At 32.8% G+C, this 129,586-nt stretch overlaps 3 protein-coding genes across 8 annotated transcripts; all 3 read left to right on the forward strand.

Annotated features, from left to right (window-relative positions):
• The first annotated feature begins 4,890 nt into the window (after positions 1–4,890).
• LOC139521908 (coiled-coil domain-containing protein 186-like) lies at positions 4,891–83,445 on the forward strand. 3 transcript variants are annotated; one of them, XM_071315626.1, is made up of 19 exons: positions 4,891–4,979; positions 50,133–51,644; positions 56,236–56,368; positions 57,421–57,549; positions 58,397–58,609; positions 59,128–59,247; positions 59,887–59,991; positions 62,862–62,960; positions 63,381–63,610; positions 64,127–64,307; positions 64,619–64,693; positions 66,444–66,528; positions 71,904–71,983; positions 72,650–72,847; positions 73,708–73,865; positions 75,099–75,168; positions 76,051–76,074; positions 78,846–78,995; positions 80,029–83,445. In XM_071315626.1, the coding sequence occupies exons 2-19, from the start codon at positions 50,143–50,145 to the stop codon at positions 80,116–80,118; spliced, it is 3,642 nt and encodes a 1,213-aa protein (XP_071171727.1). In that variant the 5' UTR covers positions 4,891–4,979; positions 50,133–50,142; the 3' UTR covers positions 80,119–83,445. The 3 variants fall into 3 exon arrangements, with proteins under 3 accessions (XP_071171727.1, XP_071171726.1, XP_071171728.1); XM_071315625.1 differs by lacking the exon at positions 4,891–4,979 and adding an exon at positions 39,797–39,915; XM_071315627.1 differs by lacking the exons at positions 4,891–4,979; positions 76,051–76,074 and adding an exon at positions 39,797–39,915.
• Positions 11,431–12,717, forward strand: LOC139521437 (uncharacterized). Its single transcript, XM_071314909.1, has 2 exons — positions 11,431–11,763; positions 12,634–12,717. The coding sequence occupies exons 1-2, from the start codon at positions 11,431–11,433 to the stop codon at positions 12,715–12,717; spliced, it is 417 nt and encodes a 138-aa protein (XP_071171010.1).
• A 6,534-nt stretch (positions 83,446–89,979) lies between the features above and the next one.
• On the forward strand, positions 89,980–121,284 carry LOC139521912 (palmitoyltransferase ZDHHC16B-like). 4 transcript variants are annotated; one of them, XM_071315641.1, is made up of 10 exons: positions 89,980–90,155; positions 91,076–91,199; positions 94,348–94,556; positions 103,660–103,851; positions 105,536–105,647; positions 108,706–108,839; positions 109,542–109,616; positions 114,156–114,374; positions 115,783–115,853; positions 118,546–121,284. In XM_071315641.1, exons 3-10 carry the CDS (start codon positions 94,362–94,364, stop codon positions 118,661–118,663), a joined length of 1,116 nt encoding a protein of 371 aa, XP_071171742.1. In that variant the 5' UTR covers positions 89,980–90,155; positions 91,076–91,199; positions 94,348–94,361; the 3' UTR covers positions 118,664–121,284. The 4 variants fall into 4 exon arrangements, with proteins under 4 accessions (XP_071171742.1, XP_071171741.1, XP_071171744.1 ...); XM_071315640.1 differs by lacking the exon at positions 91,076–91,199; XM_071315642.1 differs by lacking the exons at positions 91,076–91,199; positions 115,783–115,853 and having other exon boundaries at positions 90,017–90,155; positions 118,546–118,767.
• Positions 121,285–129,586: the final 8,302 nt, after the last annotated feature.

Below are 129,586 nucleotides of genomic sequence, written 5' to 3' on the forward strand. Positions count from 1 at the left end.
TAAGAGTGTTCCATAGTTTTGTTGTTGCAGGGATAACAAATTCAGAATATAAACGGGTCCGTGTGTTGACTTGGGTAATATTATTTCTTTGTCTTGTATTATGATCATGCCTACTTCCTACTGAATCAGACAATAAGTCTCTCAAATACTCTGGAGTTTTATTATTCAAAATTTTGTGATAATGAATTAGTCTATGATTGCGTCGTCTTTCAGATAATTTTTCCCATCGAGTTTCAACATATAAATTGTTTATACTAGTAAGTTTAGTACCCCCACGTGACGATACGCGCTGCGTCGAGCTGAATATTTTCAAGTTTAGCAATCAATTTCTGATTTTGGGAGTCCCAAACGACATCGGCATATTCAAGAATTGGGCGAACAAATGATATGTAAACTTTTTCAAGTGAAAATCTATCAAGAACATTTTTCATTTTTCTCATTATATTTATTCTTTTGTAAGATTTAGAAACTATATATTCAATATGGTCGTTCCAGGATCCGTTGTTAGAAAAAAAGACACCTAAATGTTTGTGTTTACTAACTGTTTGTAGCTCTGGGGTATTCATATTTAATGGGGGATGAAAGGGTCTATTTATTTTTTTTGAAATTATCATACTTTTAGTTTTTTGGGCATTAAAATTCACAAGCCATTTGTTTGACCAATTATAAATCTTATCTAGATCGTCATTTAAAATTGTAGCTGTTTCTGTTGGATTGTCAACCATAATATATAATGAAGTGTCATCTGCAAATAGCTTAATTTGAGCTTGAATGTCTTCTACAATATAATTTATAAATATCAAAAAAAGGAGAGGGCCTAGAATGGACCCTTGTGGGACGCCAGCATTTACAGGTAACCATTCGGAACATGAACCGTTAATAACCACCCGCTGGACTCTATTTGTAAGATAATTTTCAAACCACCTTAGTAAAGAACCTGATATACCCGCTTGTTGAAGTTTAAATAGCAGTCCCTTATGCCAGACTCGATCAAACGCTTTACTTATATCACAGAATACTACCCTTATTTCTTTACCGCTATCTAAAGCCTTCCCAAAATCATTTGAAATGTTAATTAATTGATTGATTAACCGCTGAATTCCCCCGTGTAAAGCCTGATTGATTTTTCGTTAAAATATTATTACGCATAAGGTGATTGTAAACGTGTTTCCTGTTAAACTAACCAACATGTACACAAAATGTACTCTTCCAAATTTAACATGTCCAACCATTGTTATTGGCCAACAACTTGTCCACTTGATAAACTTTGAGCTCAAATATGTCCTCAATATTTATGAACAAAGGTTTGTGACATTTAATGTTGAATGAACAGACACCAGATAAGATAACCCTGCTTGATTATAGCGGAACATAAGTGACACTACCCAATTTTGTGTTTAATCTGTGTTTTGTGGTAATAAGCATTTGTTTGTTTGTAAAGGGGCAGTAAACGTGATACCACCAAAATTCTTACTTGATCTATGTTTTGTGGTCATAATAATAGCATATAAATTTAATAACATTTGTTAGAGGCAAACTAAAGTCAGAGAAATGAGACACTAAGTTCAGCAATTTTTCCATTTAAAAAGGGGGTATAACTCTATAGAATTAAAAAAGTGACGCTACCCGAAATCAAACTTTATCTGTGTTTTGTAGTATACGCTTTGTGATAAGTTACATATTATTTTTTATAGAACGGAAACCAATTTTGTAACATACAGACGAATAATTGTAAATTGTAATATCCTTCCTTTACGATGAGACCAGGGGGGAAAGGGGGGGGGGGGGGGGTTTAAACAGAATATCACAATAAAAAATGATCTTCACTTGCGATAGCTCTTTCATAAATGTAAATTAATATGTTTATAAAGTTAAAATTTTAGATGAAGGTATTTCACAAATATTATTTAAAATTTTTACTTTTTAAATCATAATTTTTTTTTTTAAATAATTTTTAAACTGCAAATTTAAAAAAAAAATTTAGTGCTCCATATATATGTTTTGGTATTTTGCAAGATATGCTGTTTGCTTAGAGTTAATTTTTGGTGCTGCTTTTTATTATTTATTGCATGCTGCATGCCTTGTTTTATTTGTTATTGCATATGTTTTTATATTCGGTGAAAAGCTCATTAGAGCTTATGTTTGTATTGTTTGTCAATATGTCGAATCCAAATTAAGTTTTACTTACTTATGGTGACGAGAGAACGTCACCATCTTAAAATGGATAATTAACGATAGGAAATGAAAAATCATCTATTTAATCATAAATCTTTGTTAAGAAATCAAATTGATACTTTAAGCAGGAAGAGTATAAGTTAAGGATCAAAATAAGCTAAAAATATTGATAGGTCATGGAGCTCCTTTTCGAGATATTTGATTTATAAAATATGGCTGTAAAAGGCCCACTCTGAGTTTTACCTTATATTTGCAGGGCCGTAACTAGAAATTTTTTCTTTCATTAAAATGGCTAAAATTTACCCTTTTTCCTTCGATTTCCTTACTTTAAGAAACATCAGTATTGCTTGAACATGGAAACAATTTTTATGCAAAAACAAGCTGAGATTGCTGTTCGGGGTGAGCCAACGCTCCGTCTTGAAGGCAGTCCTTTGACCTATAATTATTAACATTAAATACATTGTGACCGCGGATATTTTTCTCAAATTTAAAATGGCTAAAATGACCCGTTTTCCTTCGATTTCCTTTCTTTAAGAAACATCAGTATTTCTAGATCCTGGAAGCAATTTTTATGCATACAATTATCTGTATTTAAAATCTTTTTGTTAGAAATCAAACTGGTAAGTTAAAAAAACATATAAAGCAAGATTATAGAACGCAAGATATATTTTTTTTATCGAGGATAAAAATACTTAGTATAGAAAGTCCCTGCTGCATCGAATGGGAGTGTTTAACTATTAAGGCATTGACCATAATGTTCTCGTACGATCGGGAAACGTTAAAAAAAAGTGATTCAACTGCTGATTCAGCTGGTAACGAATTTCCAATATTATTAAAGATTCACAATACAAAGGGAACTTCCTATGCTTAATTGAGTCCCTAAATAAATGTGAACAGTTAAGTTTTATTCAAAATTATCGAAAAGCAAAGTTTAATATGTGTTCTCCCCTGCCTCATAGGTAGTTACGGCCCTGGTTTGCATTGGTATTATTTGGGTCTCAAATCAAAAGAATGAAAATCAAGAATCTACTTACATTTTGTCAAATGACCTTTTATGAGCTTCTTAGTCTTATGTTAAAAGATAAATAGGTGTTATGGGGCAAAATATTTTAGCTTCTATTGTATGGAAAAAAAGTCCGAACATTTGACCCTTATTCCAAAACCTCACCTAAGTACATCCTTAAGCTTTCCGTTAATGCTATAGATATCAAGATCGAGGAAAAGGCAGTGGTCATTGTTAGTATTAGCTTTATTAAAGTAAGTTCTACAGGATAAATTTATTTCAGGCACGGATCCAGTGAGGGGGGGGGGGGGGGGGGGGATGCTAAACGGCGGAAACGGAAAGAAATATTTATAGGGGCGGAATTTAAGGGGGAAAGATTAAAAGAACTACGAACATAAATAACAACAGTTACTGAAGTATTTGAAATCCCACAACAGTTAAGTTGATATAAGGATAGGAGCTATATATCAAAGAAAATAGCCAAACGTTTTGGAAATACATAACAGCTAAAAAAAAAAATAAATTTAAGAGACATTATAGAGCACGTGTCATTCATCTAGGTCTATGTGCATCTTTCACAATGGGAACTCTCCAACATTATAGACTTGAATAGTTCACAATAAAAATAACTCTATCTTATTTAATTTTTACGGTCAACTCAAGAGAGGATGAAAAAGTCGTCCGTCATTTAAGGTTATAGTCATTACTTGAAAGAGTATACTTACAATAACCAAGGATTTGTATACAAATCCTTGCAATAAACACGTTCTCATCTAAAATTAGAAATTCTCATTAACGGTAATTTGTCATAATTCGTACTCAAATAGGTCGAATTATTGCTCATAAGACAAATTTATGCAAAAAAGAGAAAAATAAAGAAAAAACACATTTTCATTTTATCAAGCACTTGGAAATCGTGAATCTAGCATTTTAACACCTGGTGTATGCTGAACTGAATTGTATTAAATTAACTTGCATTTCTCAGGCCTGTATGCTAGCATACGTACCTAGTGTATGCTAATGTCTACATTTAATTAATACATTGTATTTCTCAGGTATGTATGCTAGCATACGCACCTGGTGTATGCAGAACAGCAAATATTGAATCAGATGTTGTATTTCACGAAGTCTGTATGATAGCATACGAACCTGGGTAAAAAAAATAGTTTACGTCAATATAGTTGTGGTTTTACTTTATTGCCGATTTCGATTTTTTTTAAAACTAAAAGCCTACCACTGACCTCTTTATTTTCTCCCGTTGGTAAACAGAAAAGCGTTAATTTGCTAGGCAAACCGGTGAAGCGTTCACTGTTGTAAATCTATAAATGAAAACCTATTCTCAAGTTCCATGACTATGTTCGCTTTATTGACCTATCAGGTATCTGTTTTGTTTGCAAATTAAAATTACGGAAAAATGAGGCGATCACAATTTGTGCAAGGTTCCAAGTTCGAAGTTGTTGACAAAAAAAATATATGACGTCAGGGACCTTCTGACGTAAAGCGGAAGGATATAGACGGATAGCCTTGACTTACACAAGTTACTTTACCAGTACACTTAATTAGAATAATAGCAATTGATTACAAAACAACCTGTTTTGTTTATTATACTTGGTATTGGTAATTATTAAAAAGTCAAAGAAAAAAGGACTATTTATCTGCGGAGTCACGCACTCCATCTAGATGACGTCACTTATAAGTCAATGAAGGAGTTCCCCTTAGGAGAAGAAAATGGACAAAAATATGCTCTATTATCTTGATTTGAATAAACCAGAAGCAAAACAGAATGGCGGATATATTTATGGTAAGTAAACCCAACTGTTTTTGTACATTTTTGTACTTTTTTCACGATTTCCGATGATTTAACACCCTCTTTTTTGGAGGTCGGCTTTAACATCATAACATCATGTACACATGTAGCAAGAAGTAGAATCTAAGGGGGTGCTATGCCAGTGCTTTGTGGGAAAACTTTAGTTGATTTATTGAGGGAAACAGTACTGAAGCGTCCATCTCTAAAGAAGTCATGCAGTGCCCTCCCTATCTCATCCCCCTTATGAAACTTCTGGATATTCATGTCTTATTCTTACAACTTTTAGGGAAACAACTGTCCCAGGTAAAAAAAAAAAAGGGGGGGGGGGAAGCTGAGCACTCACTTGTTAAAACCGGCAACACTATATAGTCTTTATATGCCTGTCCCAAGTCAGGGTCCTGACTGTTGAAGTTGTCATTGGTTCATATTTTTCCGGTTTTTCTTTTTCGTAAATTGTTTTGCGATACATTATTATTTCTTATTTTTCATGATGTTGAACTTGGGTCCCATAGGCGGATACAAAAGGTACCTGTCCCCCTTTTGTGGGAAACATTTGGTTGATTATATAGGAACCCCCTCCCCCTTTATGAAAATATCTAATCCGCCACTAGACTGTTTAAATCAATACTGTAACAAGGTAATTTATGAAGATCTTTTTTTAAGATACTTCAGATACTTTATTTCACTAATAGTTGTGATAAAGCCCCTTAATGTTACAACAATAGCACTAAGGTTCATCCCTGTATTGTTAATGACCAATAAAACAAGGAGATTTCATTAGCAAACTTTTTATAAATCTACATATTATTACGTGTTGGAGAGCTACCATTTGATTTTTATGGATGAAAAATTTTGTCCAGCATTTTTTTTTTTAGCTCTGTCCTACCTTTTTAGCTCACCTGACCTGAAAGGTCAAGTGAGCTTTTCTCATCACTTGGCGTCCGTCGTCCGTCGTCCGTCGTCCGTAAACTTTTACAAAAATCTTCTCCTCTGAAACTACTTGGCCAAATTCTACCAAACTAGGCCACAATTATCCTTGGGGTATCTAGTTTAAAAAATGTGTGGCGTGACCCGTCAAACCTACCAAGATGGCCGCCATGGCTAAAAATAGAACATAGGGGTAAAATGCAGTTTTTGGCTTATAACTCAAAAACCAAAGCATTTAGAGCAAATCTGACATGGGGGTTTAATTGTTTATCAGGTCAAGATCTATCTGCCCTGAAATTTTCAGAAGAATCGAACATCCCTTTGTTGGATTGCTGCCCCTGAATTGGTAATTTTAAGGAAATTTTGCTGTTTTTGGTTATTATCTTGAATATTATTATAGATAGAGATAAACTGTAAACAGCAATAATGTTCAGCAAAGTAGGCTTTACAAATAAGTCAACATGACCGAAATGGTCAATTGACCCCTTTAGGAGTTATTGCCCTTTATAGTAAATTTTTAACCATTTTTTCGGAAATTTTAGTTATCTTTTACAAAAATCTTCTCCTCTGAAACTACTGGGCCAAATTAATCCAAACTTGGCAACAATCATCTTTGGGGTATTAAGTTTTAAAAATGTGTCCGGTGACCCGGCCATCAAATCAAAATGGCCGCCACAGCAAAAAATAGAATATAGAGGTAAAATGCAGTTTTTGGCTTTAACTCAAAACCAATGCATTTAGAGCAAATGTGACATGGAGTTACCTTGTTTATCTCATCAATAACTATCTGCTGTACAAGTTTTAGATGAATCTGACAACCCGTTGTTGGGTTGCTGCCCCTGAATCAGTAATCTTGAGGAAATTTTGCTGTTTTTGGTTATCATCTTGAAAATTATTATAGATAAAGATAAACTGTAAACAGAAATAATGTTCAGCAAAGTAAGATTTACAAATAAGTTAACATGACCGAAATGGTCAATTGACCCCCTAAGGAGTTATTGTCCTTTATAGTCAATTTTTAACAATTTTCATAAAATTTATTAATTTTTATTATTATTTTCCACTGAAACTACTGGGCCATATTCATTATAGATAGAAATAATTGTAAGCAGCAAGACTGTTTAGTTAAGTAAGATTTACAAACACATCACCATCACCAAAACACAATTTTGTCATGAATCCATCTGCTTCCTTTGTTTAATATTCACATAGACCAAGGTGAGCGACACAGGCTCTTTAGAGCCTCTAGTTAAGTAATCATATTAAAGTACATGTATTATATATGATAAATTTAAAAGGTTCACAGCTCAGGTTCACAGTTATAAATTCCAATACAAAACTTTACTTAGTTCCAACTCTATAAAACAACATGTTACTTCATTATAATCTATATCGCAACTTAATTGTTACTTCAAGCTACTACACCAATATACGTGATCAATGCAAAAAGTTTCTTACAAAAACGTGCTATGAACCGCTGTCCTTAAATAAGATTAAACCTTGCTTTGATAAACGTCAAAATGTTATTTCAATTCTACTGTGCAACTCATCATGTACCGTACAATTATATTTATCAAAGTTGTACATATATCGATGCAAGTTTGTTTTGTTTGGTAAGGTACACGTGTGTATGCTATTTATAGATAGGTCTGTTTGATTGGATATATAAGGAATGCGGGTAACATTTCATGCACGGGTGGTTTTAAGGTAGTTCAAGTCATTCGAGTCATTGCAGTCAAGTGTTCCAGAGGCTTTTTCATATTCTTTAAAAAATTGTACATTCAATTGAGTATGGAAAATTCCGAAAGCGAAGAAACTATTTCCAATACCCGTAGAGAAGAGCAACAAACAGCCAAAGACGTTGCTGAATCAACTTTATGCCTTTTCAAGGACTATTTTGATAGCAAAATAGGAAATCTTAAACGTGAGTTGAAAGAAGAAGCGGCAAGTAAATCTGATAAAGTCTTGAAAAAACTTAAAGCAGAACATTCATATAATTTTAAGTTTTCCGGGAATAAACTTCAATTTGAATTTAATTCGGACATTGACCACGAGTTATCTAGAATCAAACGCGCCACCGAGTCGAGGGACTATGATAAGATCAAAGACATTTGCTATGATCTCAAAGACAAAATTCATAAGCGCAACAAATGCATCAAGATTGCAGACAAATCCCCTGCCGGGTGGGGTACAGTCAAGGAGTATCTTTCTGATGAGCTGGCATCAGATACCGACGACGAGAGAAGAATCCGGTCAGCAGAAACCCGTGCTCTCAAAGCTAAGAAGAATTTCGAACAAGACAGGAACAAACGTAAAATTGCCAACAGTTACGGATCGAAAATGCCTGAGGATTCCCGCACAGTACCTTCTGCCACTGTTACTAGTGCTACTGACCGTAGTTTTCGTGCCTATGAGAGAAACAACACTGGACCTAAATCCACAGACATCTGCTTTGGTTGCCAGAACATGGGTCATTGGAGAAGAAACTGCCCAAAGTTCAACAAGCCAGCAAGTTCCGGACAAAGATACTAATGATAAGTATTATTTTGATTTTGTTGACAATGATAAAAGTGAATTAAAAGAACAGTTAAATACTTTACAACTAGATTCATATGAATATGAACAATCAGTTACTGTACAATCTGTTAAAGGTAGACTGAAAAAACATTTAGATTATTGGATAAAGATAGAAGCAAATTCGTATGTATTAGACATTATTGAAAACGGCTATGCTATACCTTTTATTACAACACCAGATTCGGTATTTAGTAAAAATAATAAATCCGCTATTGATAATACAGAATTTGTATCACAAGCTATTGCTGAACTTTTAGTTAATGATTGTATTGAAGAAGTTAAAACCAGGCCTCATGTTATAAATCCATTAACAGTTTCGACACAAAAATCGGGGAAAAAGAGATTGATTTTAGACTTGAGGGAAGTTAACAAACATATTTGGAAAAATAAAATAAAATTTGAAGATTGGAGGGTAGCACTACAATATTTTGAGAAGAATAGCTTCAATTTTAAGTTTGATTTGAGGTCTGGTTATCATCATTTGGATATAGCAAAATCCTGTCAAACTTGCTTAGGTTTTTCATGGGAAGAAAAATTTTACATTTTTACAGTATTACCGTTCGGTTTGTCTTCTAGTCCTTATGTGTTCACAAAATGTTTAAGGCCATTAGTTAAGTTTTGGAGGAAAAATGGTATCCGTATCGTTTTATATTTAGATGATGGTATGGGTACAAATTCTGATTTCGATTCTGCTTATTTAGATTCTGTTTTTGTGTCACAGACGTTATTTAATGCTGGTTTTGTAGTTAACATAGAAAAATCTATATGGAAACCTTGTCAGGAGCTTGTTTGGTTGGGTTTGATTTGGAATTCGTTGAATCACAGTATTCAAGTTCCGTCTCAGAGATTAGTTGATCTTATTACCTGTATTAATCGAGTGATGGGCTCTCTACCTTTTGTAAGTGCACGCATTTTAGCTGGGGTCACCGGGAGAGTAATTTCTATGTCACCTGTCATAGGTAATGTAACCAGATTAATGACTAGAAATTTGTATAGATTGATTGAGTCACGTGTTTCGTGGGATTATAAATTTATCTTGAGGGATCAAGAGGTCATAAGTGAGTTACAGTTTTGGAAACATGAAATTTCTGCTTTAAATTTGAAATGCTTTTCAGAGTATAAGGTTCCATCTATTATTGTGTATTCGGATGCAAGCAGTTTTGCTTGTGGAGCTTATTCTTGTCAATTAGATAATCAAATATTTCATAAAATGTGGACTGGTGGGGAGAAAGAGTTGAGTTCGACATGGAGGGAATTGAAGGCTATAGAATTATGTATAGATACTTTTCAAGGTCAGTTATCAGGGAAAGTCTTAAAGTGGTTTACAGACAGTCAGAATTGTGTTGGTATAGTAGAGTCAGGTAGTGGTAAACCGCAATTACATAGTTTGGCGATGTCAATATTTTCTATTTGTGTTAAAAATTCTATTAATATAGATATTGAATGGATACCTAGAGGTAAAAATATTAAGGCAGATGCTATAAGCAAGATTTTTGATTTTGACGATTGGGGCGTCAGTCTTGAGTTTTTTAAATTTATAGATTCTATGTATGGACCTCATTCAGTTGATAGATTTGCCGACAGTATAAATAACAAGAAAATTGAATTATTTAATTCTAGATTTTATACACCAGGTTCATCAGGTGTAGATGCGTTTTCCTTTGACTGGAAGGAGGACAACAATTGGTTGGTCCCCCCTATACATTTAGTATGTAGAGTTATTAAACATTGTATTGCGTGTAAAGCTTCAGGTACTCTTATAGTACCAAAATGGGAGTCTGCGCCATTTTGGCCTTTGTTATATCAGAATAAATTGTTATGTCAACCTTATGTGGCTGATATGCTTGAATTCAAGGATACTAAAGACATTTATATTCATGGTTCTAATAAGAAATCATTGTTTGGTTCAGATGAATTCAAAGGCACTGTACTTGCAGTACGCATTGTGACTTAATATTGATATAATTTGATTGGATTATGAATTATAATTAAAAATGCATTACAAACAATCTCTTTTATTTTGTATAGCTGGTTATGGTTTAGGTATTTTCTGTTCGACATTATTCTCTAGTATAACATTATAGATATGCCGCTTGGCTAGAGTAACACTTAAGATTTGCCGCTTGGCTAGAATAACGATATAGATGTGCCGCTTGGCTAGAATAACGATACAGGTTGCCGCTTGGCATAAATAACTATTACAGGTTGCCGCTTGGCTAGAATAAATATTACAGGTTGCCGCTTGGCTAGAATAACGATTACAGGTTGCCGCTTGGCTAGAATAACGGTTACAGGTTGCCGCTTGGCTAGAATAACAATACAGGTTGCCGCTTGGCTAGAATATTAATACAGATTGCCGCTTGGCTAGAATTACAATACAGATTGCCGCTTGGCTAGAATTACAATACAGAGTGCCGCTTGGCTAGAATGATAATATAGATATGCCGCTTGGCTAGAATAACAATACATATATGCCGCTTGGTAAAATATTACAGAAGTTACGTCGATTGACTAGAATATACATGTATATCGCTTGAACAGAAAATCAAAATGTATGCTGAATCAAAAAATACGCCACTTGGCTACATGACACTACTTGTTAAGGTCAAATTATGTATCATAATGCTAAACGTCGCTTGGCTATAATATGCCATAAAATACACAAGCTTTACACGTTACACTATAGTAAGCTGGCTAATTTTTTATATAGCTTCTTTATACAGATGAATTATTTTCTCTTTTTATTATACATATTTCAGATTTGTTTCATATGGGAAGGTGGACAAAAATTGATAAAGAAAATGATATTCGTTTAAAGGAGCTTTCGAAAAAATTGCCAGAAGTTGTTTTGAATTCTAAAGCATCAAATACCGTAAAAAAGTATAATTATGGTTTTAAAGCATGGTGTAGGTGGTGTAAACAATATGATTCAGTTAGCAGCATGCCAGCAAGTGATTATCATGTGAGCTTGTATATTGTTTATTTAATGCAAAACGAGTGTTCAGCTTCAAAGATAGACGAAGTTATTTATTCAGTAGGTTTTGCACACAAAATTGCTGGATTTGTAAATCCGTGTTCTTCTGATCTTGTTGTACAAGTAGCCGAAGGAGCTAAAAGACAGTTATCTCGTCCAAGTAATAAGAAAGAACCGATCACAGCCGAAATTTTAAGTAAACTTGTCGAAAAATTCGGAGTGTCCAATAATCTTTATGATATACGTATTGTTACAATGTGTTTGATTGGTTTTGCTGGTTTTATGAGGTTTTCTGAATTGGTAAATATTCGCTCCTGTGATGTCCAATTTCATGTCACTCATGTGTCGATTTTTATCGAAAAAAGTAAGACGGACAAATACAGAAAAGGAAGCAATGTTATTATTTCAAAAACAAATAAAAATACATGTCCAGTAAAGATGTTATCTCATTATATATCATTATCTAAAATAGATCTTAACGATGAAAAATTTATTTTCCGACAAATTACATATTACAAAAAATTACAAATATATAAATTACGTTGCGATGGTCACATTTCATATACTAGAGCAAGGGAACTTTTATTGGAGAAGTTGGAATCCATAGGATTGGATAAGAAAAAGTTTGGATTACATTCACTTCGTTCGGGAGGGGCATCTTCTGCGGCTAATGCCGGGATATCAGATAGAGTGTTTAAAAAACATGGCAGATGGAGATCCGAATCTGCTAAGGACGGATATTTGAAGGAAAACATAGCAACTCAATTATCTGTATCTCAGAATTTAGGTATTTAATTATAATAAATTGATCATACATTTACCCGATCTTTGTTTTTTCGAAAATGCACTTGACTTTTGCAAGTGGCTACTCCCAATTGAGAGTTTTGTATTATATTGATAAATGCTTTATGTTCGGTTGAGGTTACGAATTAGAACATAATTATATTTATCAAAGTTGTACATATATCGATGCAAGTTTGTTTTGTTTGGTAAGGTACACGTGTGTATGCTATTTATAGATAGGTCTGTTTGATTGGATGTATAAGGAATGCGGGTAACATTTCATGCACGGGTGGTTTTAAGGTAGTTCAAGTCATTCGAGTCATTGCAGTCAAGTGTTCCAGAGGCTTTTTTCTAAATAAATAATTATAAATAATTATTTATTTACAGGTTGATAGTCCAGGATGGGTCGCAAACATTGATGTGCTAGTCAGAGACAGACAATATATTTATCACAATACTCATTGGTATTAAATGAATTACGTGTATTTATTATCTGAATAAAATGCACTTGACTTTTGCAAGTGGCTACTCCCAATTGAGAGTTTTGTATTATATTGATAAATGCTTTATGTTCGGTTGAGGTTACGAATTAGAACATAAACTGTCATTTAATAATCATGATAAAAGATCATTCAACAAATTAAGTATAAGTGAACATCAAATCTTTGATGTAGTTGACCACGCCACATCAATGTTAAATTTGTGAAGTGTAAAATATTTACTCACATATATATATGTATATAATATGTAGTTTCCATTTCTCGTTTCAGCATTTTTCAAACATTGGCTATACCTTTCATGTAACTATTTATGTGTGGCTTATGAATTTAATTGTAACACTTCTTAGTGACTGGATAGGTTAAACCAATGCCTTCCTAGAAAATTATGACACCAATGAACAACACCAGTCTTTTTGCTGTTCCTGCTAATAATGTATGCATGGCTTCACTAGAAAAGGCATCAATTCTTTGGCTTTCCTGGTTGAAGGATTTGTTTTTACAGTATAGCAATTGGCGCAAATGGACTGTTGCTTTTTAAACTATATTGATTTGATCATAGATGTAATACCCATATGATTTGATAAAGCATTCTGTATTCTGTATATGAACATTATTCTTTCAAGTCTTCATCAAAAGAAATTTATGGAAGATAGGCTTGAATGCCCGCTAAGAGGGGCCCCGATCCAGTCATTCCCTACATAATCAACCAATTTTTTTCCAGAAAAGGGGGCCGTGACCGCCCCCTAAATCCGCCTCTGCACATTTTGGTAACTTATGGTCTCTGATATATATGACATTAAAAGAAAGAAACTAAAACAACTGATTGGCAAGATAACTATCAATAAAGTTAACATTTTCTATGGACGTCAAGTTGGTTACTTATTTCCTATTCCCTATTCGTTACCTATTCGTTACCTTTTCCCTATTCCCTATTCGTTACCTATTCGTTACCTATTCGTTACCTATTCCCTATTCCCTATTCGTTACCTATTCGTTACCTATTCCCTATTCCCTATTCGTTACCTATTCCCTATTCCCTATTCCCTATTCGTTACCTATTCGTTACCTATTCCCTATTCCCTATTCGTTACCTATTCGTTACCTATTCCCTATTCCCTATTCGTTACCTATTCGATTTTTAGCTCACTAGGGCCAAGTAAGCTTTTCTCATCACTTGGCGTCCGTCGTCCGTCGTTAGCTTTTACAAAAATCTCCTCTGAAACTACTGGGCCAAATTTTACCAAACTTTGCCACAATCATCATTGGGGTATCTAGTTCAAATAATGTGTCCGGTGACCCGGTCAACCAACCAAGATGGCCGCCATGGCTAAAAATAGAACATAGGAGTAAAATGCAGTTTTTGGCTTTTAACTCAAAAACCAAAGCATTTAGAGCAAATCTGACCGGTGTATTAGGTCAAGATCTATCTGCCCTGAAATTTTGAGATGAATCGGACAACCCGTTGATAGGTTGATGCACCTGAATTGGTAATGTTAAGGAAATTTTGCTGGTTTTGGTTATTATCTTGAATATTATTATAGATAGAGATAAACTGTAAACAGCAAAAATGTTCAGCAAAGTAAGATCTACAAATAAGTCAACATGTCCAAAATGGTCTGTTGACCCCTTTAGGAGTTATTGCCCCTTATAGTCAATGTTTAACCATTTTTCGTAAATCTTAGTTATCTTTTACAAAAATCTTCTCCTCTGAAACTACTCGGCCAAAATAAACCAAACTTGGATACAATCATCATTCGAGTATCTAGGTTAAAAAATTGTGTCCGGTGACCCGGCCAACCAACCAAGATGGCCGCCATGGCTAAAAATAGAACATAGGGGTAAAATGCAGTTTTTGGCTTATCACTCAAAAACCAAAGCATTTAGAGCAAATCTGACACTGGTCAAATTGTTCATCAGGTCAAGATCTATCTGCAACAAAAAAAGAGAGATTTTAACGACCTCAGCTGGCTATACAACCCTTGCACAATCAACTGAATTTTGCAGAAATCATTAATAGGATAGATTGCCCTTATATGATAATTTTTTATTACCTTTTTGTTTTTTTGGCAGAAGGGGGGGGGGGGGGGGGGGGGGTAGCACAACAACAAAACAACTTCACAACTTTCTCATTACTTTGCATTTCTCATTATATAAATTTTACAAAAATTCTCCCCTTAAACATCTGTCAAATTTAAACAAACTTGGTTTAAATCACCACTAGGATATCCAGGGACCACTGTGTATGATGACCCTGTCTGCCCACATGGCTGAAATAAAACTAAGGTTTCAAACGCACTTTTTAGTATTATATCTCTGAAACTAAACGACAGTACAACAGTTGCATTTATCATGCATCAATTGTAAATAAAAATATCAGGTGAGCGACACAGGGTCCCTAGACCCTCTAGTTAATATCCTTCTCCCTTTTTAATTGTTTCTACTCTTATATCTGGTAATAGTTCTAAATTTGTTGAGGTAAAATTATCTTTTTATGACCTATTTATATGTGTTTGTGCTCAACCGATCCTTTTTTTATTTTTATTTTTTTTTTTAACACTTGAATATAAATTTATTGCACTAAAGCTGTTAACAATAACCTTACCGCTACAGCTTTAACTGTAAGGTACCTTGAAATTGTTAGTATCTATAAGAACAGGGTTTCATATAGATAAGTATTATTTTCTTAAATTTTATATTAGAATATTACAACTAAGTACAATGTTCAATAATAATAAAATACAATTCAATACTCTGATCTGATCTGAAATTAATGATATATTTTTCTTCAATACATAATTAAGTAACACCCATATGATACACTTATCCGAAATTGATTGTCTGGTGTCAATTATCTCGTTTAAAAATTACATGATTTAAGAGTGTGTGAGTATCGATTTTCTTGATCGGATGGTTTACCTTGTTTAAAGGTGAGAGAGAGCATGCTTTTTAAAGAATGTATGTTGAATTTGGCGACTTTATTTCTTTTTATTTGGATTTTAAACATATTAGGTAAGTACGGAAGCGTATTAGGGACATAGTACGGAAGCGTATTAGGGACATAGAAAAAATAAAATTGGCAGTGAACTTTTTTTTCAAAGTCGAAATTCTGACTTTTCAAATCTCGAAATTTTGACTTTAACTTGAAATTTTGACTTTTCAAATCCCGAAATTTTGACATAAACTTGAAATTTTGACTTTCAAAAATCGTGAAATTTCGACTTTTTGAAAAGTAGAAATATTGACTTTTTTGAAACTCGAAATTTCGACTTATAAAAAGTCTAAATCTTCACTTTAAACTCGAAATTTCGACTTTTTTAAACTCGAAATTTCGACTTATTTTAAACTCGAAATTTCAACTTATTTTAAATTCAAAATTTCGACTTTTTTAAAACTCGAAATTTTGACTTATTTTAAACTCGAAATTTCAACTTATTTTAAACTCAAAATTTCGACTTTTTTTAAACTCAAAATTTCGACTTTTTTTAAACTCAAAATTTCGATTTTTTTTACAATCGAAATTTCGACTTTGATCTCTTTTAAAACTTTGATGTTAGTATTCAAACACAGTTATTACAATTTTAGAAGGAGTAGCCATGGACGCAAATTATTAAAGGGTCATCAACACATTTTGGCAATTTATATTTTGAAATAGGTTTTGTTCCATGTTTTAGTTCCCACGACACTGTCATAGAATCGTCATATCTGAGAACATATAGCATCGCAGTTTCAAAGGCCTGTTTGGTTTCCCAATAGCAAGTCACTGACTTTGCCTTGTTTAAACAATGGTAAATCAAGTAGCCAAAAATGCCATGCATATTCAGGACGACAAATGAGCTGCTCGGTTTTCTAGTTTTGGAATTTTGAAATGAATAAATGGTTCTTTTTTTTTTTTGAAATATTGATTAAACTCTACAAGTTGACATTCTTATGACACAACTATTAACCCTTGTCTTTATATATCAGACTGTTGAATAAAAGTATGTCGTAACATGGGTGTATCGGAATAACGGGGTTGTCTTGATACACATATCTGAAGTCCAGACTTGAAATATGTATTTGAACGTAAACATATTTTATTTATTCTTCGGCAAAAACAAGATTTTCTATCTAAAATAACCTCTTTAAAATTGTTTAGTTTATTAAAATGTGCTTATTAAGTTTATGATGTATATGGCTCTCCGCTTGCTGATATAAATGACTGTGAATGTGGTAATCGCAAACGTATAAATACTTAGGAAAATTCGAAATTTTGAGTTTAAAACGAGTCGAAATTTTGAGTTTAAAACAAGTCGAAATTTTGAGTTAAAAAGAAGTCGAAATTTCGAGTTTTAAAAAAGTCGAAATTTTGAGTTTAAGTCGAAATTTCGACTTTTTATAAAGGCAAAATTTCGAATTCTAAAAAAGTCAAAATTTCAAGATAAGAAAAGTTAAAATTTCGAGTTAAAGTCGAAATTTTAAGATTTGAAATGTCAAAATTTAGACTTTGGAAAAAAAGCTCACTACTACTTTTATTTTTTCTATGTCCCTAATACGCTTCCGTATAATAATCAATTTCTATATATAGTTAGTCACTTAGTAATGTGTAAATAATGTCAAATCTATGAAACTCTAGTAAAGTACTGCTTGTTTTTGATGTTTTGTTTTTCGTAACATTTTGATCCTTTTACTTTATGTTCGATACTCATCATGCGTTCCTTATTTGATATTTTATACGTTCTACCTTTTAACTGCTTTATGTCCGTATGTTTGAAGATGGATCTTGGTTCGAAGCGATGAAATCACCGTGTTAGCGCTTGTACAAAAAAGAAGATGTGGTATGATTGCCAATGAGACAACACCCCATAATAGACCAAAATGACACAGAAATTATCAACTATAGGTCACTGTACGGCCTTCAACAATGAGCATAGCCCAAACCGTGTAGTCACCTATAAAAGGTCCAGACATGACAATCTCAAACAATTCAAACAACAAAACTAACGGCCGTATTTCATATACAAAAAAATAAACGGAAAACAAATATGTAACACAAAAACAAACGATAACTACTTAATTTCAGGCTCTTGTCTAGGGACAGGCACATACTAACATAATGTGGTGGGGTTAAACATGTTAGCAGGGTGTACATCGTTTCGGAGCATGCTATTACCTTGTTTAATTCGTTCCATCATTCGCTTATAATTCGCTTATAATACGTGTATCATACGTTGCACCTTTTAAAACATGATTTTCAATTGTTTTGTTGTCTCTGGTGGTAGATTTGGGTTCTTAGAGGTGATATAACTCTATAAGCGCATATATACCCGTTCCAGCGCTCGGATAATACCCTGTTAAATATTCGTTACTTATTCGCTTTTATTACGTTTGTTGTACGTTGCACCTTTTAGAAAAGGATTTTCAATTGTGTTCATATCTCTGTTGGTAATAATGTGTTCTTATAGATGAAATACCACTATTAGAGCGTATGTACCCGTTCCAGCGCTCGGATAATACCCGGTTACTTATTCGTTCCTTATTCGCTTTTAATGCGCAGGGTATACGTTCCACCTTGAAATAAATCGTTTTTTAATTGTGTTCATGTCTCTGGTGGTAACAGTGTGTTCTTACAAATGAAATGACCCTATTAGCGTGCATGTACCCGTTCCAGCGTTCGGTTAATACCCTGTTACATATTCGTTACCTATTCGTTACCTATTCGTTACCTATTCACTTATAATACGTTTGTTGTACGTTGCCAAAAACTGCATTTTACCCCTATGTTCTATTTTAGCCATGGCGGCCATCTTGGTTGGTTGACCGGGTCACCGGACACATTTTTTAAACTAGAAACCCCAATGATGATTGTGGCCAAGTTTGGTAAAATTTGGCCCAGTAGTTTCAGAGGAGAAGATTTTTGTAAAAGCTAACGACGGACGCCAAGTGATGAGAAAAGCTCACTTGGCCCCTTTGGGCCAAGTGAGCTAAAAATCGAATAAGTAACGAATAAGGAATAGGGAATAAGTAACGAATAGGTAACGATAGGGAATAGGGAAAAGGTAACGAATAGGGAATAGGGAATAGGTAACGAATAGGTAACGAATAGGGAATAGGGAATAGGTAACGAATAGGTAACGCATAGGGAATAGGGAATAGGTAACGAATAGGGAATAGGGAATAGGTAACGAATAGGTAACGAATAGGGAATAGGGAATAAGTAACCAACTTGACGTCCATTCGGACACCCTACCCCACACTTAAGGAAATGTTATTAAAAAATACTTTTTTTCGCCACTAGGTGCAATGTGAAGCTGAATAGCTAAGGTTTACTTGAGAAAAAATCCAGGGTGTGCTTAGGCTTATTTTTTTTTTTTAATTAGGTCCAAAGTTGGGGTGGGACACCCTACCCCACCCTTACGGAAATGTCAATAAAAAATACTTTTTTCGCAAATAAGTGCAATGTGAAGCTGAATAGCTAAGGTTTACTTGAGAAAAAATCCAGGGTGTGCTTAGGCTTAGTTTTTTTTTTTAAATTAGGACCAAAGTTGGGGTCGGACACCCTACACCACACTTAAGGAAATGTTAATAAAAATACTTTTTTCGCCACTAGGTGCAATGTGAAGCTGAATAGCTAAGGTTTACTTGAGAAAAATTCCAGGGTGTGCTTAGGCTTAGTTTTTTTTTAAAATTAGGTCCAAAGTTGGGGTCGGACACTCTACCCCACCCTTAAGGAAATGTTTATACAAAATACTTTTTTTGCCACTTGGTGCAATGTGAAGCTGAATAGCTAAGGTTTACTTGAGAAAAAATTGAGGGTGTGCTTAGGCTTACTTTTTTTTTTAAATTAGGTCCAAAGTTGGGGTCGGACACCCTACCCCACCCTTACGGAAATGTTAATAAAAATACTTTTTCGCCACTAGGTGCAATGTGAAGCTGAATAGCTAAGGTTTACTTGAGAAAAAATCCAGGATGTGTTTAGGCGTAGTTTTTTTTTTAAAATTATGTCAAAGGTGGAGTCGGACACCCTACCCCACCCTTACGGAAATGTTAATAAAAAATACTTTTTTCGCCACTAGGTGCAATGTGAAGCTGAATAGCTAAGGTTTACTTGAGAAAAAATCCAGGGTGTGCTTACGCTTATTTTTTTAAAAAATAGGTCTAAAGTTGGGGCAGGACACTCTATCCCTCCCTTACGGAAATGTTAATAAAAAATACTTTTTTCGCCACTAGGTGCAATTAGTACGGCGGCTTTGTGAAAAATTGTGCACATCCTGCTACAAGCATGAAATTTGGCATAGACCTTCCTCAACTATTCCTCTTTCATTTCAGATAGAGAGGCATTTGAAAAAAAATGTATCACTTCCGGTAAAAGCCAAAATGGCGGACATCATACTTTCATTTGAAGATGTCTTCAAAAACCCTACATGGCGGATATAGTGCTAGAATAAGCTTATTTTTAAGTAGGGTAATTGAAATGTGTTTGAAAGTATTGTTACTATCATTATATTGTACAGGAACCTTTCTTTGGTGCTTCTCATTGATACAATGTATAAGACATATGTCTTTAAAACCCTTACTTCCGGTGATATCCAATATGGCGGACATAAAAATATTGATACTTTTTTCATTTTATTATTCATCTTTTTTTCAAAATGTAAATAAAATGGTTTTTTTTAAGCTTGTCATTAAACTTTTGGCTTTAAGTCATCCTAAAAACCACTAATTCTATATAGCTTTATATGTTTAAATACAAAATTAACGCTTCCGGTGAAAAAAAACAAACCAATAAGGCATAAATTACAAAGATGAGTCCTCAATCTATATCTTCGATGTAGAGTTTTGGATAGATTGATTAAAACAACATAAAATATCTCAAAGTTCATAAACATCTTTAGAATGACTTATTTATGGCCGCAAATACATGTTTATTCAAAATCGGGGAGCTTATTTTCCAAAATTTAGATCGTGGTATTGTTTCTTACATCTACTAGTATGCATTTCCTCTTCCGAAAACACAGTTTTTAATGCTTCGTTTACCCCATCTGAAACGTTCGTTTGATATCACAACAAAACCACGTATCGTTCTATCAATGACATTGTCAAATCCATATCTGGTGATGTTGGCTGATCAATCATCATTCTAAATGATAGAGTCATATCTTTAAACACCAACCATGTCACCAACGCAGTTCCTTTTCCAGCAGACGTGTCAACTCTCAATGCCTAGATTATTTGAAAGGTCATGGATAGATATATATCTGAAGCTTTTTACACTTCCAAAAGCAAGCCATAGTTTGTCTGCCCCTATGTCACTGAAAAGCGAAACAGCAATGACAGCAACATCAGTATCGACTGTTCAAGTAATGGCTCAGTTAAATCTGTGTTTTACTGTTTCAGACACATGCATCTTGATTCAAGTGTCAGCCTCTTCACGTGAACATGATGCTAAGATTGAAACACCACCATGTGGTGGATAACACAGAATATCCTGACAATTGTTGCTACAGCTAACTTTTCCTCAAATATATTGAGCTAGCTGTTGCGAATGAAAACTTAAAAGTTTTTTCTTATTGTCGTAATCTTGTTTTGACTCTGGATTCGCCTTTTCCCTAAAAGTAGCTTTTGCTTCTTATAACAAATGCTCAGGATATTCTATCTTATCTACCTCGAGATGTATTTTAAGTTTATCACCATGTTCACATTAAGAGGCTGACAATAGAATCATGGTGCATGTGTCTGATGCAATGAAACACGAAATTGCACGAGTCATGATTCGAATAGTCGCTACTGATTTGCTATTCCGTGACAAGGGTAGACGAACTATGGATTGTGTTTGGGAGGGCAAAAAGCTGTGGATAAATATATATCAATGACCTTTCAAATGCATCTGGCAATGAGTGATTACACACACTTATTGTGATCCATGTCTTTACCAGTTATGATATGGTTCTCTGAATGCTTGAAAAGGGAAAAAAGACTGTGTGGGAGACATTGATGGCACCTGGAGATGTTACTTTGACATATAAAGAATGATGATTAATCAACCTAAATCACCGAGGTTTAACTGTAAGATCACACAAACCTATCAGATGGGGTTAACATGGTTAACGAATAAAGAAAATAACTACTTGCGCAAAAGGGAAGACTAATTGAGGGTATTCTCTCAACTTGGTGTAGTTTTTTCCAGTATGTAAAACGTGCAATATACTAAGGCAGGTGTTAAAGGGGACGAGCTTGTAATTGACTCTTAAAGCACGTTCAAAGAGAAATATAACTGCTAAAAGGTTCGAAGAATACCACGCAACAAATATTGTGAAAAATCAAGTACAGAATCACTCTCAGTGTTTAGAAAAACACCACAATACTCAAACTCATTCTTTGTAAAGACAGTGATCGCGTCAAATCAGCTAGACGACACTGTAATGCGCGCATCAAGTGTAGAGAGCGTCAAATCTGCTTACGTCTCGTCAATAAATCGGCGGCGCTCTCTTAAACCGTTATATTAAAGCCATAATTGGTATCGACAACGTATTCATACAGATAACGATACAGGTACAGTCCGTACAGAGGATGTCTCAGTCGATGTTAATGTGAAAAATCGGGTCTCCCGCGCACTGCTTTGTTTTCATGTGTTGTGACTTTGGATAAACATGTCTTTTGAGCCAACTAGTAGTAATTTGAAAAATGTTTTAGTACTTCAGTAATTTTATTTTGTTTTAACCAATCCATCTAAAACTCTAAATCAAAAAGATATGGATTGAGGACTCATTTTTGAAATTTACACCATATTTGGCGGTTTTTTTTCACCGGAAGTGTGTTTTAAAAAAAATCAACAACAGAATAAAATTACTGGTTTTGAGCATAACCAGAGGCCAATAGTTTAATAACAAGCAAAAAATAACAACAAAAAACATTTTCTTTACATTTTGAAAAAAATTATTAAAATAGAAAATCGATCTTTCTATGTCCGCCATTCTGAATATTACCGGAAGTAAGGTTTTTAAAGGGATATGTCTTATACGTTGTATCCATGAAAAGCACAAAAGAAAGGTTCCTGCCCAATGTTAAAATAGTAGTAATACATTAAAACACATTTAATACCCTCCCTAGAAATAAGCTTATTCTAGTACTATATCCGCCAAGTTGGATTTTACCGGAAGTAGGGTTTTTGAAGACATCTTGTCTATATCATATATTCAAAAGTACTATCTAACAAAGGTTGGTACCCAATAGTATGTTAGTAACATGATAATAACACCTTTGCACATACTAGCCTTCGATATAGGGCTGATTTAAGTATGATATCCGCCATTTTAAATTTTATCGGAAGTGAGACATTTTTTTCAATTGCCTCCCTATCTGAAATAAAAGAGTAATAGTTGAGGAAGGTCTATGACAAATTTCATGCTTTTAGCAGGATGTGCACAATTCTTCTGAAATATGCTTGTAGCCGCCGAACTAAATGTGAAGCTGAATAGCTAAGTTTTACTTGAGAAAAAATCCAGGGTGTGCTTAGGCTTACTTTTTTTAAAATTAGGTCCAAAGATGGGGTCGGTCACCCTACCCTACCCTTCCGGAAATGTTAATAAAAAATACTGTTTTCGCCACTAGGTGCAATGTGAAGCTGAATAGCTAAGGTTTACTTGAGAAAAAATCCAGGGTGTGCCTAAGCTTTTTTTTTTAAATTAGGTTCAAAGTTGGGGTCGGACACCCTACCCCACCCTTACGGAAATGTTAACAAAAAAATACTTTTTTCGCAACTAGGTGCAATGTGAAGCTGAATAGCTAAGTTTTACTTGAGAAAAAATCCAGGCTGTGCTTAGGTTTACTTTTTTTTCAAAATTAGGTCCAAAGATGGGGTCGGTCACCCTACCCCACCCTTCCGGAAATGTTAATAAAAAATACTTTTTTCGCCACTAGGCGCAATGTGAAGGTGAATAGCTAAGGTTTACTTGAGAAAAAATCCAGGGTGTGCCTAAGCTTTTTTTTTTTTAAATTAGGCTCAAAGGTGGGGTCGGACACCCTACCCCACCCTTACGGAAATATCAATAAAAAATACTTTTTTCGCCACTAGGTGCAATGTGAAGGTGAATAGCTAAGGTTTACTTGAGAAAAAATCCAGGGTGTGCCTAAGCTTTTTTTTTTTTTTAAATTAGGCTCAAAGGTGGGGTCGGACACCCTACCCCACCCTTACGGAAATATCAATAAAAAATACTTTTTTCGCCACTAGGTGCAATGTGAAGCTGAATAACTAAGGTTTACTTGAGAAAAAATCCAGGGTTTGCTTCGGCTTAGTTTTTTTTTAAATTAGGTCCAAAGTTGGGGTCGGACACTCTCTTAAGGAAATGTTAATAAAAAATACTTTTTTTCGCCACTAGGTGCAATGTGAAGCTGAATAGCTAAGGTTTACTTGAAAAAAAATCCAGGGTGTGCTTACGCTTATTTTTTTTAAATTAGGTCTAAAGTTGGGGTTGGACACCCTACCCCACCCTTACGGAAATATTAATAAAAAATACGATTTCGCCACTAGGTGCAATGTATAGCTGAATAGCTAAGGTTTGCTTGAGAAAAAATCCAGGGTGTGTTTAGCCTTAGTTTTTTTTTATAAATTAGGTCCAAAGTTGGGGTCGGACAACCTACCCCACCCTTACGGAAATGTTCATAAAAAAATTAGTTTTTGCGCAACTAGGTGCAATGTATAGCTGAATAGCTAAGGTTAACTTGAGAAAAATCCAGGGTGTGCTTAGGATTAGTTTTTTTTTAAATTAGGTCCAAAGTTGGGGTCGGACACCCTACCCCACCCTTACGGAAATGTTGATAAAAAATACCTTTTTCGCCACTAGGTGCAATGTGAAGCTGAATAGCTAAGGTTTACTTCAGAAAAAATCAAGGGTGTGCTTACGCTTATTTTTTTTTTAAATTAGATCTAAAGTTGGGGTTGGACACCCTACCCCACCCTTACGGAAATATTAATAAAAAATACGTTTTTCGCCACTAGGTGCAATGTATAGCTGAATAGCTAAGGTTTGCTTGAGAAAAAATCCAGGGTGTGCTTAGGCTTAGTTTTTTTTTATAAATTAGGTCCAAAGTTGGGGTCGGACACCCTACCCCACCGTTACGGAAATGTTCATAAAAAAATATTTTTTGCGCAACTAGGTGCAATGTATGGCTGAATAGCTAAGGTTAACTTGAGAAAAAATCCAGGATGTGCTTAGGCTTAGTTTTTTTTTTTTTAAATTAGGCTCAAAGTTGTATAATTTCATAAAAAAAACTTTTTTCGCCACTAGGTGCAATGTGAAGCTGAATAGCTAAGGTTTACTTGAGAAAAAATCCAGGATGTGCTTAGGCTTAGTTTTTTTTTAAATTAGGTCAAAATTGGGGTCGGACACCCTACCCCACCCTTACGGAAATGTTAATAAAAAATACTTTTTTCGCCACAAGGTACAATGTGAAGCTGAATAGCTAAGGTTTACTTGAGAAAAAAATCCAGGGTGTGCTTACGCTTATTTTTTTAAAATTAGGTCTAAAGTTGGGGTTGGACACCCTACCCTACCCTTACAGAAATGTTAATAAAAAATACTTTTTTCGCCACTAGATGTAATGTATAGCTGAATAGCTAAGGTTTACTTGAGAAAAAATCGAGGGTGTGCTTAGGCTTATTTTTTAAAAATTATGTCTAAAGTTGGGGTTGGACACCCTACCCTACCCTTACAGAAATGTTAATAAAAAATACTTTTTTCGCCACTAGATGTAATGTATAGCTGAATAGCTAAGGTTTACTTGAGAAAAAATCGAGGGTGTGCTTAGGATTACTTTTTGTTTAAATTAGGTCCAAAGTTGGTGTCTGACACCCTACCCCACCCTTACTGGAATGTTAATAAAAATACTTTTTTCGCCACTAGGTGCAATGTGAAAATGAATAGCTAAGGTTTACTTGAGAAAAAATCCAGGTTGTGCTGAGGCTTATTTTTTTTTTAAATTAGGTCCAAAGTTGGGGTCGGACAACCTACCCCACCCTAACGGAAATGTTAATAAAAAATACATTTTTCGCCACTAGGTGCAATGTATAGCTGAATAGCTAAGGTTTATTTGAGAAAAAATCCAGGGTATGCTTAGGCTTAGTTTTTTTTTAAAATTAGGTCCAAAGTTGGGGTCGGATACCCTACCCAACCCATACGGAAATGTTAATAAAAAATACTTTTTTCGCCATTAGGTGCAATGTGAGGCTGAATAGCTCAGGTTTACTTGAGAAAAAATCCAGGGTGTGCTTAGGCTTAGTTTTTTTTAAATTAGGTCCAAAGTTGGGGTCGGACACCCTAACCCACCCAGACGGAAATGTTAACAAAATATACTTTTTTCGCCACTAGGTGCAATGTGTAGCTGAATAGATAAGGTTAACTTGAGAAAAAATCAAGGGTGTGCTTAGGCTTATTTTTTTTTAAATTACGTCCAAAGTTGGGGTCGGACACCCTACCCCACCCTTACGGAAATGTTAATAAAAAATACTTTATTTCGCCACTAGGTACAATGTGAAGCTGAATAGCTAAGGTTTACTTGAGAAAAAATCAAGGGTGTGCTTAGGCTTATTTTTTTTTTTAATTAGGTCCAAATTTGGGGTTGGACACCCTACCCCACCCTTACGGAAATGTTAATAAAAACTACTTTGTTCGCCACTAGGTGCAATGTGAAGCTGAATAGCTAAGGTTAACTTGAGAAAAAATCCAGGGAGTGCTTATACTCAGTTTTTTTTTTAAATTAGGTCCAAAGTTGGGGTGGTACACCCTACCCCACCCTTACGGAAATGTTAATAAAAGATACTTTTTTCGCCACTAAGTGCAATGGGAAGCTAAATAGCTAAGGTTTACTTGATAAAAAAATCTAGGGTGTGCTTAGGCTTAGTTTTTTAAAAAATTAGGTCCAAAGTTGGGGTCGGACACCCTACCCGACCCTTTCGGAAATGTTAATTAAAAAATACTTTTTTCGCAACCAAGTGCAATGTGAAGCTAAATAGCTAAGGTTTACTTGAGGAAAAATCCAGGGTGTGCTCAGGCTTAGTTTTTTTCTTAAATTAGGTCCAAAGATGGGGTCGGACACCCTACCCCACCCTTCCAGAAATGTTAATAAAAAATACTTTTTTCGCCACTAAGTGCAATGTGAAGCTGAATAGCTAAGGTTTACTTGAGAAAAAATCCAGGGTGTGCTTACGCTTATTTTTTTTAAAATTAGGTCCAAAGTTGGGGTCGGACACCCTACCCCACCCTTACGGCAATGTTAACAAAAAAATACTTTTTTCGCCACTAGGTGCAATGTGAAGGTGAATAGCTAAGGTTTACTTGAGAAAAAATTGAGGGTGTGCTCAGGCTTAGTTTTTTTCTTAAATTAGGTCCAAAGACGGGGTCGGACACCCTACCCCACCCTTACGGAAATGATAATAAAATACTTTTTCGCCACTAGGTGCAATGTGAAGCTGAATAGCTAAGATTTACTTGAGAAAAAATCCAGGGTGTGCTTAGGCTTAGTTTTTTTTTAAATTAGGTCCAAAGTTGGGGTCGGACACCCTACCCCACCCTTACGGAAATGTTAATAAAAAATACTTTTTTCGCCACTAGGTGCAATGTGAAGCTGAATAGCTAAGGTTTACTTGAGAAAAAAATCCAGGGTGTGCTTAGGCTTCCTTTTTTTTTTAAATTAGGTCCAAAGATGGGGTCGGTCAACCTACCCCACCCTTCCGGAAATGTTAATAAAAAATACTGTTTTCGCCACTAGGTGCAATGTGAAGCTGAATAGCTAAGGTTTACTTGAGAAAAAATCCAGGGTGTGCCTAAGCTTTTTTTTTTTAATTAGGTTCAAAGTTGGGGTCGGACACGCTACCCCACCCTTACGGAAATGTTAATAAAAAATACTTTTTTCGCCACTATGTGCAATGTGAAGCTGAATAGCTAAGTTTTTACTGGAGAAAAAATCCAGGGTGTGCTTAGGCTTACTTTTTTTTTAAAAATAAGTCCAAAGATGGGGTCGGTCACCCTACTCCACCCTTCCAGAAATATTAATAAAAAATACTTTATTCGTTACTAGGTGCAATGTGAAGATGAATATCTAAGGTTTACTTGAAAAAAAATCCAGAGTGTGACTAAGCTTTTTTTTTTTAAATTAGGCTCAAAGGTGGGGTCGGACACCCTACCACACCCTTACGGAAATATTAATAAAAAATACTTTTTTCGCCACTAGGTGCAATGTGAAGCTGAATAGCTAAGGTTTACTTGAGAAAAAATCCAGGGTGTGCTTAGGCTTACTTTTTTTCAAAATTAGGTCCAAAGTTGGGGTCGGACACCCTACCCCACCCTTCAGAAATGTTAATAAAAATACTTTTTCGCCACTAAGTGCAATGTGAAGCTGAATAGCTAAGGTTTACTTGAGAAAAAATCCAGGATGTGCTTAGGCTTAGTTTTTTTCTTTAAATTAGGTCAAAGTTGGGGTCGGACACCCTACCCCACCCTGACGGAAATGTTAATAAAAAATACTTTTTTCGCCACTAGGTGCAATGTGAAGCTGAATAGCTAAGGTTTACTTGAGAAAAAAACCAGGGTGTGCTTATGCTTATTTTTTTTTAATTAGGTCCAAAGTTGAGGTCGGACACCCTACCCCACACTTAAGGAAATGTTAATAAAAAATACTTTTTTCGCCACTAGGTGCATTGTGAAGCTGAATAACCAAGGTTTACTTGAGAAAAAATCCAAGGTGTGCTTAGGCTTAGTTTTTTTTTAAATTAGGTCCAAAGATGGGGTCGGACACCGTACCCCACCCTGACGGAAATGTTAATAAAAAATACTTTTTTCGGCACTAAGTGCAATGTGAAGCTGAATAGCTAAGGTTTACTTGAGAAAAAATCCAGGGTGTGCTTAGGCTTAGTTTTTTAAGAAATTAGGTCCAAAGTTGGGGTCGGACACCCTACCCCACCCTTACGGAAATGTTAATAAAAAAATACTTTTTTCGCCACTAGGTGCAATGTGAAGGTAAATAGCTAAGGATTATTCGAGAAAAAATTGAGGGTGTGCTCAGGCTTAGTTTTTTTCTTAAATTAGGTCGAAAGTTGGGGTCGGACACCCTACCCCACCCTTACGGAAATGATAATAAAAAATACTTTTTTCGCCATTAGGTGCAATATGAAGCTGAATAGCTAAGATTTACTTGAGAAAAAATCCAGGGTGTGCTTAGCCCTGTTTTTTTTTTAAAATTAGGTCCAAAGTTGGGGTCGGAAACCCTACCCAACCCTGACGGAAATGTTAAAAAAATTACTTTTTTCGCCACTAGGTGCAATGTGAAGTTGAATAGCTAAGATTTACTTGAGAAAAAATCCAGGGTGTGCTTAGGCTTATTTTTTTTTTAAATTAGGTCCAAAGTTGAGGTCGGACACCCTATCATCCCCCCCCCGTCCTGACGGTAATGTTAATAAAAAATACTTTTTTATCCACTAGGTGCAATGTGAAGCTGAATAGCTAAGGTTTACTTGAGAAAAAATCCAGGGTGTGCTTAGGCTTATTTTTTTTTAAATTAGGTCCAAAGTTGCGGTCGACACCCTACCCCACCCTTACGGAAATGTTAATAAAAAATACTTTTTTAGCCACTAGGTGCAATGTGAAGCTGAATAGCTAAGGTTTACTTGAGAATAAATCCAGGGTGTGCTTAGGCTTTGTTTTTTTTTTTAAATTAGGTCCAAAATTGGGGTCGGACACCCTACCCCACCCTTACGGAAATGTTAATAAAAAAAATATCTTTTTGCCACTAGGTGCAATGTGAAGCTGAATAGCAAAGGTTTACTTGAGAAAAAATCCAGGGTGTGCTTAGGCTTAGTTTTTTTTTAAAATTAGGTCCAAAGTTGGGGTCGGACACCCTACCCCACCCTTACGTAAATGATAATAAAATACTTTTTTTGCCACTAGGTGCAATGTGAAGCTGAATAGCCAAGGTTTATTCGACAATAAATCAAGGGTGTGCTTAGGCCTAGTTTTTTTTTTAAATTAGGTCCAAAGTTGGGGTCGGACACCATACCCCACCCTGACGGAAATGTTAATAAAAAATACTTTTTTCGCCACCAGGTGCAATGTGAAGCTGAATAGCTAAGGTTTACTTGAGAAAAAATCCAGCGTGCGCTTAGGCTTAGTTTTTTTTTAAATTAGGTCCAAATTTGGAGTCGGACACCCTACCCCACCCTTACGGAAATGTTAATAAAAAATACTTTTTTCGCCACTAGGTGCAATGTGAAGCTGAATAGCTAAGGTTTACTTGAGAAAAAATCCAGGGTGTGCTTAGGCTTATTTTTTTTAAAATTAGGTCCAAAGTTGGGGTCGACACCCTACCCCACCCTTACGGAAATGTTAATAAAAAATACTTTTTTAGCCACTAGGTGCAATGTGAAGCTTAATAGCTAAGGTTTACTTGAGAATAAATCCAGGGTGTGCTTAGGCTTTGTTTTTTTTTTAAATTAGGTCCAAAGTTGGGGTCGGACACCCTACCCCACCCTTACGGAAATGTTAATAAAAATATACCTTTTTGCCACTAGGTGCAATGTGAAGCTGAATAGCTAAGGTTTACTTGAGACAAAATCCAGGTGTGCTTAGGCTTAGTTTTTTTTTAATTAGGTCCAAAGTTGGGGTCGGACACCCTACCCCCCCCCCCCCCCCCCATGAAGGGAATGTTAATAAAAAAAATACTTTTTTCGCCACTAGGTGCAATGTGAAGCTGAATAGCTAAGGTTTACTTGAGAAAAAATCCAGGGTGTGCTTATGCTTAGTGTTTTTTTTAATAAGGTCCAAAGTTGGGGTCGACACACTACCCCACCATGACGGAAATGTAAATAAAAAATACTTTTTTTTCGCCACTAGGTGCAATGTGAGGCTGAATAGCTAAGGTTTACTTGAGAAAAAATCGAGGGTGTGCTAAGGTTTTTTTTTTTTTATTTTTAAATTAAGTCCAAAGTTGGGGTCGGACACCCTACCCCACCCTGACGGAAATGTTAATAAAAAATACTTTGTTCTCCACTAGGGGCAATGTGAAGATGAATAGCTAAGGTTTACTTTAAATTAGGTCCAAAGTTGGGGTCGACACACTACCCCACCATGACGGAAATGTAAATAGAAAATACTTTTTTTCGCCACTTGGTGCAATGTGAGGCTGAATAGCTAAGGTTTACTTGAGAAAAAATCCAGGATGTGCTTTGATTTATTTTTGTTTTAAATTAGTTCCAACGTTGGGGTCGACCACCCTACCCACACTTACGGAAATGTCAATAAAAAATACTTTTTTTACCACTAGGTGCAATGTAAAGCTGAATAGCTAAGGTTTACTTGAGAAAAAATCCAGGGTGTGCTTTGATTTATTTTTGTTTTAAATTAGTTCCAACGTTGGGGTCGACCACCCTACCCACACTTACGGAAATGTCAATAAAAAATACTTTTTTTACCACTAGGTGCAATGTAAAGCTGAATAGCTAAGGTTTACTTGAGAAAAAATCCAGGGTGTGCTTAGGCTTAGTTTTTTTTTAAAATTAGGTCCAAAGTTGGGGTCGGACACCCTACCCCACCCTTACGGAAATGTTAATAAAAAATACTTTTTTCGCCACTAGGTGCAATGTGAAACTGAATAGCTAAAGTTTACTTGATAAAAAATCCAGGGTGTGCTTAGGCTTAGTTTTTTTTTTAAATTAGGCCCAAAGTTGGTGTCGGACGCCCTACCCCACCCTGACGGAAATGTTAATAAAAAATACTTTTTTCGCCACTAAAAGCAATGTGCAGCTTAATAGCTAAGGTTTACTTGAGAAAAAAAATCCAGGGTGTGCTTAGGCTTTGTTTTTTTTTAAATTAGGTCCAAAGTTGGGGTCGGACACCTTACCCCACCATGACGGAAATTTTAATAAAAAATACTTTTTTCGCCACTAGGTGCAATGTGAAGCTGAATAGCTAAGGTTTACTTGAAAAAAAATCCAGAAAGTGCTTAGGCCTAGTTTTCTTTAAAAATTAAGTCCTAAGTTGGGGTCGGACACCTTACCACACCTTGACGGAAATGTTAATAAAAAAACCCTACCCCACCCTTACAAAAATGTTAATAAAAAATACTTTTTTCGCCACCAAGTGCAATGTGAAGCTGAATAGCTAAGGTTTACTTGAGAAAAAATCCAGAGTGTGCTTAGGCTTTGGTTTTTTTTTAAATTAGGTCCAAAGTTGGGGTCGGACACCTTACCCCACAATGACGGAAATGGTAATAAAAAATAGTTTTTTCGCCACTAGGTGCAATGTGAAGCTGAATAGCTAAGGTTTACTTGAGAAAAAATCCAGGGTGTGCTGAGGCTTAGTTGGTTTTTTTTTTAATTAGGTCCAAACATGGGATCGGACACCCTACCCCAACCTGAAGGTAATGTTAATAAAAAATACTTTTTTCGCCACTAGGTGCAATGTGAAGCTGAATAGCTAAGGTTTACTTGAGAAAAAATCCAGGGTGTGCTTAGGCTTAGTTTTTTTTTTTTAAATTAGGTCCAAAGTTGGGGTCGGACACCCTAACCCACCCTTACGGAAATGTTAATAAAAAATACTTTTTTCGCCACTAGGTGCAATGTGAAGCTGAATAGCTAAGGTTTACTTGAGAAAAAATCCCGGGTGTGCTTAGGTCTGGGTTTTTTTTTTAAATTAGGTCCAAAGTTGGGGTCGGACACCCTACCCCACCCTTACGGAAATGTTAATAGAAAATATTTTTTCGCCACTAGGGGCAACGTGAAGATGAATAGCTAAGGTTTACTTTGAAAAAATCCAGGGTGTGCTTAGGCTTAGTTTTTTTTTAAATTAGGTCCAAAGTTGGGGTCGGACACCCTACTCCACCCCTACTGAAATGTTAATAAAAAATAGTTTTTTCGCCACTAGGTGCAATGTGAAGCTTAATAGCTAAGGTTTACTTGAGAAAAAATCCAGAGTGTGCTTAGGCTTTGTTTTTGTTTTTTTAAATTAGGTCCAAAGTTGGGGTCGGACACCTTACCCTACCATGACGTAAATGTTAATAAAAAATACTTTTTTCGCCACTAGGTGCAATGTGAAGCTGAATAGCTAAGGTTTACTTGAGAAAAAATCCAGGGTGTGCTTAGGCTTTGTTTTTTTTTTAATTAGGTCCAAAGTTGGGGTCGGACACCCTTCCCCACCCTTTCGGAAATGTTAATAAAAAATACGTTTTTCGCCACTAGGTGCATTTTGCACTTATTGTAAGGATATTTTGTCGAGAAATTAAATATCTAAAGCTGTTAAAGACACATCTTTATTTGCAACAACAGTTTCTAAGCTTCACTTTTCATTATTTGAACCAGTTAAAAAGCTATCGAAATATTGATAGTCAGGGTTCTCTTTCATGTAAATACAAAGAGGAGGAGTAGCACTTTTAAGTGTGAATGCTAAAGAAAACGATGTCGTGTAATTCCCAAAGGCAACATTTCACTCACATGCTCAAACAAATGATACATATATACAATTTTGTATTTTTTAAATAAGTATAAATGGAGATGTGGTATGATTGCCAATAAGAAACTCTCCGAAAGAGACAAAAAGACACAGAAATTAACAATTATAGCTCACCATACCACCTTCGACTATGAGCAACAAACCAATACTGCATAGTCAGATATAAAAGGCCTTAAAATGACAAACGAAAAACAATCAAAACGAGAAATTGAACAGCTAGATTTATCTAAAACAATAATAAATGAAAGCAACCACTGAATTGCAGGCTCCTGACTTGGGACAGGCACATACAGAATGTGGCGGGGTTAAACATGTTAGTTGGTGCCTAACCTTGGACAGTGGTGTAACAGTACAACATAATGTTTATTATTTGGTCATTGAATTAAAATTATATACGGTGTATCAAGGCTTTTTTTTATAAAAAAAATCCATATGTAAGTTATTGCATATCTGCCAACTGTCACTATTTGCGGGGGATTTCCCCCATGGAGGCTCCCAAATTGAAATTTTTAAAGAGCAATTGTGTCCACAATTTTAACAAAACAATTAATTTTACAATGAATTGAGGCATATAAAAGTATGAAGAAGCCAAAAAACAACATGATACTGAATTTGAAGGCCCCCTTGAAGGTTTTTTAGGAGTATGGCAGCCATATTGCACGCAAAACCCCCATGGGCATTTTGAAAACTTGGCAGGTATGTTATTGTAAAAGTCATACATTTTTAAAAGTGATTTTTAGTCAAATTTTATACAATGGTCATTTTCAAAAATCATAATTTGTACAAAAAATGTGTACAAAGTCAAAATACAAATTATAATTTATAAGAAAAATCTGTACAAAGTAAAAAAAACAAACTATGTTTTGTACCTATTTTTGCATCTAATAACATGTTCACAGACAATGGAATTTATTACAAGGAGTAATAATAATGTATACGGGAATGGTCCTGGACCTCACTGTTTTTAAATATGTTTATGTGATGTTTGTTACTGGAATCCTTCTGCAAATACGTGACCTCCATATCACCAATGGAAAGACCCCAATAGTGATAATAAAAAGATGTGGTATGAGTGCCAATGACACAACTTTCCATCCAAATCACAATGTTCAATTTTCTTCAATTTCTACTTAAGATTGGCTGTCAAAATGCTAACATTCCAATTTTCAATAACAGTTAACAGCAAAACAATCTCACAATAACAGATAACAATAAAAATAATAGTCCTATAACAGATAACAAGGAATAAGACAATAACAGCTAACAGTAAATATATTTTCAGAATAACAGATAACAAAGAACTAAATTATCCCATAACAGCATAACAGTTAAACCCCTTGCCCCCCTTAAACAAGCATTGTAATAGTAATTTCAAACAGAAACTAGAAGATTTCTACAAAAATAAAATTATATTTGAACTATCTAAGATAAAAGATGGAAACTGTGGTAAACTTTCATTTTTTTAGTAAAATTTATACTAAATTTAAACAACAAGAATATTTAAACTTTAATATTCCTAAATACTTTAGAAAAAACTCACTAAATTAAGAATAAGTGCACACTCATTAGCAATAGAAACTGGTAGGTATGCAAGACAAAAAATACCCTATAATGAGATATTTTGTAAATTTTGCACAGGAAAAATTGAAAATGAGATACATTTCTTGATTGAATGTCCGCAATATAACAAAATTAGATCTAAATATAAAATTAATGATATTAATTCAAATAATTTGGATGAAAATTTTACCAAAATGTTAAATCCTATGTTTGAAAAAGAACTAAAATCTATTTGTATGTATATCAAAGAAGCTCTCGATTTGAGAGACCACCATACCGTTTCATCAGATAATAATCTTTTACAGTAGTTTGTGAATATACATTTTTTTATATATCTTATATTGTGTGTTTTAAGTAAATTTATGAAAATCTAGAATAATACTGATGTATAAGTTTATGGTATCAATATCAGTTTATAATGTATTGGTTGGTATACATAGAATTGGCTTATGACTTGTTATATATATGCATCTTTATTTCATTTATATGTTGTTTAATATAATTCCACCTCATGTATTAATGCTGTCTTTTGATTGGATGAAAGCCATGGTATTTTTCACCAATTTTCTATTTATTGGGATTTTTTTCCTCTGCCGGGGAATTTGCCCTTAGGGAATTCCATGTGCCGGGGTATTTGCTAGCTAATTCAATATCAATATTTGGACTTTCTGATTTCGAATTCATATCTTGACACTTAGGCACAATATAAGATATAACACAAATCATAATATATGTTTGATAATTGATATTAAATATTTCAAAATATTTTTAAACAGTTATCAATATCAGTTTATAATGTATTGGTTGGTATACATAGAATTGGCTTATGACTTGTTATATATATGCATCTTTATTTCATTTATATGTTGTTTAATATAATTCCACCTCATGTATTAATGCTGTCTTTTGATTGGATGAAAGCCATGGTATTTTTCACCAATTTTCTATTTATTGGGATTTTTTTCCTCTGCCGGGGAATTTGCCCTTAGGGAATTCCATGTGCCGGGGTATTTGCTAGCAAATACCATGGCAGATGGAAAATACCTTGTCTAAATATAACTCATCTTTCGAAGACCTCTAGACTTTACATGGCAATATCGATAAGTACACATACACACGCATGATACACACGATGGAAAACATGGCAGACGACGTTTCAACAAGACAAGCTCAAAATCGCTTTGGAGATGCATCTGAAGATGACGTTTATCATCTTTTAACCAACATTAATTCTAAGAATACTGCAAAGTCAACAAAATTTGCAGTGAAATTGTTACGGGATTATTGTTTGGCAAAGGAACTTGATGTTGAATTTGAAAATTTGCCGGTGTCAGAATTGTGTACACTCTTGAAAGGATTTTATATCAACTTGCGGCGCCATAACGGAGAACTCTATACTCGTAGCAGTTTCTTAGTGGTTCGTCAGAGCTTGAATAGGTTTCTCAGAAATCCACCAGTTAGTAAATCTTTTGATATCATGGCAGATTCTACTTTCAATAATGCCAACGATGCATTCAAAGCCATGTGTAAAAAAATGAGACAAGAAGGAAAGGGAAAGATTCAACATAAACCAAGTATTCAGAAAGGTGATATAGTCAAACTTTACAATCATCCTCGTGTATTTAATCCTAACATACCTACTGGACTGCTTAACAAGGTGTTCTTTGAAGTCATGCTGTATTTTTGTCGTAGGGGACAAGAAAACTTGAGAGACCTGAAAGTGTCCGATTTTGACATTTTAACCGATGATTCTGGTAAGCGCTATGTTAGTAAAGTTACATCAGAGTTAACAAAAAATCATCAGGGTGCCCAAACTGAGGAATTTGAACCCGAAGGGGGTAGAATGTATGAAACAAAAACTGCAATGTGCCCACTGGCATCTTTTGTTAGATATTTAGAGAAAAGAAACCCAAATTGTTCTGCGCTATTGCAAAGACCTAAGGATGAATTTGATGAGAATGGTAATAGTTGGTTTCAAAACAAGCCATTGGGTAAAAACACACTTGGTGATATGATGACTTCTATTTCTAAAGCTGCCAGTTTGTCCAAAGTCTATAGTAACCATTGTATTCGTGCAACTTGCATTACGCTTTTGAATGAAGCAGGATTTGAAGGACGCCACATTATCACTATATCTGGCCACCGTAGTGAGGAAAGTATCAAATCTTATTGCCGTGACACAACAAACAAACAGAAACGAGAAATGTCTAAATTTGTGTCTGAATTTACCACCGTTACTGAAACTCAAAGTGAAAATCTTACTGTAGAATTCGACAACAGTGTAACGGAGGATGAATTGGTTCTCTCCGCTTCACAAACTGATGAAATTATTGATGAAATAGTGCAGGGAGAAGTGGAGCTTCAACCGTTAACGGATATCACAAATATTCCAAACACAAATCAACAGGTGAAAATTGACTCTAAAGTTGCTCCTCATTCAACAGGATCTGGTTTCATGTTTCACGACTGCAATGTTACCATTAATATGGTTCAGCCATAAACATTTCGACGCGTCTGTTGGCTTATTGACCTAAAGCGCCATTAATTTGAAAGTTTATCGTTGGAATTTTAAATTTTACATTTACAAGTTACTGACTCGTTACATGTATTTTAATTTGTTAAAAATATTTTGAAATATTTAATATCAATTATCAAACATATATTATGATTTGTGTTATATCTTATATTGTGCCTAAGTGTCAAGATATGAATTCGAAATCAGAAAGTCCAAATTTCGTCTTTTGCAACTCGAATTTACTCATAAAACGTATACAAAGAAAGGCGTGAATGTATCTTTTATTGCTGTTCTTCATCCAGATGTCACTGTTAGTTTGGACCTATATCCAACAGAAATTGCAAAATATTATCCCCAGCTGAAAATATTGTTCATTTCTTTAAAGGTTTTTTTGCTATTCTTCATCTTGAATCACATTTTGTGTTGGTAGGATTTTGTGTCATTTGAGCCTGTCACACAGTAGTTAGTAGGTTTAATTTGTTTAAGTCACGATGGTTATCAGGCTTTGTCATAAGCTGTGTTATTTTATTTGACCCACTAAAAATCCATTCTGTAATATAATTAAAACTTCCTACTAGACTATTAACAGTTTAGTTTAAAAACAAGATTATTGTACAGTGAGGAACACGGAACAGCTGATTACAATATATACATATACAAGTAGCAAATATTAAACAGTCAAGCAGGACCTGATTACAAAAAATATCTGCGGTCAAGACTGATACTGATACAAAAAAAATAATTTGGTGTAGCAAATATTAAACAGTCAAGCAGGACCTGATTACAAAAAAACTGAAGTCAAGACTAATACTGATGCAAAAAAAAAGCATTTGGTGTAGCAAATATTAAACAGTCAAGCAGGACCTGATTACAAAAAAACTGAAGTCAAGACTAATACTGATACAAAAAAAAAGCATTTGGTGTAGCAAATATTAAACAGTCAAGCAGGACCTGATTACAAAAAAAATGAAGTCAAGACTAATTCTGATACAAAAAAAAAGCATTCGGTGTAGCAAATATTAAACAGTCAAGCAGGACCTGATTACAAAAAAACTGAAGTCAAGACTAATACTGATACAAAAAAAAAGCATTCGGTGTAGCAAATATTAAACAGTCTAGCAGGACCTGATTACAAAAAAAAATTCTGAAGTCAAGACTGATACTCATACAAAAAAAACATTTGGTGGAGTTAAACAATTATATCATGCTTACGAGGGGTATTTTTAAGAAATATCGGTTTTGAGGTCAATTCTGAGGTCAAGATAGAAACAAAGGACATTCGGTGGAATTAAACAATTATATCATGCTTACAAGGGGTATTTGCCAAAAATACCGGTTTCGAGGTAAACAAATTTCCCTCGCCTAACGGCTCTGGAAATTTGTTTACCTCTCAACCGGTATTTTTGGCAAATACCCCTTGTAAGCATGATATATTTGTATATAATTATCTGTATTTGGATCACACCTCTATTGTGCTCTTTCCAATAAAATATTGAATTGAATTGAATTGAATTGAAGTTTATATTGTTTTTAATACTGAGCCTAATAGTGAAGCCGCCGCCGACGACGACGAAATTTAGGATCTCTATGTCTTGCTTTTGCGACATAAATGTCCGACACAGGCTTGAAAAAAATACAAACCACACATCAAATCTAAGCAGATAATGAATAGGTTTAAACAAGGGGAAAGTGATTAAAACTCACAGTAGATTCAGGACTATTAAAGAAAACGAACACATATATCATATGATACCATTTGATAAATTTCGTCACTTTTATCTTCAAAGAAAGAATAACAAGGATCGTGTGCTTCCAACCAGTTCTATTTAATTTGTGTAGGGGTATTAAAATACTTTTTGTGCAAAATTCAAGTGTACGCCTGGGCGTTTTGACGTAAACGTAGCTACGCGCCTGTTCAATCTTTATGGTATATAAATTTGAAACAGGGAAAACAAAGGTTATATGGTTACAAGAGCGCATTTATTTGTTTACATTTTACCGGCAAGTGTTTTAACCCCCCCCCCCCCAAGATGGTACTCATAATAGAATCCTATACGGCTCCTGATTGGTTGTTACAGGATTGGAATTATATTTAATCGAAAGCTTATCCAATTAGGTTTTAAAATTGCCGAAAATCATATTCACATTTTACGAAGTATAGAAAATATGGATTTTTTTCTGGACTTTTTTTTTCGTCTACAGCGAAAAGCAATCTATCTTTTTCGGGACAAGTCAAAAACAATTTTTTTTCTTTAAATTTTAGCATTAAATATGATCAAATATAGTGGCAGCCGAGGGGGAAACAAACATTTTTTTTTCTCAGAATCAAAAACAAATTATTTTTTTCTCCAAAAACTGGAAACAAACTTTTTATTCCAAAAAAATCCATAGCCCCGCCCCCCAGAAAATCAAATTGTTGCTGCCTAACCATAACCCAATGTATCGTGTTTTCCTAAAGTATGTCGAGAGCTTTGATAACGAATACTCTAAAGATAAAAGCTGATGAGTTCCGAGTAAGGTCATGTGACCTTCGCCATTGGTGTTTGTTGGCAATTGTCATATCTCATTTAAACAGAATTTGAACAATTTTTCAAGATATATTTAGATGTCATGGTTTCCAAAGGTAACATATAATCACATATATTTAATTCTTCCAGTAGTTTACAAATACAAGTTGTCATTAGTAAATAAAATCGAAACTTAGAAGCCGGAAAAAAGTCCCTACTGAGAAAAGAAAACTCCCGAGACAAATTTTTATTTACATTTTTTACATTTTTGTATTTGATGTAAGGATATAATTAGATATGTAGATATGTACCGCTACTAACACCAATAATATTCAAAGATTCCCTCTTGCATAGAGGATGTACAAGTAAGCAGGCTAGGGTTCTTTTCGTCTGATAACAACTGTCAACACCACTATAATCTTATAATTTTAGAGTTTGCATTCAATGAGTCATGAATACTAGTTATAAATCAATCTCATTATAGAGGTTGGTCTAATTTTAATCAGATACAATGAATATGATAAAGTATAAAATTGAGAATGGAAATGGGGAATGTGTCAAAGAGACAACAACCCTATCAAAGAGCAGACATCAGCCAAGGCCACCAAGGTATCAGGTTCTTTGGCCCTGATTACATGTTCGCCCTAGGTTCGTTCGCACCGAGTTTGTTCGCCCTGGTAATCTGTTCACCCTGGGTTCGTTCGCCCTATTTTCATTTATGATATGTATATTATATGTTACATTAATGAAAGAAATATATATTTATATATATAAAATGTATGTACATGTATATCTATTAACAGTTAAATACAGAATATTAATTAAATAATATTCTTGGCTGCATTGTTACACTTTATTTTATAATTACTTTTAATTACTGTTGATTGAATTTGTATTGCTGATTAGGTATGATTTGAAATCTTTGATATCACTGATTGGTATATGAACTGCCTTTGATCATGATCATGTTGATGGATTAATAATGAAAATAACATTTTTCTCAAATAAAATATATATAGTCAGCTTGGATGGGTAAAAACACTGATCAGGGCTCACGCTACCAGGCGACTTGGGCGAAGAAGTCGCTTTCCCGACTGTCACAGTCACTTCGCTTTCCCCGACCCCCAAAAGCGAAAAAAAGTCGCCCTGTTCTTGACGGTACTCGCTTTCAGTCGCTTCCGTCATCGGACATTTTCAATTTTTACCAAGTTGATGAAACATCAATTTTTTATTGATAATTAAAGAAATTTAGACATAAACGATTCATTATCTTAAGAAAAGAGGTTGAAGCATTGTCTTTGCAGTGCGTAGCAGGTTATTTGATAAAAATACAACTTTTTATCACTTTGACTGTCTTTGTGCAATTCTGCAAGTTCCGGTGCTTGTTACTTGAAAACGTACATCAACCTTAATTTCAGCGGCAAAATAAGTTTGTTACTTCATTTAAACGTGATAAAAGTTGCCTCCAGTAAATGTTTAATCCATTTATTACATAAAAAACGTCATGTTCCTTTCCAAATAACTTGTCAAACATCGTTTATTTTTGTAAATTTTCTTGCATTCGTCCGCCATTGACCGATTTCTAAACTACGGATCTGAACCAGACCAGCTATGACCCAAATCCGTACTTTTACAATAATTACTACGGACGCACAGATGGAACAGCTGACAGAAAAATATTGGTCCCAAAGGGAAAAATTACATATTCCACTAGCAGTAAGAGACTTTTGGTTACATCTAATTGATTGGTGTATATAATTCCTTATATTTTTTATACGACCGCAAAATTTGAAAAAATTTTCGTCGTATATTGCTATCACGTTGGCGTCTGCGTCGTCGTCGTCGTCCTGCGTCCGAATACTTTTAGTTTTCGCACTCTAACTTTAGTAAAAGTGAATAGAAATCTATGAAATTTAAACACAAGGTTTATGACCACAAAAGGAAGGTTGGGATTGATTTTGGGAGTTTTGGTCCCAACATTTTAGGAATTAGGGGCCAAAAAGGGCCCAAATAAGCATTTTCTTGGTTTTCGCACTATAACTTTAGTTGAAGTTAATAGAAATCTATGAAATTTTGACACAAGGTTTATGACCACTAAAGAAAGGTTGGGATTGATTTTGGGAGTTTTGGTTCCAACAGTTTAGGAAAAAGGGGCCAAAAAAGGGCCCAAATAAGCATTATAACCTTGGTTTTTGCACAATAACTTTAGTTTAAGTAAATAGAAATCAATGAAATTTAAACACAATGTTTATGACCACAAAAGGAAGGTTGGTATTGATTTTGGGAGTTTTGGTCCCAACAGTTTAGGAATAAAGGGCCCAAAGGGTCCAAAATTAAACTTTGTTTGATTTCATCAAAAATTGAATAATTGGGGTTCTTTGATATGCCGAATCTAACTGTGTATGTAGATTCTTAATTTTTGGTCCCGTTTTCAAATTGGTCTACATTAAGGTCCAAAGGGTCCAAAATTAAACTTGGTTTGATTTTAACAAAAATTGAATCCTTGGGGTTCTTTGATATGCTGAATCTAAAAATGTACTCAGATTTTTTATTATTGGCCCAGTTTTCAAGTTGGTCCAAATCGGGGTCCAAAATTAAACTTTGTTTGATTTCATCAAAAATTGAATAATTGGGGTTCTTTGATATGCCAAATCTAACTGTGTATGTAGATTCTTAATTTTTGGTTCCGTTTTAAAATTGGTCTACATTAAAGTCCAAAGGGTCCAAAATTAAACTAATTTTGATTTTAACAAAAATTGAATTCTTGGGACTCTTTGATATGCTGAATCTAAACATGTACTTAGATTTTTGATTATAGGCCCAGTTTTCAAGTTGGTCCAAATCAGGATCCAAAATTATTATATTAAGTATTGTGCAATAGCAAGAAATTTTCAATTGCACAGTATTCAGCAATAGCAAGAAATCTTCAATTGCACAGTATTGTGCAATAGCAAGAAATCTTCAATTGCACAGTATTGTGCAATAGCAAATATTTTCAATTGCACAGTATTGCACAATAGCAAGAAATATATAATTGCAAAATATTGTGCAATAGCAAGAAATTCCAATTGGATTTCAATTGGAGTTATCTTTCTTTGTCCAGAATAGTAGTTGAATCAACTTAAATCATTGTTTTATACAATATACAATGTATATTCACTTTTACTACCAACTGATAGATTAAAACAATCTTTACCATTTAGTAATAACAAGCACTTTTTTTACGTTTTAATATTTTATGATGTATTTAAATGAGTAGTTATTGTTGCAAACTTCATTAGAAATTTGAATTGAGATCAGTTTTGAAATAAGGGAAAGGGGGATGTGAAAAAAAAATTTGGGGGTCAATTTTTTTCATTTCAGATTTCATAAATAAAAAGAAAATTTCTTCAAACATTTTTTTGAGAGGATTAATATTCAACAGCATAGTGAATTGTTCAAAGGCAAACATATTTTTTTTAAGTTCATTAGACCACATTCATTCTGTGTCAGAAACCTATGCTTTGTCAACTATTTAATCACAATCCAAATTTAGAGCTGAATCCAGCTTGAATGTTGTGTCCATACTTGCCCCAACTGTTCAGGGTTCAACCTCTGCGGTCGTATAAAGCTGCGCCCTGCGGAGCATCTGGTTATGGATTGTTTCAAAGTTGCTTAACTCGGAGACTATTCATTATATTATGGCACAGCTTAATAACTTTTATATTTTTTTATAAGAAACATTGAATTTCATACACAAGATAGATTTGAATTAAATTGTAATTGATACATTATAATTTCTTTACATTTTTTTTTAAATAAAAAAATATTTTTTTTAGTGCTAGATATTAAATATTTAGTTGTAAGTTTCTCACAAGAACCTTAGTAAAACTTAAACAACTTTAAATTTGAAATTTTACTTTAATTGTATACTCAGATATGAATTGAATAATACAAAAAGAACATTATTTACATATGACCCTTTATACTATAGTAAAATTCAAAAAGAGAAGTCACTTCTCCCTATAATTCTGAAGTAGTGTGAGCCCTGCTGATGTACAAATTGTTAGGCTTGAACTTATAACCTAGTAGCAGCTAGCTGTAGACAACATAATACATCGTAAATATTCGGCGAAATTGTAGACCGACTTCAACATATTTAATTAAATACACACAACACAACACTATACTAAAAAATAAAAATCGTAAATATTCGGCAAAATTGTAGACTGACTTCAACATATTCAATTAAATACACACAACACTATAATAAAAAATAAAAATCAGGGCGAACATACCCAGGACAAACAGGTATCAGGGTGAAACTGAACTAGGGCGAACCGAAATCAGGGCGGACGGACCCGGATTCGACCACCAATGGGTTTTCAATGCAGTGAGAAACCAACGCACCCGAAGTCGAGCTTCAGCTATCCCCTAAACAAAAATGTAAACCATTTATTTGCAGCAGTCAGCCACCAGAAACAGATTGTAAGCAGGGAATCCAGGTCAATTTGCTCTGATTGCCATTCACTCTAGTACCTATGGGGAACATATAACAGTGGTATAAGATCAAACACAAAATGAATTACAAGATGTATTTCCACATGTTAGTGTTGTTCCCATGATCGAAATAAGTCGGATATGAGTTGGTTGGGCCTGGCGATGGCGATAATTGATTGGGATTTTGTTCAATCAATTGACGTTACAGTTTCCACGCTTTTAGCGTTTCAACTTCCAGTCTGTTTCCGGTTTGCATTTTATATGCTCAGTCAAACAACTTGTAATGAAAAATATTAGTTGATGACAATGACAATGTCACACATCCTATAATTAAAAACAAACATAACCAATTTCTTTCTTTATAATTGTGGTAAAAGCTTTGACTATATATATACAGATTGATAGAATTTTATTTTAAATAAATATCTTTGCATAAAATACTTTCTTTCAATTCCAGGACTTGTGACTTGAGAGCTTACATTAAATCATTCTGATTTTTAAGACAAAATAATTTCTTTGCTACATGAGAACGTGTAGCAAGTTGCCTTTTGTTAATGTTTTATCCATTTGTTGCTTCAAAAACGTCATATTTTTTTCCAAATTGCTTGTCAATCATCGTTTATTTTTGTAAATTTTGCTGGTTTTCCGCCATTTAAATATATATGAATGAGGGATCGGATACAGATCAACTATGTAATAATTCTGCATTGTTGCAATTATAAGTACAGACGCACAAATGACACCATTGATAGAAGAATAATGATCACAAAAGTGAAAAAAAGCATTCTACACAAATTAACAGACATTGGTTGGATCCCCTTAGTTTACTGTATATATTTCAATGCAAATGTATTGTTTAATTTTTATACATCCGCAAAAAAAAATTTGTGATCGTATAATAGTATGATGTTGTCATCATCGTCTGCGTCGTCTTCGTCTGAAGACACATTTGGTGTCCCGACAATAACCTTAGTTTAGGTCAAGCGATCTCTATCAAATTTAATAAGAAGGTTCAAAACCACAAAGGAAGATTGGGATTGATTTTTGGGATGATGGTGCCAATCGTTTTGGAAAAAGGGGCACAAAACAAGCATTTATTCCATTTTATTCCTTTCTCAATTTAATTTTTCTACTTTTAGGATATTAACTTGTTATTAGTATTTCAATTGCTCTGAAATTGTACTACAATGTTTAACACCACAAGTAAAAGGTTTGGATTCATTTTGGGGGTTATGGTGCCAACAGTATTAAGGGCCAAAAACTAGCATTTTTGTAGTTTCTGGACAATGACTTGTGTGTTAGTGTGTGGATCTCTCTTACATTGTATCACAAGGTTCCATATCACAAAAGGAAGGCTGGGATTCATGCGGGAATAAGGGACCAAAAAAGGGCCAAAAACAAGCATTTTTATGCGACCGCAAAAATTAAAATTTTTTGGTCGTATATTGCTATCACATTGTCGTCGTCATCGTTGTCGTCGTCCGAATACTTTTAGTTTTCGCACTCTAACTTTAGTAAAAGTGAATAGAAATCAATGAAATTTTAACACAAGGTTTATGACCACAAAAGGAAGGTTGGGATTGATTTTGGGAGTTTTAGTCCCAACATTTTAGGAATTAGGGGCCAAAAAGGGCCCAAATAAGCATTTTCTTGGTTTTCGCACTATAACTTTAGTTTAAGTTAATAGAAATCTATGAAATTTTGACACAAGGTTTATGACCACAAAAGAACGGTTGGGATTGATTTTGGGAGTTTTAGTTTCAACAGTTTAGGAATTAGGGGCCAAAAAAGGGCCCAAATAAGCATTATTCTTGGTTTTCGCACAATAACTTTAGTTTAAGTAAATAGAAATCAATGAAATTTAAACACAATGTTAATGACTACAAAAGGAAGGTTGGTATTGATTTTGGGAGTTAAGCCAAGGTCCCAACAGTTTAGGAATTAGGGGCCAAAAAGGGACCCAAATAAGCATTTTTCTTGGTTTTCGCACCATAACGTTAGTATAAGTAAATAGAAATCTATGAAATTTAAACACAAGGTTTATGACCATTAAAGGAAGGTTGGTATTGATTTTGGGAGTTTTGGTCCCAACAGAATAAGGGGCCCAAAGGGTCCAAAATTAAACTTTGTTTGATTTCATCCAAATTGAATAATTGGGGTTCTTTGATATGCCGAATCTAACTGTCATGACTGTGTATGTAGAATCTTAACTTTTGGTCCCGTTTTCAAATCGGTCTACATTAAGGTTCAAAGGGTCCAAAATTAAACTTAGTTTGATTTTGACAAAAAATGAATCAGTTAGGTTCTTTGATATGCTGAATCTAAAAATGTACTTAGATTCTTGATTATTGGCCCAGTTTTCAAGTTGGTCCAAATCGGGGTCCAAAATTAAACTTTGTTTGATTTCATCAAAAATTGAATAAATGGGGTTCTTTGATATACCAAATCTAACTGTGTATGTAGATTCTTCATTTTTGGTCCTGTTGTCAAATTGGTCTACACTAAAGTCCAAAGGGTCCAAAATAAAACTTAGTCTGATTTTAACAAAAATTGAAATCTTGGGGTTCTTTGATATGCTGAATCCAAAAATGTACTTAGATTTTTTATTATGGGCCCAGTTTTCAAGTTGGTCCAAATCAGTCAGTGTTCTAGGATTCCCATTACCCGTTACCCGGGGTAAGTGGATTAGGACAACGGGTAAGTCATTTTTTAGCCTTTGTCACCCGGTGGTAAGTCAATTTTCAAGTTCGGGGAAGCCGAAAAACTCTTGAAATTTCCCGGTCCTCTTCAATTTTCCCATATCTGCTTTTTATTTTTATTAAATCACGAGAAAAAACTTTGATAAAAGATCGAAGATTTTGTCGATGTCTATCGGCGCTTTTATTCAAGCACTCGTTTACTAGGTGTTATCAAGCGCAAAAGAGACCACATTCTTCTCCTATCATTCTAAAAGTCGGTCACGGTGTCGGTAAAATAGGAAAATCCGGATTGATAACTGGTGCTTAAATCGGGACATAAACGATTTTTTTCTTGTCATCGGAGGAAAATAAACTTACAGTTGCATTTATTATAGCTCTTAATAAATGACATAGTAATAACTATAACATATTTGTCAAATTTAGTAAGAAATCGTTTTTTTTTTGCGCCGTCCGCATTGGTTGGCGGATTTAACTTTTAAATGTGGGTAAGTAATTTTTTTATTGATCTTACCCGTGGTAAGTCAAGGTGCCAAAAAAATCCTAGAACACTGAATCAGGATCTAAAATTATTATATTAAGTATTGTGCAATAGCAAGTCTTTTCAATTGCACAGTATTGCGCAATGGCAAGAAATATCTAATTGCACAACATTGTGAAATATCAAATTTTTTTTTAATTAGAGTTATCTTTCTTTGTCCAGAATAGTAAACAAGAAATATCTAATTGCAAAGTATTGTGCAATAGCAAAATTTTTTTTTAATTGGAGTTATCTTTCTTTGTCCAGAATCAACTTAAATCTTTGTTATATACAATATACAATGTATATTCACTTTTTACTACCAACTGATAAATTAAAATAATCTTTACCATTCAGTGATAACAAGCAGTTTTTTTACATCTTAATATTTTATGATGTATTTAAATGAGTAGTTATTGTTACAAACTCCATTAGAAATATTAATTGAGATTAGTTTTGGAATAAGGGAAAGGGGGATGTGATTAAAAAAATTGGGTTCAATTTTTCTCATTTGAAATTTCATAAATAAAAAAGAAAATTTCTTCAAACATTTTTTTGAGAGGATTAATATTCAACAGCATAGTGAATTGCTCTAAGAGAAAACAAAAATTTTAAGTTCATTAGAACACATTCATTCTGTGTCAGAAACCTATGCTGTGTCAACTATTTAATCACAATCCAAATTTAGAGCTGAATCCAGCTTGAATGTTGTGTCCATACTTGCCCCAACCGTTCAGGGTTCAACCTCTGTGGTCGTATAAAGCTACGCCCTGCGGAGCATCTGGTTGTAACTTGTACAAAAATCTTCTTTTCTAAAACTATGGTCCAAATTTAAACAAACTTGGCCACAGTCATTACTAGGGTGTCTATTTTAAAAAAAGTGTCTAATTACCCCGCCTACCAACCAAGATGGCCGACATCAGTAAATACAGTAACAGGTGAGCGACACAGGCTCTTGAGAGCCTCAGGCTCTTGAGAGCCTCTAGTTAATTTGAATGTAATCTAAAATTTGATCATAAAGTAATCATGATTACACCTGTTTTTATATGAACACAAAAAAATTTTGCATCATATAATGCTATCATGTTGTCTTTGTCTGCGTCATCGCCTGAAGGTACATTTAGTTTCCGGACAATAACTTTCGTAATAGTAAATAGATCTGTATGAAATTTTAACACAAATTTTGAAACCACAATAGGAAGGTTGGGAATGATTTTGGGGGTTATGGTGACAACAGTTTAAGAACAAGGGGCCAAAAAGGGGTCAAAATAAGTATTTTTCTAGTTTCCAGAGAATTACTTGTGTGTAAGTGTATAGATCTTTCTGAAATTGTACCACAAGGTCTACAAAAAAAGGAAGGTTGGAATTGATTTTGGGGGTTATGGCCCAAACTGTTTAGGAATGAGGGGCCAAAAACAATATTTTTTAATAGTATGGATAAATTGCTTATTTCTTGACCAATTTCAATGGGGTTCTTGAATTCTTGGGGTTCTTAAATATGCTGTATCTAACTGTGTATTAAGTTTTTGGAATTTGGTCCACATTTTTAGCTCACCTGGCCTAAAGGGCCAAGTGAGCTTTTCCCATCACCTGATGTCCGGCTTCCGGCGTTGTCCGTCGTCGTCCGACGTCGTTAACTTTTACAAAAATCTTCTCCTCTGAAACTACAAGGCCAAATTTAAACGAACTTGGCCACAATCATCATTGGGGTATCTAGTTTAAAAATTGTGTCCGGTGACCCGCCAAACTAACCAAGATGGCCGCCATGGCTAAAAATAGAACATAGGGGTAAAATGTAGATTTTGGCTTAAAACTCAAAAACCAAAGCATTTAGAGCAAATCTGACATGGGGTAAAGTAAAATATTAGGTCAAGATCTATCTGCCCTGAAATTTTCAGACAAAACAGACAACCTGTTGTTGGGTTGCTGCCCCAGAATTAGTAATTTTAAGGAAATTTTGCAGTGTTTGGTTATTATCTTGAATATCATAATAGATAGAGATAAACTGTAAACAGCAATAATGTTCAGCAAAGTAAGATCTACAAATAAGTCAACATGACCAAAATTGTCAGTTTACCCCTTAAGGAGTTATTTCCCTTTATAGTCATTTTTTAACAATTTTCGTAAACTTTTGTAAATTTTTAGAATATATTTTCCACTGTAATTACTGGGCCAAGTTCATTATAGATAGAGATAATTGTAGCAAGAAGAATGTCCAGTAAAGTAAGATCTACAAACATATCATGATCACCATAACACAATTTTGTCATGAATTTATCTGTGTCCATTGTTTAATATGCACATAGACCAAGGTGAGCGACACAGGCTCTTGAAAGCCTCTAGTTAAATTGGTCCAAGTACATGAGGTCCAAAGGATCCAAAATTAAACATTTTTGTTTGATTGAATCAAAAAATGAAGTTAGAACTATCGAGGTTCTTTATACGCCAAATCTATCAGTGTAATTAGATTTTTAATTTTGGGTCCTGTTTTTAAATTGGTCTACATTAAGGTCCAAAGGATCCGAAATAAAACTTAGTTTGATTTTAACAAAAATTGAATTCTTGGGGTTCATTGTATTTATAAAATGTAGTTCACATTCTGTACATACAGCATTTAATGTATCTACGGTATTTCTAGGTAATTAAAGATGTCTGCCATTGACCCAGAAAATGGTGATGTAATAGAAAATCCTGATCCAGAGGCTGACACAGACTTTACAAATTCAGCAGAAGATGAATTTCATTTAGATAGCAATGCTGAGGATGAATTCCATTTAAATAATAACGCTCAGAGTGGTTTTGGAGATATAAATGTTGATGTAAGTCCTGGAGCTGCTGCTGCAGGAAATGAGGAGGGAATAAGTGAATGTGATCATGCTAAACTATGTTTAGACATTGACAATGAACTTCCTTCTTTTGAAAGTGAAAATAGAAATCCTGCAATTCAAACGGGTGAAAAGGAAAGTGATCATGGGGATGCCAATACTGATTGTACAAATGGTGCACTAGAAAAGTATGAGACAGAATCTTCAGTTTCAGAAACGAACCATACAGAAGAAAGCTTAGATGTAGAAGAACACGTTGAAGCTGATACTTGTGACAGTTTTGAAGTACCAGAAGCAGAATTAGGCCATGACATCCCTGAGGCAGAATTGTGTCAGATAACTGAATCTGCTAGGACTGAATCTGAATGTTGTCAAAATAACTCTGACTCTCTTCAGATGAGAGTAAGCATATATGAGGATGATATTTCTGAAGGAGAAGTGCAGGGAGAAAATGAGGCAGAAGAAGTGTTAGACATTGCCCAAGGTTGTAGTTCTGTATACATACCTCAAATATTAAAGTTGACTAAGTCTGAAAGTGTAGAATCATATGAACCAGAATGTGATCAAGAAAGTTCACCTGTGAGTCAAAATAAATGTAATGATGAACCAGAAAACAATGAAAATAGTGCCTGCAGTGAAAATGAATTGACTGAAGGTAGTGAAAAATCTGGCAATATTGAACATATAAAAGTATTAGAAAATAATGAAAGTGCTAATATAGAAGAGGTTGAAGGTTATTCTAGTCTTGTAACATGTGTAAATGAATGTGTTCAGAAGGATGCTAGCAGCATGTCTAGTCAAAACAATGATAATCAGCTGATAACTAATATGCAAACTTTGTGTGATGAATGTGGAAAAACCGAAAATGACCAAGACAGATTGAAAGAGGGTGAAAGTTCAATTAAAAAATCAGACCCAACAAATCCTGATGTAGTGAACAAGAAGGAGAGTAGTCATCGTAAGGAGGCATTGGACACAGGAAAAAATTGTGAAGATTTAAAAGTTGCGATCTCAGATGATGATTTGTTATCCGAGTTAGATTCTGAGTTAGGAGGTGTCTGTGATAATAATATAGATTCTGTTAACTCTATTTCTTCCAAAAATGGCCAAATAAATGGAGATGTAAAAGTCGAAGAATTGAAATTTAATTCAGCAGAAGGTACATCAGAAAGTTCTAATAAAATTGAAAACAATTCTCCTGATGAAGGTGTGGTTCAAGAGAATGACAATATTAGTGAAGAAGCATGGAAAATGATTCAAGACTTGCAATATAAACTCAGTGTATCTAGGCAGCAACTTCAGAGGCAGGGGAAACATCTTCAAAGGTTTGTATAGTAGTCTATGTATGCTAAAAATTCCTATGGTTAAATTAAATTAAACATATTAAACACAATATCAATGTACACTAATCATAAAAATAAGAAGATGTTGCATGATTGCCATTGAGACAACTCTCCATATCATCATGATCATGATAATAGACCAAATGACACAGAATAAATTCAACAATAAGCAAAGCCCATATTTTCTATTGGATTTGTATAGTAACTAAGATTGATGCAGACTAAAATCCTTGGCTAATGTATGTTTAATTTGTACTAGCAGGATTAACATGTACTTTTGTCCTGCTAGATTCATAATTATCATTAAAACATAAAAAAAATATTTTTAATTTTGTACATGTTTTTTTTTTTTTTTTTCAACTTCAGATACTTTATTTCACTATAATAGTTGTTAAACGGATAGTAGCTACGATTTTCATTAAAATTACTTTTTTAATCTATCTGCCAGATTTTGTACAAAAAGTTTAATAAGTATGATTAAAATAACTACTGGTTACTTTCCATTTATCATTTAGAAGCTTTTTAACGTTTAACACCTAAATTTATTTCTTGTCTATAGATAATAATTCGATGTTAAGCCCAACCCTTATTCATATGACCTATGTTGATCTGAACTCTTCAGTTCCCAATGCGCAATCGCACATTGTGCCTCGAAGGGAACTTGTCGAACAGGGGAATGTTATCGCGGAAATGGTACGTGAATTTACAGTTTCTGCGAGAAAAGAAACAAAAAAGAGGTGCAGACAAATTATTGTAAATTAAAAATAAAAAACGGCGATGAGAACGGTAATTAAAATCACTCAAAACACCTGCGACGCAGGCTAAGTCAAACAGAATTCTGAGACAGAAGTAGCCGACGATTTGCGTAACTTGTACATTACTTGAATATTCCAGATCACATGAAAATAAATCGCAACATGCTCATTATTGTCAATAATATGTTTATAAATTTACGGGCAGGAATCTCCCACCTTAGAAGTAATTAGAAATCAACTTCCTACAATTTAGTATTATTCTTCACGTGTATCCTTCATGGAGGCCGATATTCAACACAAACACGTTTATACGTTATTGGCATGGTTTGGTCATACAAATGGAGTAACAAGTGTATAATATCGCCATTGTTGGAGAATCTTGGGTTGTATTGATATGCCGGTTTTTGTTATATTTTTTATTTACAAAATTTGATAAATGGCGTCAAATATGTACGTGTAATATAAAGTAATTATCAAATACTTAAGAAAACAAAAAGCACATGTATGTTAATATCTATTTATATCTTGGTTAGCTCACTCGCTGTGTCGGCAAAGTTCGGGAAGTAAACCCGATGCATAATTAATGAGATGAATAGGCACGCAACACGATATGAATTATCAATTATTAACACTTCTGTAGTTTATGAAAACATTCTAGCGATCTTATTGCTTACTTTTAGTACATATCTTTGATTTTTGCAGCTTTAAAACTTGTTCATAATTTTGTCAAAATCGTAGCTACTATCCCTTTAACAAATCCCCTTAATGTTACAACAATTGCACTAAGGTTCACAGCCCTGTATGGTTAATTACCAATAAAACCAGGGGATTTCATTGGCAAACTTTTTATGATTCTACATAGTATATTTGCGTGTTAGTTACAATTTACAGAGTAATAGCTGTCTACAACATGTACAACATGTGTGCATTACTTTACTTAACAATGAAAAAGAAAACGGAACTTTGACCGTTTTTTGTTTAGCTTTTAGTTTCTGATTAATCGAAAGTGAGAGAACATGGTCAGATCAAGAGGTCAGTATAATCGAATTATGATTATGTACAAAATTATTAACAAAATATTTGTTATATTGTATTCAAAATATCTAGATGAAAAAGATACCAGATAGATATTCAAACTCATATACATGTCATAAGTTGAATATAAACTGACAAGGCCACATGGCTAAGAAAAAAAATTACCAACAGTCAAACAATAGTACTTAAAACACAATGTCATAGAAAACAAAAGACTGAGCAACATGTACCCCACCAAAAACTTGGCCATTCTTTTTTATGAAACAAAGCAGAGCCAACCCTTTCATATTGTCTTTTTGGTTTTAATGGAAAATATATACTTAACAAGCATGACAAGTGTAAAGTGTAGAAAAGTGAAATGTTTTTAAAACAATTGCAAGGTGAAAGAGTCTTCAATTATTTTAACACAATTGCAAGATAAAAGAGTCTTCAATTGTTTTAATACAATTTCAAGATGAAAGAGTCATCGCTTTGACACATTCCCCATTTCCTTTCTCATTTTTATTCAACATATTCACTATCTGAAAGATCTGTTGAACAATATAGTACAGTATCCACATCTGATTTACACCACCTCTATATAGCTAGTGTAGGTAGTTTCATAATAACTATGAAGCCCGGCTTTAACTGTCATGACTGTTGATATTAAAAATTGATGTTTATAATTTAAGAAATTTGCAAAAGAAAATAAATTATTTGGTTATTAATTATATAATGGTATCAGCCATGTCAGTTCATGAACATGTATGCTATTTACATATTTTTGCTTTTATGCACATGATATTTATTTACATGTACATCATTGTATACATATAAATACTAATGTGCATACAAATGAACAATGCAATTTTTTTCTTGGAGGAGTGTGTAGCAAAGCTCATGATGCACTTTAAAAGTATTTATAACATATATACATCATTTGTACATTGTACATGTATACATGTTAGCTGCATTCTTCAAAAGGAGGAGGTCCGGTAAGACCCCTTTTTGGCCCCAAAATATAACAGTTTTATAAAATTGTTAAAATGTAAACTTTTAGTTATTTATTGGACAGTTGAATGCTTCTGCTACATAAATATGGGCTATTTTTGACAATACAATGCACATATATCGGGTTGTAGCACCATTAAGTCATGCTAAATTACTGAAATCTTCAAAATTCTATCATTTTAGTTAAATTTTAGACGGTTTCCTTGTAAAACGAAAGTGGCCGCATTCGTGTTCATCCTTAATATTGAAATGTAAGTGGTATTTTATGATAATACATAACATATATAAAGGTTGTGGATGAACACGGATGCGGCCACTTTCATTTTTGACAAAAACCATCTGAAAAGTGACGTTTTTTGGCATATTTGACATGTTTGAGAGATTTTTCATATTTGAGCTTGAATCGGATCGTTTTTAATGACTAAATCAGTTAAAATCTTTCACTTATACTAATTAAATCAAGTGAAGTAGACACTTAAGTCTTTAAAAAGTGGTCAAAATCTTTCGTCAGATGAAACTGAAATTTGAGGCCAAAATGAGTCCTTACCGGACCTACTCCTTTATGACCAACACCCTTTCATTTAATCCCCTATTCTAAAAAATGAAGAGAAAACCCTGAATACATATAGGTTTAAATAATCTACATGTAAATACTTCACTAAATCTAACCTGCTGTTACATTGTACATGTATTTCTCTTTATATTGACAGTAGTATGAAGTACTGCATCAAAAGTTCACTCAATCATTTCAACAGTAATTTATTCTTAAACATGTTTTCATGTTTGACATATTGTTTTATTTCAATGTGAAAAAGACTTAAAGCAAGACAAATAGACAAATTTAAAGAATAAATGCATACATACATGTATATCCCCTGAAGAAAAACTTATATTTTAATTGTTAATATATTTTATTCATATAATTAAATGATTAACTGATGAAGGAAAGGGTTTAGAGAAAAAAAAAATACTGTTAGTTTTGACATGTACATGCACATGTGTATTAATTAATCTGATGTCGGTACAATAGAAAGAGCGAAATACATGTACAAATGTATGTACATACCATTGTATAGTTACAGTTATTTCCAGGTTATTTTAGATCTACTATTAAAATATTTGAAAAGTCTATAAACTGTAAATGCGGTTAATCCTTTTTATTGACTTATTTTATTACAAACATTTTGTGTTTGTCTACAAATCTATTTAAACAATTTACATAATAGCTCTCATCTGTTGTCCTCAATCAATATTCTAGTTGTTAAAGGTGATTTTCTGATCATTGGTTAAAACAATTCAGATCATTTTGATATACTGTCATGTCTGTCAGGGGTCACCACAATTCAGAACTATAGCATGTTTAGAGTAAAGTGTACTTTAGGGAAAAGTTACTTCTCCTTGGCAGCCAAACAGCGAGAAGAAATTATAAGACCCAACAGGGAGACTTCAGGGTAAATTTCAGGATCTTTATATTACCGTAATGCTTTTTATGAATTGAATATCCCAGCATATATATCATCTTTATAAAAGTTTGTTCTTTTTATGAGCCTTTTGCATGCCAACTGTTAATTACAACGGTGTTATTTACTGGCCATGTTGTCTCTATCTCAGTGAGATGCAATGTAGCAACCCAACAACACAAAAAACCAAATGACAGACATCCATATCTAGACAGATGTTTTTGCACTATGTCAAGATCTCAATCGCCATTTATAAGTTAAGACAAGTATCTATAAATACATTTTGGACATGTATTAAGTTGATGAAATAAAATTATTAATCAACCTTTGCAGAAGTAATGCAGATTATACAGAGCTACACAAGAAGTTAGAAACTGTTACAGAAGAAAGAGACACCTATTTAAAGGCAGTAGAGAGTGCTAGGAACCATAACTCTGATGACCTGTATTTACCACAGATCAAAGAGGTTTGTCGACTGGTACTTCAGAACTATAAGTATCAAGGAATAGTCAAAGAATATATAGGGATGGTGCGCTCATGCTTCACCAACCTTAAATTTAATCACCACTCTTGGATTTCCAGCATCAATCTTGATTATCTCAGGAAAAAAACCTTGAGTTTCTTTTAATCAGTATGATTCTGAAACACTGTCATGAAATGAAAGTTTAAAAGAGCTCGGAGAAATCAAGGATTTGTGTAGTTATATCTAACTATACAAATCCTTGGAGAAATCAACAAAATACGAATAAAATAAAATTCCGCGAAAGTCTATTAATTTTTTTTGCACATTTCAGTCATTTCTAAAACATGACGTCATACAAATGAAACCTCTAAAGTTGAAAGTTTTCTGTTACGTGAACCATCAAAATTCATATGATATTGTATTAAAACTGATTTTTAAGGTGGGTTTTGTTTTAATTTCTAATCTATTGCATTATTTGCATATTTAGACTAATTTCAGCAAGTCAACTTGGCGGCTCCTTATTTACGAAATGTCAAGTTTGGATTTGACGGAAGCTTACGAAAAAATCATGTAAATTAAAAATGGCAAATGTTGGGTTTGAGAATTAGAAGAATTAAACAGTTTTTTTTCTAGCGGTTATTCACAAAATAAACCATGCAAGCTACAGATTTATTAAGATATTTGAGCTTTATCTAACAACTGGGATTAAAAAAGATCAGCCACACACACATCAAACCAACCCTTGCTTCAGTATTTTAATGACTGTAATCATCCTATTAGAATTGAAATAATTCATCTGTTTATGGAAGCCATAGATTGTTGGAAATTTACTCATGGCCTGGGACGTGATATTCGTTAATTTTATCTCTCGCTAACCTCAGGATAAAACTCGAATATCATGGCCCAAACCATGTGTAAATTTCCAACAATCTATGGCTTCCATGAATTATTTCTTAATTTTTAACATAGACAATGATAGAAGTGGTTGTCTTATGTATGAGGTGACTACACGGAATATTGTCAGCACCAATGTCATGTACACTTGTTATTTACAGTTGGAGTTCACAATATCTCAACAACAACAAGAAATCCGTGGATTGAGGGACAAGCTCTCCAGTCATGATACAGCAGCAAAAAAGGCAATCACAGAACTACAAGTAGAAATAAAGTCAAGAACTGACCAGGTAAATTGTTGTTTGCATAAGGTCACAAGAAAATGTTTTGAGCTGTTAATTGTACCCGCATACTCAAGGAGTGTACAGGTTTAGGCTAACATAATTATCATCCCATAAAGTTTTGGTAGCATTTTCTGAGGAACTACAATTCAGAGCCTCCTGTCCTGAAATTTAATATCAAGCTTCATGTGAGCATACTATACTGTGTATTGCATTTAAAGTTTTCATTGCTCATGAACATTTTGTTTTCCCTAATACTTCTTTATTCTTACACATACTGGCTATGTATTTAATACTTGTGCATTTTCTCAAGAACTACAAATCAAGACTTTCACAAATAGGAAATCTATCCTTGTGTTAGCGTGTTACTCTATGTAATGCATTTTAAAATCCATGACTCATTAACTTCATATTTATTAAATTCTTAAAGCTAACTTATAACTGTGCCTTCTTGTAATCTTCAACATATTGAAGTTAAGAAGTATTATGTAGATGTGAGATGTAGATATCATTAGTGAACAATATCTCATAGATAATCCCATTGTAAATTATCTCAATGTCTGTATTTTTGAAAACTCATTTATATATTAATGTGTATTGGTCAAAATTTAGATATACTATGAGAAAAGTGAATAACGGTAACATAAATATTTCAAAATTCAGCAAGTAAGGTCTTAATTGCATAAAATATAAAGGTTGGATGATTTGTATGATTGCCTATAGAGACTTATTGTCATAGAATTTTAGCAATCCTATTAGGCCTATAACTGGACATGCTTTGGAAAGTTATTATAAGGTGTTCAAGGCATATAATACTGGTCACATATTTACTTAAGGTTTTACTTCACTAATGTAGGTGACAAAAGCTTACAGGGAGGTTGTAGCAGAAAAAGATCAAATGGTTGTTAAATATGCACAAGCAGAGAAAAATAATATTGGTGCTCAGAAAGCTATAGAGAGGCTAGAATCTAAAATTAAAGATGCAGCAAAAGAAAAGGATGGACTGTTGGGGAAAATCAAAGATCTGAAGTTAGAGAAAACACGTCTGGGTCATGAACTAGATTTAAAAGTGAGTATCTGTTGATAACATGTTTCCAAATGTGATGATGGTAGAATGTACACAAAACAACTACATTGTGTTATTCATGTACTCGGTGGGATCATCAAATTTCTGTTTGGAAAGATTTTGGTTAACTACAGCCAAACCTGTTTTAAAAGTCACCTTCTGCTTTTACTGCTAAAGTCATAACTATACATTTTGCATTTTGAACCTGAAATCAAAGGTCATCTCTCTTGTAATGTCAGTTTTCACTGTTCCTTTAGGATGACCTTATAAAAAGGTTTGACTGAATATACTTTTGTATAACTGTCTAGTTGATAATATGTTCTCTATTTATTCATTTAATAAGAAAAAGTTCACAATGTTAGAATTTTTTTCAGGTGGGAACAAACTGTAAATTTGATGAACTTAACACCCCAGAAGTGGTTTTACTAGTGAGAGGTTAATTAGAATTTCATACCAGAGTTAACTAGGATTTTAATCAAAGTTGGAAACATGGCTGAAACATATGTTATTTATTATTTCAGTCAAGTGAAGCTCAGAATATGAGAAAAGAAGCAGAGAAGTTTAAAGAACAAGTTTCTTCATCTGATGTCAGAATTAAATGGGCTCAGAATAAACTACGAGCTGAATTGGATGGTCACAAGGTAAGGTTATCTTTAAAATGGCTAAAAATAGAGTTTGAGCTAAACTGGATGATCAGCCAATAAGGCTAGTTTTAAATGGATTATAAGTAAAGTTACAACTGAACTTGATGGTTACAAGGTATAGTTGTCATTAAATGGGCTCAGAATAAACTTCAATAACATATAAAGTAAAGGAGTTGATAGTGCCTTGCTAAGCTATTAATCCAAGGTGACACTAATTCACTAATTGTGGTTCAATGGTAATTTGGAATAAAAACAATTTTCAAAAAAAAGTGTTATTAAAATTCTTTTTCTCCAATGATATTTTTTTTTATAATTGTATTGATGTTGTTGATAGTAAACTAGCATCAAAATTCATTTTCAATAAAAAAAAAATTAGACAGGAGCAATGAAGTCCATCAAAATAAACAAAAAGGTAAAATACCTTAAATTCAAGGCAGATAACTTTGTTTGTTTTAAAATTAAAAAGATTGTAAGAAATACAGCTAATTAATATATTTATAATATTATACATTTAATTGGGTCTCTCAATGGTTGATATTTGCACAATAGACATTATAACCCATTCATTACCTTTTGAAATACATGTGTAAGTCAAATGAACAAATGTTATTGATATTAATATTTTTATTTTTAAAGGAAACAAAAGCAAATTTAGAGAAAATAAATCAGCGATTGAAAGAAGCCAAGGAAGAAACAGAACAAATCAGGAGGAATTGTCAGGAAATTATTAAAACCTACCAGGTATGGTTTAAATTTTAAATACCAATCTATTCAGTTTTTGACCTGAAATAACTATAGAACTTGTGTTCAAATAATGTAAACAAGAAACTTTTGGGATGTCTTTATTATTGAGAAAACTGTGACAGCATAGATAAATTGAGATTGAAAATGAGGAATGTGTCAAGGAGGCAACAACTCGACTAAAAGGCAGTAAACAGCCCAAGGCCACCAATGGGTCTTCAACACAGCGAGAAAATCCTACACCCTAAACTTGCTATAGGTATAGCAAATACAAAAACACACACTTTGAATTTTGATAGCATAATTTGTATACAGCATTTCATGTAATGGTTAATTTCACATTGATGTCCATTCTTCAAAAATTGCAATCATAGAATATCAGCAGTAATATCTGGAATCAATGTAATTTATTCATCCTGTTATGGTATGCTTTTTCATACAAAAAAAACCTTAGTTTATTGTTTGTATCTTTACAACTATGTACTATGGATTCCTTTATTTTCATGGATACCAATTTTCGTGGATTAAGGAAAACTTGCGTATTTATGGTTTTGCCGAAATGTGCATACAAGCTTATAACAAAGTTGTTATTCCTTGAACATTTAATTTCGTGGTTCATTTGTTCCCATGAAATCCACGAAAATTGGTATCCAACGTATAATAATGAATCCACATTACATGACGAGAAGGTACCCAAATTGCACCTATTTTGACAGTTTTTTAACCTACATTTATTTATGCTTCTGTAACTGGAGAGCACAAATTTCATTACAAAATTGCTTGTCTCCACCGGGACTCGAACCCGGGACCTCTGTGTTACAAGGCAGCGTGCTAACCGACTGAGCTAAAGAAGTACTTCCTTAGCTCAACCGCTTACGGCTGACTAAGTATCTACTAAGTTTTTATAAGGGAAGCAATCCCGTCACACTTCCCCCACCTCAAGAGTCATTATACTCTATAATGATGATATCTTCATCTTTTTTTATATTTATATTTTAACCTGGCTAGGTAATTCTTCTAACCGTGGGTTATTATTGTTGGGCGCCAATGTAACCGGAGAGCACGAATTTCATTACAAAATTGCTTGTCTCCACCGGGACTCGAACCCGGGACCTCTGTGTTACAAGGCAGCGCGCTAACCGACTGAGCTAAAGAAGTACTTCCTTAGCTCAACCGCCTACGGCTGACTAAGTATCTACTAAGTTTTTATAAGGGAAGCAATCCCGTCACACTTCAGACAAAAGTTTTCAATATGTGTGTATTTTTTAGATGTATCATTACTTACTATATGGTTTCACCAATTTAATTTTGAATCCATATGGAATCATAGAAAAATTGGTCTGAACTGACCTCCAAACCATCAATGATTCTGTAACGAGGAGTACCCAAATTGCATCCATGCTTAAATTCGCTTTGTCAAAAGTGGAATAACAGAGCTTTTGTTTAATTTCTTCAAATATTTTGAACAATTGGATATTAGTCCATGCTTACTCTTCGTTTTTTTAAGAAATGGATACTTGTTACATCTTGTATTTTCTTATTTTAAAAAGATGACGTCGCATGATGACGTTTCCGTGCATTTTGCCTTTTCAGTAAACAGAAATCTATGAAATTTTAACACAAGGTTTATGACCACAAAAGGAAGGTTTGGATTGATTTTGGGAGTTTTAGTCCCAATAAATTAGGGGCCAAAAGGGTCCAAAATTAAACTTTGTTTGATTTCATCAAAAAATGAATTATTGGGGTTCTTTGATATGCCAAATCCAACCGTGTATTCAGATTCTTAATTTTTTGTCCTGTTTTCAAATTGGTCTACATTAAGGTCCAAAGGGTCCAAAATTAACCTCAGCTTGATTTTAACAAAAATTGAATTCTTCGGGTTCTTTTATATGCTGAATCTAAACATGTACTTAGATTTTTGATTATGGGCCCAGTTTTCAAGTTGGTCCAAATCTGGGTCCAAAATTATAATATTAAGTATTGTGCAAAAGCAAGAAATTTTCAATTTCACAGTATTGCGCAATAGCAAGAAATCTTCAATTACACTGTATTGTGCAATAGCAAGAAATCTTCAATTGCACAGTATTGCGCAATAGCAAGAAATATCTAATTGCACAATATTGCACAATAGCAAAGAATTCTCAATTGCACAGTTTTGGGCAATAGCAAGAAATATTCAATTGCACAGTATTGTCTTGTTTTCAAATTGGTCTACATTAAGGTCCAAAGGGTCAAAAATTAAACATTGTTTGATTTCAACATAAATTGAATATATGGGGTTCTTCAATATGCTGAATCTAACCATGTAATTGGATTTTTAATATTTGGACCCGGTTATCAAATTGGTCCACATTGAGGCCTAAAGGGTCTAAAATTGAACATTATTTGATTTCATCAAAAATTGAATTCTTGGGGTTCTATGATATGCTGAATCTAACCATGTATTTAGATTTTTTATATTGGACCATAATAGGTAAATGTCCAATTTAAAAATTTTAAGTTTTTAAGTTTAAGTTCTTAGACCACGTTCATTCTGTGTTAGAAACCTATGTTGTGTCAACTTTTTAATCACAATCCAAATTCAGAGCTGTATCAAGCTTAAATGTTGTGTCCATACTTGCCCCAACTGTTCAGGGTTCGACCTCTGCGGTCGTATAAAGCTGCACCCTGCGGAGCATCTGGTTTTGCTAAAAAGGTGCAATTTGGGTACCGTGACGTTACATGCATATGAATATAGCTGTTATGTATTGATCTACAAATATTATGCCCTTGATAATGTGAATACTCATATTTAAATATTTAGAAAAAGTTTTAAAAGTTTCCACAAATTTCCTATTATAATTGCAAAATAAGTGTGTATTTCATTATAGGAATCTGAGGAGATAAAATCCAACAGTCTGGATCAACAACTAAAGAAGAAACAGACTGAACTTTTACTTCAGGAGACAGAAAATAAAGACAAAGAAGAGGTAGATATATGTGTATCGTCTGTCTTTAATTATTGAGTATTCCTGAGGAAGGTGAATCTCAGAAGCCCTTCTGATGCACCAAATTTATAAAATATGATTTTCATTTTCTAGACCTGAAGAGAGACTGCCCCTGCTGGCGGACTCCTTGTATCCAAGAATATCATCAGCTCAGTAGTCAGTACATTGGAACTGGCAAGTTTTATGACACATAAAAAAACACCCTAAAAACACATAAACTTAAAAGGTTACCATTGCATATGCCTTTCAGAATATAACTAATTAACCAAACATTCAAACTGTTGAATAAATTATTTATAGGTATCGGTAGGTTTGTACCAATTCATTAGAATTAAATGACAGCTTGTTGAAATTTAATAAAACTTATAAATAACCAATATATTTATTATTATTTTTTTACAGTTATATACAACAGCCATGAAGGAACTTGAACAGTTAAAGATAAAACATCGTGAGACGCTTTCAGAACTTCACACATACCAAGATAAAACCATGTGTTTGGAAGAGGAACATAAAACGGATGAAGAAATGCTGAATAAATTTAAACATATGTTACAGAAACAGAAAGCTGAAAATAAAACATTACAAGATAAAACTGAACACATGGTTCAATTACAATCAGATTTCAAAAGGTAAAAATAAATATGGTTATTTTGGATCAATGTAGGAAAAAGATCAGTAAAGTTTCTATCAGGTGCTTCTTTTGATGCACTCATGTAAAATGTAGATCTGCACCTTTTATCACACCATAAAAACTACCATGAAAAATATTTATGAGGTATCCCTGAGTTACAAGAGGGCGGTTGGAGGGTCCTGATCCTTAAATTTTGGGCTTAAAAACATGAAATCACGAGGTCTTGAATTTAAAGAAATTTAAATCCTGACATCCCTAAATTCATAAAAAGAATTCCTGAAAAGATCAATCCCGAGCTTAAAAACATTTGATCCTGACGTCCCGAAAAAGATCCTGCCCCCCTCGTACAATGCCAGTTATACAGTTTTCCCCAAAACTTAATTCATTTTCATTTACTGTGAAAATTTTAAAGCTTTCCTGATTTTGTTTTTAAGCAACAAAATATTAGTCTTTATTTGGGAAACCAGGAAATCTTTTGTAGATGAAATTAAACAAAATTGTTCTTTTTATTCAGAGCACAAAAGACAATAGCTTCACTGGATGCAGAAGTCTCAGACCTTAAAATTAACAATAAAGATTTAAGCATAGAAATGGAAGGGTGTCGTAGGAGAGAATCTGAGAAATTAGAATTGACGGAGAAACTAACCACAAAGAATGCTGAACTTCAATCAGAAAATTCTGCTCTGAATGATAAGGTAAAAGCTATAGAAAATGTAGTTGGTTATAATAAGGTTTAACTTGACGTATTACTGTATCTTTGCAGTCACACTTGAGATAATGCAGATAAACTTGATCCAAATTAATTTGTTTAAAGAAATAGTGGATTGAGCTAATTCACATAATTATTAACTCCAATGTCATGTTTTACTTTTAGTTTAACATATTTTTGTCTGAGTCAATCCTGTTTGAGTTTTAACAGCCACATTTTGCTATCTGCAAGGTTCTACAAATTGTTATCAGCATAAATATGCATACTATGGTAACTATATATTGTTCTGTTTGATAGGTGATGGCTTTATCAGTTGAAGTACAAAGTCAAAAGATGGATCTCCAGTCCAAAGAAAGCAACTTAGATGAACTGGTAGGTGACTTAAATTAGATGTTCAAAAAAATTTCAGAAATAGTTGAAAAATTTTCAGCAACTATTGATAACTAAATAACCTTATTGTGGATTTATTATTTTTAGTGGGATACTAATTTTTATGGAATTTTGTTAGTACGTGTACAGGTGAACCACAATATTATAAGTTCAACAAAATACACATTTTTGTTGTAATACCAACAAATATAAATATACCAATGAATATCTAATTTTACCTTAATACGGGAAAACTGATACTTAAGAAAATTAATGAATCAATAGTGTAACATTGTGATGGAAATTTAATGAAGTAGTAAATCTGATCCAGAACAGCTATTTTGGTAGTAATAGAATATTTATAGATTCCAAAATTACTATTAACAAAAGATCTCATTTATAGTGTGTGATAACATTGTGTGAGGGAATTCGACGTTTGATGTACCACTGTTCACTCCAGTGCAATTTATGACAATACCACTGCATCAATCAGAATTATTTTTTTTGCAGTGTTTTAAGAAATGATTTTGCTTTGTTGTCACGTATTATTTGTGAAACATTCAATGTTTTAAAAAGGCGAATTTTCTTTATAAAGTCAATGATTATGTTGACTTTTGAAGGCCAAACTTTCTACAGCCTTAAATACGCTAATGAAAGATCCAAAAACTATACCAATACATAACGACATGTTTATGAAATTATAACAAATCTATTGGTTAACAAATTTTTACTCGTTATTGCAAAATAATGAACTTAATATATCTGACATTTTCTTCCTACCCAGTTTACCCCTATACATTTTTATGATGTGGACTGGTCATTGTTATTGAATCGTAGGCAATTTGATTGGATTAAGTTGTTATTTGTTTACTTCAAACTTGTTTATGCTTTTCATACATGACAATAATGATTAATTAGAACGTGCATGAATGTGTACGGTAACTAAAATGACCTTGAAACTGGACACTGGACGAGTCAATATTATGTTTTATCAATGAAAGTTAAGGTATGAAAGGTAAGAATTGCCACTTATTCGATTTTCACAAAATTTTCGTAATATACAGTTGAAAGGTTATTTTTTAAAAGCCTATTGTGAAGAGTAAAGAGAAAGTTTACAAATAATACGTTTTGTTCCATTAAACAAGTCATTTTCGTAAGAGAAATACCGAAATATATTTTACGCACGACTACGGCAGGTAAAATTATTATTTATCATAATAAAAAAAAGCATTTTTCAGTCTCATTGGAATATGTTGATTACAATTAATCCCAAACTTAAGAAGTAAGTAGCTAAAGTCAAAATATGTCCGATCTGCCTATTTCTGCACATCAAAAGTCAATACGATCGTTTTAAAGTCAATTTCGTCTACCTCACAAAATCTTGTTAGGCACTATAGATTCTTTAGCATTAAATTTAATGTTTAGATTAAATTGTGGAAGGTCCTGATGGCTATACAATAATGATTAATCTTCAAGCTTTCCAAAACGTCCCCAGATGTGCACTCACTCTTCCTATGTTTTCTGGGTTGTGTTTATACCATGCCACTCTTTCATTGAGGTGGGGAAATTAATCTTATTTGTAATTTGTTATGCTTCAAAATGTTAAAACTGCAGACCCTACCCATTGCATCCCTTCTCATTTGAACAAGTTTTATATAATGGTTGCCTTATGCATTAAATGTTTGCCATTCAATGTTGAGCCAACAGTCATTCATTTATTAGTCTGAGCTTTAGAATTATTATTTTTTTTCAGTCTCACAGATTATCAGATGTTACAACTAGAGGTCAACAAGAAATTAAACAGCTGACAGAAAAATTCAATGAAAAGTCTAAAAAAGGTAACTTAAAAATATTCTCAGAACATTGTATTTTTGTCGAGCCTTCGACTCTTGACATAGGGATCCTACATTCCCGTGGGGGCGGCCACAAATATTCACTCTATGGTTAAAGATTTTGAAATTTTAACAACTTTCTTAAACTATCCTGTATTTCTACCAAACTTGCACAAAAGCTTGTTTATGACCATAAAATAGTATCCAAAATAGAATTTGTAAAAACAAAAATCTTCTTTATCTGTATTTCACTTATAAATGGACTTCCTTTTTCTGCCTGTTAACATTACATTCACTCTGTGGTAAAGTTTTTAAAATTTTAATAACTTTTTTCAACTATCCTGGATTTCTACCAAACTTGGGCAAGTTTGTTTATGATAAGACCTAGTACATGTATGTAGAAGGAAATTTTGTTAAAAAAAAATATCTCCTGTTCTGTATGTTACTTATTTATGGACTAAGGCCGTGTTCACACCAAATGCCATGTACAGTAAACTTGTTTACCTTTTGTTTAATGTAATGTACACTAGTTTCACTTTAAAGTTCACACCGATACACCTTGTTTAACTACCTGTACATAAGATTTGTTCACACTTGAAAACTATATGTCATTTAAATGTTCATTACGTAGAACCGAATTCAAATTTTCCTAACCTTTAAAATGCTGTAACTTTCTTATGTATGCATAGAAAATAATAAAAGAGGTATATATAGATAGATAAAAGATTACTCTTTTAAATGGTTGCAATATTTTTATTATGCAATCATTATGTAATCAATTATTATGTAATTAGTGGCGAAATCTGGGTACGTTCACTTGAATGAATTTAGCTCTATCATCTCTTTAACTATACAGAAAATTTTAACGGAATCTTAATCAAAACATCATGGGCTTCAAAAGGGTGTCTCAGATTGTCTCTATGGTGTTCCATTCTCTCATAAATCTCTAATTAGTGTAAACATCCTAACCACATAAAAGAAGACAATGTTCAATTAGGTGTAAAATTTGTTCTATTCATTCTATCTGAAATCTGAGACACCCTTTTGTAGATAATGGCCATAGGAATAACATATAATAAAATCATCCCTCTAGGGATACCTATGCAGAAGCTAATTTCATTTGAAAGTGGAAATTTGGTGAAAAATATTTTAGATACAGTTAACATTATAATTGGTTACATAATTGTTGCATAATACTAACATTGCATTTATTTGAAAGAGTGATCTGTTAGCTATCCAAAACTACCACTTTTATAAATTTACAAGCATTATTAAGAAAGTTACAGCATTTTAAAACTTGGGAGTTGGAGTTATAAAATCTTTGTATTGTACTACCTTAAGAAAGACATTTTGGATGATTTGCATTAGTTTGAAGATGGCTCGATTACACATTAAAAACGTAGGCTCGCCATCAGCGTGCTTACAGACGAAGAAAAAGAATTGCGATGTTAAGGATCACTACATTTCTATCTTTTCTATTTGTTTCAAATGGTTTTTTTTCTCCAAGGTGTATTTGGCAAAGGAAGGGGGTAATGTTTTTTTTTATTTCTATTTGTATTTTTACAGATCTGAGATACTACACAAACAAACAATTAACCTCACCCTTTTTTCAGTAATGAATTTATGAGTGAATCGTTGTTTGAGTATAAAGACCAGTGGCAAATATTTCTATCTGTGTACGTCCAATCGATATGGGAAGACCTTTTCAAATGAATTTAATGTGTTCGGCAATGATGATGGATGAGTCTTGATTAGGGGTTTTATAAGGCTACGTAAAGTGTTTTTATAACAAATAAATATATCAAGTTTAGACAAATATTTCTGTAAAGAACTTTATTCATAAGTGTTATAAGTATCAATTTTATATAAAAAGTGTTTCTTTTTTAAATATACATGGGAATTCTGAATGCATAGTTTTGTGTACACTTAACCTACACAAGGCCTACATCAACTATCCACTGCATGTAGACAAAAAATGATTTAAACTACATGTAAACATTGAGTTTTATCAATCAGAACGTAATTATGTTAAGTTTTTGTGTGAGTTACACTAACACAACACCTAGTTTAGGTCAATGTGAACACGGCATTAGTTTTCTTCCTGTCAACTGTACATACAGTCTGCAGTAAATGTTCTTAAAACATTAATTACATTCATAAAGTAGGTAAGAAACTGCATTCCATGTAACCCTTACAATTTTTATACGACCCCAACAAAATTTTGGGATCGTATAATGGTATGATATCGTCACCTGCGTCGTCAGCGTCGTCGTCCGAAGACACATTGGTTTCCGGATAATAACTTTAGTTAAAGTGAATAGATCTTCATGAAATTTTTTCAGAAGGTTCAATACCACAAAAGGAAGGTTGGGATTGATTTTGGGGATGATGGTCCCAACTGATTAGGAATTAAGGGCCCAAAAGGGACCCAAAACAAGCATTTTTCTAGTTCCAGGATATAACTTGTGTAGAAGTATTTCAATTGCTCTGAAATCATACCCCAATCTTTAAAACCACAAGTAGAAGGTTTGGATTCATTTTAGGGGCAAAGTTAAGGAATTAAGGGCCAAAAAGGGGTCAAAATTAGCATTTTTCTAGTTTCAAGACAATAACTTATGTGTAATTGTATGGATCTCTCTGAAATTGTACCACAATGTACCATATAACAAAGGGGAGGCTGGGATTAAGTTTTGGGTTAATTGCCCAAAATATGTAGGAATTAGGGGCCAAAAAAGGGCCAAAAAGAAGCATTTTTCTAGTTTCCAAACAATCATGACAATAACTTGTGTTTAAGTGTATGGATCTCTCTGAAATTGTACTACAAGGTTCAATACTGCAATGGAAAGCATGGGATTGAGTTTAAGGGTTATTGCTCCAAGGGGGTTTCAAAAAGTTGGGGGGGGGGGGGGGGGTGTTTTGTTTACCATTTTTTGAAGAGCTTCCTTTTTTTCAAAAATTTTCAAATTTCGAATTTTGAAAAGTTTCAAGAAGAAATCTTCAATTACACAGTATTTTGCAATAGATTTGTTAGATCTTTGACCACATTAATTTTGTGACAAAAACCTATATTATGTCAAAAACTTGATCACAATCCAAATTCAGACAGAATCAAGCTTGAATATTGTGACCAAATTTGCCCCAACTGTTCAGGATTCAACCACTGGGGTCGTATAAAGCTGCGCCCTGCGGAGCACCTGGTTTAATTTTGAATAATTTAGTACTGATTCCTCCCTTTATTGTTTGCGTTTTGAAGGCCATTTAGTATCAACAAAGGGAAAATTCTAAGTATTTATGTAAGAAAATTTTCATGTACATATTTCAAAATGTTCATGATGATCATTGCTTATAAAGACAAAGAAAATTTATACTCAACAAACTTTACAGCATTTCTTGTACAGTCTGTAATATCTGTATGGCCATTTAATCTCAAAATTTTAAAAATCATATGAAACAAGTGACTGGTGAAAAATGATGTTTATCCAATTCTTGAACCAATGCATGTATATAACATTAACTAAGTCTTCTGTACATGATTTTATCATTTTTTTACACAAACATATCTTTAAAATAATCGTCAATTTTTTCCCCCTCTGTCTGTTATGAAGTGAAAATATGGCAGCTACTTAATTGTCGTGATTTGAAGCCATAGTTTATGGATTGTCACCTTATAGTAAACCAATCAACAAAGAAGCATGGATATTGAGCAGGTTTATTACAGATAATAGTTAATTCAATGGCATATCCATGTGTATTGCGATCTGGATTTTTACGAGAAGGGTCAACCTAAGGTCACTTGCATATACGGAAAATATGTCAACGTTTTGCTTCCTAGAAGCAAGCAATTAAAAAAAGTAAACTTCTAAACGTTGGCAAATTAAGAAATAATTCATGGAAGCCATAGATTGTTGGAAATTTACACACAGTCCAGGCCATGTGTAAATTTGCAACAAGTTAGCAGGGATAAAATTAATGATTATCACAGCCCAGGCCATGTGTAAATTTCCATCAGTCTATGGCTTCCATGAATTATTTCGATTTCTAATAGGACAAATACGGTCATTAAAAAACTGAAGTGAGGTATGTGGTGAGTGTGGCTGTTCTTTTTTACTCCCTGTTAGATAAAGCTCAAACATTCTCACAAATCTGTAGCTTGCATGGATTATTTCTTGGATAACTGCTAGAAAAAAAATATGTTAAATTCTTTAATTCTCAAATCCAACTTTTGCCATTTTTAATTTACATAGTTTATCAAAAATCTATTGTCAAATCCAAAGTTGACTTTTCATAACTTTGGAGCCGCCAGCCATGTTGACTTGCTGAAATCAGTAAATATGCGAAAAAGGCAAAAGAATAGAAAAAAAACCCACCTCAAAAACCAATTTTAGTTCAATGTTATAAGAATTTCGATGGTTCATGTAACAGAAATGTACATCTCTAGTGTTTTCATTTGTATGATGTCATGTTTTGAAATTACATGAAAACAAAAACATTAAAAGACTTTTGCAGAATTTTGTTTTATTTTTATTTTGTTGATTTCTCGGAGCTGTTGTGCATTACTTCTTTTATTATGCATCCGAATAAGAATAAATGTTATTTTGCCTTTTTTAATTGCAATTTTTAAAACAATAAAATCGACAAAGGGTTTGCAAATAGGTTCCAAAAAAGGTTACGTGGGAAGTATATTGTAACAACCATTATTATGTATTTCTCTGAGTCTGCTCTAAGTATAGATATATCCAGAATTTTATCACAGTGTTGTTTACAAATCGAAATAAGCACGTCATATTAGAATTTAAATCTTCTTCAGAAAAAAATATATGTACGTAAGTTTAAAATGAAAACTATCCATTTATTTATAAAAAATGTATGCATCATTATATTTTTGAGGTTTCATATGACTTAAGGAAAATATTATGATTAATGAAAGAGAATTTTCACACATTTCATGATATTTATTGTTTATTTTGTGATAAATAATTAACAACTTACAGATTAATTTAAAAGAAACCTTCAAACTTTATCTTTGCGTCAAAGTAAATACCAATTTTACAAGTCTTGATCAGAAATGGGTGATAATTGGAAGTAGGCAAATTGTTAGGAAAGAATTATTTTATGCATCTTGTTGTAAAATAGGCTCTTTTGATGATAACTTTGATGCATGTCTATTAAAGTAAAAACAACATTCTGATAAAGGGAATTTAATGTTAACAATTAATAGAGACATTAGTGAAAGGGATGATTCAATATCATATTCAGAAAGTGTTTTCTCCTTAGCTGAATATGTTCAATTTGTAATACTGATGTTTGTCTTTATAGTTCCTTTCTTCTTGTATGTCTTGATGAAGATATTTTTGAAGATTAAAAATTAAACATTTTTTCAGTCGATGAACTGTCAACAAGAATTGATGATGAAAAAGATGAGATTAAAACCTTGAAGAGGAAGCATGTCAACAGCATGAAGGTAGTGATCCTTCACAATTGTCGTTTTAGTTGTTTTTTTAAGAACAGACAAACACATAGGAAAAGTGATGATTTCTTGAATTTCTTTTAAGTGAATAAGTGAATAGAGGACCTTAATTGTGTTACCTCCTAAATGCTATCCAGTGCACATTGAGATGTTTGTGATAATACAAATCTTGTAAAATTATACATTATGAATCAATTAAACCAGTATATACCATTATTTACTGTAAGAGCTATGTATAATTAGTTATCAAAAGTACCAGGCGTTTAATTTTGATACGCCAGACACGGGCTTTGTCTACATTAGACTCATCAGTGACGTTCAGATCAAAATAGTTAGAAAGCCAAACAAGTATAAAGTTGAAGAGCATTGAGGACCCAAAATTCCAAAAAGTTGGGCCAAATACGACAAAGCTAATCTATGCCTGGGATAAGAAAATATATAGACCATGCTTTATAGTAAGAGATGTTTTTATTTCATAGAATATACCGATACTTCAAAGTAAATTTTCCCCTTATATTATTCACTAAAATGATTTTTTAACAGATTATCAGGCACACCATAGCTTAGATACTGTGGAATTCATACTGGATGAAATAGAGGAATGTATTTTGCATTTAATTTTATTTTCTATACATTAAACATTGCATCTTTTACTTTTAGGATTTAACAAGGCAGTTACAGCAAGCAAGAAGGAAACTTGAAACTTTTGAAGCCAATGGAGAAAAAGACAGCGCAAGTCTTGGATCTCGTACCAGCTCCACTGGTTCCCTAAATACTCTTACAAATGGTGATGGACCAAATTCTCATGCTCAACAAGTGCCAACTCATACATACAGGCAGTCCAGTCCTCCAGAGCAGGTAGGGTCCTTACCACCCCCAAGTCCATTATTTATGGCCCATTCATACAGGCATTATAAGCTATAGGTAACAAATAAAATAGTCTTTATTGCCCTTAAGGCCAGCAAGTTCATCCAATACAGTCAGGTAGTTTTTCTAGTACACTTAGGGTCTATTCTTCTACAATTACTAAGGCCCATAGACTACCCAACTCTATACACATAACGCTAATAAATAGCCAAACTAAAGTTCAAATTGAATACCCACACGACAGTGCCATGTGCTGATTTTAATTGCACATTATGATACATAATAGCATGTCGACAAAATATAGTCAGTAATTTAAAATTACTACTGAAATCAAAACATTAAACATAACATCAAGCGCAGGTCTATGGGCAGACAACTAGAAGAAATCCATTTCAATCTAATTCAGTTCCTTCAAACGGTTGAAATTACATTTTTCTTGAGATCTGGAAACAGTGTGCAATATAGATTATACAGAAAACATCATTTGATCAATTTATAAAAGGAAACCAATATTGGTCAAGGTACGGTCTTCAACATTGAGCCTTGGCTCACACCCAACAGCAAGCTATAAAGGGCCCCTAAAAATTACTAGTGTAAACCATTCAAATGATAAAATCAAAGGTCTAATCTATATAAAAAAATGAGAAACGAGAAACACTTATGAACCACATCAACAGACGACAACTACTGAACTTTTGCAGATTTTGTATCTGATAGTTCATTTAAATACAGACTACACAGTGGTATAAAGATAACCCATACAAATTTAGCCTCCACAGATGAATAAACATGCATACCAAATTTTCATATATGTCTAAGGAAAATAATCAAATGTTTTTTATTTTGCCAAGGAGTATCCAGTAATAACAGAACAAGTAGAACCAGATAAGCAAATGCTGATAGAGAGAATCGTCAAATTACAAAGAATGTTGGCTCGCAGAAATGAAAAGATTGAATTTGTGGAAGATCATGCTCACCAACTTATTGATGAGTTACAAAAGAAAAATAAGTAGGTTATTTTTGGTTAGCAAATTTTTTTTTTTATAGTCTTTATATACTAAAACTACACTACAACAAGAGTTGTTTATACTCATGATACTTTAAAGTTGTTTTATTTTGTCTCTGAATTTTGTGATATAATGGTTAAAACTTAATAAAATCAAATATGGTTTGTTTAGTATGTGAAATTGGTGTTCAACCATTTGTAAGAGTTTTAAATTAGTAGTTTTACATGCTAAACTGGTTTTATCCTTTATTTTTTATTTTTTGTGATATAGTACAGTCAAACCTGATTAAACCGGACCCTGAATAAACCGGTTTCCTGTACATTCCGGCCGAAAATGAAAGTCCCATTTTTTTCCCTTCAAAGTCTTTGTTAAAATACCCATTGTAAACCGGACCCTGTGTATTCCGAATTCCGGTCTAATTATGAAGTCCCAATACTCTTAATTACATTAATTATTACCTGTCAAAACCGGTATGTCTAATTAATTTCAATGATCGATATGCCATCAAAACATATTTGTTTATACAATATGACTTTTCAGGATAATCAATTAGTAAGGTGTTAAACTGTGAAGTGAACTTACAATCGTACAGTAGTGAGCTGTATTATTTATTAAAACATTATAAACGTGTCAATTAAACGACAAGACACACCGAATATATCTCGGATTTAACTTACGTTTTGTAACTTGGGATAAACAAATTTAAATCGCAGCATAAGAAATTAACATCGTGATGTCGAAACCCTGGGTTCCCTGCTGTGAACCCCTAAACAAATGACCTTGATAATAAAAAAAAAAACCACCCGGATGACAACAATTCAATGGGTATAGAACACTGTACGACAACGTTTCGATAGTGGTGAAATTACGTTTGATAATATTCTGGCTTTTTAATCGGCCATTCCAACATTTCAAATAAATGATCATGGAAGTAAATCGAAACTCTCGTCTCACAATCCAAACAACGCGAGCATTATGATGCAAATGCAAACAATGGAAAACGAAGTGAAAGTATTTTAATTGATCGGATATTCTTGACAATCAAAGAGAACTTTTATATGCAAAATGTCCGACGTCACAAGTCATTAACTTCCGGTCGAAACGGAAACCTGAATAAACCGGCTCACTGTCCAAACCGGCCCTTTTTCATAGTCCCGTAGCCGGCCGGTTTATACAGGTTTTACTGTATGTTTAAAAGGTATTTCTGACTACCATATAAAAAAATCTTTTTGTAGAATAATACAGATGTATTCATTACGAGAAGATAGTGGAATGTTCACAGCAGAGGCAGCAGACGTTAGCAAGGTATATATTGATTAATAGCCTCAAACCATCCTTTGATGACAGAAGATTTGAGATTATCAGCGCATTTTTATTAAGAGCATTCGATACAGTTTTGATCCTATGATGAAATTTTGATGCTAAATTTCATATTGGCTATTTTTCACCTGATTAAATCAAATATGTAATAAATATTATACTATCATGTGCTATTTTTTGAGTAAATTGAGGTTGAAATTTAAAATATTTTCACAAAATTCGGATTTGTGGGTGTATTTTTCCTTTCGACAGAAATACATATCTTTATTGTTTTATAAGATAAACACAAGCTGTTTTCTTGTTAAAAAAATTGTAATTTCTGTCTTATATAAATGTTATATAAATTTGTACATTTTATTTTTACAAATTTACAAGTCACAGTCGCGAAAAATAACAATTTACGTTAGCAATCTACCAAATGAAATGTGTTTAACTATATTTTTATGCTTTCTTGCTATTCATATATAACATCATTGAAGAAAGCTTTATTACAGAAGCTATTGGTCTATTAACCAATTTTCTTGCAATTGATCAGTTTAAACTCAACTTTTTAAATATAGATGGTTGTTGAAAGGAAAATTGCTCCATCAAAAATGGCTAAAAATAAGAACTTAGCTGTTTTACATGACAATTTTGAGTTTAGTAGCTAAAAAAATTTCAATAGCTTTTGTAACAGCTTAATGGGAATGAGGAATTGCAAGTACCTGACTTCTTAGATGACTAGTTTCCAGTTTATCTTCATAATTGGATAATTGACTGGTTTCTGCTTTAACTCAATAATTGACTTGTTATAGCCTAGACATCTGCATGACTGACACTGGACACTATGCATGTCATTATCTGTACCCTTTGCTTCGTGTGTTTTAGCAACATCAGAGGAATTTAGCTAAGGTAACGTAACCATGTCCTATACAGCTTCATGTATAGGTCAAAGGTCAAAGATTTTTGAAAAAAGCATGGATAGACAGACAATTTGCATGATTAATAGTTTTTATGTTGTTGTTTATGTCGAAGGATTGTTTTTATTGTAGATTCAACAAAAATAGATAAATAACTTTATTTTGTAGCTGCATTATTTTTGTAGTGTAGGTTTTAAATCTGAGTAAAGCTGCTCCTATTGTGTCCTGAGTTTATTGTAGTTATTATTAATGTTTCAAAAAACAAAATATAAAGATTGCAGATAAAAGTACAAGTTTGGAAATAAAAACTAAATTTTTAACAGAAATATTTATTGCCCATACATGTGCTCTCACAAAGCCTTTGTTCAAATACTGCATGATACATGTGTTGTATTGGTTGAATAAAATCTCATTTTTATTCCATGAAAATAGACTATGTGGTTTGGAAATTCTTTCTGTATTAATCTTGATATTGTTAGGATTAATGGATGGTATTTAGATTGTGTCGACAAATTCCATTTAATCTTGCATGCAATTTGTTTTAACAAAAGGCTTGAATGTTTTGATACATTTTTCCGTATATGTTTGTCAAGTTTTTTTTAATGCTGATAGGAAATGCTTCAGTAGACTTTTATAGCTGACTATTCGGTATGGGCTTTGCTCATTGTTGAAGGCCATAGGGTGACCTATAGTTGTTAATTTCTGTGTCATTTTGGTCTCTTCTGTCTTTAGCAATCATACCACATGTTCTTTTTTATATTATATATAGAGAGTTATCGGTATATTGTAGAAAAATTACATGAAGCTGTTAGGTTTTATAAACTTTATTTATAACATCCATCTGTACTTTTGGCATCAATATTTTTCTCCTGATCAAGCTTTGTTATAACTCCCTATCTTGTTCTTGTTCATTTACATCTCCTTTACTGAAATAATAGATATTTGTATAAAATGGTAAGTCAGTATGAACTACATATTTGCTTAATAATATATTTACCACTGTATCCTTTATAATATGAAATTCTAAAGATGTTTGTTCATCCTTCTTGAAGTTCCTTTACTGGCTTTTTGAAATGTACTGTAAACCATAGGAGTTACACATCTTAATGAGCTCTGGTATTCCATCAATGCTCAAAATGAATAAAACCTCTACTGATATGTCAAATTATCAATTGTTATTTATTACCTCACCTTGCCCAAATGGCCATGAACTCTTTTATCATCACTTTTTGTCTGAAGTCCGTCCCTCATCTGTCAATTTTTCTTTAAAAAACTTCTCCTCTAAAACTCGTCAGTGGATAGAACCAAAAGTTTGTCTGCTTCATTTTTAGTATGGCAAGTAATAGTTAACCATACAAGTCAAACTACAGTTTTTTGTAATATTTCTTAAACTAGAGCAATAAGAAAATAACTACCATGGTAGAAATTATCAGCACAACAAGTTCTATCTATCTTCATAATTTTGTATTAATCTGCCCATCTGTTGTGGGTTTGTTTTTTTGCATTCCCTGCCATTTGTAGGAGCTAGTTCATAGGTGCTAATTACAAAAATTATCAGCATGTCACGATGTATTTACCCTGACAATTGAAGCAGAATAGGAATTATTGTCCCTAAAATATTCATTTTCTCCCCCAGTCAGCCCAATTGTTATCAGTAATTGGCTGTTATCTTTAAATCTATAGAAGTTAGGTTAAAAGTGCATTGCAAACCAATTTGAACATCAGATGTATCTATCCTGAAAATAAAATAAAAATCTGTTGACCTAGTTAGAAGTTATAACCCCTAAAATATCAAATATTTTATTTAACAGTGAAAAATTTAGCAGTTAGATTAAAGTGTAAATAGTTCCATATAAATATATTATACAGATATTATTTTAAAATTAATGTTAGAATTGCTAGTTTTGTCAATTAGAATGACTAAACATATAATATGGATATTAACTTTTGTTCGTGAAGTAAAATGCTGCATGATTAATTTAATTTTGACTTCCTCTGGTGTTGTGCTTTCACTGTAGTACCATTAACCTTCTTTCATTTCATTTTTCACTATTCTGTAATATTATAAACAATATTTTTACACATTTCATTTATCTTTCATTGGCATTGCATATATCATTGGGAGTGTTCATTTTGAACTCTATTTCAAATTTAATAAATGCTATTTCTCTAGCTTAATCATTCCTCTTGGAAATTTCAGTTTATTGATAATAGGATATTTTTTTATTGGAAATTTAAATTTGTTCAACCTATCGTTCAACATCACCCTTTTATTAATAAAAATATGCAAGATAAGATATTAAGCAACAACCTTACCATTGACCATTTCTAATGAGAATGTAACTGACTACATTGATCTATGGAAAAAGGAAACAAAAAAAGAAGGTATTTATTTGGGCCCCTTTATAACTTGCTGTTCAGTGTGAGCCAAGACTCTGTGTTGAAGACGGTACTTTGAATAATAATGGTTTTTCTTTCAAAAATTGTGACTAGGATGGAGAGTTGTCTCATTGGCTCTCATACCACATCTTCTTATATCTATTTATACATGATATATGGTCTTATATTAGAACATTTATATAAGAAAATTCAGATTTCAGGTTAATTGCTAAAATATTCATATCCAGTCTACAAAATTAGGTGGTAAAGGCAATGAATGGCTCATATAAATATTGTTTTATGTCGCTGCAGAGTTTTTATGGTGTATAATTTCCATACACTACATTATTCAAACAACTATTTAACTTTTCAATCTGATTTCAGGCAGAGATAGCAAAGAAGCACAGTATAATGGGATCTGTATATAGTTCTCATCAAACAGATGGGTCAATGACATTAGAATTATCACTAGAAATTAACAGGAAGTTACAAGCAGTGTTAGAGGACACATTACTAAAAAATATGACTTTGAAGGTGGGTCATCTTGAAGGTCAACGGGTAGTTATCTGCAATGTTATACATTTGTACAGAGAAATTTGATATACAGTGTTACCTGTGTTAACCGACACACTGGGGGACCAGAAAAAAATGGCGGATAAAACAGGGTGTCGGAATACTCTGGTTATTTTTGCAAGGATAGGCATATATTGGGACTATAAAAATGTGACGGGAAAGTTAAGTACTCAGGATATAAACAGGTAGCTTCAGGCAGTGTTGTATAGAGAACATGATGCCATAAATCACTTAAACTGAATCATAAAACTAATTTGAATTATAGAGATTCTAACTAAAACGAATTATCCTTATTTTACGAATCTTAATATATGTCTGGTATAATTAAGAACAGATATACATTATTTAAGAATTTGTATTCATAACGTACGGTCCCCATGCTAAGAATGGAAATCTCTTCAGTTATCTCCCCAGGGAATTCAAGTGTTGGGGCACTGTGAGGATATAATCATTTCTGTGACACTATAATCTTTTTGAAATTGCTATTTGTTCTTGCCTGTAAATATATTATGCCAAAATTGATCAATGTCTAAAATTTATTTGTATACAGCCACTTTCAAAATTGTTAGCCTAAATATGTGTACATTCAAAGTGTCCCAATTCAACTAATTTTAATATCCATGATGTAGGATATCATGAATTGATTTCTGGTGCCAAAATTATCTGACGGTTCCAATTTAAAAAAATATCTGTTGGCATCCATTTTCATATCTGTTACTGTGCCTCACACTAAAATGTGCTAGAGGGCCTCTTGCTGACATGTTAGTTTTTAAAAATTTTGAAGTCTTTTTTATCTCTGCTGTGCATCACTCATGAAAATATGACATTCTCTTACCAATACAAATATTTTGTGCGTTCAAACAGGTGCATCACTATCAACTTCAAAAGCTGTGTATCAAAAGTTTATTTGTTGTGTTAAAACTTGCAAGTTTTTGAAGTACATTGTACTGCTATATCTGAAATTTGTTTCACCTATTTTGCTTTTCCATTGCAGGAAAGTTTAGATACACTTGGAGCAGAAATATCAAGACTTTCTCAGCAAAATCGTAAAATACAAATACAACTTGATAAACAGAAAAGATGATGTTAGCAATAGTCATGAATAAACAGTTTGTCACAACACTACAGACCTTTTTCCTACTGTCAATCATCTGTCGAAAGTAACTTGTGTCACAATGGTCATGAAGAGTGTTTGATGCAATATGAAATTGCTAACTAGTCTGTAACTTTATGCATGCATGCATTACTTTATTTAGTAGTAACCACCAGATGCTAAGAACTGAGATCACATATTTATTTTCATACAAAGAACTGATAAAATTTATCAATACTTACGGCCATATATTTACCAATTATAATTACCACTTGTAGGAGAACATATCAAAACGATGAAATTATCTTTAGTGAAGGAATAAATTTCATGTTCACATGGAACAGAAGTATATATTTTTCTTCCAATAATAATTGGTATCATTAAAGATCACAAATATTCATGAGCTATTGGCCACTGGACATGAAAAAAAAGCTCTTAATTGGTGCAATTTATTTTGAATATTATATATATGTCAATACTGATTATGTGAAAAAAGGTTTAAATCTCTTTTAGCTTTAACTCGGATCTGATTGGACTAGATTTTGACCATATCAGAAAAGTTCACATTCATTTGAGGGTTTAGAATATAGAGGTTTCCATTTATAATGGATTGAAAAGGAACAATGCATTCCAATATTATCATTGCTAGCTAAAAGTAATATCCATTTATTTATCATATGTGTTGACCACCAATCATAATTTCCATAAAAATTATATATATATTGGGTTGATGAATATGTCTGATTTCTTTTAAAGTCATATTTTTGTACAAGTTGAACCTTAATTTGTTAAATAAGAATCATATGACCAAGCTAATTTCTTTTATTTTCCATGAAATTCTCTTGAAAAGAAAATATAGAATTATTCACTTTTTCAAATTATTTAATTCTGTTTTGATGGTAAATACTTTATGATTTACTCTTTTTCCTTATAAATTATTAACTTAAATAAGTTCAAACTGAAATTTTGCACTTATTGATTGTAATGAATACATCAATAAAGTTCAAACAAATCAAATTCAATTACCAGTACGAAAAAAATACAAATATTCTTATGTATTTTTAATGAACTTTTTTTTTAAAACCAGACAGATTAATCTCGTATGACTATTAGCATTTTGAATCTTTTAATGATAGTGTGTTTGAACAAAAAAGTAATATATGTACCCCTGGGATGTCTCTGTGTATAAGGAAACAACTTAAAGACAACTTGAATGAATATTATGCATATCATTATAATGGCTACACAAGTTATCTTAAATTGTTTCCTTGTCAATGAGTATATATTTGAAGGTTATTTTCAGACAATATTGAGCCATATTATATGTGTATATTGTTATAAATGTTTTGTGAATATGTTTGAATTCTTAGAATAAATGTGCAATAAAAAATATGTATAATTTAATAGAACTGAAAGTATATAGTATTTTAAAAGTAGCTGGTGAATAAACAGGGCCACATATAATTGTATTTTTGTCCTTAACAATAGAACATGATTAAAACATTCAGCTGACTTTTACAGAGATATCTCCCTGTAGTGTTATTTACTGCCATAATAAGAACTAATGTAAAGGGGTCATAAGTATTTCTTACAATTAACAACATCCTATAAAAAATTAATCAGAAATTCTATTTGTACATTTATAAGTTATAGATGAAACTTCTTTTAAAAGGGGTTAGATGTTGATTCGCTATCCATTGTACTGCGCACTATTTTTTTCTTGCGATTCCTGTTATTACTTTTTATGCATGAGGGCTTGGATAGGTTTTTTTTTAATTCTTTATTCTTTAATTTACTATACCATATATATATTGTAACATGCATATGCTTTGAAAACAGTATATCTATAGAAATATCACCCCAAAATTCTTAATGTGTTTTAAAGGAATTATGACTTAGAATTATTATATTTTGTGAATGAGTATAAATGAAGAAAGCCTACCTAACAAAAAATATATAAAATTCAATGTAAACTGATTTTTTTGGTGCTCCATGATTTGATAAAATGAAAATTTAATATTATATATCAAGCTATAAAATTATATCAGACATTATTTTGTGAATTCCTTGCATACATAATTTTACTGCAATTTACATATATTAAACCCTATGAATTTCAAAATGGTTTCTTCCTGAAATCCACCACAAAAAATAAATCATTAAAACTAGTTAAAACTGAAAAAGAAGCATTGATGTTTGTGGTTTGGTAAGCATATGGCTGTGACTATTATATTTTTATAATAAGCTTAGAAAAACTATTTCATTCAAAATATGAAGTAGGGAGCTAAATTTGTTTGCAGTGTTAAAAGGTTGTTAGTTTTATTAAAGATAAATTGTTGATGTGTCTGATGTCTATCATATACAAATTGTTGTCAAAATAAAAGATGATTTTTTTTACCTTATAAAGATATTTATACTGGGGTAAAACACTTCTGAATGTCTTTTTTTACTAAATATAGTATCTAATAGATATTTTTCGTGCAATTTTGATTTCTTCATTCTGGGGTTCATTTAGGAATGGAAAATAAATTGTATTTTTGTTAGTCTTTCAATAATTTTAATTGTAGCCATTTGTAGCTGTAGTAAAATAAAAATATAAAAAAATAGTTTCCAAGTCTCATACAGGGGATTTTTTCAGACATTGACTTAATATTATATATTTATCAGTCTACTTGATGTATACCCTATACAGATATAATTAATATATTTATTGATGTATGCCCTAAACAGATTGTCTTTAAATCCATTTTTAATGTGAAGTGTATTTATTTATCTTCTTCTGTTAACTCTTATCTCGGTTTACTATTGATGTCTACTAACATTATTTGCAACAAAAACAACAATTTTTAATCATTTTTTTTTCCATTCTGATATTTTATAACTTTTAATTGTGAAGATACAGATATTCATTCATTGAATTTTTTTTGTCAGTTTCATTTGAATACTCTGTTGATTGATTGGCTCAATTTGCTTTGTGCCACATCAGCACAGAAATACTTTATTGTGGCAAGTTGTAAAATAGAAGAGTGGTTGCAAATAATTTTACAGGAGATTTCTTACAAGTTTTATAGAAAGTTTCAGTCACATTTTGAAAAGTAATTTTCTTTTCCTAATTAGAATTTTTCACTGAAAAACGCTAGTCTAAATTTTTGACTTGAATGAACAAATTTGATTTAAAATTGTTGTTTTCTAGAATTGTTATAGTTTAATTTCATGCATGAATGAAAAGACTACATGTTAAGTTGTTTATGGATGTTATTTTGTTTTCCAATATGGAATAATTAATGTGATAATAAGAAACATAAAATGTTAAAAGAAGTGATTGGTTGTGTATTTAATTTATTCCCTTTGAAAAAAAAAGGATTAATACTTCTTAGAAATGCTTATGTCAACCAGATTTGGTTGTTATGAAAAAAATGAAAATCTGAATTACAGTTCTACAGGTTACCTAATTTCTGGTTTGACATTCTGGTGTTCAGTCATGTAAGAGCAACCAAAAGAAGTAAAAATCAAACATAAAATCTATGCACTTTAGAAGGGGGGGGGGGGAGTTTACTGTTTTTCAAGTATTTTGTCGTATAAGGAAAAGTTAAAACGGCTCATTACCTCCAACAAATGTACCCATTAAAAGCTTCTTTACATTGCTCTTCTTTGACCAAGTGCCAGGATGTCCTAAAAGAAAGAATGTAACCTGTCAAAAAATATAAACTCTAGTCAGAAGTGGGTAATATGAAAATAGTCCATTATTTGAAGTCTACGTAAGTTGTAATTTTCATCAAAACATTTTACCAAAGATGTGTCATCTACATTCAATTAATAAAGCACAAATATAACAAAGACAACCTCAGATTCCATTTTTATGTCACAGTTCAATTTTAGGAAAATATGTAACCTTCAAACATACAACTTGGTGTTAGAATGCATCTAAGAAAGTTCATTAATATTTGGTTACCTGGATGTCCATTGCATTATTTTTTTTAATTAAGGGCCAAGAGAGCTTTTCTCATCACTTGGTGTCCGTCATAGTCGTTGTTAACTTTTTACATTTTGAACTTCTTCTAACCATTGAATGGAATAAAACCAAACATGGCATGAATGTTCCTTAAGAGGTGCTGACCAAGTGTTGTTACTTTGTAGCCAATCCATCATCCAAGATGGCCTTCAGCAGGGGACTTTGTTTAACATAGGACCCCATGGACAATACATACAAATGTCTTCTTTTAGAGAACACTGTATATAAAAGAATAAACTAAATTTGGCCTCTATCGCTATTAGGGTATCTGTTATGATTTTAATCTATTTTAACATGTTTTCTTAAACCAAAGTAGAATAAGGTGAGTGACATAGGAAAACTGACAATTTCTTGGCAAAAACGACTAAGACAAACATTATTTAAACCACAACATAGAAAACAAGATTGACCAACACTAAACTCCATTCAAAACTATGGGTGATCTCATATGCTCTAGGAAGGGTAAGCAGATCCTGCTACACATTTTGCACTTGTCATGTTGCTCATGCAAGTACAAATTATGTGATAAATCACATTTATACAGGAAAAGAGAATTGAATTGTGATATTTAAACAACAATTGCAACATATCAGTCGTCCTCAGTTTAAAAGATATTTCACAATGCCTGACCAGTGTAAAATTTTCATAGAGATGTGGATGACTTAAACTTTACCACATTGAAATGGTGGTTTAATAGTTTACTTTTAAGTAGCAACCATTGATCAAAGAATTGATGATAGGAAAAACAAGCTCAGATTGGGAGATACATGTATCTTATGCAGGCATTGCTGGAATCTTACTGTTTGCTACATAGAAATTTAACTGACAGCAATCTTTTCAATAAAAATCAGATTTATTTTCGTATCTTTGAATGTTGAATTGGCAGATATGCATTCATGATAAATGTTTTGGAGCTACTAATAATTATATGTATTCTTCCTATTAACTGTAGTTCAACAAAGTTGCTTCATATTTCATCTATTTTACTTTGTCATAAAGGAGCAATCATTTAACTTCTTGTCTGAGTTAGATATTTTTATGACACACCTAGGGGCATTATGTTTTTTTCCAGTTTAATATATGTGTCGGTACATTTGTTCGTTCGATCATCCATCAGTCTGTCCCACTTCAGGTTAAAGTTTTTAGTCAAGGTAGATTTTGATGAAGATGAAATTCAAACAACCTGAAATTTAGTACACATGTTCCTTTATATAATATGATGTTTCTAATTTTATTGACTAATTAGAGTTTAGATTAAAATTTCAGTCCACTTTCACATAGAAAATGATTATGCTCTTATCAGGTTAAAGTTTTTGGTCAGGTAGCTTTTGATGAAGTCCAATCAACTTAAAAATTACTTTATACAAATGTTCCCTATGATATTATACACATGTTCCCTATGATATGACTTATATTAACTAATTAACATACATCTAGATACGATCTCGCTAATTTTAATGCCAAACTAGAGTTTTTGATCCCAATTTCATGGTCCACTGAACATAGAAAATGATAGTGCTATAGTGGGGCATTGATGCACTATGGACACATCCTTGGTTTTTTTTAAATGAGTTTTTTTAGTTTATCAAATTATTTTTTTCAAAATTAAAAAAAAAGGTATGTGGAAAATCTAAATTCAGAATATTTCATTTTGTCATCTGCTTGAACACAAAATTTATTTGAAATTCAAATTGGGAATGAGAATATTTTTAATGAAAAAAACATCTGAAAGTGAAATGGTTAATTCCCTCAACTACAATGCACACCAGGGTCGTAACTACATTGAGGCAAATGAGGCAAATGCCTCATGTTTGAAATTTCAAAAAAAAAAAAAAAAAACTGGAACAAAAACAAAAAGATTGCCAAATTGTTTTGACGGAAAGTGTCTTGCAAGAAGCCAGTTCTCTTCACTCTCTGGTGTAGCCCCTTCATGTTTTTCGTGATCCATGTTTCTATTTTACTTTTGATGGTCTGTTGTTTGTACTTCTATGTCCCGGGTTTGTCTTTTGTTAATTTATTGTCCTACTTAATGACTATAGTCTGAGTGTTGATTTTCATTTGTAAACGTGTGGTTTTGCAATGTTGCATGCCAACCGATGTCCAGACAAAGTGCGAGAAAATATTTAAAGAATATTCAATATACGATGCTACAAGACACAGAAATGAATCGTCGTTTCTGCATGAAGAATTGAACTTGATACCAAAGAGAACAAAACTGGTTTTTTTTCGTAGATAAAACTAAAAGGCTGACATGGTTTAAATTGAAATATGGTCACCAATTCCACGGTATCAAAAACACTGAAAAAAACCCAACAACAATGTATTGCCATATGACCTTTTACATTGAAGGGTTACCCTTGCATTAAGTCATGTTCAGACTCTTTTAACAGAAAAAAAGGAAAAGTGAGTACACGTGCACGGAACCTAATTGCACACAAAGTCAGTGTATAGAAAAATACGAATGATCAATTGTTAAAGTTTAATTCCTGTTTTTCATCTTGATAGTCTCCAACAATAAAAGAATCATTAATATCGTAAAACAAGGTCAAGATGGTCCCTAGTGTCGATTTTAACAGTACTAGTACTTAAAGTATAATACGTACTGCACTGTCACTATATTTAAATCTAGTCATAAAAAAAATCACCAAAGTAAGTACAATACAAGACAAGAACAGACAGACAGATTCGGTATTAAGGATTATGAGAATTACGATTTTTGCTTTATCCATCATATATATATCGATCTTTTTTTAATGTTATCCCTAAAACCTAAAAGTCTTAAAATACAATGAATTTTTATACGACCCCAAAAACATTTTGGGATCGTATAATGGTATGATGTCGTCGTCTGCGTCGTCGTCGTCCGAAGACACGTTGGTTTCCGGATAATAACTTTAGATTAAGTGAATAGATCTTCTTGAAATTGTTTCAGAAGTTTCAATACCACAAAAGGAAGGTTGAGATTGATCATTTGGGGGTGATGGTCCCAACCGATTAGGAATTAGGGGGCCAAAAGGGGCCCAAAAGAAGCATTTTTCTAGTTTCAAGATATAAATAACTTGTGTAGAAGTATTTCAATTGCTCTGAAATCATACTGCAATGTTTAAAACCAGGGGCGTAGCTAGAAGAAAACGATGTGCAAGCAACTACCGCTGAGCGGAGCGAGTCGAAAAAAATTTGGGACCCTTTAATGCAGAAAAATGTTTTTTTTTCGGTTTTCAATCATAGGACGGTTTAAAGAGGAGCTACATGTAGATAGGACTTATAAACAATTTATGAATGTAAAACTTTCAATACTTGAATCCTCTGAATAGAGTAAATCATGGTTAATTTAATACATAAACAACACATTTTTGAATTACAGAATTTACTCAAAATTGACCAAAATCTGCTCTTCGGGTCTAAGCAGAAACGAACTTCTCTATTACTTTGTCAACATTCACACTGAAATCCCGATCAATATGCAGTAATGGCTAGCGATGATAACCTGTCTTTGTTCGTTGTTGATCGTACATTTGTTTTCAACAGACTTAATACATTGATAGATCTGCACGGTAGCACTCGCGAGATGTTATAAACCAGCGTACGTGTTCTCCATCGAGCGACCTCCCGATTGAAATTGTCCGCCAAATACAAAGTCATGCCAGGTCATTTTTTTTTTTAAGTCTCAGACAATGTTGAGAATTATTCGTTGGTTATATTACCTACAATACGAGGAAGCAGATATGACACAAAGAAGCTATTTTCTGATAATACCAGACACCCTCTACTCTCCAATTCTATTATCATATGGTCTACGTGTGTGAACGCAAAATATAATGAGACTTTCCAATGCTGTTTAGGCGTGTTTTCAGGGATTATTGGCTCTGGTAGTCTGTCGAATACATCGCCTCAGCATATTTTCAATAATATCAAAGGGTTTCGATAAATCTAATGATCGATTGGTACATCGCATCGCAAACAGATAAGCCGTACTCTGTAAAATGTGCTCCGAAACTACACGTCTTAGACTGAGTATAATAAATTCAAATCTGATAAAAGATACAAGTTACTGTCCGATTTGTAAATGATCTCCAATAAAACGTTTATTTTGAAATGCCGTTTTTTAATGACAGTTCATCAATTAAAAAAGGGACAACATATGTGTTTCCTTTAACCATAATTAATTTTAAATTATAAATTTTTATTTCGGCATTTTTTTTTTGCTTGCCGAATCGATGAAACTGCGTGTTGGCGTATCGGGAGCTACACGCCTGAAAACCACAAGTAGAAGGTTTTGATTCATTTTAGGGGTTATGGGGCCAAAGTTTAGGAATTAAGGGCCAAAAAGGGGTCAAAACAAGCATTTTTCTAGTTTCAAGACAATAACTTATGTGTAATTGTATGGATCTCTCTGAAATTGTACCACAATGTACCATATAACAAGGGGGGGGGGGGGGGGGGGGGGGATGGGGGCTGGGATTAAGTTTTGGGTTAATTTCCCAAAATATGTAGGAATTAAGGGCCAAAAAGAAGCATGTTTCTAGTTTCCAAACAATCCTGACAATAACTTGTGTTTAAGTGTATGGATCTCTCTGAAATTGTACTACAAGGTTCAATACTGCAATGGAAAGCATGGGATTGAGTTTAAGGGTTATTGCTCCAAGGGGGTTTAAAAAGGTGGGGGGGGGGGGGGGTGTTTACCATTTTTTGAAGAGCTTCCTTTTTTTCAAACTTTTTTAAATTTCGAATTTTGAAAAGTTTCAAGAAGAAATCTTCAATTGCACAGTATTGTGCATAGATTTGTTCAATCTTTGACCACATTAATTTTGTGACAAAAACCTATATTATGTCAAAAATTTGAACACAATCCAAATTCAGACAGAATCAAGCTTGAATATTGTGACCAAATTTGCCCCAACTGTTCAGGGTTCAACCACTGGGGTCGTATAAAGCTGTGCCCTTGAGACCAGAATATTGTTGAAAAAATAGCTCAGAATGCACGATTTTGCATTTTCTCAGAGCGTCTGGGGGCCTTCAGCGCCCCCCCCCCCCCCGACCCCTCGCCAATTTTTTTTCGCCTCGCTACGCACGGCGAATATTTTCCTCACTTAAAAGAGGCTAGTTACGGCCCTGCACACTGTTGCCTGGGGTCCTGGCTAATCTTGTCAGTCCTTACGACGCGCAGCTAGATTGGGCCGGGACCCCAGGCAATGCACACTGATTGTCTTTTGAAGCCGGTAAAGATCAAAAAGGACAAAGGAGATTTCAAATTAAAAATAATAAACTGGTTTCAATGTAGCAGAATTTTGATTCCTGACCGAAAATAGTTCAAAATAAAATTTTACATGCTATTCTTGACATATAAAATATTAATTCTCAGATCTGCAGTGACATCACAACATGTAACTGACCAATCAATGATTAGCATTTTTGTTATGTAAACAATGTTGAGAGGTGATGCGGATAAGATTCCTCTAGATTTTCCATAGACTTATTGCAAATTAATTTAATTGATATATATCGTAACCAGTTGAATATAGTAATTTTACTCTTTTAATACTGTTAAAGAAACTATATAATATCTCTATTTTGATTTTTAACATACTATAACCTCTCGTTAAAAAATTATCGGCAATATAAATAATCAGTAATCCCCTTCAAATAGATGAAAAATCTAGAGGATTCCGGATGGCATCACCTCCTGACAAATGTAAATTAGATTTTATAAATATGGAACGTTATTGTTTATGTCGGTTTTCATTTTTTTTAATTTTGGTCAAATCTTTTTGCCCTCTGGTCTGAGTTTCTCAAATGTTTATGACTACGAAAAAAATATGGTATTGTAAAAAGAAAATAATGACTGTGATGAAAACAAAATAAACTTCCGGTGGATGGACGAGAGAAATAATAACTCAAAATGTTGAGTTTTAACGCCCTGACAACAGATTTTCATTAATTTCTGAAAGACCGAGAAGGTTTTCCACCAACAAAAGTTTGAGCTTGATAAATCTCTTCAAATTCTCTTTAACAGGAGGTAAATGAATGATTTAATTCTTATAATTTCACATTATGTGAAGCACGACAACTTGAACTCCTGTGGCTGTAGCAGTGTTGGACGGGCCTCCCCTTGTCTTTAATATTCGTTGCACTAAATCTAAAATCCAATCGTTATAATGAAAGTAATAAATTTGAGTGAGTGTGCCATGCTCGCTACAGTAACAATACACCTTATCGCTATTCCCGGCTGACCCGTCCGCTTGAACTTTTGACGTCAACAACAATCACTTTTCCATTGTGGCGTCAGACATTTTGTTTTATGACGTCAAAATTTTACGGGAACCTGTGTGATTTCCAGCAATGGCGGACAAATAGCGATAAGGTGTATACATGTAGCTCTAAAAATCTTACTGGTATGACGGGGAGCCAGTTCTTTTAAAGGGAAAATTCACAAAGAAATAAAAATTTGATATTATGTTCATCCTTAATAAATAAGCATAATCCAAAAATATTAATGGTTTATTCATCTAGATAAGTGAGTTAATCAATTTTTAAAACCAACTATCAATAAATTTTTTTATCGATTATTGAATTTATTGTTTCGTTGTATTGTCAGTATGCTGTCAGAAGTCCTGGAGCGAAAGCACAGGCCGAATTCTCTCTACCAGTAACGTAAACGGCTGAGCTAGCGGGGTATAATGTAATGAGACAGATTATGAATGGAAAATACGTTTACACACGAAAACCCATTAACATGATTAAGTTGCAATTTTAGACTTTGAAATTTTAAATTATATACAATACAATGCACATTTTCAACTGTTTAAAGACAACCTTGTCTTGTCCTTTAAATTGTCTTACTATGTTGTCAAATCGCGGACGATTTGTTTTTCTGGGTAGGGGGTATTGTAACGTTTGTGGCCGGGTCATTGTAAATTCCCCTTTTTCTATTTTTAGATACTATATATAACTATAGTTGTCCAGTCATCGTTTATCTCCTGCTTGAACTCAATGTCCAGACTTGGATATTTAAACCTCGTCAGGGCAGTATTTTTTTAGATTGGGGAAAACTTTCGTACTGGTAAGTTGTACTTTAAAATTTCATTTTATTTTGTATTTTGATGTTTGACTTAAAATATTTATTTCTTCTCATTTGATATATTTCTTTTCGGTCTTGTAGTCAAACAGTTCTAAAATATTAAATTACGTTTCCGTTCCAGAATAAATAGAGGGAATTGTACACTAGCTAGAGATTTTATGATTTCGGGTTTATAAAGAGATGGAGTTCATTTTGATAGCGATATTTAAACAGATGGCTAATCCGAGGGGTATTTTGGAGTAACGGTCGTCAATCTACGGAATTGTTCGTGCCTTACTCTGACATAGAATTTTGTATTATCGCATGTTTTGGTTTTGGATCTTGAACTGGTCAATGATATTGAAAAACGTTTTCAGACATTGCTCTGGTTGGATTGAAAATTAAACAGGTATAGAGAAATGCGATGTTTTTTTTTACTGGATCGATTTTTGTTCCCTTGTCATAGAATAATGAGGTTCATGATCTAGTCTAACAAAGTCGGTGGGAACCAGTGGGTATATTTTTTTTTGTCTCGGAAGGTTGACGTCACAACTTGATTGATTGGATAATATTTTAGTTAAAGACGACTAGTGTACAGCTCTCAATATTTTAAGAAAACGGACACCTCAAATTTCTAGTATCATATTATTTTATTCCATTAGATAGCACTAAGGCCAAACGCTTCTTTGAATTGGTAAACTTGTAATGGGTATTTTTCACTGCATCGTTTGTTCCAAAAAAGGGGAAGTTCGACAATGTATTGAAATTCTGAAATATTTTCATATTTATGTATTTATATTGTCTTTGTCTATTAAATATGAAACTGTTTTATGAATTTTGGTCATTTGTTATATGAGCAAATACATTGCTTGGCAAATCGTCATCACTGTCATATTTTAGGTTTCATATTATACCTGTCACTTATTGAATTTATTGTTTCGTTGTATTGTCAGTATGCTGTCAGAAGTCCTGGAGCGAAAGCACAGGCCGAACCCTCTCTACCAGTAACGTAAACGGCTGAGCTAGCGGGGTATAATGTAATGAGACAGATTATGAATAGAAAATATGTTTACACACAAAAACCCATTTACGTTGCACACCTAATCGCTATTTATTCCATTCCGGATAAGTTCTAAAATTACACAACCTTTTCATCCAGTTGAAGCTATCTGGGACCCTGTTTAAACAATTCACCATGCATGATACTTTTTAATGAGACCTGTTTAAACTACCGTACAGGGACGTAGCTAGAAGAAAACGATGTGCAAGCAACTACCGCTGAGCGGAGCGAGTCGAAAAAATTTTGGGACCCTTTAATGCAGAAAAATGTTTTTTTTTCGGTTTTCAGTCATAGGACGGTTTAAAGAGGAGCTACATGTAGATAGGACTTATAAACAATTTATGAATGTAAAACTTTCAATACTTGAATCTTATGAATAGAGTAAATCATGGTTAATTTAATACATAAACAACACATTTTTGAATTACAGAATTTACTCAAAATTGACCAAAATCTGCTCTTCGCGTCTAAGCAGAAACGAACTTCTCTATTACTTTGTCAACATTCACACTGATGGGACAAGTAGAATCATTCTGCAGAAAATGAATTTTAATCCAACTTTGATGAACAAAGTATGATTATTAAAAAAAAAAAAAAAACAAGAAAAGAAGATTTGTTTGACATCTTTCCAAATTTAAACTGAAACTAATTGAAACTTTTTATTTCTAAAGACCCCCTCAGACTTGCAATCGATAATTTAAAACTGGTTCTTTGTCAGTACTTTTAACAGGTAAAAAGCACACTTTTCTCGGAAACCAGTCTTACCATCCCATTCAACCATGCGCTTTTAAGATAAGGTAACTTAACAAGACAGTTCCTAACCAGCTCAGAAATGATTCGGCTCCAAGTTTAATAGACAGTTGGGCACCATAAGAGACATGATTAATAGACAGTTTGGCAAAGCAGTAGACATTTCTGGACCAAGACAAATCAGAACCTCTTTTCCTACCTTATTTTGTTGCTTTATAATAATTAATACCAATGTCCATACCCTATTTTTTAAATAAGAATGAGGAAATTATTTACCATAAAAATCATCAAATCATGTTTTTTTTTATGTAGAAAAAACAGTACTTGCAATGCAGTGACCTATAGTTGTTAATTTCTGTGTCATTTGGTCTTTTGTCTCATTGACAATCATACCTCATATTCTTTTTATTGATTGCATTTGAATAAACTTTTTTCAACTTAAAAAAAAATAGGATAAAAATCCAATGAGTGTACATTTAGAGGCCAATCAGATGGTGCCTCATGTGCAAAGTATGATGAGACTTAAGCATTGATAAACACTAGACCTAAGTCCTGTGACACAACTAAATTCAGTTGTTCATGGCTCATATCTTTTAAAAGTATTTCAAAGGATATAAATCAAATTCTGTTCATTTTTTTTAATTCATTTTGTTCCTTGAATCAACTTGAAATGCAAAAAAGGTTATTATTAAGATTTTTTTTGGACAAGTTACAATTTCATGCGGACAAGTAAGTTTTGGTATGTACTTGTCCTACTGGACAAGTTGAAAAAAGGTTATTGTAGAGGCCTGCTCAATTATGAAGGTACGTCATGTATTTCATTATTCAAGCATCTGCTATGAACACAGAGTAAAGTATTTTATACTGCAAATAGTTGTGTTTATTTCCTAAATATAGTAACACAGCTATATTTTGTGCAATGTCAATTTCATAATGGAACACTTTTTCCACAGTCAGGGGTTCATTAAGGGATGAAAACAAGTTTGAAATTTGTGTTATAATTTAAATAGCAATGAATTTATTTATTTAAGTTGCAGTATAAAACAATATTAGGTCAATGTCAGAAAAATAACATTTTTATTTTACTCGGTGCAAAACTGGGGAAGGGCTCAGTAGAACCTCACCCTTTCCCAGTTTCTCAGCCTCATACAGAAAGGTTGTTAATTTTCTGACATTGAGCTAATATTGTATATGAATTCTCATTTGCATTGTTAATGAATAATGAATAACTTGGAGTCAAAATAAAAGGTTGGCATTTCAGGATAGATATTGTGGATACAATGTATATGTATAAAAAAATTATAATAGCTTTCTTTCTTCATTTCATTATTTTTTGAACAGGCTAAATTGTCACAATGGTAAAGATACAGTGGAAACTTTTAGAGTTGCCATGGAGACTAAAGGCCTCAGCCATACAGTCTTTCCAATGGCTACGATTGTTAAGGCAGACATTATTTTACAACCATTTTACCTCAACAACAGTCATCATGGAAACTGCAGCAGAGCCTATGTTTTGGACTGTTGATAGATTTGCAAAATACTTAGGACCAGTAAGTTAATAACTGATTAATGAAATACCACTTATAATTGACAGTTAGTTGTGCATGAATTTCTTACTTTAGGTATTATAGATTAGTTAAGTAAGATCTACATTGCTCATGTAAAAAGAAAACTTATTGGGAATTTAACAAATTTATTCCAAGATCCATCTCAGCAATTTTGCTTTCAAAATAAGATATTACAGCCAGGGATGGGCACGATTACTGACAAATGTAATCGATTAATAATCGATTACATGAAGGATTTTTGTGCAATCAATTAATAATCGAAAAAATATTTTAGCATAGTTAATTACAATGTTTAAGGAAATATAAAAAAAAGTCGAATAATTAATTAGTTCAGCTAATTTTTAAGATCAAAATTTATTTTTATAATGACATGCATGTTTTAAAACTTTTGTTTGGATAACCACCCTAATTACAGATTATTTAACTGCCACTGGAGTACAATTTATAACCTGGGGCTAAATATTGTAAATTTCCTTCTTTATTAGACATAAGATAAGTGAAATAAAAACAAAGTATGTTCGTTATTAATTAGAAGACTTTGATCATCTCATTAGTAAAGGCAAGAATGTTGTTAACTTCTCCAATCAAATTATATACAAAATATATTTATAGTGTCAAAGGGCTACATGTATCTATTTCTAAAAAGAATTGCTATGCATTACCATTGGTTCATTGTTAAAAGGATTTTGTGTTCTTTTTTAATTTAATTTATACACATGTATATATATCATAACATTTAAGAAATCAACTGTTTATGTATTCTAAGCTTTAATTTCAACTCTGATTGAAAATGATATTTTCAGGAAATTTAATACAAATAAGCTTACTACTTTTAAAAAATGTAGTACAAAACTTAACGAAAGACAGACACATTTCTTATTTAAGATCTTTTTTATTTTTTCAAATCTATTTTCTTATTTAAATATTAAAGCTCTTGAATTATTGACAAGCACATACATCCATTTGTTTCAAAAGCTAGATATAAAGTAAATTTAGGTAGGGGAGGGATCTGGTTACTCACAATGCAGCTAGAGACAATAGATAGAAATAAGTCAGTTGCTTAAATCTCAAGTATTGTTAATGCATAATATTTTATCTGTACTACAAAGTGATAACATACATATTTTCCTCTGAAATAGGTTATTTTTCATCAAACTATTTTACTAAAGTAATCGAAATGTAATCGAAAAGTAATCGATGATTACATCCAAATTTTTGCTGTAATCGATTAAATTATGATTACATGTAATCGAAAATGTCTTCGATTACAGATTACTGTCGATTACTTGAAAAAATGTAATCAATTACAATCGATTACAGATTACGATTACCCCATCCCTGATTACAGCTTAGGCCACAACATACCTATAATCATCAGCATGTTCATTAGACTGCTAAATTTGTTATATTTATATTTATGAATGTTCTCTATAGCTATGTACATTTTTGTAATTGAAGTTTTTTTATGAGAAATAAAGTATTGGTATTCGTTAATGCAACTCCTAGTATTTAGATGGATTTTTTGCCATCATACATTTGTATATGTCATCTGAGACTACTATAACATGTGTTATAGTAGTCTCAGATGTCATATGAAGTTGATTATAATAGAAGTTGTCATTTTAGTGATTCAACCATTAAAACAAGAATTATTTGACCGGACCATTTTTGGGGTAAAGATTGCATCAAATGCAATTAAAACCCTATGTTACTGACTTGATATCTAAAACTTCCAAGGCTTATCACTACCTTTTTGATACACAATATATAGTGCATTGATCATAACATTCTATACATCCTATCCATGAACATTTCCAGAAATTTATCAATGTAATATATATATGTTAGACTCGGATCTACGTCCGGCCTCTAATCGACGTCCGTTCCTCAAATCGACATCCGTTTCACAAATCGACGTCCAAATCTGATGTCACATTCTCTAATCAACGTCCAATATTTTGATACTCTAATTGACGTCCAATGTGACGGCACTACTTGCCAAAACTACACCCGATTGATTGTTGTCGTCTTAAATCAATGTCCAATATCAATAAATAATAAATTATTGGTCACAGATAAGGCTTTTAGTTTATTCGTTTGAATTGTTTTACACTGTCATTTCGGGGCCTTTTATAGCTGACTGTGCGATATGGGCTTTGCGCATTGTTGAAGGCCTTATGGTGACCTATAGTTGTAGAGAGTTGTCTCATTGGCAGTCATACCACATCTTCTTTTTTATATCAATTGTTTACACTTATACATGTACATGTACATAATCTATTTTTCAATCCGAAATAGGTATCATGCATATTAAAGTTTTTCTTGATATAAAGTTAATCCAATTGATCCACATCAAGGAGCGTGAGTCATTCCTATTCATAATAATTAGGCAATTAGTAATGCAACCCAACGACTAAGAAAACCAAACGACATGTAGGAGCTTTATTCAGTCTTCATCAATAGACAAAATAAAGAAGCACAGCCAAGTGTTTTGAGAGTATTATAATTCGGGTTTTTATTTTAACAAATTTCTGAGTTTTACACCTGGAGTGAAACGTAAACACAAGATAATTGGCATTATGTTTTTATGTTATGCTTTTACATCACTGTTCTAGGTTAAGTGCTCACACACATGTGTAACCCCTGACAAATTCTGTATGGGCCTGCAGTACATTGGTTTCCCTGGTTTATGTCTGTCATATTTGTTTTTCGGAATTGTTTTTAATAAATAAGACCGTTAATTTTCTTATTTGAATTGTTTACATTATTTATGTCGTGGCCTTTTATAGCCTTTGCGGTATGGGTTTTTATCAAATTCGAAAGTCGTATGGTTTATAATTGTTCACATCCATTTTTTTAACTCTGGTGTATAGTTGTCCCTTTAAAAATCATACCAATCTTTGAAAAATTGAAATCACAACCTGTTTACATACTTTAATAGTCTAGTATAATAATTAAAAAAAAAACACACACATTTCTTATTTATTCCATATTTTACTTATAACTGGACTTAGTTTTTCTGCTAGATCTTATTTGTCTCACTCTCACATACTATAATATGTTTAAAGGTCTAAATGTTTCAGCTGCTTTCGGTTCAGTTTAGTTTTGTATTCTGTGTCCAAAACGGACGTTGATTATAGAAGCTCAAAATCGGACGTCGATTAGAAAATGCCAAAAAAATGGACGTCGATTAGACAGGCATAAAATTAGCCGTCGATTTGGAATGTTATTTTATTGTGACGTCACATTTGGACGTCGATTTGAGGAACGGATGTCGATTAGAGACCGGACGTCGATCTGAGTCTTACATATATATATATATATATATATATATATTAGAACAAAAAATTTGTGAAAGCAAATTTACAGATCTAACATTGTTGGTTGATTGTTTAGACGAGTTGTATATATATCTATAATACTAAAATTACGAGGTCCAATTTGTCAGCCGTCATCACGTAAAAACGACGAATCAAAGAATTCAACTTTATATATAACTAATATTGTACAAACGTGTAGATTAAAAATTACACCACTCCAGGCCCTTTTTGCTGGTGATCTGATGGATAAATCTGTTGTAGAGTTGTCACTGACTCAGACGTACTTATAAATATAATTATTTTCTGTGACTGTATTTTGCATTAATTTGTAGGATACTTTACTATAGATAATTGAGCTGATCTGTAACAATAACATCTCCATGCCTTATATATCATGTACTGTAGTTCGACGCTAGATTAAACTGACGAGGAAAGGTAACACACGGCCACCGAAAGCTTTATTTTGAAGCCCAGGTGGTCGTGTGGTCTAGCGGGACGGCTACAGTGCAGGCGATTTGGTGTCACAATATCTCAGTAGCATGGGTTCTAATCCCCGCGAGGGAAGAACAAAAAATTTGCGAAAGCAAATTTACAAATCTAACATTGTTGGGTTGATGTTTAGACGAGTTTTATATATATATATATATATGGTCCGAGTACACAGTTATAGTCCTTTGATTTTTGTTGTCCACGAATATAGTCCTTAGTGTGGACAGTGTGTTACTTGCCAATTTTTGTTATACCCCTTCCAAATTTATTTCTCCATGTTTTATGCCTCATATAGCAAGTTGGGGGGGGGGGGGGGGGGGGGGTGAAATGACACTGTAAAAAAATTTGGGTCATAAATATTAATGTAAAGTAGTGATTAGGTCCAGCTGAAAAAGGTCAAAATTTAGCACTTCGGAAGCTGTCAAAAGATTTCAAGACCCCCTTAACATAAAATTGTCCATATTTTGAGTTAGAGCTGATGAAGTTTTCTATAATTTTGTTATAATTTGTCCCAAAAGTAGTACAACACACTGTAAAAATATTGTTGAGAAAGCGCAGGTGGGATTTTTAAAATTTTCATTTATTGTCTTAAAGAAATGCACTACGAAATAACAGTGTACTCGGACCATATATATATATATATAAAAGTACGTCTGAGTCAGTGACAACTCTACAACAGATATATCCATCAATGAGTGATCTGATGGATAAATCTGTTGTAGAGTTGTCACTGACTCAGATGTAATTATAAATATAATTATTTTTTGTGACTGTATCTTGCATCAATTTGTAGGATCCTTTAAAATTACTATAGATAATTGAGCTGATCTGTAACAATAACATATCCATGCCTTATATATCATGTACTGTAGTACGACGCTAGATTAAAACTGATGAGGAAAGATAACACACGACCACCGAAAGCTTATTATTGTGAAGCCCAGGTGGTCATGTGGTCTAGCGGGATGGCTACAGTGCAGGCAATTTGGTGTCACAATATCTCAGTAGCATGGGTTGAATCCCATTGAGGGAAAAACAAAAAATTTGCGAAAGCAAATTTACACATCTAACAACATCAACCCAACAATGTTATAATCGCCTGCACCGTAGCCGTCCTGCTAGACCACAGGACCACCTGGGCTTCATAAATGAAGCTTTCAGTGGCCGGATGTTACCTTTCCACGTCAGTTTTAATCTAGCGTCGTACTACAGTACATGATATATAAAGCATGAAGATGTTATTCTTACAGATCAGCTAAATTATCTATAGTAAAGGATCCTACTAATTAATGTAAGATACAGTCACAGAAAATAATTATATTTATAAGTACGTCTGAGCCAGTGACAACAGATTTATCCATCGAATTACCAGCAGTGATGGTGATACATGGCTGTGTACATTATAAATATACATCTCGTCTAAACATCAACCCAACAATGTTAGATCTGTAAATTTGCTTTCGCAAATTTTTCGTTCTTCCCTTGCCGAGATTCGAACTCATGCTACTGTGATATCATGACACCAAATTGCCTGCACTGTAGCCGTCCCACTAGACCACACGACCACCTGGGCTTCATGGTATATTGCCCCCCCCCCCCCCCCCTCATTTACACCTTCAATTTCAAAAATTCTAGCTATTCTAACTTCTTTTCATAGTAATAATACTCCAATAATTAGTTTGTATGTGCAATGATAACAATATGTTCATCAATAAAAATAAAACAAAATATATGATTATTGGAACAAAACAAAGAGCAATGCCACATTACAATGAGAGTTGTTTAACTATTAACAATCAAGTGATACAATCTTCCACATGCGAAAGTCTTTTAGGCATTAAATTTGACCCTTCCCTCACATGGCCAAACCAAATTGATGTGATCTGTTCAAAAATATCATCTAGACTATATCTACTATTAAAGATTAAAAAATTTCTAAATCTAGACTTCAGAAAATTATTCTATAATGGTTATATCTTGCCACTAATTGATTATTGTTGTATAGTGTGGTGTAGTTGTAGCACTGAGGGTTTAAAAAGGATATTAAAATTACAAAAGAGGGCTGCTAGATTAATATTAGAAACAGACCCATTCGCTCCTTCTCCCTTCCCTAGATCTTCCATCAATTTCTTCATTTTCCATCAACACTTGATGGACAATTGATGGAAATTTGATGGTACTTGATGGAATTCCATCCTAAACCAAAAATATCCATCAAAGGATGATGGAAATTAGAAATATTTTTTCCATCATCATTCTTTTGATGGAAAATTTGATGGAATCTTTAACCCCTGATGGAAAATTGGATGGCATTTTTACCCTTTGATGGAAAATTGGATGGCATTTTTACCCCTGATGGAAAATATGATGGCATTTATTCCATCTGATGGTAAATAGGATGGAAATGAAAGAATTTTGATGGAAATTGGACTTAAACATTTTCTTTGATGGAAAGAGGGATGGTATTTGGACTCTGTCATTTTTCTTGATGGAAAAAAACTTAGAAAATGTTTCCATCACAGGTGTCAGGTGCCAATCTGTTTTCCTTTAACCTTTGTGTACAGGATGTGACATCATAAATGAACACAGAGTTTATTAACAAATTTAAATTTGAACATTCATGAACATGCAGACAAGAAGCAAAGATGTCTTCTGTCATTAACAAATTATGGATTTTACAATGGATTTAGATCAAAAGGTTCTTATTAATTCTATTGACTGGGATTGAATAGTGCAGATGTATTCTTCTGATGACATAATTGTCTCTTGGATTTAGGAAGATTAGTGTGTACACATGTTCTGGATTAAATCTTTTGGTAAGTACAATGTATTAGAATTTCCACCATTTTGAATATATGTGCATGCTCTTTTAGTTCAAAGTTAAGTGACATTTAAAATGTTTTATTAGCTTTTCAGAGTCAAGAGAAAAAAACTAGACCATAGATTTATAGAAATTATTAATCAAGAAGATGTGGTATACATGGTATAATTGCCAGTGAGACAACTATCAACAAAAGACCAAATGACACAAAAAATGTGCAGTGGCGGATCCAGGGGGGGGGGGGTCCGGGGGTGCGCACCCCCCCCCTTTATTTTTGCCGATCAATGCATTTGTATCGGGACATATGTTTTGCACCCCCCCTTTGCCCTGGGTGCCCTGGGTTAGCACCCCCCCTTTCGAAAATTCCTGCATCCGCCCCTGATGTGAATATACATATCATACAATTGTGTACGACAGGAATCATATTTTGTATCATTTTAAAACATTATTTGTTTTATAAAATTATTTAGTACTTAATTCCAATAAAATAATTTTGCTATAAAATTAGAGATCTGTGGTATGACCGACAATTATACATTTATATATCCACAAATGACAAGTAACTAATAACCTTTATGTCTTTACAATGTTAACTTATTCTAATTTATCATGGTCATAATATGCTAGATTCTTTTATTTTTATTTTGCAGAATTTGCCATCAACTAATTCAACTTTAAGGACAGAGATTCCAATGGGACACTGAACTAAAAGATACACACATGTAACTGGACTACCTATAGATGACAGAGAACAAATATTGTTTTATGACATCACAGAAAATGCCATATATGGAAAGATTTTCAAATTCCATCAGATGGAAAAACAGACTTCAATTATCCATCAGATGGAAAATATGCCCTTAATTATCCATCAGATGGAAAATATGCCATCAATTATCCATCAGATGGAAAATATGCCATCAATTTTCCATCAATATGAAAAAATTCCATCAAACATTTTCCATCAATTTTTTTCCATCACTGATGGAAAGTTGATGGAAAGTTGTTCCAATACTCCATCAACTTGATGGCATTTTTTCCATCTCGAAATTCCATCACGTTTTGATGGAAAATCTAGGGAAGGGAATTATTGCACCCTTATTCAAACACTTAAACTGGATGACAGTTGAACAGAGAATAAAATATCATAAGTTAGTGATGACATTTAAGTGCATTAAATGTGATGCCCCATCATATCTTACTAACAAGTTTCATTATGTTTCAGACAGAAATCCATACCCCTTGAGAAATGCTGTTCAAGGAAACCTCATACTCCCTAAACCAAAAACAGAATTGTTCAAAAATCTTTAATGTATTCTGGACCATTCTTGTGGAATAATTTGCCAATACCGTTAAGAAATATTACAAATGTTAATTCTTTCAAATACAAAATAACAGATCATTTATTGAAATCAACCTAGCTGTATCAATAATATAAAAAAACTGATCATGTCATCATGTTTATTTTTTTTCATCACATTTTATCAAGTTGTATTGAACATTATTATCATACTTGACTTTTTATACTAATGTATGCAATGTATATGTTTGCATTTTGTTTGATTTCTCATGTCGAGGGCCTCAAGGAAGATTAGTTATATAGCTAACTGTGTAACCCTCTTAAAATAAAGTATTGTTGTTGTTGTTGTTGTTTAACATGCTGGAACAGATGTTTTAAAAATTTTACTTTTTTTAAATTTTGTGAGCCATGGTAATTTGACCCCTCCTCCTTTTTTACCATGGAAAATCAAAACTATCCTTATATATATATATATTCAAGCTACATGGTCTAGTCAGTAAGGATCAGTAAGTATTTTGAATGACATTTTGTTGGTAAAGACTTCAGAGAACTTATACCAAGCAAAGATATTTCTTTAAATCAGTCATGAAAAATGTACCTCCCTTTCTTGTATGAATGATTTTTTAATCTATGATGAGCTTTAGAATAATGTATAATGTTCTAATAATCATCTAGGATGAAAAAAACAGGCGGTTCAATTTACCATAGCGGTATTTTGACCCCGGGGTCAATTTACCATGGGGTTCAAAATACCATATGACACCGGGCCCCCCTTTTCTGGGAAAAATCTGGTTGATTATATAGGGAAGCACTGTTCAAAGCATGACCGGAGCGGGCCCCCACTTATGAAAATTTCTGGATCCGCCACAGTTATTGAATAAGGTATAGGAAATATTTTAGCGGTTATTATTTTGATACACAAACTATTATCAATACCTTTGCATGTGCACTTTTAAATTGTTGGGATTCTATTTTGATGATTTTGTTCTATCCTCAAAAATAAGCGACAATTTGCACTCCACGAAAATAACCTGCTATACAGTACTTAGAAGGATTGTTTGCCATCTTGTGTATATAAATGTTGTCACAGTTTCACATCTATAAATGCAGGCATAGTATTTTGGAATTACAATATATAATTTCTATTTTTTTCAGATATTTATGACAGCAGTAGTATGTTTAGTATCATCTGTTATAGTAGTAGCCTATACATGTTTATTACCACAAGAATACACCAAAGGTGTGGCAAGATGTATTTTCCATCTATTTTTTGGTCATTGGTTATTAGTTAATGTTGTGTTTAACTATGTAATGGCAGCATTTACAAACCCAGGAAATCCACCATATGTGAGTATATTATACGTCTGAAATATCTCCCTTAATTACAACTAAGCAGTTTTATAATTAACATTTGTTATGACCTTTCGTACCACAAAATAAGAAACTGAAATAAATTAATGCAAAAGATTTTGAAGGGTGTCTGTACTCCAATACTTGACAGGCATATGAATAATATAGGGTTATTGCATGAATATTGGGGAATATTGTCAGAGTAGAATTTTATATTGCACGAGCATGCGAGTGCAATATATGTTCTACGAGGGACAATATTCCCCAATATTCATGCAATAACCCTTTTAATTGAATAGCAATATAATATTTGAAAGTAAAAATTGGTTTAAAGTAAGATTTTGTCGTTGATGACGTCATTAATTTAAAAAATTTATTGCACTAGTGAAATATTGGAATTTATTGCACACTAACTTTTGGTTACTTTCTGTGGGAAATATTATATTGCTATGCAATAAAAGGAGTTATTTCATATTGGTATTATTTTTGTAGGTTTCTCTATGCGAATTGGATTTTGAATAAAAAAGCATATTCACCTGGAGAAAAGTGTTATTCACCGCGCTTAACGTCACACGCTTTTACATGCAACGTTATGTTAAAATGTTTTATGTAAAATTTGTTTTGGTATATGTTTGTGAGTAAATACATTTTCTTCTCTCGGAATATGGAATAAAACAATTACTGTCTTTTGTTTCGGTAAATATGGGGTTTAATTGACTTTTGAAAAACTGATATTCACTTCGTCCTTCGGCCTCAGTGAATATCAGTTTTTCAAAAGTCAATAAAACCGCACATTTACCTCATCAAAAGACAGTAATTGTATAATATTGGATATGAAGCAATGAGACAGCCACCCAATAACACAATTGGATCATGTGAAGTTTGTAAATATATTAACGAAAAAAGGACATTTAAAAATTATAGACCTCATCTTCATCTGCAAAGAGCAAAAGCACAAACCTTATAACATGAACAGAAAGGAATACAGTATACTGTTACATTAACAAGACACCAACCACTTAACATAAACAAGAGCTAACTCTGTAAAATGTAAACCACAAGAAAGAAAACACACCTTAGAACATCAGTGTGAACATGTACACACCATATTGCATAAGCATGAACACAATTCAACAGAATGATAAAAGATTAGAAAATTGTATTACATGTACTGGATTTTACAAAACTTTTAGTAAAAATGAAACATATGCAGATGCAGACCATTTTAAGCCAAAATTCACTTGCTCATGATTATGCATTAAAGATTGAGGATTTATGCGCTCCATAGTATATTTGCAGGATATTTTTAATAGTTGACTTCCAAACAATGTTTCATTGCAAGACTTTATGCACTGGTTGAAATTTGCATAAAGCAAGGTTATTCATTTGTATATGTGCAATTTCAAATATAACTCGTTTTTATTAATTTAAAATGAAGGTAGTATATCTAGAAAGCTGTAAAACTTGGTTAATTGTTTAATAGTTTGGAATTAGTGGTCTGACACCTAATGAATCTGTCCAATACCACCCAAAAACTCAATACTGTATACATGAATTGATAGTTTTACACATTTTCTCCCAAAGTTCCAGAAACAATATCTATATACATTTTGTATATGTAAGTAATGTATAGTTCCAAAACCATCTTGGACTCTTGACATAAAATTTTTATACATTTTAGGAGGTTCCAGAAACAGTATCTATATGTAAGAAATGTATCAGTTCAAAACCACCTAGAACTCATCATTGTAGTATATGTAACAAATGTGTGTTAAAAATGGATCATCATTGTCGTATCCTTATCACAATGCAGTTCTTATAGAAGAAGAAGATATTCATTTCCAATTATGGTCCCCAAAGGGCATAAACATTACAACATCAATCATTTTCATAATACAATACAAACAATGATATAAAAAAAAAGATTAATGAGAACTATTTAAGTTCTTAAAGAATATGTAGAAAAAGAATCTATAATATGTGTTTTTTTTTAAATACTAATGCATTTTAATGCAAGTGTGGTTGATATAGATAACAAACAAGCAGCCCAAAAAGAAAAAAAGAAACATAGATATCCATATATGTATAGTACACAATAAGTTGGATCAATTAAACATATAATAACAAGCCAAAAAGAAAGTAGAATTCATGCATGTCCATGACTCATCCTGTGTCATATACAGTACAGCCTGTGACTTCCTCTTAGTTATGTCCACCCTCTTGCATGGTCAACATCCAATGGTGAACATTTATTGGGGTATTCAATCTTGAGATGTTGGCCATTTATTGGGGGTCATAAATCATGGGCAGATTTTTTATCTAATTATGTTACCTGTTAAAATCAATCAGGGTTGAAGTTTTCACCTGGTATGTTTCATTAAAATTTACCTGTACAGGTAACTTTGATTTCTTTTAAAATTGACATTTCACCTTTTTTTGAAAAGGTAGTCGAATAAAATATTGTTTTACTCTGTTAATTTATTATTATTTTTTTGTCTTTAATGTCATTTAATTTTTTTTTTTTCATTTTTGTTTGTTTTGTTTCTTACTGTTTTGTTTCTTATTCTTTTAATTTCTTCTTAGTAAGAATCTTGAGTCGAAATGGCAAAAAGTCAAAGCTAAAGTTATTGACTAGCATTTGAAATAAACAGACTTTTAATAATTGTTTTTTAAGTAAAAGGTTTATATAAATGTACATGATGTACATTGTATTCAATTGTTTGTTCACATTATGAAATGAGTTATTACTATTAATAATAACTAATAATCATGCAAGTGATATTTTAAATAAAAAAATGAATGTAATTCAACAATTTGGTTTTCTTAACAAAATAAGATGATCAATATCAAACCTTTTACAATAGATTTTGATAACATCTAATATTATTCAGGAAAACTACAAGTATCATTATATGGTTTAGGAAAAAACTAATTTTGTTTATCTAAATTTTCTTCAAATCTCAAAACAAGAGCTGTGCACAAACAATCACTGAAAAGACTTATTTTCCAAATGTCCACCTAGTTATCATCAAATTTTGATAAATGTTCATTAAAAATGCTAATCATAATGAATAATATTCTTATATATCTGAATTAGTGAATCTTGTGAAAAGAAATTATTTAAAGAAATTGTCTTGAAACTTATTAAATAATGTTATCTTCAGTTTGGTTAATTTCTTTCAAAATTTGTCTCCATAAAAAATAAAGTGCACTTCCAAGATGGTGACACTTTAATGGTCTTTTAATTAAATCATTTTTTTCCCAGTGTATTATATTGTCGATAGTGCTGGACTGGCATGATACATATTCTTGGTATACATTTACAAAGAATATTTCAATCAACCTAGGCCTTTTAGATAAAGTTAATAATTGCGGGGACTTAAATGAATTAAGACTTTTAAAGTCCTTAATAAAAAATGAATTTAAAGAAAAATCTAAAAATAATAACTTGCGATAAAAACTGTAAACTTGATTGTGTTAATTAAGGTAGAGAATTTTTGGTAATAATTTAAAAATAGAAAATAGTGGACAATATTAAATTCCTAGAAAGGATAGAATGTGTAAACTGTGCCTCTTGTAGGTCAATGAAGAACACCTATTCCTTGATTGTAAAATTAACAAAACAACTTTGAGATATAAATCCATTTGAAAATTATTTACCTTCTCATTATATATGTCTCTAACCCAAGAACAAAAAGTAAAAGAAATGCTTAACCTCTAAAACATGGATCATGTTTAAAATATCATATGACAATAACAATATTATCAAATTTTGCTGTACTGAATATTTCTATTACTTATAAATATTTTATTCAATAAAGAAATAATGAATTGCCTAAATTTCATTGCATAAGTCCTAAAGACAATCTTAATCATATGTTAAGATCAGTCTATCTAAAATAATAAACCATTTTGATTTTAGAAAATTAATTTGAGAGACACCTTGTCAATAGAAAAAGGCAGGCATTGTAAATATTTGCAGTATATTTGAAAATGAGATTCATTTATTCTTCACTACCAAAAAAATAGACATAATATAAAAAATAACTTAAATTGATCAAAAATTATTTAAAAGGTATAATATCAAAACTAATAGTCAGGAGACAATTATTTTTTAATTAAGCTGTTTGTTCAACTAGTTTTATTGTTTCATTTTATTTTTGAATTTCTTGTCTTAATCACAGTTATTAAATTTGACAAACACATACATGTATATTTTACCTGAGACACCTTACCTGTAAGTTATATAATTTTAACGCTTCAATGCATTCAAGATTTCCCTTTATCCTTGACTAGTTTTTGAGTAATACCTTGTGTATTAAAAAAAAAGCAACAGGGGGTATGATGATGAACATATAGGGCCACCATGGTGAACATATTTTTTATGGCCACCATTAATAAGGTAAAGTCACAGGTAGTACTGTATAAATGGGGTAGTGAATAAAATAAAATTTCAGTCAAAAATTCAAATATACCGGTAGTAAAGATAAAGTTTTATTACTTTAATTTCACTGGTGATATTACGGCACATGTTATTCTAGTACATAAATACTACTATGGATTCATTATTACTCATGGCTACCAATTTTTATGGATTTTATGGGTTTATGGCTTTATGCATGTCAACACAAATTTGAATGTTCAACAAGTGCAAAATATCACTAAGCAAACTTTGCCAAAACCCATCAAAAATATCCACATTATATAAAACTATTCATCAATCTACCAAAATTGGACCGCTTGAAAAATAAATGAATCCACAGTATATGTTTTATTTTCATCATTATGACACATATACTTAAATATAATTCCAAGAGCAAGTTTGCAACAATCTCCCTTAACAAAAATCAGCTTGGATAAACAATTGTGTTGGATTTTATAACCATCGATATTTCTTTTTGTTTATTGTTTATTTATTTATTGGCGCTATTTATGTATGTGCAGTAGGTTATGATTCCTTCAAAGAACATTTCTATGGAAAAAAGGTTGGTTTAGCATCTTTTAATTCATCTTTGAAAAATAATGACATAATTTTTTTAGTCAGAGCTCTTGTAAAGTACAAAAATATCCTTTGAGTTCCTATAACCTACAGTTTATGCTTGAACAACTATTATGGATATTCTCTGTATATGGACACTTGGGTTTGTCGACAATTCTTTTATCCTTAAACGAAGTTTATATTCTTAAGCTAGAATATGTTATGTTCATATACGGTGAATTCAGAAATGATTGCAATTTTTTTTAAAGTTGACTAAAATGCAAGATTGATTATTGCGATTTCATAAAAATCTCGAATGTCTGAGTTCTTATTATTGCAATACCCACCCAATTGCATTAGAATTTTTTTGGAACTAAAAAAGTTTGTTTCCAGTTTTTGGAGAAAAAAATAATTTGTTTTTGATTCTGAGAAAAAAAATTGTTTGTTTCACCCTCAGCTGCCACTATATGTAATGCTAAAATTGAAAGAAAAAAATTGTTTTCGACTTGTCACGAAAAAAATAGATTGTTTTTCGCCGCAGGCGGAAAAAATAATTTGTCCAGAAAAAAAACCCATAGTCCCCCCCCAGAAAATCAAATGGTTGCTGCCTTACCACCCTGATAACTGTATTATGACTAATGAAAACACAGCTACAGGAAAGTCAATGTAAACATATGTGTGTTGTTATATTTTTTTTTACATTTTGCAGGAATATCCATTTCCAGGTTTTATGTATCCTCTCAATATAGCACATGAAGTTTGGCAGCACACAGCCACAGCAACTGTAAGTTGTAAGTAAAAATTGTCAAGAGCAAATGAAGGTGTTTACTATGTCCACAAAGAGAGGACATAATATGATATACCTTTGTATGTCTGTCCCCAGAGAGGACATAATATGATATACCTTTGTATGTCTGTCCACAAAGAGAGGACATAATATGATATACCTTTGTATGTCTGTCCACAAAGAGAGGACATAATATGACATACCTTTGTATGTCTGTCCACAAAGCGAGGACATAATATGATATACCTTTGTATGTCTGTCCACAAAGAGAGGACATTATATGACATACCTTTGTATGTCTGTCCCCAGAGAGGACATAATATGATATACCTTTGTATGTCTGTCCACAAAGAGAGGACATTATATGAAATACCTTTGTATGTCTGTCCATAAAGAGAGGACATTATATGACATACCTTTGTATGTCTGTCCACGAAGAGAGGACATAATATGATACACCTTTGTATGTCTGTCCACGAAGAGAGGACATAATATGATACACCTTTGTATGTCTGTCCACGAAGAGAGGACATAATATGATACACCTTTGTATGTCTGTCCACGAAGAGAGGACATAATATGATACACCTTTGTATGTCTGTCCACAAAGAGAGGACATAATATGATATACCTTTGTATGTCTGTCCACCAAGAGAGGACATTATATGACATACCTTTGTATGTCTGTCCACAAAGAGAGGACATAATATGACATACCTTTGTATGTCTGTCCACAAAGAGAAGACTTTATATGACATACACCTTTGTATGTCTGTCCACAAAGAGAGGACATAATATGATATACCTTTGTATGTCTGTCCACAAAGAGAGGACATTATATGACATACCTTTGTATGTCTTTCCACAAAGAGAGGACATAATATGACATACCTTTGTATGTCTGTCCACAAAGAGAGGACATTATATGACATACCTTTGTATGTCTGTCCACAAAGAGAGGACATAATATGACATACCTTTGTATGTCTGTCCACAAGGAGAGGACATAATATGATATACCTTTGTATGTCTGTCCACAAAGAGAGGACATTATATGACATACCTTTGTATGTCTTTCCATAAATAGAGGACATAATATGACATACTTTTGTATGTCTGTCCACAAAGAGAGGACATAATATGACATACCTTTGTATGTCTGTCCACAAAGAGAGGACATAATATGACATACCTTTGTATGTCTGTCCACAAAGAGAGGACATAATATGATATACCTTTGTATGTCTGTCCACAAAGAGAGGACATTATATGACATACCTTTGTATGTCTGTCCACAAAGAGAGGACATAATATGATATACCTTTGTATGTCTGTCCACAAAGAGAGGACATAATATGACATACCTTTGTATGTCTGTCCACAAAGAGAGGACATAATATGATATACCTTTGTATGTCTGTCCACAAAGAGAGGACATATTATGACATACCTTTGTATGTCTGTCCACAAAGAGAGGACATAATATGATATACCTTTGTATGTCTGTCCACAAAGAGAGGACATTATATGACATACCTTTGTATGTCTGTCCACAAAGAGAGGACATAATATGACATACCTTTGTATGTCTGTCCACAAGGAGAGGACATAATATGACATACCTTTGTATGTCTGTCCACAAAGAGAGGACATAATATGACATACCTTTGTATGTCTGTCCACAAGGAGAGGACATAATATGACATACCTTTGTATGTCTGTCCACAAAGAGAGGACATAATATGACATACCTTTGTATGTCTGTCCACAAAGAGAGGACATAATATGACATACCTTTGTATGTCTGTCCACAAATAGAGGACATAATATGACATACCTTTGTATGTCTGTCCACAAAGAGAGGACATAATATGACATACCTTTGTATGTCTGTCCACAAAGAGAGGACATAATATGATATACCTTTGTATGTCTGTCCACAAAGAGAGGACATTATATGACATACCTTTGTATGTCTGTCCACAAAGAGAGGACATAATATGACATACCTTTGTATGTCTGTCCACAAGGAGAGGACATAATATGACATACCTTTGTATGTCTGTCCACAAAGAGAGGACATAATATGACATACCTTTGTATGTCTGTCCACAAGGAGAGGACATAATATGACATACCTTTGTATGTCTGTCCACAAAGAGAGGACATAATATGACATACCTTTGTATGTCTGTCCACAAAGAGTGGACATTATATGACATACCTTTGTATGTCTGTCCCCAGAGAGGACATAATATGATATACCTTTGTATGTCTGTCCACAAAGAGTGGACATTATATGACATACCTTTGTATGTCTGTCCACAAGGAGAGGACATAATATGACATACCTTTGTATGTCTGTCCACAAAGAGAGGACATAATATGACATACCTTTGTATGTCTGTCCACAAAGAGTGGACATAATATGACATACCTTTGTATGTCTGTCCACAAAGAGAGGACATAATATGACATACCTTTGTATGTCTGTCCACAAATAGAGGACATAATATGACATACCTTTGTATGTCTGTCCACAAAGAGAGGACATTATATGACATACCTTTGTATGTCTGTCCCCAGAGAGGACATAATATGACATACCTTTGTATGTCTGTCCACAAATAGAGGACATAATATGACATACCTTTGTATGTCTGTCCACAAAGAGAGGACATAATATGACATACCTTTGTATGTCTGTCCACAAATAGAGGACATAATATGACATACCTTTGTATGTCTGTCCACAAATAGAGGACATAATATGACATACCTTTGTATGTCTGTCCCCAGAGAGGACATAATATGATATACCTTTGTATGTCTGTCCACAAATAGAGGACATAATATGACATACCTTTGTATGTCTGTCCACAAAGAGAGGACATAATATGACATACCTTTGTATGTCTGTCCACAAGGAGAGGACATAATATGATATACCTTTGTATGTCTGTCCACAAAGAGAGGACATAATATGACATACCTTTGTATGTCTGTCCACAAAGAGTGGACATTATATGACATACCTTTGTATGTCTGTCCACAAAGAGTGGACATTATATGACATACCTTTGTATGTCTGTCCACAAAGAGAGGACATAATATGACATACCTTTGTATGTCTGTCCACAAAGAGTGGACATTATATGACATACCTTTGTATGTCTGTCCCCAGAGAGGACATAATATGATATACCTTTGTATGTCTGTCCACAAATAGAGGACATAATATGACATACCTTTGTATGTCTGTCCCCAGAGAGGACATAATATGATATACCTTTGTATGTCTGTCCACAAATAGAGGACATAATATGACATACCTTTGTATGTCTGTCCACAGAGAGGACATAATATGATATACCTTTGTATGTCTGTCCACAAATAGAGGACATAATATGACATACCTTTGTATGTCTGTCCACAAAGAGAGGACATAATATGACATACCTTTGTATGTCTGTCCACAAGGAGAGGACATAATATGATATACCTTTGTATGTCTGTCCACAAAGAGAGGACATAATATGACATACCTTTGTATGTCTGTCCACAAAGAGTGGACATTATATGACATACCTTTGTATGTCTGTCCACAAAGAGTGGACATTATATGACATACCTTTGTATGTCTGTCCACAAAGAGAGGACATAATATGACATACCTTTGTATGTCTGTCCACAAAGAGTGGACATTATATGACATACCTTTGTATGTCTGTCCACAAGGAGAGGACATAATATGATATACCTTTGTATGTCTGTCCACAAAGAGTGGACATTATATGACATACGTTTGTATGACTGTCCACAAAGAAAGGACATAATATGACATACCTTTTGTATGTCTGTCTACACTCTTTGCAGAAGCATATTTCTATAGGATTTTATACAGACTTCGGCCACAAAAGACAAATCAAATATCCACAAAAATACATTTTTTTCTCAATCAACGAAAATTGATACCCAAGAGAATTACTAAATCCACAGTACACTGATATACATATCATATCTTGTATCCAGATTATCCATTTGCTATCCTTATACTGCTTCTATAATGTAATAGACCACTTTCAAGTTTGTCCTTCACCGGAAAACTTGTTTTGCATGCCTTTATGATGTCAATTACCAGATATAGAAGATCGCCTGTATATCTGCTCTATTTACGTTCATCAAGCGTCTTAGTGATCATCATTGTGCAGGATAAGCTAGAAAATAGTTTTTCTGTAGGTACTTAATCGCCATTCCCTAATGACAGCAGTGCTAATTGTCAATTATGAGAATTCAATTTGCTGAATAATTCATGCAATATAGTATATATCATAGTTTTCTAATCACTCGCTCAACTTGGGAATGGAAGTGACGATGCTCCTAAACACACGAATGATGTTCACTAAAACCTAAGTTTTTGACGGAAATACATCAAACTCGAAAGTTGTCTATTCCATTTCATTTGTGATATTATATCCTTTAAAAAAAATGTGCTTTTAAATACGTTTACTGGTATATATACTTATCTTTTTTCAGGCAGCGCCATACAAACATGACGAGAATGATTTAGAAATGGATTATGTGGATGCATTTTTCCACAATGCAGTATTGTACGAGTTTATTTTAGCCAGTGGTGTTTGTGTGGCTATATCACTGTTATTAGTATGGCACATCAAAATGGTCAGTTATAATGAAACAAATATAGAAATCCATATCAACAAAAAAGAGAAGGCCAGACTGAAAGCTCTGGGGATTGTAAGTTTACATTTGTTGTGTTGCTAATAAATATACCATAACATAAATACCCATAGGCGGATCCAAGGGAGGGGGGTTTCAGGCCCCCCTTTCTTGTGAAAAATTTAGTTGATTATATAGGGAATCACTGAAGCATGACTGGAGTGCCCCCCCCTTTTAGGTTAGTCCACATTTAGAAGAAGTTTACTTTTTTTCAATTGCTTGCTTCCAGGAAGCAATTTGCCAACATATTTTTCCATATGCAAAGTGACATTAGCGTGACCCTTCTCGTAAAATCTGGTGATCTCAAAATGAATGGAACTGTCATTAAAATAAACAATTATCTGATTGTACATGTTAAACACATGCTCAATATCCATGCCTCTTTGTTGATTGTTAACTATAAGGTGACAATCAGTAAAGTATGGTTTCAAAACACAACAATTAAGTAGCTGCCATTTTTTCCCCTCATAACAGACAGAGAGAAAAAAAATTGACGATTATACGATATATTGCATAAAAAATTATAAAATTGTGCTCAGAAGACTAAGTTTATGATATATACATGCTTTGGTTCAAAAATTGGATAAACATTATTTTTCGCCAGTCACTCGTTTCATATGACTTTAATTGCAAACACATATTGTAAAAATATATTTCTCATATGAAGATGTAGCAGGTACAACAAGGAAGTTACTGTGGATTAATTTATTTTCATTGGTACTTATTTTTGTGGATTGATGAAAACTTGTATTTTCCTGGATATATAATTTTGTTGTTTTGCCAAAGTCTGCATTCAACCTTATGGGAAATCAGTAATTTCGTTGAACATTTAAATTCGTGGTTCATATGTACCTACCAAATCCACGAAAAGAAGTACCCAACGAAAAATGATGAATCCATACCTGCCAACTTTTCAAATTATCCATGGGGCTTTGACGTGCAAGATGGCTCTAAAAGTGCTACAAAACATTCAAGGGGGCTTCAAATACATTTTAATGTTGTTTTTTTGGCTTCTTCGTACTTTTGCAAGCCTGTAGCATTGTAAAATTAATAGTTTTGTTTAAAATTGTGGACAAAATTGCTCTTTCAAAATTTCCATTTCGGAGCCTTCATGGGGGAAATCCCCTGTAAATAGTGACAGTTGGCAGTTAACTATTTAAAGCCTGTTATCTGTCCTCTTTGGTTAATCTTTATTAAAAAAAAACAAGAATAGGCTTACAATTATATCAGATATATTGACAAAATTACTATTCAAGAATAAAATCAACAAAATATTCATCCATATTGATTTATTTGAAGGTCAGATTTATAAGCTTGATGCCCAAAAAAAAATAATTTTAAGTTAGAAATTATCATTTAAAGACTGAATAAATGAACATATCAATTTAAATTAGAATTATGCATATTTCTTTTTCATTTTTAACAGAAATTCAAGAATCCATACCATCATGGAGTATTAAGGAATTGGAAAATATTTTTAGGATTATATGATGGAAGGTAAAATTATAGAAAAATGTGGAAGGAGAATTTAGTGATGTAATTTGATAATAGATATTCAATACAAGTTTTGTGTTGGCAACATTGTAGTAATGGAGTCTTATCTGATGGAAACTTTGATATAACATTGGACAACATTTCTCACTGAATGAGTTACTAAAGTAGCCTTTTCAATAGTCGTCTGGCGTGAAAAGGACGATAACTCAATTTTAGAATTTAATATTTTTGGAGACGGTCAATTTTCGGAATTCCATGCTTGATCATCCCGATTTTTTCTTTGAATTATTGCTGCATTCTTTGACAATAAGGTATATTTAACAAGGCAGTATTATCAATGTATTATCGTGGTATCAATATATGTTAGAAATGTTAGATACCTGAATTATTTGTAATTTTGGCAAGGACAATTCATCACGTCCCCTGAAAACATGATTTTGTAAAATATCACTTATTGGCATCTCCGGGCGGCAAGCCAGATTAATTTCCTGATAATCTTTACTACAGCATTCTGATTGTTATTAATTGCTACATATTACCGCTTTTTTGTAAATCGATGTTTGTTTACATTATCAACAAATGTGAGTAACATTCTAGGTCGAGTTGTCGTTTATGGTGTATAGTTTGTTCCAAACCATTGTTTGTTTCTGGTACAGGTTGGCAGTTGTTTATCAACAATAAAGTTGTTGCAACATAAACACATGTTATTTTCAGTGTGTATGTGTGTTTTTCTTTCTTTCTAATTAGTTATGATTGTTTATAAAAACAAAATGTTTTTAAATTCATTTGGAAGACAGGATTGTCATGTAATTGTTATTTCCCTTGTTTAAAAATAGAAATTGCGTGTTTCAATATTTAACAATTTGCATGACACTATTTAGTACATATTTGTTAAATAATATAGATATTGCTGTTTTGAATTCATTGTTAAAGAGAATTATATATGTCCTAAAATTCAATATTTGCATCGTTGCTTATCATTTATAACCTTTGTTGAAAGACTTAATCATTTTAGATAAGTTGTTTGAAAATATTGTTGGTTACAAACTTCCTTCTGTTGTTTAATTGAAAGCAGTCAATGGCACTTTTCAATGATTGCCAACGCTAATACTGTATATGGTTGGTAACAACATTGAATGATTGAGATGTTTATGAACTGACATTCAGTCCGACCATGGGAAGCTGTGCTCTGCCGGATGGTTGCTCAATTATTGTAGTCATTCAATGCTACATTTCTCTTTAGGTCTACATAATAAAAATTGTACTTATTGAAAAAAAATATATATTGTTTTCATTTATTTTATTAAGATAGCGCTATCACATTTGGCATCCATCGTATCTTTATTTATCAGTTGTCAAATTAGACCAATATGTGGTCTGCATCCCCTGCATAATTGATCCTTTTACATACATGTCAGACTCCACTCCTTTATTTCTTTAATGGCTTTCAGTTATTTGGTGGACACAGGGAATTGATTCCCCGTTCCCTCCCCAAACTCCTACTTCACTCCATATTCTGTTCCTCTGCACTCTTATTTTTTCATCAACAAGAATTATCCCTGTTTTATCAAACTTTTCTCACGATTAAGACCACCCTGCCTCAAGCTTTCATCCATCAAATTCTCATTTCTAGTCCTCTTATTCCACAGTTCCCATAATTCTGTCCAACCCCTTTAAAGTGTCCCAATGACTCGCACCCATTAACAACCCATCATTCAACAAATTATATTAAACAACCTGATTTGTCTCCTATATGCAAAAATTATGAGTCAGGTTTTTTTGCTTTAATATAAATGGCAATTTTTTTTCACACATCTCGTTTTTGAACTCCCATGCCTATTTGTTACTATCAACTATATGGCATCAATGCACACAATTCAAACGATCTTTTCACAAAACCACAAAAATTGCATAGCAAATACATTCTCAGGATTTTTAATAAAGTTTACTTTGCAAGCCCAAAGTGAGGAATTAATTATAAAACAATTTGGTAAAGCAAAATAAATATCTAAAAGATGTTTTAAAAATAGACTATAGTGGATTACCCCTTCGTGTAACAAGATTTATCTCTCCTGGGATTTAAACACATTGAGATTGAGATTGAATTGTTTCCCTTTGATAACAACCAGTTCCAAAGCAAGATTATTTGTTTGATGATTTTTAATTGATTAACAATATTTTGATAAAGGAAAAGGATAATACTTTCAATTTCGAGGTCTCACAAAGGCTTTTTTACCTTCCATTCTAATTTTACATTAAAAACCCAAATTTAGATGAAAAGGCTAACTAAAGAAATATGTTATTCTTTTTTAAAGAAAACTTACATTTTATCAATGTTTTTACATCATTGCAGCTTACCGAACAATTGAAATTAATTTTCTATAGAACATATGATGCAATAATTTAGAAAAACAAATTTCTTGAACATTTTCAGTATTTATTTGTGAAGTCTTTTTAAATTTTTAAATTCATTTTAAGTTATGGAAACGTTTTGATTTGTTTATTACTAAGTCATCTATAAAACAGATTGACTGGGATTCATAATTTTTTGGGGGATGCTAATTTTCACAGATTTCATGTGTAAAGATGAGTCATGAATTTAAATGTTCAAAAAGTAAAAAGGTTCTATAGGCATGTATGCAGAATATGTCAAAACCTATTGGTTCTAACCTGCTGTATTTGATTTATTTGACAGAACAATATGGAGGCATATATTATTACCATCTACTCATCCACCAGAAGGAGATGGATTACGATGGCCAAAAGCTCAATATAAATATGACAGAAAGAAAGGAATATTGCAGCTCTTATGACAAAAACTGTATCAAGGCAAATATGAATGACAATATTTATAAACCAATTTTATCAAAGACCATAGATATATTAATATATGTCATTTATGAACTGTTTGTGATCAAATTTATTCCATTATTGTTTATTTTATTGCGAACCAAATGAAAGTTTTCCACAGAGTCGTCTGCTCTTGACCAGGGTATCTAAACTTTTGTCTATTCTCTTGTCCTATTGAATAACTACAAAAGCAATTGTTCTCTGTGTAGATTTTATGGCCCCGCAACAAAGTTGTCAGTGCCTTATAGTTTTACCCTTGTCCATCATTCTGTCATTCCTCAACAAACCATTATACAGACTTTTTTTCTATACGCCTTCAGATATTATTGGGCTGATTTTTGGTATGTGAGTAAACCATGATGAGTTACAGATCAAGTTTAAGTTACGTTCCACTCAGCTAATTTTTGCCAAAATTACAGGCTTTGGACTTTGGGCTTATTTTTGGAATGTCAGTTAACCATGATAAGTAACAGATCAAGTTGAAGTTTAGTTCCGTTCCGCTGATTTTTGTCCAAATTAAGGCTTTTTAAGACTGAAAATTGTTGAAAATCATATTTTTTTTACACAGACTTTTTTCTATACTCCTTCAAATTTTGAGGTGATTTTTGATATATGAGACTACCATCATGTTTGTATCCACATCTGTTGTTGAAATAGCAGATTTTTCAGTTTTTTGAGACAGGGCCATTCGTGATGTTTCGACACATCTAGTTTCACTTTGACCTTTTTGATTAGTTTACCTGACCAAAAAATTATCTTCTTTTTTTATTGAAATACTTTTAGAAACTTGCATAAACTGCATGCATGATTGTATTTATTCAATTTCAATAATACATTTTCAATCTGTTCAATATAAACATGGATCTAATCATAAAAACTTTATTTCTGACAAAAAATTTGGTATTGTTCCAAAGCATTTGCATGTTTTGTATATGTTCAGTTATAGAATACATTTATCAAGACCTTAATTTAAACAAAGGAGTAGTGCCGGTAAGGGCAGATTTTGGCCTCAAATTTCAGGTTCATCTAACGACAGATTTTGGACTCTTTTTAAACACTTAAATGTCTATTTCACTTGATTCGATTCGTTTATGTGAAAGATTTTATTTGATTCAGTCATTAAAACGCTCGGATTCAAGCTTATATATTATAAATATGAAAAATCTATCAAATATGCCAAAAAAACGTCTCTTTTCAGATGTTTTTTGTCAAAAATGAAAGTGGCTGCATATGTGTTCATCTTCAACCTTTATATATGTTTTGTATTATCATCAATTTCAACTTACAATTCAATATTATAATGAACACAAATGCGGCCACTTTCATTTAAGACAGAAACTGTCTAAAATTTGACTACAATGCTAAAATTATGAAGATTTTAGTAATTTAGCATGACTTAATGAGATTAGTACCCGATATATGTGCATTGTATTATCAAAAATAGCCCATATTTATGTAGCTGAAGCATTTTACTTTCCAATAAATAGCTGAAAGATAACATTTTCACACTTTTGTAAAACTGCTATATTTTGGGGCCAAGAAGGGGTCTTACTGAACCTACTCCTTTATTTTAAAGTTATTATTTGTCAAACACAAAAAAGCAAACTTTAAAATAGGTAAAGTATTAAAAATTTGATCAGAAATCAACTTTTAGTTTTTGAAACAGTGTTTATATTGAAACAATTAAAAATGTTATATTAATATTGAATAAATACAACACTACATGCAATTTCAATGAGTCCTTATTTAGTATTTGTACATGTATTTTCATCATTGACAGTTCAATTTTTCGTTCAGGTAAATTAATTTGTGAGTGATAGATTTCTCCTAGAAGAAATTTAAAGGTCCCAGTGAATTAACTACACAGTGAACTATTTGTTAGATGGGACAGTTACTTAAAAAAGTTTAAATCAACAGGTAACTTGCAGGTTAATCTGTGGAAAAGTATCATTGGGTTCACAATAATTGTTCAGATTGATCCATGTTTTATATTCATGCCTTTACATTATAACATTCCTACAGGACTTTTGTGCTTGTGTGTTCTTGTGCATTGTGTCAGATACCTCAGGCGATGAACTAGAATTTATTGTTTTATGTAAAAAAAATCTTTTGTTTGGGTCTTCCTATGTAAAGTATATCATTTCAATTAAATGTCACATGAAATAGTTTGTGTAACATATAGCTATAGAGTGCAAAAATTAAACATATATGATTGCTTATTTCATGCTGAACTCACACACTTCTGTGCAATATTGTATGTTCCTTGACACTTATTTTGTTTTAACTTGAAAGTGTGGAAAAGTTTAGATACATGTATTTGTATAACATTTATTTATGATTCTAGGCTTTACCATACTCATATGTATATTAATAGTATGAAAATAATTTGTATATGTTCAAATGTATTTCTTATCAGTTTGCATATTCTTTAAAAATTACAAAATTTAACACCAACCTTAACTTTGATATACATGTATTGCATTTTAATGAAACTTAGTAAAAGACTGTAAGAGGCTTTGCAAGCTTTTCTAATATTTTGAAATATAGCTGTATAGAAGGGAGAAATAAATGCAGCTGTAATATCCGTTTCTTCATGTTTTTATACATCGCCAAAAAAATTTTGCTTCATATAATGCTATCATGTCGTTGTCCGAAGACATATTTAGTTTCCGGACAATAACTTTAGTGAAGTTTTAGTGAATGAATCTCTATAAATTTTTACCAGAAGATTTAATACCTCTAAAGGAAGGTTGGGATCAATTTTGGTCCCAATAGTTAAGTAATTAGAGGCCAAAAAGGGGCCCAAAATGAGCATTTTTGCAGTTTTCAAACGATAACTTGTGTTTAAGTGTATGAATCTTTCTGAAATTATTCCACAAGTTTCCATACCATGAAGGGATGGTTAGTATTGACTTTGGGGGTTTATGGCTCAAAATGTTTTGGAATTAGGGGGGAAACACAAGGTTTTTCTAGTCAATGGACAATTAAGACAATTTAAAGCAGTGTAAGGGAGGTAATTCAAAAGCATTTAACATACAATGTATCAGGTATGTTCAGATATACCTCCCTTACTCTTCTTGTAAATTATGTATAAAGGAATGTCAGGTTTTTGACTAATTGCAAAAAAGGGTAGTAGTTTTCAATTAATTTTTTTCCAAATTTCTCAAATTCCAAATTTTTTAAAAGTTATAAGAAGAAATCTTTAATTGCACAATATTGTGCAATAGATTTGTAAGATTTTGACATTTGTTTTGTGTCAGAAACTCATATTATGTCAAAAATTTGATCACAATCCAAATTTAGAGCTGTATCAAGCTTTAATGTTGTGTCCATACTTGCCCCAATTGTTCAGGGTTCCACATCTGCGGTCGTATAAAGCTGCGCCCTGGGGAGCACCTGGTTAGGATATGTTAGCAAACTTGCTTTCTTTAATGATCTTGGTATTGATCTCTTGATTTTTGGTTAGTGCTTTTTAAATTATAGAATTCCATTTTTTACTCAAGAAGGGTGAAATTTGTCATGAATATAGTATGCATTTTTGTTAACAGAAAAATTCCAGTTTAAATTTTTAGCCAGTCATGAATGTCAACTCATATATTGGACAAACAAAGACAGGATACATTTAAATATGATCAGTTAATGCTATTATTCAGACTATTTTTTCCATAATCATGTAAAAATTGAACTTCTTATATATTTTCTTCTTATCCTTGTGTAATGGTTGTGAAAACATGTTTTACCCATTGTGTATGCTTGTTGACATTGCTTCATGGATGCATCACATCATAGTGAACAAATCATCGATTGTATGTTTCTGTTTTTAGATGGGCATTTTAGTTAGAAAATTATGTAGAATTACAATTCTATACACATGAATATAATTGTGCCATGTGATATAAATCTCTCTCTTTTATAAAGATTTATATAAAGAAAAATGGGGGTTCATTGGCATTTTTAGCTCACCTGTCCCGAAGGGACAAGTGAGCTTATGCCATCACTTGGCGTCCATCGTCGTCCATCGTCTGTCGTCGTAAACTATTTCAAGAATCTTCTCCTGTGAAACTACTGGGCCAAATACTTCCAAACTTTAATTGAATGTTCCTTAGGGTATCTAGTTTGTAAATTGTATCCAAAGTTATGATCTATCAACAAACATGGTCGCCATTGCTAAAAATAGAACATAGGGGTCAAATGCAGTTTTTGGCTTATAACTCAAAAACCAAAGCATTTAGAGCAAATCTGACATGGGTAATATTGTTTATCAGGTCAAGATCTATCTGCCCTGAAATTTTCAGATGAATCAGACAACCTGTTGTTGGGTTGCTGCCCCTGAATTGGTAATTTTAAGGAAATTTTGCTGTTTTGGGTTATTATCTTGAATATTATTATAGATAGAGATAAACTGTAAACAGGAATAATGTTCAGCAAAGTAAGATTTACAAATAAGTCAACATGACGGAAATGGTCAGTTGACCCCTTTAGGAGTTATTGCCCTTTATAGTCAATTTTTAACCATTTTTCGTAAATCTTAGTAATCTTTTACAAAAATCTTCTCCTCTGAAACTACTGGGCCAAATACTTCCAAACTTTAATGAATGTTCCTTAGGGTATCTAGTTTGTAAATTGTATCCGAAGTTGTGATCTATCAACAAACATGGTCATCTTTGCTAAAAATAAAACATAGGGGTCAAATGCAGTTTTTGGCTTATAACTCAAAAACCAAAGCATTTAGAGCAAATCTGACATGGGATAATATTGTTTATCAGGTCAAGATCTATCTGCCCTGAAATTTTCAGATGAATCAGACAACCTGTTGTTGGGTTACTGTCCCTGAATTGGTAATTTTAAAGAAATTTTGCTGTTTTTGGTTATTATCTTGAATATTATTATAAATAGAGATAAACTGTAAACAGCAATAATGTTCAGCAAAGTAAGATTTACAAATAAGTCAACATGACGGAAATGGTCAGTTGACCCCTTTAGGAGTTATTGCCCTTTATAGTCAATTTTTAACCATTTTTCGTAAATCTTAGTAATCTTTTACAAAAATCTTCTCCTCTGAAACTACTGGGCCAAATACTTCAAAACTTTAATGAATGTTCCTTAGGGTATCTAGTTTGTAAATTGTATCCGAAGTTGTGATCTATCAACAAACATGGTCGCCATTGCTAAAAATAAAACATAGGGGTCAAATGCAGTTTTTGGCTTATAACTCAAAAACCAAAGCATTTAGAGCAAATCTGACATGGATAATATTGTTTATCAGGTCAAGATCTATCTGCTCTGAAATTTTCAGATGAATCAGACAACCTGTTGTTGGGTTATTGTCCCTGAATTGGTAATTTTAAAGAAATTTTGCTGTTTTTGGTTATTATCTTGAATATTATTATAAATAGAGATAAACTGTAAACAGCAATAATGTTCAGCAAAGTAAGATTTACAAATAAGTCAACATGACGGAAATGGTCAGTTGACCCCTTTAGGAGTTATTGCCCTTTATAGTCAATTTTTAACCATTTTTCGTAAATCTTAGTAATCTTTTACAAAAATCTTCTCCTCTGAAACTACTGGGCCAAATACTTCCAAACTTTAACTGAATGTTCCTTAGGGTATCTAGTTTGTAAATTGTATCCGAAGTTATGATCTATCAACAAACATGGTCGCCATTGCTAAAAATAGAACATAGGGGTCAAATGCAGTTTTTGGCTTATAACTCAAAAACCAAAGCATTTAGAGCAAATCTGACATGGGATAATATTGTTTATCAGGTCAAGATCTATCTGCCCTGAAATTTTCAGATGAATCAGACAACCTGTTGTTGGGTTGCTGCCCCTGAATTGATAATTTTAAGGAAATTTTGCTGTTTTTGGTTTATTATCTTGAATATAATTATAGATAGAAATAAACTGTAAACAGCAATAATGTTCAGCAAAGTAAGATCTTCAATTAAGTCAATTTGACCAAAATTGTCAATTGACCCCTTAAGGAGTTATTGCTCTTTAAAGACTTTTTTCACAATTTGTTCATCATGTTGACTTACTTTTAAAAATCTTTTCCTTTGAAACTGCTGTATCAATTTCAGCCAAACTTAGGCTAAATGAGTTTCAGAGTATCTAGTATAAATTTTATATTTTATTTCCTTGTATGTCAAGAAACATAGCTCCTATGGCTAAAATAGAACATAGGAGAAAATGATTATTTTTTTTGGCTTTTGAAGAAAATAGGACGATCCAAAAAACATTTAGATAAATTGAAAAGCCAAAATAATCATTGATGAGAGATTTAACTAAAAGAATTAAGGTGAGCGATTCAGGCTCTTGAGAGCCTCTTGTTTTTTAAGGCATTCAAATGGATAAAACCAGAGGATTTCTAAAATCTGACAAAAATTACAAAACATGACAAGCAAACATCCTTAAAAATTCAATTTTATCTAAATAAATTGTTGTTTTATTTCGAGTTTTATTTTGTATTCCCTGGATCAGGTGAAAACAGAGGTTGCATAGATGCTTAACTGGTATTGGCGACTGCAGCGACATTTGCTTTTTATGTAACCCCTGCCCCCCTTGTCTTTATATCCATCCCTACATCTGTATATAAATACACGTAGTATGCATGTCCCAAAATTGGTTTCCATTCTCTAAAATCTTTACAAATGGAAAAATTACCACAAAAAGGCATCACTTTTACTTTTCTGAGTTATGTCCCTTTATAATCAGGGGCGGATCCAGGATTTAATGTAATGGTGGGTGCAAATTTAAATGCTCCCTGAGCGGAGCAGGTCTAAAAAAAAATGAATTAAATTATCGTAATTATTGAAATATTCTCCTAGAATGGGTGCAATGTAGATATCTTGCCAAGCAAAGCGTGTCGAGAAATATTTTGTGGTAAAATTAGAGAGAAATTAAAGTTTCAAGCTAAAACCGTCTTAATCCACCCCTAACAATCTACAATTTCCATAATTAACAAGAAATCTGTGAGCTTTTATTCATTAAGACTTCCTCTATATATTCACGAGAAAAATGGGACTGAACACAAATAGAATAGAGATAATCCGGAGTACAAAAGTTGACCCTCCATATAAAATAAATTCAAGTGAATGCTATGTCAATGGTTGCTGGATAGCTGGTGTTGTATTTCTATTAGTCAATCGAATGTATTCGGGGTGACCTTTACCGTTTAGTTTAAACATAATTATTAATAGTGGATTTGGAAATAAGTTACCTGAGATCACCCTAAGTTTTTGGTGGGGTTGGTGTTGCTTAGTCTTTAGTTTTCTATGTTGTGTTTCTGTACTATTATTTGTCTGTTTGTCTTTTTATTTTTAGCCATGGCGTTGTCAGTTTATTTTCTATCTATGAGTTTGACTCTCCCTCTGGTATCTTTCGTCCATCTTTTATTACTACTTGTATCAATCCCTTTCCACTTTGTGAGTGCGAGTTCTGCCTTGTAGCGGCATGCTCTTTTTCGAAATCTATAAGGGTGTCTTTTACGTGCAAGAGATATTGCTCTCTTTTAATATGGGTCAACCATTTATCGTCCTCTTCTGGAGGACTATAATCGGTTCTGAAGACCTTACTCGCAAATGGTGTCGAAAATTCAGTCGGGGGATCTAACCATGCACCTTTGTGATAGTACACGGCCGACACTCGGCTAACCGAGAGATTGGTCGGTTAATCTATATTGAGTATGCGGCTATATGGGCGATTGGTCTGTTAATTGGGTTGGTTATACGTCTGTTAAGAGTAAAACGCTTAATTTAATGTTAATCTCTATTAAATATACAGATTTTTGGCATGTTATAAGAACCAAATCAAAAAAAGAAAAGTGTCTCACAAAATGATATCTATCATAGAACATTTTGCATTTGTAAAAACAATTTTTAGTCTGCGCAGTTTTCAGTAAAACTAAAAGGCGTCGCGCAAGTATGTAGTATTTATGCTTATATGCATAGCAATTTTTTGAATAAAAGGCGAAACAAACAAATTTAGATATCATTTAAAGGACAAAAAATAGTACTGTGGTTCTAAAAAATAAATTGACATTGGTAAATATTTCATAATAGTAAAATAACGTGAATAATACCATGTTTTAGTGAAAATTATGGGAATAAAGTCTGTTTATGGGTTGGACAATTGAAATTGTGTCAGTTAAGAGTTATTTAGCCACGACAAATTTAAGAATGAGATGTTCCTGAGTAAACTCAAATGACAATACGGTGCCACAGTATCCTAGAAAGAGCATTTTTATTTTGACTTTCTTTGCATTTTATTTAAGAATTGAATGCTTCTTTTTGTAACTTCATTGGGGTTGTAAAAGCGTTGACCGAAGTACATTTTGTATGAAGCGCTTCATACTAAAATGTGCGCACGGTCAACGCTTTTACAACCTTATGAAGTTACAAAAAGAAGCATTCAATACTTATAATTACATTTTTTTTAGCAATGATCATGAAAAAACGAATTTTATTATTGTTTTATTTAATTCACCTGTGCACTTTATTGTGCGACCACGTGTTATCATGAATGAAAAGTTTTATTGAGCAATGCAATTGCTTACGGAATAACACGTTAGCCAATCGGAATAAAGTATCATAATGAAACATACATCTAATGTAATTATTGAAGGGTGTGTCACTTCAATATAGCGTGATATGTATTGGCCTCTAGAATATGCATGAATTTTTTATTGACGTTTTCAATCAGCTTTAATTTTGGTGTCTGTTTGAAGTAGCACGTTGTCAATTCCGACTGAAAGTGTCTTTCTAATACAACACAGGGTACATTTAACGTGTTCTCGTTCACATATGAACATGATATTTGTCACTGGACGTTAAACCCTAATTCGTCAGCATCATCCAATTGGTTCTTTTCTTCTATTACTTAATAATCATATGTTGTTTACAAATCACTCTAAAGAAGTAAACGGAAAGGAGCGAATGCAGCTACATTTGGTTATTTTAAGTTTCAATTAATTTTATTCCGTTTAGTTCCTTTCTACATAAGTGCAGAGGAGAACTACAGTTGTCTATGGTGGCCGGTGAAGTCCATTTCGCGTTATCGCGATTTCGCCTTTCATATTCTATAGGGCGAAAACGTGAAATAGCGAAAAGGCGAAATCGCAAAGTCGAAAACGCGAAAACGCGAAGTCGAAAACGAGAAATCGGTTTCGCATTTTCGCGTTTTCGACTTCGCAATTTCGCGTTTCCGCCATGTAAAATGTGTAAGGCGAAAACGCTAAAGCGCTAAAACGCAAAATGGCATTAACCTGCCACCATAGTTGTCCGCATGTAAACTTTTAGAATTTGTCACCAATATAAGTACATTGCAATCCGTTACTGTTTCAACAGCCATCGGTGTTTCATGTGTGTATTCTTAAACAAGTATTATTTTTCTCTCGTTTTTAGCAATGTACCACTCTCTACTGTCCTTATATATTATTCTATATTCTGCGTTTCCATCCAGATTCTCGTGTATACCATGAGGGTCCGGATTGGGGGTTTTGTTGATTTCTGTACTCTTTAAATTGTTATGTCATTTTTTCTACATTTTGTTTATCTTACTCATTATTCTTTCTTTCTTTTCATATTTTGTCATCCTAATATATTTTACTTACTGATGTTTAGTTACATTACGACGTTTATCTCTGATTTATATATATTGGTTACCAATGTAGATGACAAATTTGTGTCATGCATGACAATTAAGCAGCATCAACATGACATATGCGATCATTCTTGGATGAAATTAATATTACTTTAATAATACACTTTTCGAAACCATTTTTATCAATTTTCAATTTCATGTGTTGTTTCCGTATATGCTATGTTTCATTGCTCATGTGGTGTTTTCGTATATTTTAGCCGCTCGTCTTGAGCCTACTCATTTGATCCGATAACATTTCAATTTTAGCATTACATATAGTGGCAGCTGAGGGTGATACAAACAATTTTTTTTCTCAGAATCAAAAACAAATTATTTTTTTCTCCAAAAACTGGAAACAAACTTTTTTTTCCAAAAAAAAACCATAAAATCAAATGGTTGCTGCCTTATAGCAGATAACAAGGAATTAAATGGACAAAACAGTAACAGTAAAGATCAGTAAATGAAATATTAAAATAAGTCGGGTCATTGACAGATCTTACCAGAATAATTCAGTCGTTAGACCACACCAATTAAAATTTCTTGTTCTACGGATTTTTGGGGCGAGCGAGCGATTTGAAAATTTGAATAAAAAATATTTAATTTGCAAATTTTTGAGGCGAAGCTTGAAAAGAAAAAGCGAGCGATTGTAACTTTTTTTTGTAAACATAAAATAACATGTTTTGACAACATTAAAACTTGATTTATCACTTGTACTTTGACATTAATTTTCTTTAATTTCTGAAGTATTTTTTCCCTGTTCACCAAGAAATAATTAAAATCTGGTCTATGTATGTGTGACTGACAATTCACAATGAGACAATTCTCCATCCAAATCATAATCAGTATGGGGGCAACCCCTCAATGTTATAAATATCCCTTTTACATGTTTTATGAGGGATCAATCAATATAAGTTATAATATATTTGTTTGTACAAAAGGGCTCATATTTTGTCATAGAATTATATATCTATCTGGTATTAAATGGTCAAAACATGTCAAGAATTTAGTAATATTCCTGGATTTTAACCATGTTAACACATTTACTTGAACAGTTTAATATTATTCAAAATAAGTGGACTCATATTTTAGAAAAAAATTGTTTAAAATATGATGTAACTCTCCTCTTTTTGAGTACAAAATTCTGAGTGTTCAAAGGTTTTGTATAGAAGAACTATACAAATCCTTGGTATTTCTATTTTCTTTTCTACATCAGTAAAATGACCCCTTGTCTGAGGGAGGGTTGTT

Source organism: Mytilus edulis, chromosome 4 (genome assembly GCF_963676685.1).
Source record: "Mytilus edulis chromosome 4, xbMytEdul2.2, whole genome shotgun sequence".
Lineage (NCBI taxonomy): Eukaryota > Metazoa > Mollusca > Bivalvia > Mytilida > Mytilidae > Mytilus > Mytilus edulis.

What these genes read in the sequence shown, in the direction of transcription:
- LOC139521437 (XM_071314909.1), top strand. Translation starts at nt 11,431, where the DNA reads ATGCCAGCAAGTGATTATCATGTGAGCTTGTATATTGTTTATTTAATG. An exon ending in TTATGAGGTTTTCTGAATTG is followed by an intron (nt 11,764 to 12,633) that starts GTAAATATTCGC and finishes ATTTATTTACAG; the next exon opens with GTTGATAGTCCAGGATGGGT.
- LOC139521908 (XM_071315626.1), top strand. Translation starts at nt 50,143, where the DNA reads ATGTCTGCCATTGACCCAGAAAATGGTGATGTAATAGAAAATCCTGAT. An exon ending in AAATTATTAAAACCTACCAG is followed by an intron (nt 59,992 to 62,861) that starts GTATGGTTTAAA and finishes ATTTCATTATAG; the next exon opens with GAATCTGAGGAGATAAAATC. An exon ending in TTACAATCAGATTTCAAAAG is followed by an intron (nt 63,611 to 64,126) that starts GTAAAAATAAAT and finishes CTTTTTATTCAG; the next exon opens with AGCACAAAAGACAATAGCTT.
- LOC139521912 (XM_071315641.1), top strand. Translation starts at nt 94,362, where the DNA reads ATGGTAAAGATACAGTGGAAACTTTTAGAGTTGCCATGGAGACTAAAG. An exon ending in AAAAATGGATCATCATTGTC is followed by an intron (nt 105,648 to 108,705) that starts GTATCCTTATCA and finishes AACAAAAATCAG; the next exon opens with CTTGGATAAACAATTGTGTT. An exon ending in GACTGAAAGCTCTGGGGATT is followed by an intron (nt 114,375 to 115,782) that starts GTAAGTTTACAT and finishes CATTTTTAACAG; the next exon opens with AAATTCAAGAATCCATACCA.